This window comes from Bufo gargarizans, chromosome 5 (genome assembly GCF_014858855.1).
Source record: "Bufo gargarizans isolate SCDJY-AF-19 chromosome 5, ASM1485885v1, whole genome shotgun sequence".
Classification (NCBI taxonomy): Eukaryota; Metazoa; Chordata; class Amphibia; order Anura; family Bufonidae; genus Bufo; species Bufo gargarizans.
Genome location: NC_058084.1, coordinates 173,718,592 through 173,862,770, shown reverse-complemented (window position 1 = coordinate 173,862,770; position 144,179 = coordinate 173,718,592). Strand labels below are relative to the sequence as shown.

Below are 144,179 nucleotides of genomic sequence, written 5' to 3'. Positions count from 1 at the left end.
CTAAACCCGAAAGAGAAGACGTCATCAGCGCAGGTGCACCGAGGAAGTGCTGAGGAAGCGAGCGTCCTTCTCTCAGAGCGCCTGCGCCGAATGAAGACACGTAAGGCGCAGGCGTGGGATTTGAATTGCAGACAGGGCCAGCCAGAGGAGGAGAGCGCTCGCTGGCCATGTCAATCAACAGGAGGAGGGGGCGTTTTTTTTAAAGGAGGATGCGGCGGCAACCAGCAAGTAACCGCCATACTTGCTGGTAGCGAGGTAATTAACATATTATAAAAGTGCGGTTTATTTAAGGAAACTAAGCCACAGAAAAAGGTAAGAGCACAGGTAAGATCACTATACATTGAATAATCGCTCTATAAGGATTTTAATTAGCCCAAAATTTTAAAATGACTTTTGGGGGTTGACAGAAGCCCTTTAAGTCCTCATTTAGAGCTCTCCTATTAAGCCATAAATATCTATATCCCCTTCCTCCAGATGCAACCCCCTTAACCACCTCAGCTCCCCTAGCTTAAAGGGTTTCTACCACTTCGGTTTCACATATTTAGCTGTCAGACACTAGCGATCCGCTAGTGTCTGCTCTGCCCAACCATCCTAATATAATTGCTTTTGGGGCAGCCGTTTTGCTAAAAAAAGAACTTTTATTAATATGCTAATGAGCCTCTAGGTGCTATGGGGGCGTCATTAGCACCTAGAGGCTCCGTCTACCTTCCGAAACTGCCGCCGCCCAGCGCGTCCCTCCAGCCCGCCCATCTCCTCCTGAATGCGATCCTCCTTGTGAGCGCCTGTATTCGGCGCATGCGCAGTGAATGTATGACAGCTTCCCTGCTCAGACATCTCCACTGCGCCTGTTCCTCGGAGCACTATGGCGTCATCGCGCAGGCGCAGTGGAGATGTCTCAGCAAGGAAGCGGTCAGACATTCACTGCGCATGCGCAGAATACATACGCTCACAAGGAGGATCGCATTCAGGAGGAGATGGGCGGGCTGGAGGGACGCGCTGGGTGGCGGCAGTTTCTGAAGGTAGACGGAGCCTCTAGGTGCTAATGACGCCCCCATAGCACCTAGAGGCTCATTAGCATATTAATAAAAGTTCTTTTTTTAGCAAAACGGCTGCCCCAAAAGCAATTATATTAGGATGGTTGGGCAGAGCAGACACTAGCGGATCGCTAGTGTCTGACAGCTAAATATGTGAAACCGAAGTGGTAGAAACCCTTTAAACACCCTTAATGACCGACCACTTTTTACAATTCTGCACTGCACTACTTTCACGGTTTATTGCTCGGTCATACAACCACCCAAATGAATTTTACCTCCTTTTCTTCTCACTAATAGAGCTTTCATTTGGTGGTATTTCATTGCTGCTGACATTTTTACTTTTTTTGTTATTATTCGAAATTGACCGAAATGTTTGCAAATCTGTTGTAAAATTTTTGAAATAAAACTACATTTCTATATACATTTTTCTCTAAATTTATTGTTCTAAATGTCTTTGATAAAAAAATGCAATAAGTGTATATTTATTGGTTTGGGTAAAAGTTATAGCGTTTACAAACTATGGTACAAAAATGTGAATTTCCGCATTTTTAAGCAGCTCGGACTTTCTGAGCACCTGTCATGTTTCCTGAGGTTCTACAATGCCCAGACAGTAGAAACACCCCACAAATGACCCCATTTCAGAAAGTAGACACCCTAAGGTATTCGCTGATGGGCATAGTGAGTTCATGGAAGTTTTTATTTTTTGTCACAAGTTAGCGGAAAATGATATATTTTTTTTTTCTTACAAAGTCTCATATTCCACTAACTTGTGACAAAAAAATAAAATTTTACATGAACTCACCATACCCCTCACGGAATACCTTGGGATGTCTTCTTTCCAAAATGGGGTCACATGTTGGGTATTTATACTGCCCTGGCATTTTAGGGGCCCTAAAGCGTGAGAAGTAGTTTGGAATCCAAATGCGTAAAAATGCCCTGTGAAATCCTGAAAGTACTCATTGGAATTTGGGCCCTTTTGTGCACCTAGGCTGCAAAAAAGTGTCACACATGTGGTATCGCCGTACTCAGGAGAAGTAGGGCAATGTGTTTTTGGGTGTATTTTTACATATACCCATGCTGGGTGAGAGAAATATCTCTGTCAAATGACAACTTTGTATACAAAAAATGGGAAAAGTTGTCTTTTAGAGAGATATTTCTCTCACCCAGCATGGGTATATGTAAAAACACACCCCAAAACACATTGCCCTGACATTGTGTGACACTTTTTTGCAGCCTAGGTGCGCAAAGGGGCGCAAATTCCAATGAGTACCTTTTAGAAGGGCATTTTTAGACATTTGGATTTTAGACTTCTTCTCACGCTTCAGGGCCCCTAGAATGCCAGGGCAGTATAAATACCCCACATGTGACCCCATTTTGGAAAGAAGACACCCCAAGGTATTCCGTGAGGGGCATGGCGAGTTCATAGAAGATTAGTGGAAATTGTTTTTGTTTGTTTTTTTCTCACAAAGTCTCCCTTTCTGCTAACTTGGGACAAAAAGTTCAATCTTTCATGGACTCAATATGCCCCTCACGGAATACCTTGGGGTGTCTTCTTTCCAAAATGGGGTCACATGTTTATACTGCCCTGGCATTTTAGGGGCCCTAAAACGTGAGAAGAAGTCTGGAATATAAATGTCTAAAAAATGTTACGCATTTGGATTCCGTGAGGGGTATGGTGAGTTCATGTGAGATTTTATTTTTTGACACAAGTTAGTGGAATATGAGACTTTGTAAGAAAAAATAAATAAAAATAAAATATCTATTTCCGCAAACTTGAGCCAAAAAAATGTCTAAATGTAGCCTTACAGTGGGTGATCAATGACAGGGGGGTGATCAGGGAGTCTGTATGGGGTGATCACCCCCCTGTCATTGATCACCCCCCTGTAAGGCTCCATTCAGATGTCCGTATGTGTTTTGCGGATCCGATCCATGTATCCGTGGATCCGTAAAAATCATAAGGACGTCTGAATGGAGCCTTACAGGGGGGTGATCAATGACAGGGGGGTGATCAGGGAATCTATATGGGTGATCACCCCCCTATCCGTGGATCCGTAAAAATCATACGGTTTTTGCTATTCTCCTTATATTGAGCAGTCTGCTTGCCTGTGAGACTCAGGGAGCTGGGTCTCACAGGCTCACATGGAAGGTATCGGGCTTCCTTCCCAACCATCGGGTCCTCGTCACCGCAGTGCGGGGAGCTGATGGGCATAGGCTGGGGTGCACCTAGCCTTTCTGCTGCCTGAGACGGAAATTTTAAAAATGCCCCCCACCCATATCAAATTCTAAACCTAACCCCTTCCCTCCTAACATTACATATATCCAGGGCTTTTTTTCTCAGTAAAAGGTGGTGGAACTCACCCCCCCTCCCCTGGCCACGCCCCTACCCACCCCTAGGACTGCCCCCTAAAACCACCACTTTAGAGAACAGGGATGCAAGTAAAAAAAAGGGGTATAAAAGTCCAGCCCAGCAAAGAAACCCCCCAGATGGGGATGGCACTGTTAATGGGGGATCTGGGGATGGCACTGTTAATGGGGGATCTGGGGATGGCACTGTTAATGGGGGATCTGGGGATGGCACTGTTAATGGGGGATCTGGGGATGGCACTGTTATGGGGTGGAGGATCTGTGAATGGCACTGTTTTGGGGATCTGTGGATGGCATCCACAGATCCCCCATCCTATAACAGTGCCATCCACGCACCAGCCCCCAGCACCTCCTCCCAGTCCCTCCCCGCTGATACATCGCAGCCTGCGATGCTGGAGCATGGCAGGCTGCGATGTCAAAAGGTGGCGGAATGCCGTTCCGGTGCGTTCCGCCAGAAAAAAGCCCTGCATATATCACTGCTGAACATACAGGGTAATGCAGTGTCACATACCTCTTACATCCAGTGACGTCTCCTTTGATGTAGATGTTCTCTTTCCTCATCTTCTCCTTTCAGACCAGACCACCATTTTTCAGCCATTTCTCACCTCTGCAGTTTGACAAAAGAAATCTTAGTTTACTACTTTTACATCATCCTCCCATCTTCTGGACAAATCATCCTATGACCCCCAATACTGTGCTCCCCAATATTATACTTCAGAAACAGATAAACCCCCTGATAATGCTAGTACCATGCAGATAGTGCCCTTCAATAATTATTGGCACGCACTGTCCTAAAATAACTGCGCCTGCAGCAAATAATGTCCCTGACACTAAAAGTGTAAACATAATGTCCACCAAAAATAATTGTGGTAAGCTGATGCTGTGCCAAAGCGCCCCAACAGTAATAGTGCTCCCCAAAGTCCCACCAGTAGTAATAGTTCACTGCTAGAAAACACATGGTAGTAATAGTGCTTCTACGGTGTCCCTCAACATGTCCCCTCTGTGCCCCAGAATTAATAATTCTCCCATAGTGCCCATACTAGTAATCATGTTTCCCATAGACCCCCAGTAGTAAATAAAGCCCACCATAATGCCCCCCAGTAGTAATAATTCTCCTTATAATGTGACAGTACAAAAAATGCCCCCTTATGATGTGTGCCTGTGCAAAAAATACCCCCTTTTGTCCCCATAGTGCCCCCATAATGTAACAGTATAAAATACCCCTATATAGTGTCCCCAGTAAATGCCATTATAATGCACCTTTCCCCCTCCTCCTAGTGCCCCCATAATATACCAGTATAAAATTCCCCTATATAGTGCCCCAGTAGATGCCCTCAGTGTCCCCCATCATTTGGAAGTATAAAATACCCCTTCTTAGTGCCCCCTATAGATGACCCCATAGTACTCCTCTCCCCCTTCCCCATAGTACCCACCATAATGTGTCCCAGTATAAAATGCCCCTACACAGAGCCCCCCATATAAAATACCCCTTCTTTGTAGCCTCAGTAGATTCCCCAATAGTGCCCCCAATAATGTGCCAGTAAAAAGTGCCCCCATAGATGCCCCCCAATAATGTGCCAGTAAGAAGTGCCCCCATAGATGCCCCACCCAGTCATGTGCCAGTAAGAAGTGCCCCCCCATAGATGCCCCCCAATCATGTGCCAGTAAGATGTACCCCCCATAGATGCCCCCCAATCATGTGCCAGTAACAAGTGCCCCCCCAATCATGTGCCAGTAACAAGTGCCCCCACAGTGCTCCTCTCCTGTTATTGTACCATTTAAGAAAAATAAAATCACATACTTACCTCCATTAGGATGGCAACAATGTGATGCAGGCCTCATCCGGCCTGTGTCCCGCACTGTACGGCTCAGGCGGCGCGATGACGCCTGCACCGGCCTCTGACAGGCTGCAGGCACTCAGACTCTTCTCCCTCCCCTCCCCGCCACAGCAGTCATCTGTATCGCTGTCCTGAGAACGGCGATACAGATGACTATGGAGATAGGTGCTTCCACAATGGAAGCGCTCATCTCCCTGTGCCCTGCTGCCGCCCCCCACTTGTCACCAGGCCCGCGCCACCTGAGGCGATCGCCTCACCTTGCCTAATTGGCAGTGTGGCTCTGGGCATAGGGACCCATGGCACAACTAGGGTTAATGCGCCAGCATTGGTGTTTTCACCGATGCTGGCGCATACAGCAGGACCCCTGCTGCTGATCGGGCGGACGCAGCTCCTGCACCTGTCCGATCAGTGCACCGTAGCTGTACAGTGCTGGGATTTAAGGCACAGTCTGCAGTGCCGTACAGCTACAACATTGGTATCCTACGGGTTAATACTTAAAAAAAATAAACACTTAGGAAAAATGTTTTTTTTTCTTTTCACTGTTAGATTCTAAGCTGCATAACTTTTCTATAGTTATATGTTGACAGAGCTGTAGAGCTTTGTCAGGGCTCAATATTGTGGGCCAATCTGTAGTTTTTATTGATTCCAATGGGGTGTGCATGACTTTATGATCAATTGTTATTCAATTTTTTGTGGGAGGTGAAGTGATAAAAAAACAACAAATTGGCCATATTGATATTTTTTCCATTATGTCATTCACCTTATGGGATAAACTTTTTAGGACAGGTGTTTTTGGACGCAAAGCTGCCAACAATGGTTTTTTTTGCAACTTTTTTTCAACTTGCAGGTCTGAATTGGAATATACCAGTAATAGGTCTAGAAGCCTAGTATAGTCTCTTGCTTATTATTTCAATGGTATGCCTTCCCCCATCTCAGCCAGGAAGAGGCGTTCTGGCCCAGGACACACATGCTGCCGGGTTTTTGGCCTTTCAGGTGCCATGGTCAGATTACTGCCAATCATAGACATTAATAGACATTAACCCGAGTGTCTGCTGTGGGAAAGAGCAGGCACCCAGTAGCTATGGCGCTCCCTCCACTCCTGAGTACATGTATAGCGTATGTCGAGAAAGGGTTAAACAGGGGATGTGCTGCCGAAAAAACAATGTACTCTTTGAAAAGCAGTTTAAAGGGTTTTTTGTAGGATTTCAACATAGGGTTGGGCGATATACCGCTGTTAACGATATACCGTGGTATTAAGAAACGGTGATATGGCGATATCATTTCTTAATTACTGCAGTATATTAGTGACATCATAGGAGCGATCACACTTGCACTGACCGCTTCTAAAATGTCTGCGTCCAGCCACCTGTGCACATTGCCTTCCAGTTCTCACTGCAACCGCCCCCTCCCCGTTCCTACTTTACCAGGACTCCACTCACCGACCCGAAAACTAGCACTTATAGGCCACGCTACAGCCACCCTGAAGGCCCAGACACGTCTGATGTAAAAAGCCTAGGCCGACTTCAGCAGCCAATGAGAGAGGAGAAAAGACAACGGCATCCACATAGGCCAGCTGCGAGCCAGGCCTGTACCATTGTCCACAGAGGGGGAAAACACATGTAGACTAGGGCAGGGCTTGACAAATTTCCTTGGAATCTAGGAGCCAGCTAAAAAAGTTAGGAGCCAGGCGGAGCCGCGTCATAAAGCCCCCAGTAGATTCCCCCATAGTGCCCCCCCCCCACTTCTCCATAGAGCCCCCCCAATAATACTGTATACCATGTTACATATGCAGTGTACATGTGCTGTATAGTATGGTATATGCAGTATACAGGACCATGATATATGTACAGTATATGACTGACATTCAGTGTACGTGCTGTATACTGTGTTACATACGCAGTATACAGGACCATGATATATGTACAGTATATAGGACTATGGCATACAGTGTACATGTGCTGACACCTCAGGCTCCTGCCTCACTTGGATGAGAGTAGTAGTAATTTGCACTGGAGGCGTGTAAGTTACCTGCAGGTGAACCTGAGAGCCACGAGGAGGGCGCAGGTCAGCGCTATGGCCCCCGCACAGCAGGTCAGGCCTCCGGCCCATCAGACACAGCAGCTGCTTAACGTGCTGCGAGGCCAGACTCTGCATTCCGCTTATAGAGCACATGGGTGGCCCGAGCACGCTGGGGGCAGGGCGGCGCTTCTCCTCATCACGTCTGTCACAGTGGACTTCCGCGGCGTACGCTCAGCCATGGGCAGGGAGCGTGTCCAAAGAGCAGCTGGGTATAGGAAACCTAAGGCACCGTCACACAGCTCTCCGCTCATCTCCACTCCTGTGCTGCCTCCGGACAGAACAGCGCTCCGCACCCATCGCCCAGGCACCTTTGAAAACGGGCTGACAAATACCCAAGCGCCAGGACTAAATTCCTGGTCGCCATGGCGACCTGGCGCCTGGGATTTGTCGAGCCCTGGACTAGGGTAATGATGAATAAACATGTCTCCTAGGTAATACCATCTCCTATCCTATCTTACCATCTATTGGCAGGCTCATCGGTTTTTGCAGCATCCCTTGCACATGGCAGTGCCAACTCTAGCATTGGCAAATAGCACCCAAAATAAAATATATCACTTTACCACTTACTGCCCCCCCATATACGCATGAGCACCCGACCCCTCCCCATATACAGTGTACAGCACCCGACCACCCCTGTATACAGTGTACTTTGTATAGTGCACATAGATGGGGATGTACTAGACACAAGTGGAATATACAGGTCATGAGTCCCACCAGTATAAGCCCCATACAGTATAATTTCTATTTGTTGCCCCATACAGTATAATGTCTCCTTGTGGCTGCCCCATACAGTATAATGTCCCCTTGTGGCTGCCCCCATACAGTATAATGTCTCCTTGCGGCTGCCCCATACAGTATAATGTCCCCTTGTGGCTGCCCCCATACAGTATAATGTCTCCTTGTGGCTGCCCCATACAGTATAATGTCCCCTTGTGGCTGCCGCCATACAGTATAATGTCTCCTTGTGGCTTCCCCCATACAGTATAATGTCTTCTTGTTGCCCCATACAGTATAATGTCTCCTTGTGGCTGTCCCCATACAGTATAATGTCTCCTTGTGGCTTCCCCCATACAGTATAACGTCTCCTTGTGGCTGCCCCCATACAGTATAATGTCTCCTTGTGGCTGCCCCCATACAGTATAATGTCTCCTTGTGGCTTCCGCCATACAGTATAATGTCTTCTTGTTGCCCCATACAGTATAATGTCTCCTTGTGGCTGTCCCCATACAGTATAATGTCTCCTTGTGGCTTCCCCCATACAGTATAACGTCTCCTTGTGGCTGCCCCCATACAGTATAATGTCTCCTTGTGGCTTCCCCCATACAGTATAATGTCTTCTTGTTGCCCCATACAGTATAATGTCTCCTTGTGGCTGCCCCCATACAGTATAACGTCTCCTTGTGGCTTCCCCCATACAGTATAATGCCTTCTTGTTGCCCCTTTACAGTATAATGTCTCCTTGTTGTCCCATACAGTATAATGTCTCCTTGTTGCCCCATACAGGAGCAACAAGGAGACACTACTATATACTGTATGTGGGCAGCAAGGAAACATTACACCGCAAAACAATGATTTTGCTACTGAGAGAAAAATGTGATTTATACTAAAATGAGCGCGTTGATTTTAAATATGAACTAGGAATTTGCCTGACATGTCTAGATTTTACGTTATACATGCAAAGCCTATTCAGTTATAATATTAATGCATTATATTGGAAATATTCCAATGGACATGTCCTGGCCCGTCCAGACGCACTCAGGCTGATGCCAGCAATAAGTATATAAGGCAAGCTGGACAGATTTTGATAAAGTGATCTGCTATAGTGCTATCAGTTTTGAAACTTAAGATAGATAAACGCAAATGTGTTAACGATCCAGACAATTTCTGCTACATACAGTACAGACCAAAAGTTTGGACACACCTTCTCATTCAAAGAGTTTTCTTTATTTTCATGACTATGAAAATTGTAGATTCACACTGAAGGAATCAAAACTATGAATTAACACATGTGGAATTATATACATAACAAAAAAGTGTGAAACAACTGAAAATATGTCATATTCTAGGTTCTTCAAAGTAGCCACCTTTTGCTTTGATTACTGCTTTGCACACTCTTGGCATTCTCTTGATGAGCTTCAAGAGGTAGTCACCTGAAATGGTTTTCACTTCACAGGTGTGCCCTGTCAGGTTTAATAAGTGGGATTTCTTGCCTTATAAATGGGGTTGGAACCATCAGTTGCGTTGTGGAGAAGTCAGGTGGATACACAGCTGATAGTCCTACTGAATAGACTGTTAGAATTTGTATTATGGCAAGAAAAAAGGAGCTAAGTAAAGAAAAACGAGTGGCCATCATTACTTTAAGAAATGAAGGTCAGTCAGTCCGAAAAATTGGGAAAACTTTGAAAGTGTCCCCAAGTGCACTCACAAAAACCATCAAGCGCTACAAAGAAACTGGCTCACATGCGGACCGCCCCAGGAAAGGAAGACCAAGAGTCACCTCTGCTGCGGAGGATACGTTCATCCGAGTCATCAGCCTCAGAAATCGCAGGTTAACAGCAGCTCAGATTAGAGACCAGGTCAATGCCACACAGAGTTCTAGCAGCAGACACATCTCTAGAGCAACTGTTAAGAGGAGACTATGTGAATCAGGCCTTCATGGTAGAATATCTGCTAGGAAACCACTGCTAAGGACAGGCAACAAGCAGAAGAGACTTGTTTGGGCTAAAGAACACAAGGAATGGACATTAGACTAGTGGAAATCTGTGCTTTGGTCTGATGAGTCCAAATTTGAGATCTTTGGTGCCAACCACCGTGTCTTTGTGCGACGCAGAAAAGGTGAACGGATAGACTCTCCATGCCTGGTTCCCACCGTGAAGCATGGAGGAGGAGGTGTGATGGTGTGGGGGTGCTTTGCTGGTGACACTGTTTGGGATTTATTCAAAATTGAAGGCATACTGAACCAGCATGGCTACCACAGTATCTTGCAGCGGCATGCTATTCCATCCAGTTTGCGTTTAGTTGGACCATCATTTATTTTTCAACAGGACAATGACCCCAAACACACCTCCAGGCTGTGTAAGGGCTATTTGACCATGAAGGGGAGTGATGGGGTGCTGCGCCAGATGACCTGGCCTCCACAGTCACCGGACCTGAACCCAATTGAGATGGTTTGGGGTGAGCTGGACCGCAGAGTGAAGGCAAAAGGGCCAACAAGTGCCAAGCATCTCTGGGAACTCCTTCAAGACTGTTGGAAGAGCATTTCAGGTGACTACCTCTTGAAGCTCATCAAGAGAATGCCAAGAGTGTGCAAAGCAGTAATCAAAGCAAAAGGTGGCTACTTTGAAGAACCTAGAATATGACATATTTTCAGTTGTTTCACACTTTTTGTTATGTATATAATTCCACTTGTGTTAATTCATAGTTTTGATGCCTTCAGTGTGAATCTACAATTTTCATAGTCATGAAAATAAAGAAAACTCTTTGAATGAGAAGGTGTGTCCAAACTTTTGGTCTGTACTGTATGTGGCAAATACACAACTTATGATCAGCATAAGAATCTGACAAAGTGAGTGTGTCTTGCTTACAAGTATTACTTTGACTGTAAAATTGGAGATCAAGATAAAAGCTGGGCACCTCATATTTGTTGCACTGTGTGTTACTCTGGGCTAACACAGTGGTTAAATGGTAAAAGGAAAGGAATGGCTTTTGCAGTGCCTATGTTTTGACGTGAGCAGAAAAATCACCATTCAGACTGTTACTTTTGCATGACTAAAATCGCCGGATATTCAAAGAGAAACAAGTCACACATTGTGTATCCTGACTGAGTCTGCTCTTAAACCAGTACCACCCGATGTACAGAATCCAGTGGCTGCCCCTCCCACAGCAGGAATGGCAATTGAAACAGATGGTTCTGATCCTGATGAAGAAGAAGATGTTGATTGTCACAATGTATTTCCTGATCCAGAACAACTGGAGGGTCAGCCGCACTTGCTGAGCCAATCAGATTTAGATGATCTGGTAAGAGATCTGTCATTATCTAAAGAAAAGCCAGAACTGCTAGCTTCTAGACTTCAGGAATGGTATTTGCTACGACGAGGCACCACAACTTCACACTTTTGTCATCGACACACCAAGTTAGCTGCATACTATGCAATGGAAAGCAATGTCTGTTTCTGTACTGATGTAAATGGTCTTATGATGGATTTAGATGGTACACATGTTCCCGATGAATGGAGGCTATTCCTAGACTCTAGCAAAACAAGTTTGAAAGCTGTCTTGTTGCACAATGGTAATTAAAAAACATATGTTCCATTGGCTCATGCGGTTGGAATGAAAGAGACCTATTGTCACGGCGAGGAGTGGGGAAAACCCCCCACCGTACAATGTCAAGGAATACCAGTAGCTGCTAGGCCAGTACAGCGAAATAAGGGAGCTGGTCACCTCCTAAAGCATCCCTAAATCTGGCCCTGTTCTCCTAACTGTATGAGCCAACCCATAAGGTGGGAGGGCCCATACGCTGGAACCTCAGAACCCTGAAATCCCTGAATTTCCCTGAGGTTAGAAGACAGGGACTAGACACAACCAGGTTCATTCAAGATACGGATGAACCAGAGTCTCCACAGGCCTAGCAACAAAGGGAAAAGGAGAGACCATTCGCACAAGAGGAACGGCAGGTAAGAACAACATGACAACTCACTTACCTGCCGAAGCCTCCACAACTGGAACCCATGCATCAGTACTGGAGCCCGAACACACAGCAGGTCACAGTACAAACTACCCACACAGGAATACAGCATGCTCACACAGTGCATGGCAGCCCCAAGCAGCGCTGCAAACCGGCTTCAACATACAGGGTAAACGTCAAACATACATGTAGGGACAAACACCCACAACATCCCAGACATGTAACAACCATGAAGACAAGCATAACAAACATAAACCCACACCAAACAACCACACAGGTAAGGTAGGGAACATGGAGTATAGAATGGGAAGACATCGCTGGAGACATCGATGTCCCACTAGGAGGCCCTCACTCTGGGAGATGGAACATGAAGACCAGGAGCATAACTCCAACACACACCATGGCTGGAGTACCACTGACTCCTGGCCTCTAGCCACAGGTAAGATGAAGCACCTAGTGACCACACCCAACAAGGTGGTAAACCCCTCCAGCACAGAACAGAGGAGGAAACAACTGAAAGGGGAAGTGCACACACCAGCATAAAAAAGCTACACGTTGCCGCAGGCAACAACATGCAAGGCATCCATGTCACGGCACACACAACAAAGGCCGCAACACTGCACCCCGCATTCTGAAACAGCAACACGTTGCCATGGGCAACAGCAAGTATGGCATAAGTGACACCCATGCTTCTATGGAGTTAATTATGAAAATGATCAAATGCTCAGAACATTAATGGAGAATTTGTGCTGACCTGAAAGTGGTAGCACCGCTGCTTGGCTACAGTTAGGGTACACAAAGCATATGTATTTCTTGTGCCTATGGAACAGTCGTGATGACAACAATCATTACAAAATGAGACAGTGGCCTGTCAGAGTTGAGCACACAGTTGGTCAGTACAATGTACAACACAAATCAGTGGTCGATCCACTTCAAGTTTATCTTCCACCACTTCACATTAAACTTGGTTTAATGGCAAATTTTGTCATTGCACTTGATCGTGATGGAAATGGTTTCCAGTATTTGAAGGTGAAGTTTAGCACACTGAAAACTGATGCAAAAATAAAGGCCAGAATTTTTATTGGCCCCGAAATCAACAAACTAATGCATGATGATACATTCAGAACAAAACTCAACCCTCTGGAACTTGCAGCTTGGGATGCATTTGTGCTAGTAGTGCAGAACTTCCTTGGGAGAAGACAAGCTGCAAACTATGCTAAATTAGTAGACAACATGCTTACAGCATATGAAGAACTTGACTGTCGAATGTCATTGAAAGTGCGTTTCTTACATTCCCATCTTGACTTTTTCCCACGTAATTTGGGACAAGTAAGCGACTAAACATGAAGAGTGGTTCCATAAAGATATTTCTACAATGGAGAACAGGTATCAAGGCCACTGGAATCCTAACATGATGGGGGACTACTGCTGGTTTTTGCAGTAGGAAAATCTGACCATTCACAAACGCAAAAGCAGATGCCTGAAGCACTTTTAACAGTACTGGGCCTTGCTCAAGGACTTTTAAAATGTTGTTATTCCATTACATTTTCATACACTGTTTACTACGCAAACTTTGATGTAGATCAGGTAATTGTATGAGTAAAACTCATTCTGTTTTTCAAAATTATTCAATGCTTTCCAATTGCTTAATTCATTAAGGCATACTTATGCATAGCTAAATTTTGTGACGAGTTACAACAATTCTGACTTCAGATTTGTAATCCGCACACTCGATTTAGTATAGGACAAATGGTTTTTGCCCAGTAACAGAAGAAATAGTTTTTTTGTTGCGTGGTGTTATAATATTTGGGGGCCACAAAGATACATTATTGTAACAACCAGACATCTGAGAAGCTCTGACAGATGCCTTTCAGAACCTCCTCCTTGAGCTTTCTTTGTTTTGGTTTTCAGTTCCTCATCTCGTTAGCCTCTCTCAGCTGTCTTGTAGTTGGACTGATTGCATCCCTTTAAATTCCTCCCCATAATGCATTAGTGTGCGGTTTATACAACTTCCTGGAGTGTGTGTGCGCATGCTGATCCTATTTCCCAGTCTTCTATAGTTATAAGTGTTGTACATTCATTTGTGATTTTATGTTTGCTGGATCCCAGGTGACCCTGACTCCCTCCGTGTCTTGTGTAGGGAGCCGGTGGTCGTGTGTCCTCACTATTGTAGGGTGTTCAGGTGTTATATAGTCGAGGTACGAGGATATGCGATCATCCACCATTGGGGTGTTCGCATAGGCTGAGCAGAGTCAGGGAGAGTGCCAGGGCTTATGCAGAGGTCTCCCTTTTGTTCCTTAGTTTTGGATCCAGTGAGTCATATATTCATTTTGCATTGTCTTGTTCCCTGTACACCTTCCGTGACAATTATACTGTATGGGGAGGGCTAAACAAATGATTGGTGGGGTTGCCGGGGCCCCCACCAGTCTAATGATGATGACCTATTCTTAGAATAGGCATTAAAGGGGTCCTCCTGGAATTATTTCAAATGTCTTAAAATGTGAGCAGGATTGGTTGCCTCCGCATTCAGAGCTGCCTATCAGCTGCTGCCCCCTCCCGACGCTAGGTGTTTTCATCTGAGCAACGTGGAGATGCCGCGGTGGCCGTGCGGGCATCAGAAGCGGTGTGGATGCTGGGGAGCCAGGTAAGTTCAATCTCTGTGAGGGGCCCCGGCGTATGGGGAGGCATTTTAGGGGTTGGAGAACCCCTTTAACGATCCATACTATAAACTTATATTTATGTATCAAAGAAGTAAAAAACAAACAAACCTGTAACTGTTTCTCACCAACTGAAAACAAAATAAAAACCTATAAAAAAAATTACACACTGTCCAGCAAAAAAACAAGCCCTCAAATGCTTAAGCCATCAAAAACATAAAAATATTATGGATCTTGGAATGCAGCAATACAAAAACAAATTGTTTTTCTATTGTGCAAGTCATTTAACATAATAAACACTACCGTATTTAAAATTGTCATCATCATAATCGTACTCACCTACAGAATAAAGGTATCATGTTATTTATACACAGTGAAAGGCCATAATATAAATCCCCAAAATGTTCAAATTGCTGTTTTTTATCCCCCCTCCCCCACCCGAATTCAGAATACTCATACAACTAAATTGAAGAAAATAATGTATAGTAAGCTTGGTAAAATGGTTAGACACTTTTTTCAACCTTACAGCAACTATTAATTTGGTTCCTTTGTGTTAAATTTAGTGCCAAAATTCTAGGGCCGTCACATTTAACCTGTAGCCATTTATGTTTATTTTTGGGACAGCCACATTGAAGACATTCACTTTCTGTTTATCTGTATGGTTAGGGATGCACAACCTTTTCTAATCTTAGGGTCACATTGTACCAAAGGGCCTCAATATTTCCACTGCATGATATCAGCTCTACCTTACTGTACTCTAGTCACCTCCACTCAGTCTGGTACCTGGTCGTTTGTTTTCCACTGAGCACATGGTACCCTCTCAATTTAACTGGTAGCAGTGTAGTGAAAATTCTCTCAACCAATCATTAGTCAGCAGTGTTGTCACATGACTTTATATCACTTGGAACACCCTCAGATCAGGTACCACAAGTACCAAGAGGAGGTGTACGCACATTCACATTGGATTTTCACAACTCCCATAAACGACATCGTCATATCTGTTCTGTAGTGCCAAACCTATCAGATATTTATTTTCATAGCCTGCATACGAAGCACCCCTTTATAGGAGCTATTTGGAAAAAAGTGACGCATTCGGTTATGCCTAGTAAAGGGCCTGAAGTGGCAGTGCATAACACAGGGATTCATGGGAATCAAGAGTCACCTTGGACAACTTCTTTAAAGGGAACCTGTCGCCAGGATTTTGGGTATAGAGCTGAGGACATGGGTTGCTAGATGGCTGCTAGCACATCCGCAATACCCAGTCCCCATAGCTCTGTGTGCTTTTATTGTGTCAAAAAAACGATTTGATACATATGCAAATTAACCTGAGATGAGTCCTGTCCCTGAGATGAGTCACATACAGGACTCATCTTGGGGTAATTTGCATATGTATCAAATAGTTTTTTTGACACAATCAAAGCACACAGAGCTATGGGGACTGGGTATTGCGGATGTGCTGGCGGCCCTCTAGCAACCCATGTACTCAGCTCTATACCCAAAATCCCGGTGACAGGTTCCCTTTAACTCTTCATAGCGAGCTACAGAAAACAGGTAATATAAGCTTATTGTGACTGCTCTACTATCCAGTGTGAAAACATACATAAAATATCAGAAGCTGGTAGCCAGTAAGTGGATATAGACAGTTAAATATCTAATTTCAACTAAAATGTCAGCCAGTGTCAATCTTTTACTATAAGCAGTATAAAAATACAACAAATAAAATCAAAATATAATAATACTCTATAATTGAAAGTACTAACCCCCACAAAGCAAATCTATAGCAATAGCCCTCACACAATTTAACTATAACATCGTTTTCTACTTTAGGGATAGATTTCGTTAGTTAGAAATATAAATAACTCTAATAATTCAAATTTTCTCTACCTGAAACAGAAACTGCTGAAGAAACAGGTTACTCTTATTTCTAATGCTATCCAGGGCTATCGTTACACAATCAGCCAGCAGAGGGCACACTCAAATAAGGAATATTGAGTGGCGTGTGGACAAATTCTTCTACCCCGTGACCATTAAAATATTGGTTGGAATATGCTTTATGTACAAAAGAATTGGATCACGCCTCTTAATCTCTGTCTTTACAAACCTTTGTGAAAGAATTGGTTATTCTAAACAGTTCACTGAATTTAAATGTGTTGATACTGTAATAGGACGCCATCATTGCATCAAGTCAGGGAAATTTCTTCCCTATTAAATATTCCACGATCAACTGTGAGTGGTATTATTACAAAGTGGAAGCGTTTAGGAACCACATCACCTCAGCCACAAAGTGGTAGACCATGTAAAGTTACTAAGTCTGGTCGCAGTGTACTGAGGACCATCTAAAATATAAAGCTGAGTGTGTGTGTGTATGTCCGCTAAAGAAATCCGCACCGTCGCAAACAGGTACATCAGGTGTCTGGGAAGGTTTTAGACTGGGTCTCAGCTCTCTAGCACAGGCATCCTCAAACTGCGGCCCTCCAGCTGTTGAAAAATTAGAACTGCCAGCATGCACGAACAGCCTACAGGTATCAGCCTACAGCAGGGCATTGTGGGAGTTGTAGTTTTACAACAGCTGGAGGGCCGCAGTTTGAGAATGCCTACTCTAGCACGTACCGTTTCTGAGATATTCCTAAAAAAATGCAAATATGGCACATCACATAACCTACATTAGCCAGTAGAAGCCTGTAAGTCTTTCTCTTCATATCCCAACTGCCATACACATGGTCACATGTCCCTTATCAGCCAATAGAAGCTCACAGGTCCTTAGTCTCCACATACACAGTTTTACACCAGTCACATGTCCCTTATCAGCCAATAGAAGCTCACAGGTCCTTAGTCTCCACATACACAGTTTTACACCAGTCACATGTCCCTTATCAGCCAATAGAAGCTCACAGGTCCTTAGTCTCCACATACACAGTTTTACACCAGGTTTCCATATCAACCCAGCCATTTTTCTTCCCAACTGCAGGTCAGCTTTAGGCTACTTTCACACTTGCGTTCGGGGCTCCGCTTGTGAGTTCCGTTCAAAGGCTCTCACAAGCGGCCCCGAACGGATCCGTACTGCCCCAATGCATTCTGAATGGATAAGGATCCGCTCAGAATGCATCAGTATGGCAGCATTTGGCTTCCGTTCCGCTCAGCAGGCGGACACCCGAACGCAGCTTGCAGCGTTTTGGTGTCCGCCTGGCCGTGCGGAGGCGTACGGATCCGTTCATAGTTACAATGGAAGTCATTGGGGACGGATCCGTCTGTCCTGGCTCCGCTTTGACACGGATCCGTTCGAAAACGTTCATGTTTCTGCGCATGCCCAGTAACTTCCTGTCCCTCCCCCTCATCGTCGGCCATTTTGGATAATCGACTTGGTGAGACTGGTAAGTGTATGAAGTTTTGTCTGTTTGTCTATCTCTCTTTTTTTACTATCTATCCATCTATCTATCTCTCTCTCTCTCTATTTCTAGGGTGGGGGGGCTGCTGGCACTTGGGAAGGGGTGTGTGTGTCTGGAACAATGGGAGCCGCTGGCACTGGTGGTGTGGGCTGCCTTTATGGGGGGCTTCTGGCACCGGGGGGAGGGCGCGTGTGGCTGGAACTGTGGTTGCTGCTGGCACTGCGGGGGTGTTTGTGGCTGGAACAGTGCGGTTTGCTGGAACTGCGGGGGTGTTTGTGGCTGGAACTGTGCGGTTTGCTGGCAGTGCGGTGGTGTTTGTGGCTGGAACTGTGCGGTTTGCTGGCACTGCGGGGGTGTTTGTGGCTGGAACTGTGCGGTTTGCTGGCACTGTGGGGGTGTTTGTGGCTGGAACTGTGCGGTTTGCTGGCACTGCGGGGGTGTTTGTGGCTGGAACTGTGCGGTGCTTCTGGATGGAACTGCAGGGTTTTTTGTGGCTGGAACTGTGCGGTGCTTCTGGCAGTGCGGGGGTGTTTGTGGCTGGAACTGTGTCTGCTGCTGGCACTGCGGGGGTGTTTGTGACTGGAACTGTGGGGGCTGCTGGCATTGGGAGGGCTGAGGGCACTGTGGGAGAGTTGTTTGGAACTGGGGGCCTGATGTCATTGTGGGGGGCTGCTGGCACTATGCGGGGCTGCTGTCTCTCGGGGTGTTTATGTAACTTGGGGGGATTATGGCTTCTGTCGGATTAATTTTTTTAATCATTTTATTATTAGGGTCGTTCCAAAAAAAGAAAAAAAAAAAGAAAGACATCTGCGGTGGGGAAGCCCATATCCATATTTTAAAAAGTAAGTATTAAAAAAAACTAAAAAAATGTTGATATATGAGGAAATAGTGCTCTACAAGTTCCTTTAACGTTATCTGCATTTTGTCTGGTATTCTGTTGCGTACAGATGTCATCAAAGAAGACTGTAGACTGGCGTAACCCACCCAGAAGGCGCCGCCGTATCCAGTGGCCCGTAAGTATAAAATCAACACTTGGACTTTTTACTGTTTGATTCGTTGCATTAATCAGTATGTGCTCTTATTATAGATTTCTTCATCATCTTCTGCGGAGGGCTCTCCCGAAGTGGCTGCCGGGGCCAGCTCACCAGAATCGCCTGCATCCAGGGGAGGTGGACCAAGCCCGGACCGGGGCTGTCAAGAAGTAAGTATATATATATATCGATTTCTTAAAAATTGGTTTAAGTACAGTCTTCTAAATTTTTTTTTATTTGTATTAGCAATCTGCACCTAGAGCCGCCAGCGAGGATCCCCCAGTCGCCTCCAGAGTCCTCGGGAATGATCGTGGCGGTCGTAGACGTGTAAGTATTGAATTTAGTAGTTTTAATTAGCATTTTGTATTAGGATTTACATTAAATTTTGTATTTCCTTTTTTTTCAGGGTTCCCTAGGCTCCACCAGGGAGGATGAGGAGTTCGGGGTTCCGAGCATCGATAACCTGCTCCTCATCCGACTGGTGGAGGCGCGTCCAGCGTTATGGGACCACGCCGATTATCGCCATACCCAGCGGCTCTGGAGGGACATCTCTGCAGAAGTTTTAGAGACCTGGGGGGATCTAGATGCGGCGGCTCAGGAGAAATATGGTAAGTAAAACAATATGCATTTTAATAAATTAAAATATTGTTGTTTTCCTTTCATCATGCTGATTTTAGTTTTTATAGTTTTTTTCCATAGTCAAACTGGTTATAACGCGTTGGCGATCTATCCGGGACCGCTTCAGGAGGGATTACAACAAGGAGGGTCAGGTTCCGAGTGGCTCCGGAGGAACCTCAGGGGCCACATACATCCATACGGTGGCCCTGGGGTTCCTACGAAAGGCTATGGCACCAAAAAGGTAAATATTTATAACAACTGTTTAAAAAATAAATTGTAAAGGGGTTGTCCGAGACAGTGGAGCGTTTGGCTCCCCTGTTTTGGACAGCCCCCCACAGTCAGATGGACAACTGTTCTCTCCGTCTGAGTGTAAGGGGCTGTCTGAGACAGGGTAGCGTTTGGCTCCCCTGTTTTGGACAGCCCCCCACAGTCAGATGGACAACTGTTCTCTCCTTCTGAGTGTAAGGGGCTGTCTGAGACAGGGTAGCGTTTGGCTCCCCTGTTTTGGACAGCCCCCCACAGTCAGATGGACCACTGTTCTCTCCGTCTGAGTGTAAGGGGCTGTCTGAGACAGAGTAGCGTTTGGCTCCCCTGTTTTGGACAGCCCCCCACAGTCAGATGGACCACTGTTCTCTCCGTCTGAGTGTAAGGGGCTGTCTGAGACAGAGTAGCGTTTGGCTCCCCTGTTTTGGACAGCCCCCCACAGTCAGATGGACCACTGTTCTCTCCGTCTGAGTGTAAGGGGCTGTCTGAGACAGTGGAGCGTTTGGCTCCCTTGTTTTGGCCAGCCCCCTACAGTCAGATGGACAACTGTTCTCTCTCAGTCTGAGTGTAAGGGGCTGTCTGAGACAGCAGAGCGATTGGCTCCCCTGTTTTGGCCAGCCCCCTATGCTATACGGTAGACATAGCATAGAACATGGATGTTTTATTTAAAGAACAATTCCTAACTTTCCTTTTTTTTTCTACAGAAGTGCCAGCAGCACTCGGGAGCCTGACCAACCTCCTGAGGCGGAACCAGTACAGATCGCCAGCGCCAGCCCTCCTGTCCCTGATGCATCGGCTCAGGATAATCCGGGTCCCCTACCGGGTCCCTCCGCTCAACAGAGGCTCTTAGGTTTCCGTCAAAATTTAAGAGCCCTGGTGAACGGGCAGAGATCTGGTAGGCCAAGTCGAGCCGATTATGCGAACCTTGTAGAGGTCGTTTCCGACGCTCTAGAAGGTTTTGCCCGACATCAAATGGAGTTTGGTGCTGACTTGATTCGCCGCTGGGAAGGGGCGGAGTCGGCATATCAACGCAGCCCAAACTACCATTATGGGCTAAACATGATCGGTTTGATGGACTCAATGACGCCCGAGCAGTTACATCAGTTTAAAATCATGGTAGAGAACGGGTCATGGGAAATCATGCACCGCCCCCAACCCCCACCCCCACCCTCACCCCCATCCCACACCTACCCCCCATCCCACAGCAGTGGCCAGTACCGCCAACCTTTCCCTTCCCACCCCCCCCGAGCATGTGTTTCCTTCTTCTTCTTTTTCTTCTCCTGCCCCTTTTCCTCCTACTTCTTTTCAAACTCCCTCCACCTCTACACATGCTCGGGTCCCCTCCTCCTACTCAGACCCTTCCTTTCTCCACACCCCTCAATTACGCCCTGCATCCTTTCCTATGGCCCGTAGTTTAACCTCAGTGGCTCGCCAGGACAGGGGGGCTACCATTGCCAGCTCCAGCGCATCGAGTCCACGAGAGTCCACCTCCCCTACCAGCTATTATGAACAGTTGTAAAAAAAAAAAAAAGTTTATATTTTATTTATTTATTTATTGACAGAAAAAAATAAATAAATTATACTTTACTGCACTGTGTCTGTCTTTTTATTGTCCTGTACAGGGAACATTGGCACTCTAGCTGTGTTGAAATAAAAACTACCCTAGTCTCACTACTGTGCGTTTATTACAACACCCTTGGTAGTTTTTATATCAAAACAGCATTAGTGCCAATGTCGTAAGATCCATTAAAACCTGACCATCAATAATGAGCTAAATTTTGGCTCTTTATTGATTGTAGAACCTATGATTGGCACATGAACAAGCAAATGCTTGTTCATTGTTCAATCTTGTGCCCTTTCATATGAGCCCTTGTGGTAGTCACGGTCTGTCAGCATCATCAGGAATTCATAAATTGTGATTTTAACGTTTAATGATTTCCCAATGACGCTAATATAACTAGTGTGATTACCACAAGGGACACGCAAGGGACATAGAGTTTTTAAAGGGGTATTCACATAGACAATGGGGGGATTTCACTTGAATATGCCCCCATTGTCTGATAGGTGTGGGTAACATTGGTAGGACCCGCACCTATATTGAGAACGGAGCGGGGAGCACAGTTGCTGTAGGACACATTTCCCATGGTATGTCCACCGCCAAACGCTAATACCCGCCTCAACTATACCATGGCATCAAAGCGTCACTTTAGCATCACCAAAGCGGGTTTGGATCAGATAAGTGACAGCGACACAGAGCCCCTCACAGAATTGAGCGACAGCGATAGCGATTCGTGGAAAGATTCGTCATCCGACTCTGACACTGACTAGAGAAGTGGCGACAGCGATGAATCTGCACTTGAGCTCAGTGAGGTGCGCACTTGGTGCCCTATTGATTGCGGTATGGATGCAGTACCACCGCCAAGATTCCCGTTTACAGGATCGCCTGGAATGAAGGTAGACGTTGATCACAATGATCCCTTGGCGTACCTAAAATTATTTCTGACGGATGACGTCATTGAAAAGATTGTCACGGAGACAAACCGCTACAAAGAGCAGCAATCCACTACTCTGCACAGCAAGTTTTCCAGAACCAGAAAATGGGAACCGGTGAGTAAGGAGGACATATGGAAAAAAAATCCGAAAGGAAACCAGGTTCCATTGCCCTGATTGTCACGTTGGTCTATGTGCAGTCCCATGTTTCAAAATTTACCACACCCAGGATGTTTACTGAATTTTCTTTTGTTTGACAAATTTCATTATTTATTACGTTACTGAATAAAATTATATTATTTATTAGATTATAACTCATGATTTTATTTTTTCGAACTTTATCACATCTGAGAGGTCTACTAGAGTCTTCTTTGGTCAGGTTTAAGTAAGTAATTACTAAGAATTGCAGGCCTACAATACATAACACCAAATTTCCATACAAAAAAATGGTACCGCTTTTGGAACAAAATTCCTGACATAATCATACCGCCAGGGAGGTTAAGGCACCAGAGTGCTGTTGAGGTCACAGTTCAGGGAGCAGGTAGGGTGGCCATTCAGGCCACCCTCAAAAGACGGACTTAAAAACCCGGCCCCAGGTCCAGCTAAGCCACGACCCCGATCCAGCTAGGCCACGCTCCTCCCACTTTGCAGGTAAAAATCAACTTCTGTCAGCTGCAGGGGTGGGACGGACGGTGACTCTCTCCCTGCAGCTCACGCTCAGACAGCACAGTGCTGCTATCTGAGACTGCGTGAGATATTCCCCAAAAATGCATTAGCCAATAGAAGCCTGGTTACATGACCCTTATCAGCCAATAGAAGCTCGCAGGCCCTTAGTCTCCGCATACACACAGTTTTACACCAGGTTTCCATAACAACCTAGCCATTTTTCTTCACTGCTGTAGGTCAGCTTTAGAGATGCAGGGCGCTGTGGATGACACTGTTAAGGGAGCGGAGTGCTGTGGAGGTCACCGTTCAGGGGCAGGTAGGGTGGCCACTCTCAAAAGACAGACTTAAAAACTCCACCCCCAGGTCCTTCTAAGCCATGCCCCCTCCCACTACGCAGCCAACAGGGATTGAAAAAATGAAGGTAAAAATCAACTTCTGTCAGCTGCAAGGGTGGGAGGGACAGTGACTTTATCCCTGCAGCTCACTCTCAGACAGCACCGTGCTGCTGTCTGAGAGTGAGCTGTTCAAAAGAACATCCCTGTGTCCGTCCAGGTCCTGCTCCGGACGTAGGACAGGGAGTCTGAAAGCCGGAACCGGACCTCTGGTCACTCTCGGGGCAGGCTGCTGTGGAGGTCACCGTTAAGGGGACAGGGTGTTGTGGAAATCACTGTTAAGGAGGTGGGGTACTATGGAGGTCACTAATAAAGGGGCGACTGCTATGGAGGTCTCTGTTAAGGGGACAGGGAACTGTGGAGGTCACAGTTAAGGGGACGGTCTGCTATGGAGGTCAGTGTTAAGGGGCGGGGTTCTGTAGAGGTCACTGTTATAGGTGCAGGGTGTTGTGATCACATTTTAAGGAAACAGAGCTCTGTAGAGGTCACTGGTAGGGGGGCAGGTTATTGTTGAAATCACTTAACGAGACGGGGTAGTGTGGAGGTCACTAATAAAGGGGTGGCCACTGTGGAGGTCACTGTTAAAGGGGCAGGCCGCTGTGAAGGTTACTGTTAAAGGGGCGGGGTACTGTAGATGTCACTGTTATAGTGGATACTGTCAATATATTTTAATGATACACACAAAAATGTAATTAAATAAATGAAATATACCCGTGCAAAGCCGGGTCCTTCTGCTAGTAGTGCATAAAAGTCACTAACGTTCTGCTGAATCAATAGCTGCAAATTCCAAATCTCCTCTGGCATTAACATAAAAATTGGGTGCTGGGAGCTTTATGGCATAGGTTTCCATGGTTAAGCAACCCTTACCAAGCACAATGCCAACCATTGGTCGTTGTGGTCTAAAGTATGCCGTCACTCGGAGCATTGGGAAACTTTTTTGTGAAGTGATGAATGACACTTCTTATTCTGGCAGTCTGATGGACGAATCTGGGTTTGGAGAATGCCAGGAGAACTTAAAGGGGTTGACCTAGGCCTCTTAGTTCGAGTCAAGGGAAATCTTAATGCTTCAGCATAACAAGACATTTTAGACAATTGTATGCTTCTAACTTTGTAGGAACCGTTTGGAAAAGGCTTTTTTTCTGTTCCAGCATGACTGTGCCCAAGTGCACAAAGCAAGGTAAAATAACGGGGAGTTAATGTAGAAGAACTTGACTGACCTGTACAGAGCCCTGACGTCAACCACAATGAATACCTTTGAGATGAACTAAAATAAAGATTTTGAGCCAGCCAACATCAGTGTTTGACCTCATAAATGCTTCCCCGGATGAACAAAAATTGCTAGACACACTCCAGAATCTTGTCGAAAGTCTTCCTAGAAGAGTGTAAGCCTTCAGTTGCAAAGGGGGGGGGGGGGGGGGGGGAAGACTCCATATTAAAGGATTTTAAAACCAACACATGGATCTGAATACTTTTGTAATTGCATGTAATTAAAAATTTTGCATAGCCACCGAGTTATTCAATAAAATGTATCTGTGTAGTTCCACCTGCACTTTGTACTGCTCACTGAGAAGGTCGCACATGCTCAGTTTCATCCTCTCATCAACTACCTGCTGAGCTGTGATAGGGAGAGAGCTCCAGCAGAATGGACACGCCCCTTGAGGTGCAGCAGAAAAGACACTCCCCTTGAGCTTCCAATTTGATATAAATCTACCAGAACGATGAATAGGGAGATCTCTGGATCCATGTGAGGTACAGGGCTGGTTCTAGCTTTGTTAGAAAGAGATTCTCATGTACTATATGATGCTTGATTTTCTATTTTTTACATTAAGCATGGGTTAACCCCTTTAATGTCTATGGATTTAGACAGGGATGTCATAAAAGCTCCTTTAGATGTAATGTGTAGGTACCCAATACTTTTCTTCATATAGAATACATAGGAGCACATTTATTAAGACCGCTATTTTAGACACTGGTCTTAAAAAGCCCTGCACCAAAGTTATGAAGGGGCACCATCCCCTTCCTTACCACACCCAATTTTTTTAGACCTGTTTATCAAGACATTTTGCAGGAGAACTTAAGGCCATCTGTCCACCAGCTGAAGCTCAACAGAAGATGGGTGTTGCATCAGGACAACGACCCAAAGCATAGAAGTAAATCAACAACAGAATGGCTTAAACAGAAGAAAATACGCCTTCTGGAGTGGCCCAGTAGAGTCCTGACCTCAACCCGATTGAGATGCTGTGGCATGACCTCAATAAAGCGATTCACACCAGACATCCCAAGAATATTGCTGAACTGAAACCGTTCTGTAAAAAGGAATGGTCAAGAATTACTCCTGACTGTTGTGCACATCTGATCTGCAACTACAGGAAATGTTTGGTTGAAGTTATTGCTGCCAAAGGAGGTTCAACCAGTTATTAAATCCAAGGGTTCACATACTTTTTCCACCTGCACTGTGAATGTTTACATGGTGTGTTCAATAAAAACATGGTAACATTTAATTATTTGTGTGTTATTAGTTTAAGCAGACTGTGATTGTCTATTGTTGTGACTTATGACCAATTTGTGCAGAAATCCATATCATTTTAAAGGGTTCACATACTTTTTCTTGCAACTGTAAGTTGCGTTATATAGGAAAGATTAAAAAAATGTTTTTTAGGTGCTGTTTGTAGCCATATATTAATTACTGTGTCATTTATATTATTTTAGGGGCATGGCTATAGCAAAAAAAAAATAATGCAATTTTCTCAATTTTTATATACCATTCATGCTTCTCGCTAAGCTACTTTCACACTGGCATTAGGCTTTTCCAGCAGGGGAACAGCCTGCCGGATCCATACTACCGTTTGCAGACATATGCTGCCGTAAGTCTGCCTGGCCCTATTTACTATAATGGGGACCGACCGGAGATCTGGCTGCAGCACAGCAAACATGCCGAGAGGCGACCGGACAAAAAATGAGGCACGCTGCATATACATGAGCCACAAGGGGCAACGGTCATTACACCTAGAGTCTCTGCTCTTTCTGCAACTGCTGCACCGTTGCAGAGAGATTAGAGCCTCCAGGTGTAATGGTAACGCTCCCGTTTGCATATAATAAAACATCATTTTTCTCAGCAATGCAGGCACATATGAACATGGGTCCAACACAGATGTCTTCAGCTGCCAAGCACACATGCAACAGGTCAGCCAGTTTCATATCTGCTGACAGATGCCCTTTAATAAAAAGTTAATTTTTGGGCAGGGTTTAGCATGCTGCCATAGAGGACTCAAAGAAAAGAAATTATTGGTAAGAGTAATTTAGATTTTCCTTTTTGTCCCCCACAATGGCACTACCATAAGACAATCACCTCAGGGACTCAGGGACTAACATCAACCCTATAGTGCTTGACAAAGTTATGTCGATTTGAGTGACCATGAAACAAGACCTTACAAATTTGATCCCAAATGGTTGGGCTTTAACAGGATCGTCCTCACAGCAGTCAGAAGACACTGAGGAGGAGTAGGAGGAGGGTCAAATTTATACTTCCTGTCCCTGCCTGGTTGCAAGAAGGTATCTCTCATGGTAGTGCCATCATGAAGGATTTAAAGGAAAAACGGTCACCCAACCTTTCCTAGCAACCATCCATGAAAAACGGACCACCTCAGATTGAAACATACGCTGTCCATTGTTTAACATTGACTTTAATAGGCAACTCCAGTGTGAAAATCGTGCATACTGTAATTTTCTCTAATCAGACCGATGGCCCAAGAAGAAAATTGAACATGTGAATTAGTCCATTCTACACTCATGGATGTGGAAAACCACTTGTTTAAATGAGCCTTTATGGAAGTATGTGAACTTGGATCCCCATTAGAATAAAAGGCCCATGGTGCTCAGTAATGCACTCAAGCCCTTTTGACTATGGTTTTAGATTTTGGGAACTCAAACTATGAAAACATAAATCACAGCATTCCAGACAGCATATTGTACAGTATTGTGTCAATGTTTTATTTAAGTGTGGAAAAAATGCTGCAAAGAATTCTTAAAAAAAAAAAACTGAAGAAGTGTTACGGTAATCGTTTTTTTAATTAGTAAAAAAAAAAAAAAGCAAAGTGAATGAACAAAAGAAATCTAAAATATTTAGTATTTGGTGTGACCACGCTTCCCCCCCCCCCCCCCCCCCCTTCAAAACAGCATAAATTCCTATAGGTATATCTGCACACAGATTATGAAGGAACTCAGCAGGGAGGTTTTACAATTGTTGTTCACCTGGCCATTGCACCATCTGAGCCAGATGCCTGTGGAAGCGATTTTGGGCAATCTCCTGGTATAGCTATTCACTAGTGCCATTGTGCCATGCATCCTGGTCCCAGTTACTTGTGGTGTTAATTGTGCATGTACTCCTCAGTACTGTAATGCGTGGGTTAAACTTTTGTTCTGTCTGCTATATAGCTCTGAATTTTGTGTCAATTTGGTGGATGTGTCTTGAGTGCTATAACCTACCATGGTTGACCCCTTCAGGACCCTGCCATTTTTACCTAATCTGACATGTGTCACTTTATGTAGTGATAACTTTAAAGCGCTTTTACTTATCCAGGCAATTTTGAGACAGTTTTCTCGTCACATATTGTACTTCATGACAATGGTAAATTTGAGTCAAAATATTTCATTTTTATTTAAAAAAAAAATACAAACTTTACAAATCTTTAGCAAATATCCAAATTTCTATCTCTCTACTTTTATAATATGTCTACTTTATGTTTGTATAATTTTTAAAATTACATTTTATTTTTTTGAGACGTTAGAAGGCTTAGAAGTTTAGAAGCAAATCCTTACATTTTTAAGAAAATTTCCAAAACCCAATTTTTTAAGGACCAGCTCAGTTAAGAAGTCATTTTGTGGAGCTTACATATCAGAAACCACCCATAAATCACCCCATTTTAGAAACTACACCCCTCAAGCTATTCAAAACTGACTTTACAAACTTTGTTAACCTTTTAGGTGCCCCACTAGAATTAAAGGAAATGGGAATGAAATTTCAAAATTTCACTTTTTTTTAGCAGATTTAATTATTTTTCTGCAACACAGCCAAACAAAACTCAAAATCTATTACCCTGAATCTGGAGTTTACAGAAACACCCCATATGTGCTCAAAAACTGATGTATGGGCGCACAGCAAGCTTCAGAGTGGAAGGAGCACCATAGGGCTTTAGCAGATTTAGCTGGAATGGTAATTGGGAGCTATGTCACATATGAAGACACCCTGAGGTGGACCTACAGTGGAAAACCCAAAAAGTGACGTGACCCCATTTTGGAAACTACACCCCTCAAGGAATCTTTAAAGGTGTGTAGTGAGCACTTTGACCTCAAAGATGTTTCTTAGAATTAGGAAACACTTGGCAGTGAAAATTTTAAATTAATTTTTTTTCACAAAAAGTTGTTTTACACACATATTTTTCACTTTCCCAAATGGTAACAGGACAAAAGAGTCAAACAGCAAAATATGGATTTTGCTGACCTGAATTGCAGACATTGACATGAAGTGCCATGTCGCATAAAAAAATTCCTGAGGTCCCCAGAAATCAAAAACCCCAAGAAGTGACCACATTTTGGAAATAGCACCCCCGTACGAACAAGTGGTGGAAAGGGTACATTTTAAACAGGTCTCTCACAGAAGGCAGAAACACTTGTTAAAAGGATTTCAAAGCACACATTTGTGAAAATGAAAAATTACTAGCAGACCCCAATTTTTCACTTTCACAAGGGGTTAAAGGAGAAAATGCCCCCCAGTATATGTTCCCCATTCAGGAAACACCCCATATGTGCTTGTAGCTTGCTGTATGGGCACACAGCAGGGCTCTAGAGGCAGTGCAAAATTAGTTTTTTGCAGGCTTGAATAAGCAGACATGGATTTTAGGAGCCATGTTGCATTAAAAAAAATTCCTGAGGTTCCCAGAAATTTTGGAAAGAGCACCCCTGTACGAACATTTTAAGGGATGAAAAGGGCACTTTTGACCTAACAGGTGTTTCACAGAAATGAATATGTAGTGGTTGGTGAAAAGTGGATCTGTAAGCTATGCGGACTAAATCAGAGATATAAGGTGGTAAAACTACAGGCTACATCATGGATGAAATTAAATTAATACTCCATGGATGAGTGGTAGATTTTAAAACACTCCTGTATGCACAGGCCAGGTTTTTCAGGGCAGGTTTCGCAGTGGTAGATGGTGTCTTTCCTTATCCCTCTTTTGGAACACACACTTTGTTTTTTGGGTCCTTCAAGTCGGGGGAACTTGACCTGGAAAATGTTCTTCCCACTAACTCCTAGGATGGGGGGGCATTCTGGGGGTTCTATCCGGGAACCTTTCCCTTCGTAAATGCGGAACTTGTGGGTGTACCCGGAACTACTCTCACAAAGTTTTTATATCCTTATGCCATACCTTGCCCGTTTGCTAGGCAGGTACTGGTGGAATCTAATCCTAAAAAGTAATAGGGATTCATCTACACAGACATTTGTATCTGGGTTGTACACCTGAGCAAACTTTGTGTTAAAGTGGTCAATGACAGGCCTAACCTTCAGCAGACGGTTGGGTCATTTTGGGGTGGGCACTGTGCATTGTCGTTGTAGTGTAGGAATTTCCTAATTGACTCAAATCGCTTCCGAGTCATGGTCTTACTGTGAATTGGAGTCTGGTAGAAAATGTCCAAACTCCAATATTATCTAACGTTTGGCTTCTTTACAATGCCCATATGCACCACAAGTCCCCAAAACTTCATAATCTCTGCTGCACTTACTAGGGTCCAACCTAGGGGTCTAGCGTATGCCGATGTAGGGTTCTGAGCAATGAATTGTTGGGCGTATAAATTGGTTTGGGCCACCATTAAATTTACAAAATCTTCAGAGAATAAGATTTAAAAAAAATCTAGTTCAGTGAAGCCCGCACAGTATCTGTATTCCGGAGCTGCCCACAAAATCTAGAGTAGAGGAAAGTGGCATCCTCTTCTCCCTCACTGGCAGACTCAGTATCGGAGGCAAGCATGGCGTATGCCTCTTCAGGTGAGTACAGGGGAGCACCCAAGAATTTTGTCTGGGGGGGTCTGAAAGGGAAAAAAATGTGGCATGTGTAGCGCGCTGTGCCAATTCTTTTGCGCACCCATTTTTCAAAGCCCCCTTTATATTTAAAAATGCGGCGCGCGTAGTGTGCTGCGCCGATTCTTTTGCCTGGCCATTTCTAGATTTTTTTTTAACCCTGCCCATTATCAAAAGCCCCTCCTACATATAATAGGCCACTACCAAAAAACACTGTACAGCTGAAATTCTATTGTTGAGGCCTGTCTCTACACATCATATGGAGAGGGGGGGCCTGTCCTGGCTGCACTGTCTGCTTCACATTATACAATAGACAGCCGGCTACAGCCAGGAAGCTCCTCTGCTCTCCTCCCTCCCCAGATCCTGCTCAAGGCCTGTGTTTCCCCCCACCCGTGGCCTGCTGCCCCCCTTGGCCGTCCTCACCCAGCTCTGAATCCTCCTTCTGCAAATGGCAGGGGGAGGAGCCGGAGCATCTCCTCTACTACATGGCGCCACATACCTCTTACAGTGATGTCACCTTTGTTGTAGACGTTCTCTTTCCATTCAGATTAGACCGCCATGATGATTTTTCAGCCATTTCCCGTCTCTGCAGAGACTGACAAACAGACATGAGGTTCCCATATTTCCATCATCTTCACAACTTCTAAACACCCTTTTCTGCCACCCCCAATACTATACTGCAGAAACAGGCCCCCTGGAAATACTACTACCGCAGATAGTGCCCCTTCAACATTTATTGGCACACAGTGCTCTAAAAAATAACTGCGCCCAGACACTAATAGTATAAAGATAATGTTCCCCAAAAATAATTGTGCTAAGTCAATACTGTGCCAGGGGGCCCCCCAAAGTAACAGTCCTCCCCAAAATCCCAACAATAGAAATAATTATCTGCCAGAGCACACTTAGTAGTAATAATGCCCCTATAGTGCCCATACTAGTAATCATGTTCCTTATATCCCCCCATTAGTAGTAAAGCTCCCCAAAATAACCTCTAGTAGTAATAATTCTCCTCATAATATGACAGTACATGAAATACTCCTGCTTAGTGCCCGCAGTTGAGCTAATGTCCCCATAATGTATGCCAGTATAAAATACCCCTATATAGTGCCCCAGTAAATGTTCTCATAGTGCTCCTCTCCCCCTTCCCCATAGTGTCCTCCATAATATGCCAGTAAAAAATGACCCTTCTTAGTGCCCCCAGCAGATGTCCCTATAGTGCTCCTCTCCCCCATAATGTGCCAGTAAAAAATTCCCTTCTTAGTGCCACCAGATGCCCCAATAGTGCTCCACTCCCCCATAGTGCCAACAAATAATGCCCTATAGTGCCTCCCATAATGTGCCAGTAAAAAATGCCCCATTAGTGCCCCCAGATGACATAGTGCCCCCATGTGCCAATAAAAAAAAGGCCCCTTTAGAGCAACTTCCCCATAGTGCCCCTATAGTGCCACCAGATGTCCCATAGTGCCGCTCTCCCCTATCTTGCCCCCCATAATGTGCCAATAAACAAAGCCCCTTTAGAGCCCCCATGGTGCCCCCCCCCCAAAATTGGCAAGAAAGAAATGCCCCCAGAGTGCTACCCCCAAAAAATGGGGCTGTAAGAAATGCCAGCTCCACTTATAAAAACAAAAACAAAAACAGAACACTAATACTTGCCTTCATCAGCAGTGATGCGATGCAGGCCTTTTCCGGCCTAAGTCCCTGCTGTGTGCTGCCCGGCTCAGGCGGCGCGATGATAATGATGTCATCATGCCGCCTACAGCCTATCAGAAGAACAGGGAAGGGAGAACCCTCTCCCTCCCCTGCCCCGCCGCAGCGCAGCCATCTGTATCGCTGTCCTAAGGACAGCGATACAAATGAATATGGAGATGAGCGCTTCCACAATGGAAGTGCTCATCTCCTACTGCCCCCCCCCCCCCCCCCCCCGCCGGCAACTAGAACCAGGGCCGCGCCACCTGTGGTAATCGGCGGTGCGGCCCTGAGGGATAAAAAAATATTTAAATAAAAATATATATTTACTGGTTGTTCTAGTGGGGCTCCAGACCCGCTAGACCAGCCCTGTCGGTGCGCCACTGGCTGAGTATACTCGTTGGGACGGACGTGCCAGTTTTATTTTATTGGGGTGTGACGTGTAAAATGTATAAACCTTTATTTAGTGTGAAGAGTGTGTATGTTGTGTTTTTACACATGAAGGGGCTTGTAATAAATTTTAAATATAGAAAAAGGAGTAGAGAAAAAAGTAAAAAAAATAAAATTGCAGGATGCACACACGCACGCACAAAGATTTTGCATGCATGCAAAAATCTACACTAACACTACCTAACTAAAATTGAATCTATATATACCACAAGTCCCAGAAAGCGAACAAGCAGCATAGAGAAGCACAGAACCTCTCTGCATGCAGTCACCAGCTAGAATGGCTGCATGCAGGGAGGTTCAGCCCTTTCCTGTGCAGCTATAGCGTTGCCATTGGGAGTCCCCTGCCTGACCTCGGAGGAGACCGGTGCTGACTATTACAATCACTACCCACAATATGGTTTAGTATAAATTGTGGCAGTGCCAGTGAGGGATCCGCAATCAGTGGAGGACGTCATGCCCTGAATCTCCACTCTCGCACTCATCAATTATATTCACTGCAGCAGTGGTAATCAAGCGTCTTAAACACAACCTCCAAGGAGATACACCAAAGATACGCACTTCCTTGCAATATCGGACGATAAAACATTTTGATGGCTTGTAAACAAAAAATAGACAATGACCTAGGGGTTCACATGCAACGGGATAATAATCACAATCACCCCTGCCTATAAGCCACACAACGTCACATACCCGTCAGGTAGCGGTTCCCAAATATTGCAATCACTATCCACAATATGATTTCCTGTAGGGTTGTGATGATGTTGGTAAGGAACCTGCGGTCCTCAAAATTAACCACGTATGATGCAAAGGTTCACTGGACATATAGGGAAAAACGTGGCATGGAAGAAAAAAGTCATATACTTACAATGGAAGACGTCGCGTCCTGTGTGTCCACTCTGCCGCTGTCACAATGAACTGACTAGTCTGATGCCTGCTTTCAATTTAAACAGGATACCCAATTCCCGCCATCAGAGGAAGTTCAATCCCCCATCTGAGGATAGAAGATGATACGCTTTTCAGGGGGTGACATCAGCGCCCTGCTCCGGTCACGTGGTGCATGCCGCATATGACGCGTCAGAACTTCCTGTCTATGGACCACAAGGCCCGCGTCATCTGCGTGTCAGCCGTACGTCAGGATCATATGACCCATCAAGTGACCAGCATCTACTTCCTATCTGTGGAATGCAAGCAGAGATAATTCATATACAAGATGCTAATACAGCCACCTCGTAAGATCCCTGTATAGCAACCTTTTATGGACTCCCCAAAGTCCATAAGGGGACGTCCCGCTTAAAAGGGCGCCCGATTGTTTCAGGGATGGGTTCTCTTATTCAAAATTGTGGTATATATCTCGATAGAGTGCTTCAACCATTTGTGACATCTTTACAATCTTATACGAGAGATACCATGGACTTAATTAATAAAATAGAGACCATCATCATAGATTCCCACTGTCTCCTGGCTAGTAATGACGTAGAATCATTATATAGCTCGATCCCTCATAATAAAGGACTCACGTCAATTGCTTATTACCTTAAGTCTAGGGGAATACAGTGTGGAAAACATAACATCTTTGTTCTTGATTTATTTAGTTCATGTTCACATTAAAAGTGTCCTGTCTGACCCAGGAAGAAGTACATCAGCGACTTAAAAAGATTAAAATAGACAAATTGCCAGGACCGGATGGCATACACCCCCGTATCCTAAGGGAATTAAGTAATGTCATAGCCAGACCCTTATTTCTGATATTTGCAGACTCTATACTGACAGGGAATGTCCCACAGGATTGGCGCATGGCATATGTGGTGCCAATATTCAAAAAGGGGCCAAAAACAGAGCCTGGAAACTATAGGCCGGTAAGTTTAACATCTGTTGTGGGTAAACTGTTTGAAGGTTTTCTGAGAGATGCTATGTTAGAGCATCTCAACGGAAATAAGCAAATAACGCCATATCAGCATGGCTTCGTGAGGGATCGGTCATGTCAGACTAATTTAATCAGTTTCTATGAGGAGGTAAGTTCTAGACTTGACAGCGGCGAATCAATGGATGTTGTATATCTGGACTTCTCCAAAGCATTTGACACTGTACCACATAAAAGGTTAGTATATAAAATGAGAATGCTCGGACTGGGAGAAAACATCTGTATGTGGGTAAGTAACTGGCTCAGTGATAGAAAACAGAGGGTGGTTATTAACGGTACACACTCAGATTGGGTCACTGTCACTAGTGGGGTACCTCAGGGGTCAGTATTGGGCCCTATTCTCTTCAATATATTTATTAATGATCTTGTAGAAGGCTTGCATAGTAAAGTATCAATTTTCGCAGATGACACTAAACTGTGTAAAGTAATTTACACTGATGAGGACAGTATACTACTACAGAGGGATCTGGATAGATTGGAGGCTTGGGCAGATAAGTGGCAGATGGGGTTTAACACTGATAAATGTAAAGTTATGCACATGGGAAGGAAAAATGCAAGTCACCCGTACATACTAAATGGTAAAACACTCGGTAACACTGACATGGAAAAGGATCTAGGAATTTTAATAAACAGCAAACTAAGCTGCAAAAACCAGTGTCAGGCAGCTGCTGCCAAGGCCAACAAGATAATGGGTTGCATCAGAAGGGGCATAGATTCCCGTGATAAGAACATAGTCCTACCACTTTACAAATCGCTAGTCAGACCACACATGGAGTACTGTGTACAGTTCTGGGCTCCTGTAAACAAGGCAGACATAGCAGAGCTGGAGAAGGTCCAGAGGAGGGCATCTAAAGTAATAACTGGAATGGGGCAACTACAGTACCCTGAAAGATTATCAAAATTAGGGTTATTCACTTTAGAAAAAAGACGACTGAGGGGAGATCTAATTAATATGTATAAATATATCAGGGGTCAGTACAGAGATCTATCCCATCAGCTATTTATCCCCAGGACTGTGACTGTGACGAGGGGACATCCTCTGCGTCTGGAGGAAAGAAGGTTTGTACACAAACATAGAAGAGGATTCTTTACGGTAAGAGCAGTGAGACTATGGAACTCTCTGCCAGAGGAGGTGGTGATGGTGAGTACAATAAAGGAATTCAAGAGGGGCCTGGATGTATTTCTGGAGCTTAATAATATTACAGGCTATAGCTACTAGAGAGGGGTCGTTGATCCAGGGAGTTATTCTGATGGCCTGATTGGAGTCGGGAAGGAAGTTTATAGTCCCCTAAAGTGGAGAAAATTGGCTTCTACCTCACAGGTTTTTTTTTTTTTTTTTGCCTTCCTCTGGATCAACTTGCGGGATAACAGGCCGAACTGGATGGACAAATGTCTTTTTTCGGCCTTATGTACTATGTTACTATGTTACTATGTTACTATGTTGACCCACAATTTCTTCCTATTTAACACATGATTCTACCACCAACTCAGGGGGACGGCTTTGGGGAGCCCCTGTGCCCCCACTTATGCCAACCTCTTCCTGGGCTGGTGGGAGGATACGAGTGTGTTTCCGGATCATCCTGTATGGTGGGAAGATAAAATAATGTTCTGGACACGTTACATAGATGACGTGTTCATCATCTGGAAAGGAAGTAAAGAAGAGTTTGAGTCTGTCCAGGTACGTAATAACAACACAATAGGCATGAAATTCACCTATGAGTTTCAACAGGAGGCTATAACTTTTTTGGATGTGAGGATTTATAAATGTGGTGACAGGTTAAAATCAACCATTTTCCGGAAGGATACAGCTACCAACTCTATTCTTCATTGGAATAGTCACCATCCTACACCACAGAAAAGAGGCATACCTAAGGAGCAATACCTCTGGGTTAGGAGGAATTGCTCAGAGAATGAGACATTTTATGGGGAAGCCAAAAAGCTAATGAAAAGGTTTTGCGACAGAGGCTACTCCAAACCTGTCATAACGGATGCCTTTAAACATGCGCAAGGACAAACTCGTGACAACTTACTGGCCCCACGACAGAGGGGCTTATTTCCATGGTCGATGCAGCCAATTCACAGGTAAGGGATATCCTTACAAGATATTGGCCAATCTTGTCCATGAACTCAGATCTTTCTGAAGTCATAACAAATCATCCTAGCATAACATACCGAAAAGGCAGAAGCCTTAGAGACAGGTTGGTCCGTAGCCATTATATACCACCTAAGGCAGCAGGAACATGGTCAGACCATAAACCAATTGGTATGTTCAGATGTGGGTCATGCAAAGCTTGTGAATTTATCTTGACTTCTAAGACCATTTCGAATGGATATATCGCTTTCGATCCCAGTCCCCTCTCGGCTTGAATGAGAGACTTACGTTTGGGTGCTTTCTATAAAACTAGGATTCACAGTTTGATCACCCTTGGGGTCTTGTGTTTGACATGCCTCTCCTTAGTGAACCATATCCCTAGACCGTGTACTAGATGTGGGAAGCATTCAAACATTTGTTATCACATATTGAGGAAGGCATTCTTCCTTTTTTTTTTTCTTAATTTTAGTTTTTGACCAATTGCCATAAATGGAGATATATTTCTTACCCGTTCTCGCCTAGTTGTCACTGACACGCCCTGTATGATTATCCACCGAGGGAACGCCAGAGTTATATTGTTGTATGTGGCTTCAACTATGTCTCCTCTAAAATGGGGGCCACCCCTTAATATTGGAGGGCCCAAGGTATACACCTTTATGGGGTTAATATATCATTACTCTTTTAGTGTTGATGTACAGTATTGTAATCCCTGATTAATTACCCCATATTAAGGAGAACCTAATCAGAAATGTATTAGTGATCACAACCCTTTTCCCCTTTAGTCATAATGATCCTTTTCTTTTATAAGGGGGAAATTGGCTGTTTGGTATACCCAATATCATTGTTTGCCACCCCTGAGCTGGTGGTAAAATCGTGTGTTAAATAGGAAGAAATTGTGGGTCAAAGTGAACTAAATAAATCAAGAACAAAGATGTTATGTTTTCCACACTGTATTCCCCTAGACTTAAAGTAATAAGCAATTGACGTTAGTCCTTTATTATGAGGGATCGAGCTATATAATGACTCTACGTCATTACTAGCCAGGAGACAGTGGGAATCTATGATGATGGACTCTAAGTCCATGGTATCTCTCGTATAAGATTGTAAAGATGTCACAAATGGTTGAAGCACTCTATCGAGATATATACCACAATTTTGAATAAGAGAACCCATCCCTGAAACAATCAGGCGCCCTTTTAAGCGGGACGTCCCCTTATGGACTTTGGGGAGTCCATAAAAGGTTGCTATACAGGGATCTTACGAGGTGGCTGTATTAGCATCTTGTATATGAATTATCTCTGCTTGCATTCCACAGATAGGAAGTAGATGCTGGTCACTTGATGGGTCATATGATCCTGACGTACAGCTGACACGCAGATGACGCGGGCCTTGCGGTCCATAGACAGGAAGTTCTGACGCGTCATATGCGGCATGCACCACGTGACCGGAGCAGGGCGGTGATGTCACCCCCTGAAGAGTGTATCATCTTCTATCCTCAGATGGGGGTGGAACTTCCTCTGATGGCGGGAATTGGGCATCAGACTAGTCAGTTCATTGTGACAGTGGCAGAGTGGACACACAGGATGCGACGTCTTCCATTGTAAGTAATTGACTCCATTGTAAGTAATTGACGTGGTTCATTTTTAGGACCGCAGGTTCCTTACCAACATCATCACAACCCTACAGGAAATCATATTGTGGATAGTGATTACAATATTTGGGAACCGCTACCTGACGGGTATGTGACATTGTGTGGCCTATATGCAGGGGTGATTATTATCCTCTTGCATGTGAACCCCTAGGTCATTGTCTGTTTTTTGTTTACAGGCCATCAAAGTGTTTCTCGTCCGATATTGCAAGGGAGTGCGTATCTTTGGTGTATCTCCTGGGAGGACGTGTTTAAGACGCTTGATTACCACTGCTGCAGTGAATGTCATTGATGAGTGCGAGAGTGGAGATTCAGGGCATGACGTCCTCCACTGATTGCGGATCCCACACTGGCACTGCTGTAATTTATACTAAACCATATTGTGGGTAGTGATTGTAATACATGTTTGCCACTGCCGCAGAGAACATTATTTTTTTATATAAACTTTTTTATGTTATATAATAGTGACACCTCCTGAGGGGAACCCGTATTATAGGGAGAAACGCGTCAAGGTATTACCTTTGTTTACTGGATAGCCCCCCGTCATAGTTGCATCTAGCGGGGACACCATTAAAACAGTAAGGTCATTATTGGGTTAAGTGGGGGCGTGGCTTGCTCATGGCAGAGTAAGACGCATGGCAGAACAGCTCTCCTGCCACGCGAGTGAAAAAGACTGCTCTTTCAGGCGTAATCCTTACCAAACACCCAGAATGGGGAGAAAAACAGCCAAGGGACAGGTGGAGGCCGATCATCAGCCGGATCAGGCAGGCATCCAGAAGTTTTCCGGCTCCCAGTCCGGGTCCGAGGGGACTCAGACTGCTGCTAAGATGGCCGCCGCTCCTCCTCTCTCCAGCATGGAGGTTTCCGCGCGCTATTCCCCTTCGGCCCAGAGCTCATGCAATCCTGCTTCGTGTAATCATGAAAGCGGCTGGGATTTAAGGGCGCACCTTCAGACCCTACCCCGAAGACGGACTTGGAGAACTCCGTTTCCAGACTGGAGCAAACCTATAAGGTAGAGATGGAGGCCCTGAAGGATGAAATGAAACATTTGGCCCATAGGGTGGAGGCCTCTGAGCGCACCCAGGAGACTTTCCAAGGCCACCTAGAGGAACATCATAAGGTGTTGGTGGCTCACTCTAAAAACATCCCCCAGCTATTGTCATATCTGGACGATATTGATAACCGTCATCGCAGGAACAACCTGCGGATCAGGAGGGTCTCAGAGCTGGTCCAACCTAGTTACTTGGAGCGCACCGTTCAAGTGCTGTTTCACTCCCTATTGAAGGGAGACGAGTCCCCCCTTATTGAAATGGACCAGGTTCATTGTGCTTTGGGACCGAAATTTGGGAACCCAAGTAGGCCGCGCGACATAGTATGCCGCGTCCACTTCTACAAAGTAAAGGAGGCTATTTTGAAAGCAGCCCGCCAGGCTGACAAAGTGGAGGTGGATGGATCCCAGGTCCAGATTATGCTGGACCTCTCTAGGAGAACTCTCCAGCTACGCAGGGCAGTTCGCCCCATTCTCACCCTACTAAAGGACAGAGACATCCAATACAGGTGGGGGTTCCCTTTTCAGCTCCATGCTAGGAGGGATGGCAAGTCGGCGATCTTCTGGGACCTGGACGACCTACCCAAGTTCCTTGAGACCTTCTCACTACCATCTGTCTCTCTCCCGGACTGGCCGTCTGTATCATCTCCACCGCAGTTACCTCCCAGGAAGCAATGGTCCGTGATATCTCCCAGAGTAACGAGGCAGAGGAAGTCGCCATGAGGGCTCCGATGCTCACTCACCTTCCCCTTTTTTCTTCCTCCTATGGACCTTCACCTCCGTCCGCAGAAAAGAGGCCAATTCTGGTGTTTAGGTGGAGGACGCTGCAGAGGACCTTTCTGTGTTCATGGTCGCCTCGTTAGGGCGGTTGTTCGGGGGTGAGGGTTAATCACTAGGATGTGTTTTTTTTTTTCTTTTTCTTGTTAGACAGTCTAATCAGATTTCTTGCTGTTCTTCTATAGTGGTGGGAGAGTCGCCGACTTTGTCTGGGCTATCACTTCTCCCTCTCCAGTTAGGGTAGTGGGGCTTGCTCCCGATACTATTGTTTAGCTTTAAGGCCATAAGTTGATGGCCAATTGGTGTTTTGTATTATCTGTTAGATCCCCTGTTCTGTTCTGTTCTGTCCTGGCTTGTTTTGTCTGTCCTGCTCAGCTTTCCTGGTGTTTTCTCCCTTGTGTCCTACTCTCAGAACTCAAGATAGTGCATATGTTCTCTTCTAGTTGTATAAGATGATTCCTATTTAGATATGTTCCTTTAAAGTCAACGGGTTAAATAACCCTGCTAAAAGGAACCAGGTTTTTTATAATCTGCATAAACAAAAGGTTTCCATAGCCTTCTTGCAGGAGACTCATTTTAAGTCAGATAATATCCCCTCCTGTAAGAACAGATACTTTACATACTGGGCGCATAGCAAGTTCCTGGAGTCTAAATCTAGGGGCGTGTCTATCGCTATACACAAATCCATATCATGTGAGGTTTTGCAAGTTTTTCCTGATGAAATGGGGTGCTACGTCTTTCTTAAGGTGTCTATATGTTCTCAGATATTGGTTCTAGCTAACATGTATTTTCCTAACTCAGGTCACTCTCAATTTGCTTCCACAATACTGCCAGCCCTGGATACCTTTGCTGATGGTGCTCCGATCGTCCTGGGGGGAGATATGAATTTTCCACTGGATGCCATGCTAGACTCCTCATCAGGTAGGTCCCCTACCCCGACTGGGGTGGCCCGAGGTTTCCAGAGACACTTACATTCTCTAAGATTAGTTGACATATGGCGCATCTTACACCCCACTGATAAGGACTTCACATTTTATTCTACATCCCATAACATATACCATCGCCTCGACTATATTTTCCTCTCACATTCCCTGCTAGATTCTAATCCCACAGCGGGTATTGAACCTGCCCTATTTTCTGACCATTCCCTAGTCTGGGTGACTCTTGCTATTGGGAATCGCACTCGCTCACAATATTCTTGGAAATTGAATGATAATATTCTTAGGGATCCGGTTTGTTTAGCCAATATCCGTTTGTCTATTACAGACTTTTTGGCGGTACATGAAACGGATATTACCAGTTCCACAATTAAATGGGAGACGTTGAAGTGTGTGGTGTGGGGGCGGTTCCTCCTACACGCTTCTAGGTTGAAAAAGATTAGGGCAGGAAAGATGGGAGAGCTACTTCAAAAATTAGCTGCGCTTGAATGGAGCCACAAGGACTCCCTCTCTGCGGTCGTGTACCAGGAATTATGTGATACTAGAGGGGAACTCAGGAGATTGATTGACCAAAAATATCTGGGTTTCAGAGATAGGTTTCACAGACTTATGTACGGGCAAGGAGATAAGAGTGGTAAAATGTTGGCTAGAGTCCTGACACCTAAGAATAGCTCCTCTTATATTTCATCTCTTAACCGGAGAGAAGGGGGTAAGATACATTCTACTGGAGACATCTTGAGGGAATTCCGTGCCTACTATACCAAACTATATAACCTAAAGCAGGGGTAGGCAACCTCCGGCTCCCAGCTGTTGTGAAACTACAATTCCCAGCATGCTCCATTCATTTCTATGAGAGTTCTTAGAAGAGCAGAGCAAGTATGCATACTGGGAGTTATAGTTTCACAACAGCTGGGAGCCGGAGGTTGCCTACCCCTGACCTAAAGGGAAAGTTTGCAGATCTTCTTCCCGAGGCCCGGCTCCAGAAGATCAGGGATTATGTCTCTGGTCTTGTGGGACCCAAGTTATCCATGGCTGATAGGGAGTCCTTGGAGGCAGCAATCACAACCCAGGAGGTTAGGAGTTCTAGTAAAGGTTTAGTGGTTGGTAAGAGTCCTGGACCGGACGGGTTCACCTCCCGTTTTTATAAGACCTTTCTGGAAGACATATCAGGTCCCTCACCAATATGTGCAACTCCCTGGTGGAGGGTGCTTCCTTCCCACCACAGGCTTTAACAGCGCATATTTGTGTTATCCCCAAGCCTGCAAAGGACCCCCTAGCATGTAGTAGTTATTGCCCGATATCGTTGATCAACATCGATGTTAAGATTTATGCCAAAATACTTGCCGAAAGACTGAAGCCCTATTTGCCTTTGCTGATACATGAGGACCAGATAGGTTTTGTCCCTGGACATGAAGCCAGAGATAACACCATCCGCTCTTTGGCCTTAATTGCCCGAGTGTCCGCAACAAAGTCCCCCCTCTGCCTGCTCTCGGTTGATGCCGAGAAGGCATTCGATCGGGTGGACTGGTCTTTTATGTCGGAGGTCCTTAGGGTGTTTGGTTTTGGTCCCAACCTGTTATGCAGAATTACTGCTTTATATCACAATCCGAGAGCCCAGGTGAGGGTTAATGGATCCTTGTCGGCCCCATTTAAGATCCATAATGGCACAAGGCAGGGCTGCCCCCTCTCTCCCCTACTGTACATATTGGTGATGGAGTTCCTGGCTAGAGCTCTTAGAGCTAACGATTCCATTAAGAGCCTCCAAGTAGGAGACATGATATCCAAGATCGCCGTATACGCGGACAACCTTTTAATCTTCTGCTCAGACCTGAGGGTTAGTCTTCCCAACGTTTTGAAAGAGTTTGCTCTCTTTGGAGACCTTAGTAATTTTAAGGTCAACTTACATAAGTCTGTGATACTAAACATCAACCTTCCTGAATCCCTGGTACGGGACCTAAAGACCTTCCAAAAAAATATTTCCATTTAGATAATCCTCCAGCCACCTCACTTACCTAGGTACGTCTATCCCCTCACGCTTGACAGATGTTTTTTCACTCAATTTTACCCCCCTGTTGGAGGAGGTTGGAAGGGATCTGAAAGCTTGGAAGCAACTACCGTTGTCATGGTTTGGGAGAATCCATGCGATCAAAATAAATATCCTCCCTCGGATTCTATATTTGTATCGCACCATACCGATACCCTTACCTTGTGGTTTCTTTAAGGCCTTCAGATTTCTGTTCCTAAGATTTATTTGGGTGGGTTCCTCCCCTAGATTAGGTATGTGCTTTATAGCTAGTCATAAGTTAAAAGGGGGGATGGGGGTCCCTGATCTCTCCAAATACCACAAAGCTGCAATCTTCTGTAGCTGTACATCTTACATTGGTTTCATAGTGGTTCTTCTAAGAGGTGGGTTCAGTTTGAGTGGATGGAAATGGGACTTCCAACCCAAAATATGCTTTGGCAGACCAGAGCCCTTAGGCCTTCGAAGCTCCCCTTCATAACGGCAGGCGTTCTGAAAGTCTGGGATAAACACGCGGTGGCTCTAGGGCTTACCACTTTTCCGGGGCTGCAGATTCTCATATTTAACAATCCAGGATTCCCCATGGGGGAGGGCACTCAGAGGGTGTTAGGGCTTTAAAAAGAGGATAACCCACAAGTTAGACAGTTAGTAGCCGGCGGGGCTGTTAGACATTTAGATTCGCTTGTTGACCCAGCCTATGGGGGGGTGTGGGGGGGGGGGGGGGGGCGTAGTTACAATATTACAGCATAAAGAAGTTGCTACATTCACTAGGCCCCTTAGAAAACCTATCTAGGAATCTTACCGCCTTTGAGTCTCTTTGCATCCAGAATACACCACCCACACACTTAGGGTCTCTGGTTTATGGGCTACTCCAGGAGTGGGGGGGGGACCCCTCTCATCCCGGCCATATGTGGAGGCTTGGGAGAGAGAGTTAGGTAAAACCTTCTCTTCCGACCAGTGGGAGAAGGCGCTCACACTGTCTCACAAATCGTCTGTCAGTTGTAGCTTGCAAGAAAATAACTTTAAGATTCTTTCTAGATGGTACAGAACCCCTGTTCTGTTGCATACTTTCTTCCCCACATGCCCAGATATCTGTTGGCGTTGTGAGAGAGAGAAAGGCACTATGGCACGCGTTTGGTGGCAGTGTGATCGCATATCCCCATTTTGGAAGAAAATCAATGAGCTGTATGGTCTAGTCAGCGGTAATACCACAAGGAGGACACCGGAGGGTGCATTATTGTCTATGTTCCCTGGCTCCATCTCCTCCCTTAGGCCTATTGCACACGACCGTATGGCTTTTTCAGTGTTTTGCGGTCCGTTTTTCATAGATCCGTTGTTCCGTTTTTTGTTTCCGTTCCGTTTTTCCGTATGGCATATACAGTATACAGTAATTACATAGATAAAATTGGGCTGGGCATAACATTTTCAATAGATGTTTCAGGAAAAAACGGAACGGAAACGGAAGACATACGGATGCATTTCCGTATGTGTTCCGTTTTTTTTGCGGATCCATTGACTTGAATGGAGCCACGGACTGTGATTTGCGGGCAATAATAGCACATGTTCTATGTTAAAACGGAACGGAAACGGAATGCATACGGAGTACATTCCGTTTTTTTTGCGGAACCATTGAAATGAATGGTTCCGTATACGGAATGTATACGGAACGCAAAAAACGGCCAGTAAACGGGAAAAAAAAACGGCCGTGTCCAATAGGCCTTAAGGGGGGTCTCCTGAGATTTTTTGTACAGGCCGCTCGCCTAGTTATCCCTCGGCATTGGAAATCTACAGAGACACCGAGCTTCGAGGAGTGGCTTAACACATTTGAAAAGATACATAGAAGGGAGGAGCTTATTGCTGAGGATGGGGGTCAGGAAGCGAAATATCTTAAGATTTGGTCTCCTTGGTTGCTTTATAAAGGTTCCCAGTCTTATCTTACGTGGTTGAGCAACATCTTTAGTAATGCTTAATACAACATATTCTGCTGGGTTTAGGCACTTCCCTTCTCTTCCCCTCTGTCTCTCTCTGTTCGTGTATATGTTCCCAGATGTTCTTGCTCTCTTCTAGAGTAGGTATATATCTATTTGCAAACTGTGTCACTTTATTGTTGGACCACCTATATTTGCTATGTACACAACCACTTTCAATAATCTTGTACTGTAAATTTCAGAATTGGTATATTGCTATGTATTGTGGTTGTAGACCTTTGCATTCACAACCTACTCTTGTCCTTAATAAAAGATTGAACAACATTATTGGGTTAAGTTAGTGCTATTTGTGTTATGGGGATAACCAGAGAACATATAACCTAGGTAGGGGGACAGGGAGTCCCTACCACACAGGGTCATCCCTGGGCAGAGGGTTAGACAGGGTCAGTGTAGGGTTGGATAGTTCCCCCCTCCCCTCCTCCTGCCTATGCCTGGTAGATCCCATGATATCTGTTTGTATGTCTGGTCTTTAGGATTATCACATTATTGGCCAATGTGTATATTGATTATCGGGATTTCATCCGATTTTAAATAGATCAATTAAACTTTATGATTTTAAGAGTTTGCTCATTCCGCTGGACTATATGTTCTTCCTAATGCCCGAATAAAAAACTCTCTCCAATATACTTAATTTTCTATTTTTCCTACCTAACGCACACCATTCACTGGTGCGCTTTAAACTGTTCTCTGTACACCGCTGACAGCTCAGTGGTGTACAGAGTACATTTTAGCAATGAGCAACAGCACCGCTGTGAGTACAGGCAGGAGCACATATTGCTACTCCTGCCCATGCTCCCCGGAGAATTACTAAGGCTGAGTTCACACGGGCGTGACGTTTTGGCTCAGGATGCGTTAAGGGAGCGTTCACTTAAAACCATGCCATTTTGGAGCTAAAACAAGTCAGTTTTCACAGCGATTGCGTTCAGTGTTTGAGGTTTTTCCGCGCGGATAGCATCCGGATGACATGCGTTTTTAACGCACGTGAAAAAACCTGCAAACATCCGGTTGAGTCACATGTTCACTTGAAACACACGCAACATGCTCTTCAGTTTGTGGCTCTATATAAAGTGTGTGGATTGTATTTTCAGGTGTTCATTTTTTGTAAGCGGGATGTCGTCTTTGCCCGCATCAACTCTTGATCTTGTGCTTTTGCACTGGCTGGTGTTTCGGAGAGCGGAGAGGAATGCTTTAGGAGGAACCACGGAGAAAGAGGATGTGGGTTCACCCAATAATTGCACAGAGGGCTTTCAAAGGGCAGTTTCAAACTATGTATGCTGACCTGCGTGAGCACCCTGCCAAATTTGTCCGTTATTGCCAAATGTCCATCCCTACATTTGATCTGCTTTTGGGGGAGTTGAGGCCTGGCCTAACGTTATGAACACCAACATGCGGCGTTGTGTTTCAGCTGAGGAACGGCTAATTATAACTCTGAGGTATGTAAATTTTGGAGCAGTCAGGAAAAAAACAATCTATTTTATGTCCGATATATAGCTGATTTAGAGCTGCATAATATCATGAAAAATGTGATGGTGATAGTGTTTATAAAGTTTATCTTTTTTTTTTTTTATGTTTTCACAGATTTTTGGCAACAGGAAACTCATTTGCCTCGTTACATTTTGAATTCCGCATGGGGAACTCCACAATAGCAGGAATAGTGAGGGCTACCTGTGCCACCATGTGGTTGCGACTGTGAGCTGCTATGCTGCCACAACCAACAAGGCAGCAGTGGCTTCAGATTGCACAGGGCTTCCAGGAGAGGGCACAATTCCCTAATTGTATAGGTGCCCTTGACGGGAAGGTCCCGATTCTATAATTATAAACAGTTTTTCTCTGTAGTTTTGTTGGCCTTGGCTGACACAAACTACAGGTTTATAATTGTAGATATCGGGGCCTATGGAAGTTCGGCAGATGCTCGCATCTTCCGGGCTTCCAGAATGGGTCGGTGGCTTCAGTCCAACCAACTGGACCTTCCCCAGCCAGCTACTCTTCCTGGCTCTTCTGGCCCACCAGCGCCATATGTTATAGTTGCTGATGAGGGTTTTGCTCTATCGCCAAACCTGATGCATCCTTTCACTAGGTGAGGATTGAATGAGGAAAGGCGCACATTTAACTATCGTTTAAGCAGGGCCAGAAGGTATGTTGAGTGTGCCTTTGGGATTTTAGCCAGCAAATGGCGTATTTTTCATTCTGCTATTCAGCTTGCTCCTGAGAATGTAAACAATGTTATTAAAGCGTGTGTAGTGCTCCATAATTTCACTCGCATGCATGAGGCTAGTCCAGATGACGATGCAGAGGTGTTGACTTCAGCAGCCCATGGAGACCCTTCTCTACTTGGAAGAGCTGGTTCAGCAGGACTGAGTGAGAGAATTATTTTCGGACTATTTCATGTCTCCTGCTGGTTCATTTACATTTAATCAACAGCCCTTTTCATCTGATCCTAGAGGTGACGATATGGCCCTCGTAGACTCATCAAGTCTGTAAGGATTTGAGCAATGGTTAGTTCTCCAGAATGTTTGGAACAAACTCCCTGCAGAGATCCTAAATAAACGGTGCAGGTGTAACTAGAAGAATTGATGTTTTGATTTTATTTAGATTTCTCTTTTCTTAATTTACGATGCATTTAGTTTGAGCGTGTGTGTGTCTAAAGAACAGATACAACTACTGCACAATTACAAAAATGAACTTTATTTAACTTGAAATGGCTCCATGGCAAAAATATAAAATTGGGCAGTGGAATCAGCCTATATATTATTTTTCAGTAGCTTCATAATGCCACAGTACCCAACATCATAGCTGCAAAACTACTGAAAGTGAACTCAGTGCCTACACACGTGGAAGGCAGCCATTTTGTGTGCAGAAAAGATAGTCATGAGAAAGCAACTTATCAATTCTATAGGGTCTAGAGGAATATCTAAAACACTTCATGGGTTACCTGCATGAGGCACTTGTTCCAGCTGAATTCATAGGATACATCCTCATGTATACTGGTCCACCAAACAAAATGATTGTAACTAATGTGTGCAGGCATCAAGTGCACTTTAAGGCTGTAGCTACACAAATGACGTTGGATGTAGACAATTCATACATGTTTCTATGGGCAAGACCTATGGGCTGGTCATAGTAAACTAAAACCAGTCATGGAGTTTAACCCACAGAAATATCCAACAAAACCATGGTGGTTTTCCAATCACCTGTGTAGACCCAGCCTAAAGCATTAGTGGTCAGAAACCTTAGAGTACAACAAAGAAACAAATCACAGTAAGTAAATGAAGAGGTTCTCAGTGCCCCCATATCTCATGTAATGCTTGCTGGATATTCTAGGTGATGAATAGTGAAATTACCATTTATATACAGCTGAGAACTGGAAGGTTATTTTAACTCTTGAATGTATTCAGCGTTTCTTGGCTTATTAACATGTGATGAAAAATTCACAGCCATACTCCATGTCTTGAAAGACTTTCTCGATTTCCCCAAGTTGCTGAGTGTGGTACACAATGATCACCGTCATATAATATATACCATGAGGGATATAGCCCTCCAAAAACTGTGCAGACTAAATAGTTTGGGGGGGAAAAATAAAAAATAAAAATGAAGCACGGTCAGCATGTTGGAGAACAATCTGCAGGGAAGGGGGAGTCACTCCTGATGGTTAGAATGCTGACACATGGAACTGAGACATTTAAAGCTCTTCATAATAACTCTTTAATGGGAAGTCTTTTTACTGTAATTAGTCATAAAAACTTAAAAGTGACAATTATAGAACTGTAGCTGAGTTACAGTGAATTTCTAGAGGTTAGATAAAAAAAGCCTTATGTGCTAGGAGAAAATATCATAATGCCAATGGAAAAAGCCAAAGGCCAAGACCAGAGCATGATGTATTATGCATCCATATTACTCACTCTCCGACGGTGGGATTAACGGATCCAAACTCACGGCTTTGTAGGTCCATATAATGTTGTGAATTTGGGTCAGTAAAACCCAGTCAGGACATAACACATTCGAGTAATAGGGACATACAATATCCCCTAGCAGTCTTAGTAACTTCTATATAATGTTAGCGCCACGCGTTGACTTTTTGCTCTAGCTGCTTTATCCTGCAAGTAGGAAACACGAATGTGATGAACAACCTCAGATCATCTACTTAACTGCCCCAAGTAAAGCCTGCAAGGTCATATGGAACAAACTCTTCACCAAGTCTGAAGTGCTTAGCCGAAGCCTAAACCAGGCTCGTTATTATTTGCCTTTTGTCAGATAACTATGCCTGAAGGTTTTACCTTGTATTTTTCTCCAGGAATTACATTCAAAGTGCTGCATGTTAGAGTGCTCATGTATCCCTATGGTTGTTCTTTATATTGCACCCACAGTATACTAATAAAAGTTTGTGTACAGACGCTAGCCATCACTTCTAGGTCTCTGGTTTTCTGTTTAAATCGTCGTTACTATAGAAGTCTATTCAATCAAAGACATACCTGCATGGACCACCCTTCTTCCTAGAGCGTAGCAATGTCCCATATAAACCTAGAATTCTGCATTTTAACTGAAATCACATTAGGAAATATACAGTCAAGACATAAATTTACTTGCTCTAGAAGAGGTATATAATAAAAATACGATATGTCCTATAAAATAGAGGACCATGATAATGGGGTTTCTTGCAAGGTGCTCTCAGCTAATAAACCACATATAGTATTATTGAAGGCCTTATAACTGTGATGCTAGCAAAATGCTTGTTAATAACAGCTCCAAAAGATACCAGTTTAATTAAATAAGTCATCTTAAGCTGATTCTATGGCTCAGAACCTAAGCGTCCAATGAGTCGCTGCATTTTTATATTAAATTACCTAAAACTTTCTCCAGACTGATTACACAGCGACTTTGGCTGTGCGACGTGTGTTGTGGCCAAAGATCTCAGTGTAGCTGCATTGCAACTAATAAAAGAGAATAAGTTCATGTTGCTACCAGCAAATTACAGCAACACAATAGCTGCAAGAAACTTCAACCTGCAGGATTTCTTGAGGCTGCACTGTTGCAGCCTCAAGAAACACCGGCCCATTCACTTTAATTTTTTGTAAAACAGGTGGTGCCACACTGCCATCTTTGGCTGTGGGACGTGTTTTAGCTGAAGTCACTATATAGCCCTAGCCTTAGGTCTGAGATTGTGTAAGATCACTATATTCATATGTCAGTTGATACTACTACATGTGAAAACTTCATGTTTAGTCTTCAGGACTTTTTGCCAGGTCTACTATAAGGCATATTCAGATCTACTGTGCATATGAGGCTATGACAGGGGCTGAATGGCCTAGTTAACTGTAAAGCATCTAGCAGAAGATCACTGTAAAACAGTTGCGACCCCAGTTTGCTACAGAGTGCTGCTGATCTTTCTGCGAGCAGAGAATGATTAATAGGACATCAGAACAACCACTCACCCCAGCCATTACTGTAAAGTGTTCACAGACTATTGCTGCTTCGCGCAAAATGTGTACATTCAGAAACACTGGACAAATAAGAATATTGCAGAGATTTTTTTTCTTTTTCCCTTTTTTGTGTCAGTGAAGTTGAATGTCTGTCCAGAGCAGCGTCCAAATCATGCTTCCGGTATGTTGTAATGTCCTTGTAATGATAAGCACAGCCGGTCAGCTGAGCTGCGTGGGACATGCTAACAGGTAATGGTTCTCATCGATAAAACACAAAAAAAAAAAAAAAAGAGGGTGCAATAGGGCCTTCATTATAAAATGCAACATCTTTCCCTTATCCTTTTGGCTAAGCTTTTTCTTTTCTTCTTCCCATTTTTCTCTTTACTGTCTTCCATCTTTCGGGCACGAATTTCTCGCATCAAATCAAAGAACACCTGCAATGATATAAATCACATTTAGAAACCCATGGAGATGAACATGGAAAAAACAAAAACAAAACCAAAAAACAGGAGGGATTTATAATACTACGGGGGTCATTTACTAATCTGAAATATGCCTAAATTAGATGCATTGTAGGTGCAGATGGAGGCCCAATGGGTAGTTGCACTGCTATCTGCGACTTCGCCTCGCTCATGCCAGGTCTAAAATTGTGGCCGTGGCGTGGGTGGGGAAGGGAACGGGCCATCAGGCCAGTCTTATTCACCATTTTCTATGCCTGTTTAAGGCGTAGAAAATGGTCTAAAAAGGTAGGACAGCTCAGAAGTGGTCTTACATTTAGAACTGCAAAAAAAATTTAAATAATTGTGTATTGTGAAAATGTCTTCTATGACCTTATGGGGGGATACAATGTGGTCAAGTAACACAGGGAGAAATAGCCCTTTAAATAGGTATAGGTGTGTGTATATATATATATATATATATATATATATATTCTTATTCAAAGAGTTTTCTTTATTTTCACTACTATGAAAATTGTAGATTCACATAACAATTGTAGATTATATACATAACAAAAAAGTGTGAAACAACTGAAAATGGCATATTCTAGGTTCTTCAAAGTAGCCACCTTTTTGCTTTGATTACTGCTTTGCACACTCTTGGCATTCTCTTGATGAGCTTCAAGAGGTAGTCACCTGAAATGGTCTTCCAATAGTCTTGAAGGAGTTCCCAGAGATGCTTAGCACTTGTTGGCCCTTTTGCCTTCACTCTGCGGTCCAGCTCACCCCAAACCATCTCGATTGGGTTCCGGTCCGGTGACTGTGGAGGCCAGGTCATCTGACACCGCACCCCATCACTATCCTTCATGGTCAAAAAAGCCCTTACACAGCCTGGAGGTGTGTTTGGGGTCATTGTCCTGTTGAAATAAATGATGGTCCAACTAAACGCAAACCGGATGGAATAGCATGCCACTGTAAGATGCTGTGGTAGCCATGCTGGTTCAGTATGCCTTCAATTTTGAATAAATCCCCAACAGTGTCACCAGCAAAGCACCCCCACACCATCACACCTCCTCCTTCATGCTGGGAACCAGGCATGTAGAGTCCATCCGTTCACCTTTTCTGCGTCGCACAAAGACACGGTGGTTGGAACCAAAGATCTCAAATTTGGACTCATCAGACCAAAGCACAGATTTCCACTGGTCTAATGGTCCATTCCTTGTGTTCTTTAGCCCAAACAAGTCTCTTCTGCTTGTTGCCTGTCCTTAGCAGTGGTTTCCTAGCAGATATTCTACCATGAAGGCCTGATTCACACAGTCTCCTCTTAACAGTTGTTCTAGAGATGTGTCTGCTGCTAGAACTCTGGGTGGCATTGACCTGGTCTCTAATCTGAGCTGCTGTTAACCTGCGATTTCTGAGGCTGGTGACTCGGATGAACTTATCCTCCGCAGCAGAGGTGACTCTTGGTCTTCCTTTCCTGGGGCGGTCCGCATGTGAGCCAGTTTCTTTGTAGAGCTTGATGGTTTTTGTGACACTTTCAAAGTTTTCCCAATTTTTCGGACTGACTGACCTTCATTTCTTAAAGTAATGATGGCCACTCGTTTTTCTTTACTTAGCTGCTTTTTTCTTGCCATAATACAAATTCTAACAGTCTATTCAGTAGGAGTATCAGCTGTGTATCCACCTGACTTCTCCACAACGCAACTGATGGTCCCAACCCCATTTATAAGGCAAGAAATCCCACTTATTAAACCTGACAGGGCACACCTGTGAAATGAAAACCATTTCAGGTGTCTACCTCTTGAAGCTCAGAGAGAATGCCAAGATTGTGCAAAGCAGTAATCAAAGCAAAAGGTGGCTACTTTGAAGAACCTAGAATATGACATATTTTCAGTTGTTTCACACTTTTTTGTTATGTATATAATTCCACATGTGTTAATTCATAGTTTTGATGCCTTCAGTGTGAATCTACAATTTTCATAGTCATGAAAATAAAGAAAACTCTTTGAATGAGAAGGTGTGTCCAAACTTTTGGTCTGTACTAATATATATATCTATATATATATATATATATATATATATATATATATATATATATCTCTCTATCTATATCTATATCTATATCTATATATATATATATATATATATATATATATATATATATCTATATCTATATCTATCTATATATATATCAATCTCAAGGGTCAGTCATTGACGGAAGGTCGGAAGGTGTTTACCGAGGTTCCTTGCCGGTAGTTTCACGTGTCAGCGGCTTGCTGTTTAGTATGGCTGCAAAGCCGATCCGGGATGGCTCTTACTGGGAGTAGCCAAAGTGCTGGGTGGGTGGCTGCTCCCCACACTCCAGGCCGGGTCTTGGATTGGGATATAAAAGCACAGGCAGCACTGTCAGGTGGTGTGGATTATCCTCCATCTGACAGGGAAGCTGTGGAGTCTGTGTTTGGAGATCTAAGGATGTGTGCCGTGCTAAAGGGCTCAGAGCCGCATTGCTGGGAAGCAGGCCCCTAAAGCCTGTTGTGGACTGCTGCTGACAAAACCACTGACATGGTGAATGTTTTTTGTTCTGTGGACTTGCCATGGTGTGAATGAACACTGCACTGTTTAAGTTAAAGACTTTGGTTTTGACTCTGTACTGCGTCCGCTAATCTGCCTACCAGAGTGAAAATTATATATATTAGGGATCGACCGATATTGATTTTTTAGGGCAGATACCGATAATTTGTGAACTTTCAGGCTGATAGCCGATAATTTATACCGATATTCTGGGAATTTTCATTTTTGAAAAAAAAATAAAAAATTCCCACAAATCTGCTCAAAATTAATGTTTATTGTTAATGTGTATTTTTTTGTGTAAATCTTTCTTTTTCATTTATACTTAATATTTTGGTGTTTTATTTTTATAACTTTTTTTTTTACTAACTTTTAGCCCCCTTAGGGACTAGAACCCTTGTCCTATTTACCCTGATAGAGATCTATCAGGGTGAATAGGACCTCACACTGTCCCTGCTGCTCTGTGCTTTGTGCACTAGCGTCCTGGCTGCCATGGTAACCGATCGGAGCCCCAGCATTACACTACTGGGGCTCCGATCGGAGGAGCAGGGAAGAGGGGATCCTGTGGAGGGGCGCACTTCGCCACCAATGTTTTTAATACTGGGGTGGGGGGGCGCACTGCGCCACCAATGCTTAATACTGTGGGGGCTTGGGGGGGCGCACTGCGCCACCAATGCTTAATACTGTGGGGGCTTGGTGGGGCGCACTGCGCCACCAATGAAGATTAATCTCATATTTATTCATATACAGGAGGCGGGAGCTGGCTGCAGAATCACATAGCCGGCTCCCGACCTCTATGAGCTGTAGCTGCGATCCGCGGCACCTGAGGGGTTAACTACCGCAGATCGCAGCTACAGCTCATAGAGGTCGGAAGCCGGCTATGTGATTCTGCAGCTACCGCCTCCTGTGTATGAATAAATGAGAGATTAATCTTCATTGGTGGAGCAGTGGCCATAGCTCCTCCCCTCCTCTTGTCCCCTGTCCTTTCATTGGCGGCAGCAGCAGCAGCACAGGGGGAGGAGACACTGCTTCCTTCTCCCCTGTGCTGCTGAGGGAACACGGAGAGCGCTGTCAGCAGCGAGATCTGTGTTCCCCATACGCTATCGGAATATCGGCAAAATAAATGCAGATACCGATAGCGTTCAAAATCCTGAATATCGGCCGATAATAATAATAATAATAATAATATTATATATATATATATATATATATATATATATATATATATATATATATATATATATTACACTCACATACACACATATGTGAAACTTAAAAGTTAGAATATTGTGCAAAAGTCCATTTATTTCAGTAATGCAAATTAAAAGGAATTGCCTCAATGCAGCTTAAAAACGAGATTTTTGTATTACTTACCAGTAAAATCTCTTTCTCGCTCTTTCCTTGGGGGACACAGAAGACCTTGGGTATAGCTCATCTCCATAGGAGGCGTGACACTAAGTGAAAACTGTTAAGCCCCTCCTCCACAGCTATACCCTCAGCCTGGAGAGAGAGACTGCCAGTTGCGTGTCCAAGCAGTGAGAAAAGGCAAAGTCCAAAAGTGGAACCAACAAGCCAACTACCCAACGGGTAAAACAAACTCTGAAACCGTGCAAAGAAAAAACAAGAATGGGTGGGTGCTGTGTCCCCCAAGGAAAGAGCGAGAAAGAGATTTTACTGGTAAGTAATACAAAAATCTCGTTTTCTCGCCCAGTTTCCTTGGGGGACACAGAAGACCTTGGGACGTTCAATAGCAGTCCAAGAGGGGAGGGACCACAGCACCAAGGCGAAGCACCCGAAGGCATCAAGAAAACACCGCCTGCAGACCAGGCGGCCCAAGGCAGCATACGCCGAAGCCCGAGTATGCCCCCAGTAGAACTCGGTAAGGTGTGCAAGGAAGAAGTGACCGCCCTGCACAAATGAATGGCCGAAACCTAACACCCCCGCCCCAGGAGGCACCGACTGCTCTGATGAAATGAACGGTGACACCGAAAGCAGAACCCTGCCATTGGTGCGATAACCACAGCAAAAAGCCACACTGAGAAAGCGGAGGAGGCCACCCTGGAGGCCATCAACCTTTGCACTGACCTCCTGGAAACACAAGAGACCGAACGCCGACCGGAGTCGGAGATCTCCAAGTAAACAACCGCAAGGTCCAACAACCTCCCAACGGCAAAGCGTCCGTACCCGGGGATGGGTGGAAAAGGACGAAAGCCTCGTTGATAAGAAGGCAGATAACACCTTCAGAAGGAAGGAAGGAAGAAAGGAACAGGACGGAGAACAGCCCTGTCCTGGAAAAGGACAGAAGGCACAGAACACGAAGGGCCATCAATCAGGCACCCGTCAGACATGATGGCAACAGAAACACAACCGTACAAGACAGAAGGAGTAGGAAGAACTCCTGCAACGGCTCCAAGGGAAAGACCGGAGCGCAGAGAGCTCAGTATGTAGTTCCCAGGGCGGAACCAGGAAACGATAAAGAGGAACCACAGAGCCACTCTGTGGCAGAAGGACATGACAAGGCCCAAGAGGGCCAGGAAACGCTGGAAGGGGAAGGACAGCGCAGACACTTGACACTTCAAGTAACAGAAGTCCCAGGGTCAGGCCGGACTAGCGAAAGACAGAACCAAGGGCGAGAAGGCAGAGTGGGGGAATGCCCCGCTTCCCACAAAACCCCAGGTAAGAACCCTAAGCCCGACAACCAAACCTGTACTAAACAGTCGGGAGCGAACACTAGCGTGCTCGCAGGAATCACCCAGTAAGCGGAAGAAAACCCAATGGGATCAGGCGCAGACCAGTAACACGGCCGAAGGATCGGAAACCACGGTCCTGTCGGCCCCCGAACAACATAGCCCCGTATCCGACCGGAGTGGGGGAGCAGAAGGACAGACGGAAGAAACCCGAAGGGTCTGCCCAGCATCCGACAGATGCCCAAACCAGACAGGCCAAGTCCAAGTCGATGTAGCCACCAAAGAAAGGAGTTCCACAGCCCTGTGTGGGAGATCCAAGGACAATCCTGACCGAAGGGCAGTCCTCCCAAGGCACTGAGAAAGTAAGTCCCACAGGACCATACACCCAGAACGGAAAGGCAACCTGCACCCAGTGGGAGGACAAAACGCGGTAGGCCCGGCAAACCGCTAGCACCGCCAGCGAGAACGAGGGAGATGGTACGAGACCGCAAGTAACACCGGAACCATCCAAGCGAACAACCATGCTCACCCCAGAGGAGGGGGGGGGGGCAACGACGGAACAGCCACTGAGGCCTGGCCGGGGCAGCAGCCACATTGGAACGACAAACCCAGAGCATAAGCCAAAAAAACCGAGCCGGCGAGGAAAGGAAGAGCCGAATCCCCTCTACTCTGTGAGACTACCTGCACACCGTCGCAGCAGGCGAATACCCTGAAGAAACCAAGGTGGAGGTCCCCAGGACCTGGACAATCAAGCACCCAAGAAGAGTTGGGCGACCTACCCGAGAGGAGCAGTCTGAACCTGGCAGCAACAGACTGGAGCGCAAAGGGCGCCAATAGGAAGGACCCACACCACACTGCATCCGAGAAGAGGAAATGGTAGTAGGCGAGGGAACCGTAGTCCCGCCAGAGCCAACGTAGAGGTCGAGCGGCACTGTAGACAACACTCTCGACCCCGACCGGTTGCGTAGGGAAACAATGCCACTAAATGACGAATGGGTACGCATCAAGGAACCCCGAACACTCCCCAGGTGGAAAGGCCAACGAACATGGTGGGTGCCGACAACAACGGGACCCCACCGGAGAATGGGTACCACTCAGCTCAGTGCAGTAGCGAGCCAGCAGAGCCCGTCTACGTACATACAAGATATACAGCTGTGAATACATTGAGCATCCATTGTCGCGTGTCGGACAACAACACCTTAGGCTCACAAGTGGACAGAACGATCTACTCAGAGAAAGTGCAAGCTTGCGACAAGCAAACACACCCCAGAGAGAAAAAAAAAAAAAAAAAAAAAAATCAAAAAATTAAACAAAGGAGAAAACAGCCCTGCAGTAGCAGGGAGTGTCTTGCCTCCTTGGACACTAAGCAAAAACTGGCAGTCTCTCTCTCCAGGCTGAGGGTATAGCTGTGGAGGAGGGGCTTAACAGTTTTCACTTAGTGTCACGCCTCCTATGGAGATGAGCTATACCCAAGGTCTTCTGTGTCCCCCAAGGAAACTGGGCGAGAAATGTGAATTTTGTGAAAAGATTCAATATTCTAGGCTCAAAGTGTCAAACTAATTAATCCATACCCCCTGAGCAAAGGGTACCTCAAAATTGTGACTTTGGGGTTTCATAAACTGTAAGCCATAATCATCCAAATTATAACAAATAAAGGCTTTAAATATCTCGCTGTGCATGTAATGAGTCTATCTCATATGTTAGTTTCACCTTTTAAGTTGTATTACTGAAATAAATTAACTTTGCACGATATTATAATTTTTCGAGTTTCACCTGTGTGTGTGAGATAGAGATAGATAGAGAGAGATAGAGAGAGATATATATATATATATATATATATATATATCTCTCTCTATCTATCTATCTCTATTTATTTTACACACTGTTCAATAAACACGCTTCAATACTGATGTTTTAACCTACTGATTAAAGGGGTTCTTTCTGCACTTTGTTTTAACTGATGATCTATCCTCTGGATAGATCATCTGCATCTGATCGGTGGGGGTCAACTATAGCGCCGCGGCCTTCTCACTGTTTACCGCTGGCCCAGTGACATTGCGACTAGTATCAACTAGCGTGGGCGTGGCTAAGCTCCATTCAAGTGAATAGAGCTTAGCCCCGTCCACGCTAGTTGATACTAGTCGCGACATCACTGGGCCAGCAGTAGACAGTGAGAAGGCCGCGGCGCTGCTATAGCGCCGATGTCTCCTCAAACAGCTGATCGTCTGTTTGTGCCCAGTGTGTCGGACCCCCGCCGATCAGATGCTGATGATCTATCTAGAGGATAGATCATCAGTTAAAACAAACTGCAGAACCCCTTTAAGTATGTTTATCTGCTAGTGATTATGTAATGAGACAGTATTGTGCTTTATTTTCAAAGCATACCAGTAAAAGTTATGTTTTAGGTTTCTCCTATTACCGCCTAACCCCCTTTTTTTCCTTTATATTGAGCATACATTACATGCATGTTCATTCCCAGGTAGCGGCTATACACTTCTCAGTGAAGACCGAGCCACAACTGTATGTCTCTGCTCCTGAAAAAAACACTAGTATTTACACTGTGCAACTCGATTAGTATTTCCTGCATGGCAGGTTGAAATCACAGGTTGAGCTCCATAGTATAAAGAAAGCTGCCTGTCCAGATAAGGCCACAGATGTGTACATTAGGAGATTACAATTCTGAGGGTTGACAGTTTTATACTCTAGCATCCAGGGAGACAAAATGAAATAAAATAAGAAACCTTAATGGACCAGGTTCCATATTGCAAAGAAGAAACAAAGGCGAATTTGTACCTTGTCCACATTAGCCCGAGTCTTCGCTGAGGTTTCGACATAGTTAACATTCCACTGATCAGCTCTGCTCTTTGCCTCTTCTACAGAAACCTGCCTCTTATCTTCCAGATCAGATTTGTTTCCGACAAGGAGAAAGGGAACATTCTCATCTTCTTTCACACGTAGTATCTGTTCCCTGGATAAGCACACACTCATATTTACAAACTATTTTATTTTATTGTACTTCCATTTGGCATGTGAAACCTTAATTCAAAACGACAATAATAGAACGTATACACCCAAATATCCTCAATTTTACATATATTAAATGTCAGATATTTCATGTACAGCTATCAATCCTAGATATATGCCACAAATTTTTTTAATTAAATATCATTACTGAATATTGTAGAAACTATTTCTAGAAATACCTTCAGCACAGAGTAGTTTATATTACATTTTCTTCACTGAAATTATCCTAGATTACACAAATTCATAAAATTCTAACAATGCAATGATGGGCTGCCTTTTTATCCAAACTAGCTCTCTGCACTAATGCGCCAGAACCGGGAAGGAAGAAGATTCTGCCACTTAGATGGATCAGTAACAAAAAACTGTTTGCTGCAATACTTTGTAACGTCCTTACGCAGCAAGTTTTCATCTCCCCACAAGGGGGCATTAGAGTGCCATGAGCGCTTAGTGATATAATCATAATATTATGTAAAGCCTAACTGCAGCCTATTACCATAAGTGGCATTGTGTTTAACCCCATAGACTCCCAAGCTTTCATCATTTAGCCAGGTATGCAAAACAGGTTCTCTGGGATCAACCAAAAGAGGGGCACTGGTGGAAAAGGTAATAAAATAGTACTTGTTTCCCAACATTAGACCCCCCCCCCCCCATTTGCTTATTCAGGTGTGCGTGGTGACATCAGTCCTGCTGCATTTTACAGACTGTCAGAGAACATTGGTGTGATGGATCTAATAGGCAAGTAATGCTTCTTTATTAAATGGCATTATCCCCCATTGTTATCTTTTTGGTTAATGTAGAAATGTAAAAGCATTTCTGGGATTATGCTTCCAATTCTTCTGCACCCCGAAAATCTGTTTCGTTTCACAGTGTAGCATTTGTCAAATGGACATCTTGTGAAGCAGATATCAACAGGAACGTCTGCTGAAATCTTCACCAATTGCACATTCAAATGATGCTAAATACATGGACGCCATTAGTCTGCCAGAATGAGAGTCGCTCTTTTCCACAGGCTCTCTGAGTGGTTTGTCTGTATATGGCTAGCTCAGGGGTTTGTGAGGAGTCCCTACAATACCTTTATCCCATTTCCCAGCAACATTTGTTTCCTATGTACACATGGAAAAATTCATAGGAAGCTGATAGGCCTATCTGTGTGTTTTTCAAGTGTTAGAGGAAACCGGTACATTGAGAAGATGGCATGCTGGTCACGTTTAAAATTAGGATGTGGTATCTACTGGTACTTGACTGCAATTGCAAGCACTGGCTTTCTACAAGGCATTGGTTCATTAGGCATCAAGAAAACCCATGTATCATTGTACAAACATTTGCTCATGCAGAGTGATTATTTACATGACGACACAAAGCAGCTTTTCCCAGACAATTTGGCTGTATTTTCATAAGAAACTACACTCCCTTTATATGCGCCCCCATTTATGACATCACTGATCATGGCTGCCTTGTCTCTCTTGTCCAGTTGGCTCTGCGCATCTGCATCCCGTTTACTACTATGCAGACTCCACATCAAGTTTTCAGCATCTGCACAGTAGAAAAAATTTGCTGCCATTCGATGTGTGCAGCTGGCAAGTGAAGCTAGCATGTGCACTGTGAGCCTTTGTTCATCGAGTGCAAAGTGGCCAACCCCTTAAAATTTTAAAGTCAGAAATATTCAGAAAAAGACCTTGTATGCTCACCTAAAATCTGCAGTAGCAGCAAAAGATTCTTGTTCTGTGATGGAAAAGACACAGAGGAAACCCTCACCACTTCGGAAGTAATTGTCTCTGATAGCTGCATAGTCTTCCTGCCCAGCTGTGTCCAAGATGTCAATCTGGACCTCCACTCCATCCAGCACAACCTTCTTACGGTAGCTATCCGCTTTAGTAGGTTCATAGTCTTCTACAAACTAAAAAAGTAAAATGACAAAAAAAAAAATAAAAATAAAAAAAAAAAGGTAATAAATTAGCGAGAGAATAAAAAAAAAAAAAAAAAAAAAGATGACCTTGTTGGCTTTGCTTTCTCCTCCTTATATAGTATGAAATCACGATCCATTTATGAAAGCAGCAGGCTAGTTTGATGCCACTACATAATAGAGGTGATAAATATCCAACGTGCAATTACCATATTTGTAGACTTACCTCATCATACATAAACTGAAGGGTTAAAGCAGATTTTCCCACACCACCACTTCCAACCATGATGACTTTATGCAATGCCAATGAGTTCTGTCCCTTAGGCTTATTTGCCGCCATCTTTGGGTTTCTTTTCACTCCGAAGGAATAACGATTTTCTAGATAATAAAAAAAGAATGATTTGTTAATGCTAACATGAGCGGATCTGCAATTTTTATATTTCCTCTGGGACATGCATGTCTCTCTAGAGTGGCGGTCCAACAGCCCCCTCCTGTCATTCTGAGGCCCCTTTCCCACGAGTGAGTTTTCTGCACGGGTGCAATGCTTGACGTGAACGCATAGCACCCGCACTGAATCCTGACCCATTCATTTCAATGGGTCTGTGTACATGACCGTTGCTTTTTACGCATAAGTTCTGCGTTGCATGAAAATTGCAGCATGTTCTATATTCTGCGTTTTTCACGCATCCCTGGCCCCATAGAAGTGAATGGGGCTGCGTGAAAAACGCATTGCATCCGCAAGCAAGTGCGGGTGCGATGCGTTTTTCACTGATGGTTGCTAAGAGATGTGGTTTGTAAACCTTCAGTTTTTTATCACGCGCGTGAAACACGCATCAAAACGCATTGCACCCGCACGGAAAAAAAATGAATGCAATCGCAGACAAAACTGACTGAACTTGCTTGCAAAATAGTGCGAGTTTCACTGAACGCACCCTGAACGCATCCGGACCTAATCCGTCACACTCGTGTGAAAGAGGCCTGACTCTGCTGCGTCCAGGCTGTGACAAGCAGCTGGGTTTATGGAAAGAGGAAACTTTTAGGCCCCTTTCACACGGGCGAGTTTTCCGTGCGGGTGCGATGCGTGCGGTGAACGCATTGCACCCGCACTGAATCTTGACCCATTCATTTCTATGGGACTGTGCACATGAGCGGTGATTTTCACGCATCACTTGTGCGTTGCGTGAAAATCGCAGCATGCTCCTCTTTGTGCGTTTTTCACGTAACGCAGGCCCTATAGAAATGAATGGGGTTGCGTGAAAATCGCATGCATCCGCAAGCAAGTGCGGATGCGGTGCGATTTTCACGCATGGGTTCTAGGTGACAGTCTATTCACTGTATTATTTTCCCTTATAACATGGTTATAAGGGAAAATAATAGCATTCTGAATACAGAATGCTTAGTATAATAGTGCTGGAAGGGTTAAAAATAATAAAAAAGTTAACTCACCTTCTCCTCTTGTTCGCGTAGAGGCCGGTCTGTTCTTTAGCTGTGGCTAAAGGACCTTTGATGACGTCAGATCACATGCTCCATCACCACGGTGATGGACCATGTGATTGGAGCATGTGATCTGACATCATCAAAGGTCATTCAGTCCACAGCTAAAGAACAGACCGGGATCTACGCTAACAAGAGGAGAAGGTGAGTTAACTTTTTTATTATTTTTAACCCTTCCAGCACTATTATACTAAGCATTCTGTATTCAGAATGCTATTATTTTCCCTTATAACCATGTTATAAGGGAAAATAATACAATCTTCAGAACATCAATCCCAAGCCCGAACTTCTGTGAAGAAGTTCGGGTTTGGGTACCAAACATGCGCGATTTTTCTCACGCGAGTGCAACGCATGACAATGTTTTGCACTCGTGCGGGAAAATCGCGCATTTTCCCGCAACGCGCCCGTCTCTTATCCGGGCAAAAAAAATCACGCCCGTGTGAAAGAGGCCTTAGGCCTAGTTCACACTTCAGTGTTTGGTCAGTGATTTCCATCAGTGATTTGTGAGCCAAAACCAGAAGTGGAGCCTCCATAGACATTAGGTAGAAGGGAAAGATCTGCTCCTGTTCTATGTTTAGAGCTGCACCTGGTTTTGGCTCACAAAGGCCTTAGGGAAACTACACTTTGTTGTTTTCATAACTTCTTTTCGCTTGTGTGGGATCTACAGAAACTGCATAGCTCAATGAACCTAGCCGTCTCTTGCAACCTGCATGTAGCACTAGTCACAACCGCTGTGGTGCAGACGCACAGACTTGGCTTTATGTATTCTGCCTATATCCTCCCAATGCTCCTTTGAAATTCATTTTGCCAAGATAAAGTGTAGCTGCATTGTGGAAGATTTTCTTTTGTCTTAGGCCTCTTTCACACCAGCGTGACGGATTAGGTCCGGATGCATTCAGTGAAACTCGCACTATTTTGCAAGCAAGTTCAGTCAGTTTTGTCTGCGATTGCGTTCAGGTTTACAAACAACATCTCTTAACAGCCATCAGTGAAAAACGCATCGCACCCGCACTTGCTTACAGATGTGATGCGTTTTTCACTGAAGCCCCATTCACTTCTATGGGGCCAGGGCTGTGTGAAAAACACAGAATATAGAACATGCTGCATTTTTCATGCAACTCAGAACTGATGCGCGAAAAAAATGGTCATGTGCACAGACCCATTGAAATGAATAGGTCAGGATTCAGTGCGTTCACATCACACATTGAACCCACGCAGAAAACTTGCTCGTGTGAAAGAGGCCTTAGCCCAGACATAGCCAGTAACTAGTTCTGGGCCTCAGAGCCCTAACAAACAACTATCAAAACTTGGAAAGGGTCCCTTCTCCACACAACCACCTCCATCAGTAATGTAGTTGGGGGGGTCAATGAAAAATTTGATTATGTAGACCTCTATGTCTCCTTTATCTTCATTTCTAGGGTCTCCAAGAGATCTGTTAAGTTTCCTCCCTCCACTTCCATCATTGATATTAAAGTGGTTATCCAATTTCACAAACAGCCCTCCCATGTGTCAGGCCCCTCACAGGGAATATACTTACCCCACTCCCTGCGCCGCTCCTGGTCCCCGCACAGCCGCTGCTGCTTCTCCCTGTACACGGATGAAAAAAATCCATTGTCGGGCCGGGGGGGGGGGGGGGGGACGACGACGACGACGACGGACGACACGACGACTGTATGTGAAATTGGATAACCCCTCAATATCACATTTCATAACAGCTGTTAAAAGGGAATGTGTTATCAGAAACTGACCTATTGTTTAAATTTAATTTTTTATGTTTAATATATTTTTCCATGTCAAAGTTAAGCAAAAAACATAAAATCACACTGGCTACTAAGCCTAATAATAATAATAATAATAATAATAATAATAAGCACCACTTTTTGGTCCGCACATATAACTTTACTGCAGTTATCTGCTTATCCATCATTCTAATCCTGCCTGTTATGGTATCACCTCTGTGTACAGATAAGACAGGATCCTCCATTCACAATAGGAGATTGTCAGAGCTGATCTATTCTTTCATTGTACAATGACCTCTGCACAGGGCACAGATCATGCCTAGAAAACTCTCCCATAGAAGTCAATGAGCTCTCCTCCTGACCATTGTGTCTAAGGACCATGTAGCTCTCGTAAAGCAATTTTCTTAATGATTTGCAAGATGACCAATCAGAATCGCAATCAGAAAATAAAATAAAATTAGAAAAAAAAAGGAGGAGGAGATGTGTCACTGTCTGGTTTTACTGGCAGATAACATTTTTGGCGACACATTCCTTTTAAAAGTTTTTTTCCAGGAGTAAAATACTGATAACCTGTCCTCAGGATAGGTCATCAATATCAGATAGTGGGGTCCCACTCCCAGCACCCATGCCATCTGCTGTTTGAAGAGGCTTCAGTGCTCCATTTAGCACCATGGCCTCTTTCTAGGCTGGTGACATCAAGTTCATTGGTCACATGGCCCATGTGCATCTCAGCCCCATTCATATGAATGGCCCTGAGCCGCAAGCACAGACACTATATGAGGTGCGCTAGTGTGCTTGGTATGCTGCGAGGAGGATGCAGCGCTTGTCCGTATGCGGCAACTCTTTCAAACAGCTGGTTCTCACAGTCTTGTGCCTGACTGCAAGATAGCTGACTGCAACAAGAGCCTCCTCCTTCAGCCCTGTCTGCCATATGATAAGCCTTGACCCCCAGCCATCATTACTATTTGCCAAAATGCCAGAATAATATGAGAGACAGAGAGCAAGAGAGAGAAAGAAAGAAAAGAAAATAAAACAAACAAGCTTCTCACAATAGTTGGTCGGAATTTGGGCCCATTCCTCCTCACAAAACTGGTGTAACAGAGCCATGTTTGTTGGTCGCCTTGCTCGCACCTGCCTTTTCAGCTTTGCCCATACATTTTCAATAGGATTGAGATCAGTGCTTTGTGATGGCCACTCCAAAACATTGACTGTTATCCTTAAGCCACTTTGTAACCAGTTTGGCAGTATGCTTCGGGTCATTGTCATTTTGGAAGACCCATTTCCACCCAAGCTTTAACTTCCTAACTGGTGTCTTGGGATGTTGCTTCAGTATTTTGACATAATCTTCTTTCCTCATGATGCCATCTATTTTGTGAAGTCCCTCCCGCAGCAAAACAACCTAACAGGATGCTGCCATTCCCGTGTTTCACAGTTGGGATGGTGCTCTTCCAAGCTTCTCCCTTTTTCCTCCAAACATAACGATTTTCATTATGGCCAAAAAGTTCAAATTTTAGTTTCGTCAGACCACAGGACTGACTCCAAAAACGTCGGTCTTTGTTCCTGTGTGCATTTTGCTTCCGTTCTTGGGTTGATATGCACATGTCGGTCCAAAGCACGTTCATCTCTGGGACACATAACCCGTCTCCTTCCTGAGTGGTATGATAGCTGGACATTCCCATCTTGTTTGTACTTGCGTATAATTATTTGTACAGATGAACGAGGCACCTTCAGGTATCTTGAAATAGAACCCAAGGTTGAGCCAGACTTGTACAAGTCCACAATTCTCTTCTTAATATCTTGGCTGATTGCTTTAGACTTTCACATGATGCTACACAAAAAAGCAGTGTGTTTCAGGCGTGCACTTAAATACATCCATAAGTGTGTCTCTAACTCAGATGTTGCCAACAAACCTACCAGAAGCTTCCAAACACATGAAATCATCATATGGGCAGTCCAGAATTGTTTAATGGTATAGTAATCTTAGTGTATTTAAACTTGACACTGCAGAAGGTAACAAAAATGGCTTAAAACATTCCCATTATTATTCTGGCATTTGGCAAATAATAATAATTATGGTAATCCTAATGGACCAAAAACAGAAAAGGTTTATTCTAATTTCATGTCAGATTTTGAGAAAAACAAGCAGTTTTTTTTTACTGTATATAGAGTATGCAAACTTCTGGTTTCAGCTGTATATCTTATTTATTAATTTCCAGATTTTTCTGCTATGACAAATTTAACACAAACAAAAAACAAAACAAAAAAAAGGGCTTATAAAATAAATCATTCCAAATATACCACCATACCTATATATTTTCTAAAGGGGATCCCTGGCAGATTGCAAAAAGATGCTACACAGTATATTTGTTAGTGCCCATCTGATATTCATCATGAAATCAAGATGCCATGAAAATTTGAGTCATGAGATGCTAGAAAAAATAAAATAAAAAATTAATTCAAATGGGGTGGAATTGGGGAAAAAAATGAATACATTTATTCCACCATGGCTTTATTTCTACAGCATTCCCTATGTGATAAAACCAACCTGTTCCCTTCATTCTCAGGGTCAATAGGATTACAGTGATACCATGTTTTACAGTTTCTTGTATTTTAATAACATTTTGAAACAAAATAATTTTTCTTTGTAGTTTTTACCAAATACCATTTTGGGGTGTGTAGGACTTTTTGATCACTTTTTATTCAATTTTTTGGGAAGTGAAGCAACCAAAAAACTACAAATTGACCATTTTGATTTGTTTTCCATTATGTTGAAATTCATATGGGAAAAAGAAATTACTATTTTAATAGTACGGGCATTTGGGGACTGAACAATAGTAATGATCTACATTTTTATTTTTAAAATGGGGAAAGGAGGGTGATTTCAATTTTTACATTATGCATTAAAAGTTTTTTTTTTCACTCTTATTTCAAGTCCCCCTAGGCAGGGCTCCAGATGGTGACCAAAATGGTCGCCAATGCGACTTACAATTTACAAATGGCGACAAGACTTTAGTCTTGTCGCCATTTGCGACTAGACCCGCCACCGCAGCTCTGCCATTGAACAGCCGCGGGCATGGGAGCTGATAGTTCTCTGCCCCGCCGCCGATGTTCTTCTCAGTCTGAGTCAGTGAGTCACAGCACACAATAGCAGAGCCGCTGGCAGCACGGAGGGGAGGGACTCGGGAGGAGTGTAATCTGATCCTAGAGAGGAAGCTGCTTCTGCCAGCCCCTCCCCGCCCACCAACCAATCAGAGCTGAGGCAAGGCAAGCACTAGCAGCTCTGAGTCTGAGTCACTGACACAAGTACAGGGAGTCTAAGAAAGAATCGAATGGGTCTCAGGTTAAAAGAACCTAAAGATCCGACTTAGTTAGTGACTCATTTGATTCTTTGCGTTAAAAGAACCGTGATTAAGACTCTAGAATTCTCAGCAGCGCAGTGGAGAAGGAGTCTCTCCCTCCCCCCTGTGCTGCTTCCACCCCCAATAAGGAGAGAGGCGGGAGGAAGAGGGGAGGGGCTGTGGCCACTGCGTCACAAATGAAGACCTGTTTATACACACAGGAGGCCACCAATGTTTATTATATTGGGGGTGGGGGGGCGCACTGTGCCACCAATGTTTATTATACTGGGGTGTTGGGTGGTGCACTGCGCCACCAATGTTTATTATATTGGGGGGGGGGGGGGCGCACTGCGGCACCAATGTTTATTATATTGACCTTCTACTATGCATTCTGTATTAAGAATGCTATTATTTTCCCTTATAACCATGTTATAAGGGAAAATAATAAAGTGAATAGACTTTCATCCTAGCAACCAAGCGTGAAAATCTCACCGCATCCGCACTTGATTGCAATTTTCACGCAGCCCCATTAACTTCTATGGGGCCTGCGTTGCGTGAAAAACGCACAACATGGAGCATGCTGCGATTTTCACCTAGCGCACAAGTGATGTGTGAAAATCACTGCTCATGTGCACAGCCCCATAGAAGTGAATGGGTCCGGATTTAGTGCGGGTGCATTCCAGTATTTTGAATGCCAGATCTGGCACTAATACATTCATATGGAGAAAAATGCTGGATCCGGCATTCAGGCAAATCTTCTGTTTTTTTCGCCGGAGATAAAACCGTAGCATGCTGCGGTTTTATCTTTTGCCTGATCAGTCAAAATGACTGAAATGAAGACATCCTGAATGGATTGCTCTCCATTCAGAATGCATGGCGATATGCCTGATCAGTTCTTTTCTGGTATAGAGCCCCTAGGACGGAACTCTATGCCGGAAAAGAAAAAACGCTAGTGTGAAAGTACCCTAAAATATTAAGTTTAAATCCCCCCTTTCCCAATTTTGCATATAAAATATATAAACAATAAATAAATAAATAAATAAATAAATAACACAGCGCTGTCCAAACTATTAAATTATTTAAAAATATCTCCTATGCGGTGAGCATTCGCCATTTTTTAGTCACTTTGTCACCCCAAAAAATAGGATAGGACTGTTCTATTATGGGCCGAATGTTTCATAAAATGCGAAATGCACGCAGATTTTATTTTTATTTTTTTGCGCGCTATTGAGTATCGCAATACTTTTTTATGGTGACGAAAGCGAATCAAAATTTGATCTGATCGGCGTAGCGTTGTCACGATACCAAAATTTTGATTCGGTTTCGATTTGGCGACAAAAGTTTGATTTGGCTCCTACATTTTTCAGTTCAGGAGCCAATGGCTACTAGGTATTTTTTTTAGTCTGGAGCACTGCTAGGGGACTTCAACATGTGATCGTCTGATCAATTTTCCCAAAGACTGCAATGATTTACCATTGCAGTCTATGGGAGAATTGCTACCTTCCTATCAATTCTCCCAGAATGCTACTTTAATCACTTCACATCTGGGCAATTTGCCCCCTTCCTGACCATGTCTAATTTTGCAAATCTGACATATCTCACTTTGTGGTAATAACTTTGGAACGCTTTTACTTATCCAAGTCATTCAGAGACTGTTTTCTCGTGACACATTGTACTTCATGCTAGTCATAAATTTGAGTCAATGTTTCCCAAATTTACCCAAAATTTTGAAAAATTAGCAATTTTCTAAATTTAAATTTCTCTGCTTTTAAAACAGAAAGTGAAACCTCATAAAATATTTATTACTTAACATTCCCCATATGTCTACTTTATGTTGGCATTAATTTGTAAATGTAATTTTATTTTTTTAGGACATTAGAAGGCTTAGAAGTTTAGATGCAATTCTTAATATTTTAAGAAAATTGCCAAAACCCACTTTTTAAGGACCAGTTCAGGTCTGAAGTCACTTTGTGGGGCTTACATAGTGGATACCCCCATAAATGACCCCATTGTATAAACTACACCCCTAAGTTACTTAAAACAGATTTTACAAACTTTGTTAATTCTTGTGGAACGCCTAAAGGGTTAAAGGAAAATGGAGATCAAATTTTAAAATTTCACTTTTTGGCAGATTTTACATTTGAATCAATTTTTTTCTTGAACGCATCGATGGTTAACAGCCAAACAAAACTCAATATTTATTACCCAGATTCTGCGGTTTACAGAAACACCCCACATGTGGTCATAAACTGCTGTATGGGCACACGGCAGGGTGCAGAAGAAAAGGAGTGCCACATGGTTTTTAGATGCCATGTCCCATTTGAAGCCCCCCTGATGCACCCTTACAGTAAAAACTCCCAAGAAGTGACCCCATTTTGGAAACTAGGGGATAAGGTGCCAGTTTTATTGGTACTATTTTTGGGTACATATGATTTTTTGATCATTCATTATAACACTTTATGGGGCAAGGTGACCAAACAATTGGTTGTTTTAGCAGTTTTTATTTATTTTTACAGCGTTCACCTGAGGGATTCGGTCAAGTGACATTTTTATAGAGCAGATCATTACGGACGTGGCGATACCAAATATGTATACTTTTTCTTATTCATTTAAGTTTTTATTACACAATAGTATTTTTCAAACAAAAAATAAATAAAAATAAATGATGTTTTAGTGTCTCCATGTTCTGAGAGCTATAGTTTTATTTTATTTTTTTGAGCGATTTTCTTATGTAAGGGCAGGTGTCCCTGCCTTCTCTAAGGGTTGCCCTGCTGTCACTGACAGTGGGCAACCCGATCAGCAGCTGCACGATTAGCGTGCAGCTGCAATCTCTGAATAGACGTTTTAAATCGTCCATTCAGAGATAGAGAACCACCTCCCGGACGTTTATATTCAATGGGCGGACGGGAGGTGGTTAAATAAAAGTTACTGAATCACTGTAGATCATTGTCATCATATTTTTGGTATACAAATACTGACTGAGAATTTCTTATGAGGAAAATGTTGTATGGCAGTGATGTTTGTACATTAACCACTTCATTACCGGAGTGTTTATCCCCTTCCTTGCAGGCCAGTTTTTCACAGTTGTAGCAATGAGTCTATCTAACTGCAAATAACGGATTCATTTTTTAGCCAGCCTACATGTATTTGTTATTTTTTTTCTCGGGACACCTTAGACCTTTTTGTGCCATTAGATGATGGATAGAATAAAAAAAAAAAAAAATAGAATAAAAATATTTTAAAAAGGGAGAAATGAAAATTATATATAAAAAAAAGTTCTCCTTTCTTATCAATTTTTTTTTCTAACTATTACAAAGGTTTCAAGACAAAACATTTTTGAAACCATTCCCGTACGCCTGCTGTACCCTGAAAATGGAAGCCATTTATGTAATTTATCTACTGGCTGGCCCTGCCACAAGACTTCAAAAGACTGGATAGCATTTTGGTGGCCTATTTTTCTATTGCTGGTTCTATGCCACCATACTGCCAGAAAAATATTGTGAAGTGCCAAAATGCTACAAGCCGCTTCAAAGTGACTTTTTTTTAATTTTTTTTATGTTATTCGCCTAAGGTATTCATCTTGAGGAAATTTTTATATTTTAACCCCTTAAGGACACAGGGCATACAGGTACGCCCTTGTGCCCTGGTACTTAAGGACACAGGGCGTACATGTACGCCCTGTGCATTTTCGATCACTGCCGTGCGGCTGGCAGTGATCGGAACCCGGTGCCTGCTCAAATCATTGAGCAGGCACCTAGGCTAAATGCGCGGGGGGGGTCCCGTGACCCCCCCATGTCGGCGATCGCGGCAAACCGCAGGTCAATTCAGACCTGCGGTTTGCTGCGATTTCTGCAGTTTCTGATCCCCGCGGTCCCTGACCGCGGGGATCAGAAACTTTAGTATTCCTAAAGTGCATCTGTATCCCCCCCCCCCTTAGTGATTTTTGCCCGGTGGGAGGTGCAGGGGGAGGGTTGCGGGCGGTGCGGGAGGTGCGGTAGGCGGGATCGCGATCCCCCGCCCGCCTCCCATTGCGTAATCGTTGGCGTCTAGTGGGTATACCAGGGTGCCAGCACATTGCTGGTACCCTGGTATAAACAGCTGACATCGGTGATGCGATGTCAGCCGTTTAACCCTTTCCATACAGCGGTCCGTACGGACCGCTGTATGGAAAAGGTTAACAGTAAGAGGGAGCTCCCTCCCTCTCCCATCGGGGGGCTGCTGTGCCTTTGCAGTCCCCCGAATGGAGAGGGAGAGAGCTTCCAGGCAGCCCCCCCAAGCCCCGTCCTTACCCTTCCCCGTCTGCGCAGTTCTGGCCACTACTGAGCAGACGGGGAAGGTTCCCATGGCAACAGGACGCCTGCTCAGGCGTCGTGCTGTCCATGGTGCTGAACAGATCTGTGCTGAAAGGCATAGATTTGTTCAGACAAAGTGTAAAATACAGTATAGTACTATATATTGTACTGTACTGTATTATGCAGACATCAGACCCACTGGATCTTCAAGAACCAAGTGGGTCTGGGTCAAAAAAAAAGTGAAAAAAGTGAAAAATAAAGTAAAAATCAAAAAACACATTTATCACTGATTAAAAATGAAAAAAATAAAATTCCCTACACATGTTTGGTATCGCCGCGTCCGTAACGACCTGATCTATAAAACGGTAATGTTACTTTACCCGAACGGTGAACGCCATAAAAATAAAAAATTAAAAACTATGATGAAATTGGAATTTTGACCACCTTACTTCCCAAAAAAGGTAATAAAAGTGATCAAAAAAGTCGCATCTATGCCAAAATTGTAACAATCAAACCGTTATCTCATCCCGCAAAAATCATACCCTACCCAAGATAATCGCCCAAAAACTGAAAAAGTTATGGCTCTTACACTATGGAAACACTAAAACATGATTTCTTTTGTTTCAAAAATGAAATCATTGTGTAAAACTTACATAAATAAAAAAAAGCATACATATTAGGTATCGCCGCGTCCGTATTCACCGGCTCTATAAAAATATCACATGACCTAACCCCTCAGATGACCACCGTAAAAAAATAAAAACGGTGTAAAAAAAGCCATTTTTTGTCATCTTCCGTCACAAAAAGTGTAATAGCAAGCAATCAAAAAGTCATGTGCACCCCAAAATAGTGCCAATCAAACCGTCATCTCATCCCACAAAAAATGAGACCCTACTTAAGATAATCGCCCAAAAATTTAAAAAACTATGGCTCTTAGACTATGGAGACACAAACATTTTTTTTGTTTTAAAAATGAAATTATTGTGTAAAACGTACATAAATAAAAAAAATTGTATACATATTGGGTATCACCGCGTCCGTGACAACCTGCTCTATAAAATTACCACATGATCTAACCTGTCAGATGAATGGTGTAAATAACAAAAAAAAAAAAACGGTGCCAAAAAAGCAATTTCTTGTTACCTTGCCGCACAAAAAGTGTAATATAGAGCAACCAAAAATCATATGTACCCTAAACTTGTACCAACAAAACTGCCACCCTATCCCGTAGTTTCTAAAATGGGGTCACTTTTTTGGAGTTTCTACTCTAGGGGTGCATCAGGGGGGCTTCAAATGGGACATGGTGTAAAAAAAAAACAGTCCAGCAAAATCTGCCTTCCAAAAACCGTATGGCATTCCTTTCCTTCTGCGCCCTGCCGTGTGCCCGTACAGCGGTTTACGACCACATATGAGGTGTTTCTGTAAACTACAGAATCAGGGCCAGAAATAATGAGTATTGTTTGGCTGTTAACCCTTGCTTTGTAACTGGAAAAAAAATATTAAAATGGAAAATCTGCCAAAAAAGTGAAATTTTGAAATTGTATCTCTATTTTCTATTAAATCTTGTGCAACACCTAAAGGGTTAACAAAGTTTGTAAAATCAGTTTTGAATACCTTGAGGGGTGTAGTTTCTTAGATGGGGGTCACTTTTATGGAGTTTCTACTCTAGGGGTGCATCAGGGGGCTTCAAATGGGACATGGTGTCAAAAAAAACTGTCCAGCAAAACATGCCTTCCAAAAACCAAACGGCGCACCTTTCACTCTACGCCCCGCTGTGTGGCCGTACAGTAGTTTACGGCCACATATGGGGTGTTTCTGTAAACAGCAGAGTCAGGGCAATAAAGATACAGTCTTGTTTGGCTGTTAACCCTTGCTTTGTTAGTGGAAAAAATGGGTTAAAATGGAAAATTAGGCAATAAAATGAAATTCTCAAATTTCATCCCCATTTGCCAATAACTCTTGTGCAACACCTAAAGGGTTAACAAAGTTTGTAAAATCAGTTTTGAATACCTTGAGGGGTGTAGTTTATAGAATGGGGTCATTTTTGGGTGGTTTCTATTATGTAAGCCTCGCAAAGTGACTTCAGAGCTGTAGTGGTCCCTAAAAATTGGGCTTTTGTAAATTTCTGAAAAATTTCAAGATTTGCTTCTAAACTTCTAAGCCTTGTAACATCCCCAAAAAATAAAATATCATTCCCAAAATAATTCAAACATGAAGTAGACATATGGGGAATGTTAAGTCATCACAATTTTTGGGGGTATTACTATGTATTACAGAAGTAGAGAAACTGAAACTTTGAAATTTGCAAATTTTTCCAAATTTTTGGTAAATTTGACTTTTTTTATGCAAAAAAAAAATATTTTTTTTTAACTTTATTTTACCAGTGTCATGAAGTACAATATGTGACGAAAAAACAATCTCAGAATGGCCTGGATAAGTCAAAGCGTTTTAAAGTTATCAGCACTTAAAGTGACACTGGTCAGATTTTCAAAAAATGGCCTGGTCCTAAGGTGTAAAAAGGCTGTGTCCCTAAGGGGTTAAAGGATTTTGTATTTGTTTATTTTTTACAGTTTTGCGTGAGTTTGTATATTTTAAGCAGAAAAAAAATGCTATACAAAATATAGCTAAAATAAATACCTAGATTTTTAAAATTAAGTAAAATATTTTACACATACAAATTCCAATATACTATTGCTAAAACTAATATATAAATAAAATATATATATTTTTTATGAACGAAAAAGGGGCGGGAAGTTTGAATGGGTGTGTACGTAGTCTAATTACTATTGCTAATACTAATAACTATTGCTATATAAAAAAAAAAATTATTTACATTTTTTTTAAAGTGAATTAACCCCCTTTTCTACCATAGTCAAGGCAGAAAGAGGTTAATTTCCAGCCTGCAGGCTGACATATTTTAAAGCCAGCAGGTGGCGCTCATACATAAGAAAAAGCACTCCCTGCCAGCTTTCAACTTCTTCAATGTAATACACGCTTGTAGCAGAGTGCTACAAGTGTGTATTACTGCCTGACCGCTCCCGCTGGCCATGGCACAACTCCCTGTTACCGCAGCTGTGTAATTACTTTTATACGTCGGGTTACAGATAAAAGCCTACCGCCACGACGTAGGCAAGTGGTTAAAAAACAAGTGTGTGTGTTTAAGTAGCATTTGTCTGCAGGGAAAGTTTACATTTCAAACAACTCAACTCTGAATAGATAAGAATATGTGAATTTCAATTTATGTAATGTATAGTAATGAACTGCGTACTTTGAGCCCCTATTCTGTTTTTCTTCCAAGTACAATCCCTAGTGCTTCGGCGCAGTTTCCTGTTGGCTTCCACCAGAAAAAAAACAAAACAAACCAAAGCTATTGAATTTCTAATAAAAGTAGCAGTGTACTTGTTTTATAACAAGGGTGTTTACAAGGGCCGATGCAAACTGCAGGGAAGACGAAAGATAGCCAGTATGATCATTTGTTCCCCATACAGTTTTATACTGTCAGCGGTATATCTCCTAACATCTCAAGATGTGCTTACAACAAATGAGGATTTTTACAGCTGCCTAAAAGATCCGACCCGGCCAATGACTGGTTGAATGAATGTTGTTATGAACTTGGTTCCTGATCATCGACCCATGTAAGAGGGCCTTTAACGTCAATAAACTTCTGTTTAACCCGTAGAGGGCGCGGCGCAGCTGGATGGGACTTAAGGACCAGCGCCGTAACGCCAAGGTCTGCCGGGTTCTGGGGCAGGATCGCAGGGGAACCGCAGTAAGGGCTGCTCTTACCGGCAGGCATCCATGCTGGGTAAGAGCAGCATTGCCTATTTCCATCCCATTTCCATTTTTTTTGGGGTATCTGCAGTTAATTTTTACATTTTTACGTTGCAGTGTCTGCACGGACGCATTAAACGTTAGCTTGCGTGTGTTCTGTAGTCCTGAGCACCAATAAGTACCATTTTATTTTTTTACTGGTCGCTTTTGTGCTCAGTTTTCTTATATTTTTGTGAAAAAAATATATTTCGTTTTACATAGAAATCAATTTTAGGTAGTGTTAGCATAGATTTTTGCACGCACATAATATCTGTGTGCGTGCGTGCATCCTACACCTGCTGAGCGCAGATAAGAAACATCCATTTTTTATGTGAACATTATATACATATATACAGGGGCGTAGATAAGGGGAAAAATGTCAGGCTTCATGTTATAATGTTGAAACACGCGGATACTTTAAAGGAACGTACCTATTCTTTCTTAATTTAAAACAAATATTGACACATTCTCAGCTTTTTTTTCCATGATTTTCAACTTAGAAAACATAAAAAAAATACACCTAATTTAAAGTAATATGCAATAAGTGCATTGATCAGGCTACTTGCGCATGTTGCATATTTGCAGGCGCACTGAGGGAGTGCCGAGGAGGTGAGCCTCCTTCTCTCAGAGCGCCTGCGCTGAAGCAAGACAGGCGCGGGATATGAAATGCTGACAGGGCCAGCCGGAGGAGGAGAGTTTTCGCTGGCCCTGTCAATCAACAGCAGGAGGGGGACGTTTTTTGCAGCGGCTACCAGCAAGTAGACACCCTACTTGCTGGTAGTGAAGTGATTTGCATATTTTAAAAGATAGATTTTTAAGGAAACAAAGCCACAGACAAAAGGTAATAGCCCTATATAGGGAATAGTCATTAAATAAGGATTTTAACAAGCCCAAAAACATTATAAAAAAAATAATAATAATAATAATTGTGTTTTGGGGGTGACAGAAGCCCTTTAAAAACTGCATCTGCAGCTGCTCTCCCCCATCATTATCTACCAATTGCTTCCCGCAGCGGCTCCTCCTCACTTGCTCCCATGGTGCAGTCTCCGCCCACCGACGTCTAACGTCAAAATCAGGTGACGCCCCCAGGCTGAGTTGAGCCAGAAGGGGACCACAGGTTACCTCTGTCCTGTGAAGTTTCGGTTAGCAGTGTGGCGTGTTTTTGTGGGGAAGTTTCAGCGTGGGATACGAATTAACTGCGCTTCACTTCAACAAGGCGTTTTCCAACTCTATCGCCTTAGAAGCGCGGACCTGGATTTTTGGTTTTGTTGATTGCATGTGATAAGGAGGGAGGATCGACTCCTATTCTCAGGACTGCTGCTTAGTCTGCGACTTTTACACATAGAACGTTTTATTTTTATCTGCTATTGAGTTGAGCAGCGGGAAGAACCCACACTCCGTCCGACTCCCACTTCCTGCGGAGAGAAGAGACCCTATATACAGTACAGACCAAAAGTTTGGACACACCTTCTCATTCAAAGAGCTTTCTTTATTTTCATGACTATGAAAATTGTAGATTCACACTGAAGGCATCAAAAGTATGAATTAACACATGTGGAATTATATACATAACAAAAAAGTGTGAAACAACTGAAAATATGTCATTCTAGGTTCTTTTGCTTTGATTACTGCTTTGCACACTCTTGGCATTCTCTTGATGAGCTTCAAGAGGTAGTCAACTGAAATGGTCTTCCAACAGCCTAACTGATGGAAAATCACTGACCAAAACACTGACATGTGAATATGGCATAAGGGCTCATTCACACGGCCGTTGCCCCTACGTTGCCGTATTGCGGCCCCCATATGGCGGGTCCTCAATCCACCGGCCGTGTGCATTCCGTATCACGGATGTGGACCAATTCACTTTAATGGGTCCGCAAATCCAAAGATGCAGTGTGGAACGGAACCCCACGGAAGCATGTTCTATGCCTTTGCATCGCAAAAAGATAGAACTTGCTCTCTTTTTGCTGAACGGACGGATCGTGGACCTCATTCAAGTGAATGGGTCCGCGATCCACATGTGACTGGCCCACGGTCGATGCCCGTGCATTGCGGATCGCAATTTGCAGTCTGGAGCCCTTACATTCATGTGAACAAGCCCTAAACTATGTGAAAGTAGCCTTAGGGCTCATGTACACGGCCGTAGTTTCAGTCCACCTCCAAACCGCTTTTTTTTGTAGATCAAATGGACCCATTCATCTCGATGGGGCCGCAAAAGATGCAGACAGCACCACCATGTGCTGTCCGCATCCACAAGTCCGTTCCGCGGCCCCTACCCATGGTTTCTTCATCTGAAGAAGAATTTAAAACTAGGATTTCTCCTTGCTCATTCTCGTCTGAAGAACCCGAAACAGATACCATGCTAGAGTGACCCTGTTTGCCCGAGGCTGAGGAAGGGAGGCACTTAAACATTTTCATTGAATGAGAAACTTCAGCTTTGACAATATCCTTAATGCTCTGGAGCAGAGATGGGGATTCCTCTTCTACCACCTTGTTCACACAATGCTGACATAATAACTTAGACCAGGAAGGGGCAAGCTTTTTCTTGCATACAGCACACTCTTTCCCTCTGGTTTTTGTGGTAGCTTCCTATTAGAACCTAGCACCTATTAGAACCTGACAGAGGAAAATAAAAGTTGGGGATTGACCCCCTTACCCGACCAGGGGTACCGGTCTGGCGTCATGACTCTCCTGGACATCAGCGCGCTGACTACTCTCAATCTTTATGATAGTAGACAGGAATAGAGTCTTCCATAAGGGATGCATCAATACTTGTAGGCTGGCTGGGCTACTTCTGACCGCGTGCTGAAGGGTTTTAAATACCCTAGGTCGGGTCCCTGCCGGTGCTCCCATGCGGCCTCAGTAGGAGATGTCCCTCCCCTACTTCTAGAACGCCCTTTCATGTGCGTTCCAAATACCGGAAGTTGCGCTGTGCGCAGAGCACACAGGACAAACTCTCCCCCTGCCTCTGTAAGCTGCCCAGGCAGAGAAAGGCCCCAGACCTTCTGAACAGCACCAGGAGGTTCTGGCGTGTCAGCATCACCTCACAGTTATGTTGGGACCGCCCAGGAACACCAGCCTGATGAAGCATCCAGGACCCACAAGGAAAATGCCTCAGACTTTGCAGGCAGCTCCTAGTGTAAACTTACGCCGCACCAGGTAACCCCTATCATGATGTGTCTCAGGGGCTCCTGCAGCCTAAATCTAGCTTTCCACAAAAAACATCCTATCCATAGGACAGGAAACAGGAACTGGTGGTATACAGGCAGTGCCCCTCCTTAAGAGCTCTCCACGAAAAGGAAACAGCGATAAGGCCATGGCACTACTGCCAGCGCCGCTTCTTGGTGGGGGTCCTGGATGTAAGACCCCTGCTGATCAGATGCTGATGATTTATCGGATAGATCATCAGTAAGAAAAAGCTGCAGAACCCCTTTAAATGTATTTTATTGGCATTTTAGGTGATAGACCAACACAAAGTAGCAAAGTATTTGTGAAGTGAAAAGGATACATGGTTTTAAAAAAATAAAAATAAATTTAAAATCTGGAAAATGTGGCGTGCATTTGTATTCAGCCCCCCTGAGTCAAAACTTTGCAGGACCACCTTACACTGCAGTTATAGCTGCAGGTCTTTGGGGCATGTCTCTACCAGCTTTGCACATCTAGAGTCTGAAATATTTGCTCATTCTTTGCAAAATAGCTCAAGTTCAGTCAGATTGGATGGAGAGTGTCTGGGAACTGCAATTTTCAAGTTTTGCCACAAATTCTCAATGGGATTTAGGTCTGGACTTTGACTGGGCCATTCTAAACACATGAATATGATTTGAATGAAGTTTGAGGAGAATGGTGTTGTGAGATGTCTCCCTGGTGCTACCGCTAGCAGGGATAGACAACGGATCCTTAATATTGTTAGGCAAGCAAAGCAGGAAAGGAAAGTGGATGTTATTCTCCATCTTGGGACAAACGATCTGGCTTGCAATGAAGTTTCAAAGGTGAAAGAAGCTTTTCACACACTTGGAAAGGATATACGGGAGGTTGCATCAACTGTTTCATTCTCTGCAGTTTTGCCTGTGCATAACCTTCAGCATGACAGGAAGATGCACATTAAGGAATTCAATGTATGGCTTGGTGAATGGTGTCTGAACCAAGGGTTTGGCTTTGTGTCTCATGTTAGCTCTTGTTGGAATGGAAAAGAACCGTACAAGAAAGATGGTTTGCATCTTTCTCTCAAGGGAACGAATGTCCTCGGTGAACAGTTCCAAGTATTTGCTAAGAAGCATTTAAACTAGGGGGGGCAAAAGAGTGATAATCCAGCAGTCCGACTGCCCCCCCGGAACAATGCCAGAAGAGGCCAGTAGCACAAAGGTTAAGAAATGACAAGCTCAGAGTCTTGTCTACAAATGCTCGCAGTCTAGGGAATAAGATTAATGAACTTGAGGCTATAATGGCATCTGAGAATATAGATGTAGCGGCTGTTACTGAGACGTGGTTCAAGGGGAGTAATGACTGGGATATATCAATACCAGGGTTCTCTCTATACAGGAAATACAGAGAAGGCAAGAAGGGGGAAGGGTGGCCCTGTATGTGAAAGATAGCAAAAAATCTTATTTGATACAAGTTAGCGAGAACAATTTAGAGTCAGTTTGTGTTACCTTGCAGCTTGATAATCATAAGGTAACTCGTGTAGGTGTGATATATAGACCACCTAGCCAAGTCCAAGAATTAGATGATCTACTAGTTGAGGAAATAGCTAAAATGACATTGAAAGGGGAAGTTATCATTATGGGAGACTTCAATCTTCCAGATGTAAACTGGAAAACCAAAATAGCTAGTTCTGCCAGGAGTACAGATATTCTAAATCCCCTACTGGGATTATCTCTACATTATCTAATCTTATTGATTTTTTTGATTTGGGTGACTAAAATAATAGATGGAGGAGGTGCAGTAGACATAGCATATCTAGACTTTAGTAAGGCTTTGATACTGTCCCACATAGAAGGCTTATCAATAAAGTGCAGTCTTTGGGCTTGGACTCCCATATTGTTGAATGGATTAGGCAGTGGCTGAGGGACAGGCAACAGATGGTTGTAGTCAATGGAGTATATTCAGACCAAGGCCTTGTTACCAATGGAGTACCTCAGGGATCTCTTCTGGGACCCATATTGTTTAATATCTTTATCAGCGAAATTGCAGAAGGCCTCAATGGTAAGGTGTGTCTTTTTGCTGATGACACAAAGATTTTTAACAGGGTTGATGTTCCTGGAGGGATACACCAAATGGAAAACTAGAGGAATGGTCAAAAATCTGGCAACTAAAACCCAAGAGCAGAATATAAAATCAGTGATACAGTCCTAACCTCAGTATCTGAGGAAAGGGATTTAGGGATCATTATTTCAGAAGACAAATAGGCAGACAATGTCAGAGCAGCAAGAAATGCTAGCAGAATGCTTGGGTGTATAGGGAGAGGAATTACCAGTAGAAAGAGGGAGGTGCTCATGCCGCTCTACAGAGCACTAGTGAGACCTCATTTGGGGTATTGTGCTCAGTACTGGAGACCATATCTCCAGAAGAAGATTGATACTTTGGAGAGAGTTCAGCGAAGAGCTACTAAACTGGTACATGGATTGCAGGATAAAACTTACCAGGAAAGATTAAAGGACCTTAACATGTATAGCTTGGAAGAAAGACGAGACAGAGGGGATATGATAGAAACTTTTAAATACATAAAAGGGAATCAACACGGTAAAAGAGGAGAGAATATTTAAAAGAAGAAAAACTGCTACAAGAGGACATCATTTTAAATTAGAGGGGCAAAGGTTTAAAAGTAATATATCAGGAAGTATTACTTTACTGAGAGAGTAGTGGATGCATGGAATAGCCTCCCTGCAGAAGTGGTAGCTGCAAATACAGTGGAGGAGTTTAAGCATGCATGGGATAGGCATAAGGCCATCCTTCATATAAGATAGGGCCAGGGGCTATCCATAGTATTTAGTATATTGGGCAGACTAGATGGGACAAATGGTTTTTATCTGCCGACACATTCCATTCCTTTGTAGATCTAGCTGGATGTTTAAGGTCATTGTCCTGCTGGAAGGTGAACCTCTGCCCGTTTCAAGTCTTTTGCAGCCTCTAGCAGGTTTTCCTCCAGGATCGCCCTGTATTCACCCATCTTTCCATCAACTCTCACCAGCTTCCCTATCCCTGCTGAAGAGCATCCCCACAGCATGATAATGTCACCAGGTTTAATGGTAGGGATGGTGTGTTCAGGGTGATGTGCGGTGTTATATTACCATCACACATAGCGTTTTGAATTATTATTATTTTTTTTAAGTTTAACTTTGGTGTCATGTGGCCAGAGCACCGTCTTCCACATTTTGCTGACCAACTGTAAACAGGACTTCCTATGGCTCGCTTTCAAAAATGGCTTTCTTCTTCCTACTCTTCCACTAAAGCCAGATTCTGCAGAGTACATGACTATGGGTACTTTCACTAGGGCTGCACGATATGGGAATTTTGTGCGATTGCGATTAGGGCCCTAAAAATTGTGATAACGGTATGCGATGCAATATTTTAAGGGAATTGTGCTAGAGGTCCATTTGCTTGGATTTTCAAGGCAAAAGCACACACAAATTACTGATAATGCTGAAATGTAATTAAATAACATATTTGCATTACTGCAAAAGTACAAAATACAAAACTTGCCATTTTCTTAATAGCACTGCACAGAACAGATAAATAAAATAGAATAAATAAAAGAACATTTGTTCATTAAAATAACGACTTGCCTCCAGCCCCTCCTCCCTCCCCATACTGTAACTGATGTATTGCCGGCCGCACTTTGCAGCATAGCGGCCGGCGATACATCCCAGTCAACCACGCAAAAAGTCAACCATCGCTTTATAAGGCGCACTGCCATTTTCCCCCCACTTATAAGACAAAAGTTTGTCTTATAAAGCGAAAAATATGGTAATATAATTGCAGCATTTTTGGGTCGGCCAATTGGCGATTGCGATATGGCGATTAATTTCGATTGCTTTGGCGATATATTGTGCAGGCCTAACTTTCACACTTGTGTTTTTCTTTTCCGGCACAGAGTTCCGTCCTAGGGGCTCTATACCGGAAAAGAACTGATCAGTTTCACCCCCATGCATTCTGAATGGAGAACAATCCGTTCAGGATGCATCAAGATGTCTTCAGTTCAGTCTTTTTCACTTTTCAGGACAGAGATAATACAGCAGTTTTATCTCCGTCCAAAATTCCAGAACACTTGCCCGCATTAATCTACATTGAAATGTATTAGTGCCAGATCCGGCATTAAAAATACCGGATCCGTTCTTCCGGTCTGCGCAGACTGGTAAAAATGTGGATTTTTATTTTTTTTTAACGGATCAGTTTGTCTGTATATAAACGGAGAGACAGATCCATTCTTGCAATGCATTTGTGAGACGGATCCGCATCTGGATCAGTCTACAAATGCTGTCCGTATGCCTGATCCGGCAGGCAGTTCCGCCTCAAGTGTGAAAGTAGACTAATATAGTTTTCCTGTAGACAGATTCTCCCACCTGAGCTGTGGATCTATGCAGCTCCTGCAGAGGGACCATGAGCCTCTTGGCTGCTTCCCTAATGAATGCTCTCCTTGCCTGGTTTGTCAGTTTAGGTGGACTTTTGAAAACCATGTGTCATTTTCTTTTCACTTCACATATACTTGCTACAATGTGTCGGTCTATCACATAAAATCCCAATAAAATACATTTAAGGCCAAATGCACACGGCCGTGTTCCGCGGCCGAGTGCGGGCCGTGAAAACCCTGCCGGGATTCCTGCTGACTGCTGGAGCGCACGGCGTCATGGGTTGCTATGACGCCGTGCGCTTCATGCAGCCGCTGCTGGACAGTAATACACATAGCAGTTTGTGGGTGTAACAAGAAAAAACATGTGGAAAAAATGTTCAAGGAGTATGAATACTTTTTCCAGGCAAAGTAAACCATATTGTGGCGAGGAAAAAAAAAAGTTTAATGTATTAGTAGATACTACATAGGACTGAGCATTCACATGAATGTTCATTCTTTTCTGACAACTAGCCTCATAACTGCCCACGTGAACTGTTCTTCAGTTCGAAAAACGGTTCATAATACTTGGGTCTGCAGTACTATGCTCACTCAGATAATTAGGAGTAGCTTTATGAAATCTGTCTAAAAGAAATTTTAAGAGCAGAATGTAAAATTAAAGTTGTGCTGCAATTTGTTGCTATGGGCAAACATTTTTGTTTTCCATAAATCTCCCAGTTTAGGGGTGCCAATACAATTCAGGACAAGGAAATGAAATGGCAAGTAACAGCATTGCTCAATCTATGGACATATTAATGCAGCTGCCATTCAGTGATGGAGAGGTGACTGCACTACCTCTTGCCATGTGGAAATCACATATCTAAATTTAAATGTAGTTGTTCTATCGTTTCAATTTTTGCAAAGTCATTATCACTTGTAGGCTCTTGGGAAGAATTAGTAAAATAGAGAGTCTAGAGTCAGGAAAGTTGATCACCATCTATACTTTAAAATACAGAAGCTGTAGAGATTTGCTTTACAGCTGTCCTTTAAACTTATTCAAAATGTCTGACTCAGTCATGGAAAGAAGAAAAAAAAAAAATTGTATACAATTGTGTGGCTATGCAATAATGTACGTGCATACCCTTTCATTATGTAAGATATTAGAAATAAACTTCCATACACGTTTGAATTCCTTGTTCAGAAACCTGCACTTCCATGGCAGATCACTTGTTTCTTTCAAAGATCTGATTATTAAAGTATTTTGTATTTTATTTTATATACAAAATAAAACAAAGAAGAATACACAGCAAATAGGGGAAATAGGCTAAAGTAGAGATGACACACAGGTCGTCCACATATAGCAGAGACAACTGAAATAAGAGCACCAAGTGGTGAAACCAAACATTAGTATTCAGATTTACAAACACTATAATCACAACCTTCACCAGTGTAAAACGTAACCTTTACTGATGATCATTAAAAAAACTCACCCAGATTGTGCCCATAAAAAGCAATTGACAAGCAGGCTGGGCGGGACAAGGAAAGGAAGACATCTCACCCTTAGGCCTCATGCACTAGTATAGTGTATTACTGTACAGCAGCGGCTGCATGAAGCGCACGGCGTCATAGCAACCAATGACGCCGTGCGCTTATGCTGTCAGGAGGAATCCCAGCCGGGTTTCCACGGTCCGCGGAACACGGTTGTGTGCATGAGGCCTTACACTTTCCTTATCAAACTACAGGCCCTGCCTAGCAAAAACGGAATGGCCATCCCGATAGGGGCGATCCAGTGTTCGGAACCTTCTGATAGGCCCTATATGTCCCTGACAAGGGATCAATACCGCCACCACAGAAGAGACCTAATATGACTACAGTCGAACAGTTGTCATTGGTCAATGTATGCATCAGAAAATAATAAAGTTACAACATAAATAGTCGCACATAATACATATATGTCCCCAAAAAAAAAAGTCAGCGCTCCAGATGGCGACCAAAATGGTCGCCAATGAGCCTTAAAATTTGCAGATGGCGACAAGACCATTTGCAAGTGGACAGCACTCAGCGCTGCAGCTAAAGAGCATACCGGGTCTTAGGCCTCTTGCACACAAGTCCCCCCCCCCCCCCGTTTTCGTTCCGTTTTTTGTGTTTCGCCTACTTACCATATTGTTTTTCTACATATATCTGTTTGCATCTACTTGTAGTATCTTATTGCTTCAGTCTTATCGAATAGAAGCTAAAAATTATACCCTACCCCCTGATGAACCCATTGTAGTGGGGGAAACGCGTCGGAGGGGGTCATTCCCCCTGAACACCTTTAGTGTTATTTAGGGAATAACAGCTGAGGAACGAGGACAGAGTCTCCACCGTTAGGATTCTTCTCTGGGCTGAGGAGTACTACAGGGTGACAACTAGGGTATGCTTATCCCCCTCCCCCCTGAGACTCCCACCCATTCATATATATTCTGTGACATCTATGTGAGTAAGTGTGGTATCTGTTAGATTGGTATCCTAATCCAATCACAGTTTGGGCATTAGATTTTAAAAAGTTATATTAAACATTATATTTTTAAGGGTCGTATTCTTGTGGACATTAATACATTTTTTGAGGTCCTATTCACCCTAATAAAGCTCTATTAGGGTGAATAGGACCAGGGATTAAAAGATCCCAGGAAGCAGATTGTGAGGGGTGGTGCGCCGAGAGCGGTCATTATGTCAGTGTCAATTAATACATTCCAGAACTGTAAGGGTTACATAGCATCATAGATCAATATAACATTGTGTGACCCTGGCAGTGCTGGGAGTTCAGGCCGGGTGCCTCACTGAGAGTCCACAGCGAGGCACTCTCTCATCTGAAAGGGGCCTAACACTGGCAGCACCGACTGGTGACATACTTAAAAGGTGTTATCCAATCCCTATAATGACCCTAGAATGCCCGGGCCACTCCTCTAGAGCATACTTACCTGCTTCCCGCCACCAGCGTCCCTCTGGATCCCTGCATGGCCGCTGTTGCATCTCCCTGTCGGGCAGATCAAAACATCCAGCAAAGGCGGGGAACAGCCAATAGCAGGCCACGTCATTATAGGTACTGGATAACCACTTTAACTCTACCCCCCCCCCCCCCCCTCTTTGCTGGCATAGATTTAAAGAGAATCTGTCACCAATTTTATGCTGCTAGGTTCTAACAGCTCCAGCACATGAACAGTCCCCATATTCATGAGCTCCAAGCTCTACCCGCCCACCTGCCTCTGATTGGCAGGTTTATTTCCATAGGAATCAGCAGCAGGTGGGCGGAAAAGCTGTGAGCTCATGAATATGGGGGCTCATTCAGCATGTGCTCAAGTCTTTTCCTAAGGAGATCTGTCACTAGTTTATGTTTCTCTTAGGACACCAAAAAACTGGTAACGGATTCCCTTTAAGCCTTTTTCCACAGCAAAAACTGTAGTGGAAAATTATTAATGAGCCTGGCCTGCCAACCCGTTTCCTCGCCATTTTGGAAAAGTAATGCGAGCGGGGAAAAGTCGCAGATTTTGCCACAAAAAAGGTGAGCAGCAAAATGTGCAACGTTAATACGCCACTATTGTGGTGTGCATCAGTCAATAAATGCGCCCTAAATGTATTATATGTGGTACCTTGGAACCGAACCAGAGTTCAGGAAATGTTTTTTACAGTATTAATTTCTGAAGTTATTATGCAAAGTCTCGCAAGACTTCGCAAAGTAATAACTTTGGCTCATCAGAGCCAATACATCCCTATACTGTATGGAGCGCTCACTCCCTACAGTATTAAAAACAAAGTTTTATGCGAATCGACTTCGGATGTTTTATCCGAAGTAGATTCGCTCATCCCTAATGTATACCTGAGTTAGGCTACTTTCACACTAGCGTTGTTTTGCAGATCCGTCACGGATCTGCAAAAAACGCTTCCGTTACAATAATACAAACGCATGCATCCGTCATGAACGGATCCGGTTATATTATGTTTTCTATAGCCATGACGGATCAGTCTTGAACACCATTAAAAGTCAATTGGGAACGGATCCATTTTCTATTGTGCCAGGAAGGATCAGTTTGGCTCAGTTTCGTCAGACGGACACCAAAACGCTGCAGGCATCGTTTTGGTGTCCGCCTCCAGAGCGGAATGGAGACTAAACGGAGGCAAACTCATGCATTCTGAGCGGATCCTTTTCCATTCAGAATGCATTATGGCAAAACTCATCCGTCTTGGACCGCTTGTGAGAGACCTGAAACAGATCTCAAACGGAAAACCAAAACGCGAGTGTGAAAGTACCCCAAGTCTGTCAATGATTGTCAAAAGATATGTAATTACCTCATAATAACCGCTCTCATTAATGTCCCCTGTCCCTTTCCACTGCTCCCTTAAAAGATAGTTGCTATGGCTTGTCTGTCTCTGGCTAAGAAGACAGGATGACGGAGGGGTGGTCCTTCACACTGCATGCCGGTGTTCTGCCAGATTTTTATACCTTGCCAGAACGCTATATCGGAAGTGACGCAGCCGCACAGGAATCAGCTGGAGGAGGGTGTGTGAGAAGGACTTCATGCGCAAAACCCTACACCGCACGTGCGCACTTAGGGGTAAGTACAACTTCCAGCGCAAAATGTTCAATTAGATCTCCCTACCCCTGAGTGCGCACAAATCATCAGGAGCAGTTCATCCTTACCGCAGAGCTGAGTGCAGAATATCGAGGTCACCACATAGCAGAGCTGAGGGACACCAATATCTAGCACTCAGCTCTGCGGTGTCCCCAAATATCCTGCACTGAGCTCTGATCTCGGTGTGGTGATCTCGATATTCTGCACTCAGCTCTGCGGGTTAGGATGAACTGCTCCTGATGATTTGTGTGCGTGCATACTCAGGGGTAGGGAGATCTGATGTTACATTTTGCTCTGGAAAATCTACCTACCTCTAAGTGCGCACGCGCAGTGTTTGGTTCTTCTCCCGTGGCGCTGCAATGATTTTTTGCTAATCAAGTGTTGTGTGCTTGCGCAGCACACACCCTCCTTCAGCCGATTCCTGTGTGGCTGCGTCACCCCCAGTGTGGCCGCGTCACTTCCGATATAGTGTTCTGGCAAGGCATAGAAATCTGGCAGAACACCTGCATTAGGCTTCAGAGTGAGGAGGTGTGTCTCTCAGTAATCCAATCTGATTGGCTGTCAGGGAGCTGCTGGCTACAGCAAGTGTGTATGGGAAGTGAGTGAAAGCAGTTTTGGCCTCAGAACTGGCAGAGGAGCCATCTTGAGAAGGTCCTCATATTGTAAATGTTTAAACAGCTGTAACTAAGGGAAAACTCAAGGAAAACAGTTGTATGCAAAGAAACTAAATATTGCTTTATGTATAATGCTGCTGCAGCAGTAACCTATGCTAAGTTACCCCTTAAGAAACAGTTCTAGGAAATGTGCCTATTGAGAACTGCATGTACAAACCTTATTGGAGGGATGCAAGTTTATCTATATGAATAAGTCCCTACCATAGAGGAGTAGTCAGCAATACAGGAAACAGCTCAGCACTATTTATCAGCAATCAGTTTTGCCACTGAAAATATAAAATCTGCTGTTGCTAAGCTCCCTGTAGCCTTGAACTGACCATTACAGAAGAGCACACGAAATGTCAGTAACCATTTATAATTTTGCTTGAAACTATGTCCTTGCACTTAGAAAAAGTAAATAAATACAAACTAAGGCCTTGTTCACGTTTCAGTTTTTCACAGGCATGCGCTATCCGCATTTTCCGCAGAAGGCACAGAAAACCAATGATCTTAATGTGCTTCTTTATACATCAGAGGTTTTCCACCGACCACGGGGCAGTAGAAAAAAAAAAATCACAGAAACATGCACTACTTTGGTCATTGATGAGGACTAAACATGCTTATTGAAGTAATGGATCGATGAAAAACCACTGACACAACATTGATGGACCACTAGTGGGAGAAGCTCTGGAAATTAGAGAGGGTGTCTGGTCCCAAAACCAAAATAACTCCCCTTAGGGCAACCTTGTTAATGGTCATGATTTTCCTGTATAAGTCGTTGTTTGTTACAATCAAAAATTTCAGTTAAATATATCATATAGGAGACACACACAGTGATATTTGAGAAGTGAAATGAAGTTTATTGGATTTACAGAAAGTGTGCTATAATTGTTTAAACAAAATTAGGCAGGTGCATACATTTGGTCACTGTTGTCATTTTATTGATTCCAAAACCTTTAGAACTAATTATTGGAACTCAAATTGGCTTGGTAAGCTCAGTGACCCCTGACCTACATACACAGGTGAATCCAATTATGAGAAAGAGTATTTAAGGGGGTCAATTGTAAGTTTCTCTCCTCTTAATTTTCTCTGAAGAGCAGCAACATGGGGGTCTCAAAACAACTCTCAAGTGACCTGAAGACAAAGATTGTTCACCATCATGGTTTAGAGCAGGGGTGCGCCACATGCGGCCCTTGATACCATTCTGTGCGGCCCCCAACCATCTGGTAACAGACATGTATGCCTATGTCTTGTGGCTGCTCACATGTATTTTTTATGTATTTCTCCGATTAGATGGGAGTCCTGAAAGTGTAACTAGACATTAATGCTACATAATGTGTGTTCAATATGCCATAAGTACAATATTTCAGTTGTTAATACACCTTTAAATTTTAATTTCGGCCCTCGTCATTGGTTCAGTCTGGCAATGTGGCCCCCAACCAGGAAACGTTGTGCACCCCTGGTTTAGAGGAAGGATACAGAAAGCTGTCTCAGAGATTTCAGCTGTCTGTTTCCACAGTTAGGAACATATTGAGGAAATGGAAGACCACAGGCTCAGTTCAAGTTAAGGCTCGAAGTGGCAGACCAAGAAAAATCTCGGATAGACAGAAGTGACGAATGGTGAGAACAAATCAGAGTCAACCCACAGACCAGCACCAAAGACCTACAACATCATCTTGCTGCAGATGGAGTCACTGTGCATCGTTCAACCATTCGGCACACTTTACACAAGGAGATGCTGTATGCGAGAGTGATGCAGAGGAGCCTTTTCTCCGCCCACAGTCCAAATGTGCTTGAGGTGGGCTAAAGCACATTTGGACAAACCAGCTTCATTTTGGAATAAGGTGCTGTGGACTGATGTAACTAAAATTGAGTTATTTGGCCATAACAAGGGGCGTTATGCATGGAGGAAAAAGAACACATCATTCCAAGAAAAACACCTGCTAGCTACAGTAAAATATGGTGGTGGTTCCATCATGCTGTGGGGCTGTGTGGCCAGTGCAGGGACTGGGAATCTTGTCAAAGTTGAGGTACACATGGATTCCACTCAGTATCAGCAGATTCTGGAGACCAATGTCCAGGAATCAGTGACAAAGCTGAAGCTGCATCGGGGCTGGATCTTTCAATAAGACAACGACCCTAAACACTGCTCAAAATCCACTAAGGCATTTATGCAGAGGAACAAGTACAACGTTCTGGAATGGCCATCTCAGTCCCCAGACCTGAATAGAATTGAAAATCTGTGGTGTGACTTAAAGAGAGCTGTCCATGCTCGGAAGCCAACAAACCTGAATGAACTAAAGATGTATTGTAAAGAGGAATAGTCCAAAATACCTTCAACCAGAATCCAGACTCTCATTGGAACCTACAGGAAGCGTTTAGAGGCGGTAATTTCTGCAAAAGGAGGATCTACTAAATATTGATTTAATTTCTTTTTTGTGGTGCCCAAATTTATGTACCTGCCTAATTTTGTTTAAACAAGTATAGCACACTTTCTGTAAATCCAATAAACTTAATTTCACTTCTCAAATATCACTGTGTTTCTCCTATATGATATATTTAACTGACATTTTTTATCGTAACAACCAACGATTTATACAGGAAAATCATGACGATTAACAAGGTTGCACAAACTTTTGCATCCCACTGTATCTGTGCTTTCCCTACACTTTTCTGGGCATCAGACTATCCTGGCAGATCCGTTTACTTTCTCCTTCCTGTTTTGTTGAATACCATAACTTTATTGATATATAACAAAAAAAAAAAAAAAAAAAAAAAAACTGTGACGAGTCACAGGCTGGCCACGCCCCCCACACTGATCAGTCTGCAGGAGCTACTCCCACTATAACTCCTGTGGCCATCTTACTACAGCCATACATGAATCCTGCACCTGTGTGAAGTTGGCACCCCATGTTCTTAAATTTTAAAAATAAATACACCATTCGTTTGTGCTGCGTTTGTGCTGGTTTGTGCCGCAAAAATGAACGTTTGTGCCGGTTCGGTTCCTGAGATATTGCGCGTTAGATTTTTATGAAGCCCCGCCCATTTTCCACCCCATGTTCTTAAATTTCTAAAAAAAATACACCATTCGTTTGTGCTGCAAAAATGAACGTTTGCGCCGCTTTCGTTTCCGAGATATTGCGCGCTTGATTTTCTGAAACCCCGCCCATTTTCCACCCCATGTTCTTAAATTTCAAAAAGAAATACACCATTCGTTTGTGCTGCGTTTGTGCTGGTTTGTGCTGCAAAAATGAACGTTTGCGCCACTTTGGTTTCCGAGATATTGCGCACTTGATTTGCTGAAACCCCGCCCACTTTCCACCCCATGTTTTTAAATTTCCAAAAGAAATACACCATTCGTTTGTGCTGCGTTTGTGCTGGTTTGTGCCGCAAAAATGAACGTTTGTGCCGGTTCGGTTCCTGAGATATTGCGCGTTAGATTTTTATGAAGCCCCGCCCATTTTCCACCCCATGTTCTTAAATTTCAAAAATAAATACACCATTCGTTTGTGCTGCGTTTGTGCTGGTTTGTGCTGCAAAAATGAACGTTTGCGCCGCTTTGGTTTCCGAGATATTACGCGCTTGATTTTCTGAAACCCCGCCCATTTTCCACCCCATGTTCTTAAATTTCAAAAAGAAATACACCATTCGTTTGTGCTGCGTTTGTGCTGGTTTGTGCTGCAAAAATGAACGTTTGCGCCGCTTTGGTTTCCGAGATATTGCGCTCGATTTGCTGAAGCCCCGCCCACTTTCCACCCCATATTTTTAAATTTCAAAAATAAATACACCGTTCGTTTGTGCTGCATTTGTGCTGGTTTGTGCTGCAAAAATTAACGTTTGCGCCGCTTTCGTTTCTGAGATATTGCGCGCTTGATTTGCTGAAACCCCGCCCACTTTCCACCCCATGTTTTAAAATTTCTAAAATAAATACACCATTCGTTTGTGCTGCGTTTGTGCTGGTTTGTGCTGCAAAAATGAACGTTTGCGCCGCTTTGGTTTCCGAGATATTGCGCGCTTGATTTGCTGAAACCCCGCCCACTTTCCACCCCATGTTTTAAAATTTCAAAAAGAAATACACCATTCTTTTGTGCTGCATTTGTGCTGGTTTGTGCTGCAAAAATTAACGTTTGCACCGCTTTGGTTTCCGAGATATTGCGTGCTTGATTTGATAAAACCCCTCCCACTTTCCACCCCATGTTTTTAACCCTGACTCTAGACCCCCCAGGTGTGCTGCAGCTTGCCCCCCTCCCGCCCCCTTTCACAACTTTTTTTGGGGCACAAGCATATTATATTTTTTTTTCTGCGTACGCCGACTGTGGCCGGGACTCTTAGCGTCACTGTTAGCGCATCGCACGCCCCACCGCTGATCAACTTCGGATGGTTGATCAGCGAGTTTGAATTAAAAAAAAATCAAATTTTTGGGCCTTTTTTATTTTTTTTGTCTGTAAGGTTTAGGGTAAGTTCCCGAACACCCGTCCCCACACACACCAAATAAAGTTTATCACACACACACACTCCCCTATGGCCTGCCGGATGTTCTAGGCGGCATATGCCCAGCTTGCCTCCGAGTCCGAGAGCCCCAGTGAGGACGAGGATAACCCCACTTTCCTTTTGTCATCCGCGTCTTTCCTTTTGATGATGAGACCCCAAGGCGGCGGAGACGCCGCCAGGTGGAGCAAGGAGACCGCCATGCTAGGGACCCTGTGGCCCACACTAGTACGAGAAGGTCTGGGGCTCGTACTAGTTTTCCGGCCCACCAGTTAAGACCACCGGAGCCCCCTACCGGTGAACTTGTCTGGTATACCCCAGAGCGTTTTGAGCCCGTGATTCCTGATTTTGTAGGCCAACCAGGAATCCAGATTTCCACAGTGGGCTTCACTGAATGCGACTACTTTAGTCTTTTTTTCAGTGACCCCTTTGTGAATCTGATGTTGGAGCAGACGAACCTGCACGCCCCACAGTTCATTGCTCAACATCCGGGCTCCTTTTTGGCTAGGCCCGGTGGCTGAACTCCGGTCTGTGTAGCCAAGATGAGGACGTTTTGGGGCCTCGTGCTGCATATGGGCCTAGTCAAGAAACCTAGTGTCAGGCATTACTGGAGTGGGGACATCCTCTACCAGACCCCACTTTACAATTATGCAGATAATGCAGCATGTCCCCCCCAAGGTGATCCTGCCTATGACCGCCTGTACCAAATCAGGTCGGTCATCGATCACTTTGGGGCCAAATTTGTGCAGGTTTATGTACCTGGAAGGGAAGTCGCGGTTGATGAGTCTCTCATTGCTTTCAAGGGGAGACTCATTATCCGCCAGTATGTTCCCTCTAAGCGGGCGAGGTATGGCATGAAGCTGTACAAACTTTGTGAGAGTACCTCAGGGTGCACTTACAAGTTTCGTGTGTACGAGGGGCGAGATTCCCGTATTTAACCCCCAGAAGGTTCCCCCAATCTGGGTGTTAGCGGGAAACTTGTGTGGGACCTTATGCACCCACTGCTAGATAAGGGTTACCACCTGTACGTGGATAGATATGGGGTCTCATATCTCAGGAACCGAACCGGCACAAACGTTCATTTTTGTGGCACAAACCAGCACAAACGCAGCACAAACGAATGGTGTATTTCTTTTTGAAATTTAAAAACATGGGGTGGAAAGTGGGCGGGGTTTCAGCAAATCAAGCGCAATATCTCGGAAACCAAAGCGGCGCAAACGTTAATTTTTGCAGCACAAACCAGCACAAACGCAGCACAAACGAATGGTGTATTTCTTTTTGAAATTTAAGAACATGGGGTGGAAAATGGGCGGGGCTTCATAAAAACCTAACGCGCAATATCTCAGGAACCGAACCGGCACAAACGTTCATTTTTGCGGCACAAACCAGCACAAACGCAGCACAAACGAATGGTGTATTTCTTTTTGAAATTTAAAAACATGGGGTGGAAAGTGGGCGGGGTTTCAGCAAATCAAGCGCGCAATATCTCGGAAACGAAAGCGGCGCAAACGTTCATTTTTGCAGCACAAACCAGCACAAACGCAGCACAAAAGAATGGTGTATTTCTTTTTGAAATTTAAGAACATGGGGTGGAAAGTGGGCGGGGTTTCAGCAAATCGAGCGCAATATCTCGGAAACCAAAGCGGCGCAAACGTTCATTTTTGCAGCACAAACCAGCACAAACGCAGCACAAACGAATGGTGTATTTCTTTTTGAAATTTAAAAACATGGGGTGGAAAGTGGGCGGGGTTTCAGCAAATCAAGTGCGCAATATCTCGGAAACCAAAGCGGCGCAAACGTTCATTTTTGCAGCACAAACCAGCACAAACGCAGCACAAACGAATGGTGTATTTCTTTTTGAAATTTAAAAACATGGGGTGGAAAGTGGGCGGGGTTTCAGCAAATCAAGTGCGCAATATCTCGGAAACCAAAGCGGCGCAAACGTTCATTTTTGCAGCACAAACCAGCACAAACGCAGCACAAACGAATGGTGTATTTTTTTTTGAAATTTAAGAACATGGGGTGGAAAATGGGCGGGGCTTCATAAAAATCTAACGCGCAATATCTCAGGAACCGAACCGGCACAAACGTTCATTTTTGCGGCACAAACCAGCACAAACGCAGCACAAACGAATGGTGTATTTATTTTTAAAATTTAAGAACATGGGGTGCCAACTTCACACAGGTGAATCCTGCTAGTCTATTTCTCACTCAGTTTCTAAATCCCATCACTGATGTCCACAGGCTCTTCTCTCACCATCTCCAGAGTGTAATAAACAGCATGACTCAGCAAGCACATCCAATCACATCTGTATCTTATCCCATCATGTATGTGTGCCCGATACACAGCCTGGTGTGTGTGATGCTGCCTGCTGAAGTGTCTATCTAACCCCATCTTGTATGATACAGCCTGCTGAACTGTGTATCTAGTAAGATAGTTAAAGGGGGTTGTCTCACTTCAGCAAGTGGCATTTATTATGTAGAGAAAGTTAATACAAGCCACTTACTAATGTATTGTCATTCTCCATATTGCCTCCTTTGCTGGCGTCAGCCTCTCTGGTGGCCGGGACCATGGGAGCCCACATAGGCTGGCGCTTTTTCCTATAGTGTGCAAGCACAACCACCACCGATGGATTGCACGGTGGTCAGTAACCATGGAAACGAGCAGTGTATAATGCGATAGAAAAACAAATCCAGCCAACAAAGTAGGCAATGTGGATAATCACAATGCATTAGTAAGTGCATGTTATTAACTTTCCCTACATGATAAATGCCACTTATTGAAGTGAGACAATCCCTTTAATACGGTTGAAAAAAATACATAAATCAATCAAGTTCAACCAAGGGATATGTGGGGACACGAATCCCAGAAGGAAGCGAGGCTCAGATTTCTACTCGTTTTCATAAGTATTCATGTCATTTACTTTTAAGAATTAATCTAAACCCTTTTTAAAACGGTCTACTGTTCCTCCTGTGACCACGTCCTGAGGAAGTCTATTCCACAGCTTCACAGTTCTTACAGGCTACTTTCACACGAACGCTTATGCTGTATCAGTCATGGATCAGCAAAAACGCTTCTGTCATGATAATACAACGGTTTGCATCAGTTATGAACTGATCCGGTTGTATCATCTCTAAAAAAGCCATGATGGATCAGTCATTAACTCCACTGAAAGTCAATGGATCAGTCCTCCACCCCCCCCCCCCCCCCATCTATTGAAAAATCCTATGACGGATCTCATGGAGGCGTAGAAATCGGCCTAAATGTAAGATAGCTTCTGCGCTATCTTACATTTAGAAGCACTGCCTCACTGTTCCCAAAGGAACTCAATCATAGAACTAATTTGATTTTGAATTATTAATGTTATTATATGTATGTCATTTGTATTCCTATGCAGTGATTGTCTTTGTGAACCTTTCATATGCCACAATACCTAAAGCTTCACTTATCTATGACCAGGATAGGTAACAAACGTGTCAGAGAAGTGTTTGCTCAGTGTTTCTACAGTACAATGTTTTTAACCATTTTGGAATAAAAGTCAAGTTTTACAGAAAGCAGAGTGCTGGATCCTCTTCACATTGCGCATTTTGAGGTACCTGGAGCAGCCTGGATTTTGTGTCCTCAAGGAGAGGGGAGTTGATATTTTACTGAGGACTCTATAGACTGGCAGCACGGTGGCTCAGTGGCCTTGCAGCCCTGGGGTCCTAGGTTCGAATCCAGCCACACATGGCGTTTGCATGTTCTCCCAGGGTTTGCGTGGATTTCCTCCGGGTTCTACCACACTCCAAAGACATACTGATAGGGAACCTAGCTTGTGAGACCCATTGTGGACAGAGTGATGCAGAATATATATATTTTTTTTTAAATATATATATATATATATATATATTATATATATATACACACACACACACACACACACACACACACATACCGTATATACTCGAGTATAAGACGAGTTTTTGGGCACAAATTTTTGTGCTCAAAAAGCCCCCTCGTCTTATACTTGAGTCTACTATCTTACTTTGTCTTTGCTCCGGTAATCCAGGCAGTGCGGGGGGCGGCGCTGACTCACTGACGTCACGCGCCTGCGCCGCCTAGTGGGAGCAGGCGCGTGACGTCAGTGAGTGAGCTCCGCTCCCCGCACTGCCTGCGGCTGCTATTACCGGAGTAAAGACAAAGTAAGATATCCAAAGTTAAAGAATACTAATGAATACTACTTTATAAATATACTGCTGTGAGCGTCGGGGAGGGGGATCTGTGGATGGCACTGTAGGGGGATCTGTGGATGGCAGTGCCATCCACAGATCCCCCTACAGTGCCATCCTGGCACTGTTTAGGGGAGGGGGGATCTGTGGATGGCACTGTTTAGGGGGGAATCTGTGGATGGCACTGTTTAGGGGGGAATCTGTGGATGGCTCCCTGTATTTAATGCAGAGTGTGTGTGTGTATATAATGCACACACTCTGCATTAAATACAGGGAGTCAGAGTCAGACTCCCATCAATCTGAGTCACCCTCTTGCAGATGTGTGTATATAATGTAGAGTGTGTGCATTATATACACATACACTCTGCATTATAGCTGCATTTCCCACCCTAGTCTTATACTCGAGTCACTAATTTTTCCCATTTTTGGGGGTAAAATTAGGGGCCTCGGCTTATACTCGGGTCGGCTTATACTCGAGTATATACGGTATATATACACACACACACAGTACAGACCAAAAGTTTGGACACACCTTCTCATTCAAAGAGTTTTCTTTATTTTCATGACTATGAAAATTGTAGATTCACACTGAAGGCATCTAAACTATGAATTAACACATGCGGAATTATATACATAAAAAAGTGTGAAACAACTGAAAATATGTAATTCTAGGTTCTTCAAAGTAGCCACCTTTTGCTTTGATTACTGCTTTGCACACTCTTGGCATTCTCTTGATGAGTTTCAAGAGGTAGTCACCTGAAATGGTTTTCACTTCACAGGTGTGCCCTGTCAGGTTTAATAAGTGGGATTTCTTGCCTTATAAATGGGGTTGGGACCATCACTTGCCTTGTGGAGAAGTCAGGTGGATACACAGCTAATTTGTATTATGGCAAGAAAAAAACAGCTAAGTAAAGAAAAACGAGTGGCCATAATTACTGTAAGACATGAAGGTCAGCCAGTCCCAAAAAATTGAGAAAACTTTGAAAGTATCCCCAAGTGCAGTCACAAAAACCATCAAGCGCTACAAAGAAACTGTCTCACATGCGGACCAGGAAAAGAAGACCAAAAGTCACCTCTGCTGTGGAGGATAAGTTCATCCGAGTCACCAGCCTCAGAAATCGCAGGTTAACAGCAGCTCAGATTAGAGACCAGGTCAATGCCACACAGTTCTAGCAGCAGACACATCTCTAGAACAACTGTTAAGACTGTGTGAATCAGGCCTTCATGGTGGAATATCTGCTAGGAAACCACTGCTAAGGACAGGCAACAAGCAGAAGAGACTTGTTTGGGCTAAAGAACACAAGGAATGGACATTAGACCAGTGGAAATCTGTGCTTTGGTCTGATGAGTCCAAATTTGAGATCTTTGGTTCCAACCACCGTGTCTTTGTGCGACGCAGAAAAGGTGAACGGATGGACTCTACATGCCTGGTTCCCACCATGAAGCATGGAGGTGGTGTGATGGTGCTTTGCTGGTGACACTGTTGGGGGATTTATTCAAAATTGAAGGCATACTGAACCAGCATGGCTACCACAGCATCTTACAGTGGCATGCTATTCCATCCGGTTAGTTGCGTTTAGTTGGACCATCATTTATTTTTCAACAGGACAATGACTCCAAACACACCACCAGGCTGTGTAAGGGCTATTTGACTATAAAGGAGAGTGATGGGGTGCTGCGCCAGATGACCTGGCCTCCACAGTCACCGGACCTGAACCCAATCGAGATGGTTTGGGGTGAGCTGGACCGCAGAGTGAAGGCAAAAGGGCCAACAAGTGCTAAGCATCTCTGGGAACTCCTTCAAGACTGTTGGAAGACCATTTCAGGTGACTACCTCTTGAAGCTCATCAAGAGAATGCCAAGAGTGTGCAAAGCAGTAATCAAAGCAAAAAGGTGGCTACTTTGAAGAACCTAGAATATGCCATTTTCAGTTGTTTCACACTTTTTTGTTATGTATATAATTCCACATGTGTTAATTCATAGTTTTGATGCCTTCAGTGTGAATCTACAATTTTCATAGTCATGAAAATAAAGAAAACTCTTTGAATGACAAGGTGTGTCCAAACTTTTGGTCTGTACTGTGTGTGTGTATATGTATATATATATATACACACACATTTTCCAAACTTACCTAGTTATGTAGTGAAAGATTCCTTCATACAGCAAGACCAACTTGTCGTCCAGGATTCTGGCAAAGCTGACTGACAACAATGTGCAGTTGCTTCAAAATACCAGATGAGCCTATTTTAAATTGGTAAATACCTAATATACCTAGCTGGATTTGCTAGCCCGGGATCTGGAAAAGCCAAGCAAGAATCCCAGTCACAAATCCTCCATACTGTAACATAGCTAGACAGATTTGGTCCTCCGAAAGCTAGGTAAACTAATAATGATAATGCCTGTACGATGCTGCGGAATATGTTAGCGCTATAATAAAAAATTATGTTGGACCTATAGTGAGGAATAGGGTTGTCTCGGGTATCGAAATTTCGATACCCAATCGATACTTTTATACCAGTATCCGTTTGGTACCGGGATTTCCATTTTTTTTCGATACTGGGTTGCACAGTCTAGTATCACAGAAGATGAGCGCGCTGCTGTGAGTGCCCCATGTTTCCTCAGCAGCATAGGGGAGGAGTCACTCTCTCCCTCCCCCTGTGCCACGCTGCCAATGAGGAGAGACGGGAGGAGGAGGGGCGGGCACACTGTGCCACCAATGATCATTAGCGTGTAATACAAATACAGGAGGCAGTGCTCAGCCTCTATAACAAGAAGCTGCAATCAGCGGCAGTTAACCCCTCAGGTGCCGCACCTGAGGGGTTAACTGCTGCTGATCGCAGCTCCCCGTCAGAGGCAGGGTGACTGCTGCGATTCTGCCGCCGACACATGCCTCCTGTATTAAATGTTAATTATCATTGGTGGCGCAGTGCGCCCTCCCTAGTATTAAAAACATTGGTGGGGCAGTGCACCCTCCCCCCACCCCCCAGTATTAAAATCATTGGTGGCAGCTTGTGATCAGAGCACCAGCAGTGTAATCCTGGGGCTCCGATCGGTTACCATGGCAGCCAGGACGCTACTGAGGCCCTAGCTGCCATGGTAATCTCCCTGCTGCTGTGTGCACTACGCACAGGGCAGCCGGGAGAGTGTGGGGTCCTATTCACTCTAATAGAGCAAACTACTTCTCACGCATTAGGGCCCCTAAAATGCCAGGGCAGTATAACTTCCCCACAAGTGACCCCATTTTGGAAAGAAGACACCCCAAGGTATTCTGTGAGGGGCATGGAGAGTTCCTAGAATTTTTTATTTTTTTGTCACAAGTTAGTGGAATATGAGACTTTGTAAGAATAAAATAAAAATATCATCATTTTCCGCTAACTTCTGACATAAAATAAAAAAATTCTATGAACTCGCCATGCCCCTCACGGAATACCTTGGGGTGTCTTCTTTCCAAAATGGGGTCACTTGTGGGGTAGTTATTGGCATTTTAGGGGCCCTAATGTGTGAGAAGTAGTTTGAAATCAAAATGTGTAAAAAATGCCCTGTGAAATCCTAAAGGTGCTCTTTGGAATGTGGGCCCCTTTGCCCACCTAGGGTGCAAAAAAGTGTCACACATGTGGTATCGCCGTACTCGGAAGAAGTAGGACAATGTGTTTTGGGGTGTATTTTTACATATACCCATGCTGGGTGAGAGAAATCTCGTTATAAAAGTAAACTTTTCCCATTTTTTTTATACAAAGTTGTCATTATAGAGAGATATTTCTCTCACCCAGCATGGGTATATGTGAAAAGACACCCCAAAACACATTGCCCTACTTCTCCTGAGTACGGTGATACCACATGTGTGACACTTTTTTGCAGCCTAGATGCGCAAAGGGGCCCAAATTCCTTTTAGGAGGGCATTTTTAGACATTTGGATTCCAGACTTCTTCTCACGCTTCAGGCATCCTAAAATGCCAGGGCAATATAAATACCCCACATGTGACCCCATTTTGGAAAGAAGACACCCAAGGTATTCCGTGAGGGGCATGGCGAGTTCATAGAAGATTTTTTTGGGGGGCACAAGTTAGCAAAAATTGATTTATTTATTTTTCTCACAAAGTTTCCCTTTCCGCTAACTTGGGACAAAAAGTTAAATCTTTCATGGACTCAATATGTCCCTCAGCGAATACCTTGGGGCGTCTTCTTTCCGAAATGGGGTCACATGTGGGGTATTTATACTGCTCTGGCATTTTAGGGGCCCTAAAGCATGAGAAGTCTGGAATATAAATGTCTAAAAAATGTTACGCATTTGGATTCCATGAGGGGTATGGCGAGTTCAAGTGAGATTTTATTTTTTGACACAAGTTAGTGGAATATGAGACTTTGTAAGAAAAAAATAAATAAAATCAATTTCCGCTAACTTGTGCCCAAAAAAATATATGTCTAAATGGAGCCTTACAGGGGGGTGATCATGGAGTCTATATGGGGTGATCACCCCCCTGTCGGTGATCACTTCCCCTGTAAGGCTCCATTCAGAGGTCCGTATGCGTTTTGCGGATCCAATCCATGGATCCGTAAAACACATACGGACGTCTGAATGGAGCCTTACAGGGGGGTGATCAGGGAGTCTATATGGGGTGATCAGAGGTTAATAAGTGACAGGGGGGGGGGGGTGTAGTGTGGTGGTTCTTATTACAGAGCTGCCTGTGTCCTCTGGTTGTCGATCCAAGCAAAAGGGACCACCAGAGGACCAGGTAGCAGGTATATTAGACGCTGTTATCAAAACAGCGTCTAATATACCTGTTAGGGGTTAAAAAAAACAAAAACGCATCTACAGCCTGCCAGCGAACGATCACCGCTGGCAGGCTGTAGATCCACTCGATTACCTGCCGATCCTGTGACACGTACACGCGTGACTCTGCCTGAGACAGCCGCCTCCCCGGACCGCGATCCTGCATTAGGCGGTCCAGAGGCGGTTAAAGAGTTTTTTTCAGTCATCTTGTCCCCCCAAAAATAGGATAGGACTCTTCAATTATGGGCCAGACATTCCATAAAATGCGGAACACACCCAGCTTTTTTTTGCGTGGAATCGAATGGTATTGAGTATCAATACTTTTTTATGGTATCAAAACCGAATCAAAATTTGGGTATCAAAACAACCCTAGTGGGGAATGCTAAGGGAAAATAAATAAATAATAAGCTAGGCAGATGTGTCTAGGAAAGCTGGGTTACCACCATAATACCAAGATAAATCCTCCTCCTCACTCCTAAATAGTGCCATAGCTAGGCAGATTTGCCTTACAGAATGCTGGGAAAACAGAGTTACTTACACAATGTTAGGGTAACATTATATATGTCAGTGTGTACAGCTCCACAAGACTTGTAATCCAGGTCTTTAAAACTGATTAATTTCAGATTTGCCTAGACACACAAGGAGAAATCTTTCCTGGCTATATAGGAATACTTAGAATTCAGGCACCTGGGAAAGCTGGGTAGCACTTCCTGTAATGTCAGTGCCCTGGTACCATATAGGATACCTGCACATACACACAGGGCGAGGTTTTGGAAGAAACTGCTGATGTTCTGCATCTTCCAGCTCTATCATAGTGCTCTGAGTGCCCATTAAAATGAATGCAGTGTTAAGCCCCTTTCCCAAACTTCCTGTTTACCGGTAAGTTAATACCAGCGCACAGAGTCGGTCACTAGCCAAAGATGGAGAGGCAGGAAGGAGATACTTCGGACTGCAAGATGTCTGTTGAATGGCTTTCTGTAGCAGTTTGCAGATACCCATGCAGAAGAGAAAAATTTTTAAAAAAATAAATAAATAACAACATTACAACTAGGGCTGAAACGATTATTCGAATAACTCGATTAAATCGAGTAAAAAGATTCATCGATGCAGTTTCCCTGCATCGAGGAATCGTTCAGATCACGTGATCACGGAGCGGGAGTGAAATTAAGCGTCTCACTCACCGCTTCCGTGTCCTCCGGAGGCCAGAGAGGCAGGACTGAGCGGCCGGCACAGCTGAGGGAGGAGGAGGGAGTCTCTCCCTCCCCACTGTACGCGGCTGCCGCTGAAGACCAAGTAGGAGGGGAGGGACTGTGGCCACTGCGCCACCAATGAATGTGCCGGCCATATCCCACAGGGTCCCCCTCCTCCCCCCCATCATTGGTGGCAGTGTCAGTTCCGATCGGAGCCCCAGCAGTGTAATGCTGGGGCTCCGATCGGTTACCATGGCAGCCAGGACGCTGCTTAAGTCCTGGCTGCCATGGTATGTTAGTGAGCAGCGCATTATACTCACGTGCGCTGTGGCCGGCGGTCGCTCCTTCTCATAGGTCTGTGCGGCGCATTGCTAATGCTGTAAGCATTAGCAATCCGCCGCACAGACAGAAGAAGGAGCGACCGGCGGCCACAGCGCACGTGAGTATAATGCGCTGCTCTCTGCTCACTAACATACCATGGCAGCCAGGGCTTCAGTAGCGTGACTCCTGGCTGCCATGGTAACCGATCGGAGCCCCGGAGGCAGATCAGAGGCTGGGGGGGGGGGAGGCAGATCAGAGGCTGGGGGGGGGGGGGGGAGGCAGATCAGAGGCTGGGGGGGGGGGGAGAGGCAGATCAGAGGCTGGGGGGGGGGGGGGGGGAAGCCAGATCAGAGGCTGGGGGGGGGAAGCCAGATCAGAGGCTGGGGGGGGGGGGGGAAGCCAGATCAGAGGCTGGGGGGGGGGAAGCCAGATCAGAGGCTGGGGGGGGGGGGGGAAGCCAGATCAGAGGCTGGGGGGGGGGGGGGGGGGAAGCCAGATCAGAGGCTGGGGGGGGGGGAAGCCAGATCAGAGGCTGGGGGGGGGGGGAAGCCAGATCAGAGGCTGGGGGGGGGGGGGGGAAGCCAGATCAGAGGCTGGGGGGGGGGGAAGCCAGATCAGAGGCTGGGGGGGGGGGGAAGCCAGATCAGAGGCTGGGGGGGGGGGAAGCCAGATCAGAGGCTGGGGGGGGGGGGAAGCCAGATCAGAGGCTGGGGGGGGGGGGAGAAGCCAGATCAGAGGCTGGGGGGGGGGGGGGGAGAAGCCAGATCAGAGGCTGGGGGGGGGGGGGAAAGCCAGATCAGAGGCTGGGGGGGGGGGAAGCCAGATCAGAGGCTGGGGGGGGGGGAAGCCAGATCAGAGGCTGGGGGCAAGCAGATCAGAGGCTGGGGGCAAGCAGATCAGAGGCTGGGGGCAAGCAGATCAGAGGCTGGGGGCAAGCAGATCAGAGGCTGGGGCAAGCAGATCAGAGGCTGGGGGCAAGCAGATCAGAGGCTGGGGGCAAGCAGATCAGAGGCTGGGGGCAAGCAGATCAGAGGCTGGGGGCAAGCAGATCAGAGGCTGGGGGGAGGCAGATGGAGAGAGAGTGGTTAATGGAGGCTGCAGGCACCACCTTGGCATGTATAAAGTTATTGGTTTCATTAACCTCTTCAGACCAATAACTTTATACATGCCTAATGCCAAGGTGCTTCCATTAACCCCTCCAAACCCAATGGGCATGTATAAAGTTATTGGTTTGGAGGGGTTAATGGAAGCACCTTGGCATTAGGCATGTATAAAGTTATTAACCCCTTCAAACCAATAACTTTATACATACCTAATTACGTACGTTATTTTAAGTAGCTTTTTCTTATTAGATTACTCGATGAATTGAGAAATATAATCGACAGAATACTCGATTACAAAAATATTCGTTTAATGCAGCCCTAATTACAACATTACTCATGTCACAGCTCTTCCCATCAGCATAAACTTTTGAAAGGGTATGTCTATTATGGAATGATCCTAAAGACATCCCCGGACCCCCTGCAGCACCCCTAAAAATGAATGGAGTAGCCGATCAGGGATTTGTGCGGCTGCTCCATTTATTTCTATAGGAATTCTGGAGATAGCCCTAGCAGTCTCCGGAACATCCATAGAAATGAATGGAGTGGCCACGCACATGTACGACCGGCTGCTTCGTTCATTTCATTGGGGCCCCTGTTCTTGTGATTTGTGGGCATGCCAGCAGTAGGACCTCCACTCATCTACTAGTTATTCCCTATCCTGTGGAAAGGGGCAAATTTAATGTAACTGGAATACCCCTTTAAGAGTTTCTTTTAGCTCTGTTACCTCTGTATTTATCATATTTGAAGTAAAAGATTGAAGCAGAGTTTGGACTGTCCAAGTTTCATCTTCCTATGGATGGTATGGACAGCGGCCTGAGAGCCTTATGTGCAATCTACTAAAGTAATCCATAAGGGTTCAGTCACACATATGCAGTCCGGAAAACACATCCTCTGACACAAATTCACTGCATCCTACTAGTGTACAATTATACATGTTCCTATCTGCCCGCGGTCTATTGTACTGTACTCACATGACTACAATACAATAGACTTACTGTCACATAGCAATTTACGAGTGAGTGCGTGCCAAAGTTGCTGCCAACGGTCTGGGAGATGCAACCAACACAAGGACCGTGTTTCCTGGACTGCCCACAGGTGTGTACAAGATTTTGATGGCCTATCCTATGCATCAAGATAGTCGAGGATCCGACTTCCAGGACCCCACCCATCAGCCGCTGGAAGAGCCTGCAGCGCTCATTAGCTTGTGATGTCATGTTCATTGGTCACATGGTCTAGATGCAGCCCAGTCCCACTCAAGTGACTGGCACTGCCTATCCAATGTACAGTGCAATGCTTGATAAACTGCAGTGAGTTTGTATCAGAGAATCAGGTGAATTAAAACCCAACATTCCTGATCCTTCTTTGCCCCACCCCACAACCTCGGCCCTCCCAGAAGATTTAGAACACCCCATACAAGTTAGGAATTGTTCATCTCTAGTTTTTGCTGTATGTCAAGAGGATTCATTTAGACATATAGTAAAGAATTTATACAAGCACTTTTCCCCTGCGTCTTATGGGGCGAATGCTGAAATGTATGAGCGAGCGGGGAGGGACTGGGAGGAGGAGCTGGGGGCCGGCAATTGCAGCAGGGCGGTGCAGTCACTGTACTCCGGCCCCGCCGCTCCAGTGCTGAACTCACTATACAAATATAAAATGTCTCATTCAATTAAAAGTGATTAAACATGCCCCCCCCCCCACACACACTTTTAATACATATATAAACAGCTTCTGTAGAATGCAGACAGGCAGGGCGGGCGGGCGGCAGGCAGATTAACTCCCTGATGTCACGTGCCTGCGCCGCCTACTTTATGAATGAAGCAGGCGGCGCAGGCATGTGACGTCAGTGAGCGACGCGCCGACCACCCGGCCCGCGTTGTACAGAAGCTGTTAGGATGTACGGTAATATTAGGAGTGAGGGGGCATTTTTAATCACTTAACTGAATGAGACATTTTATATTTCTATACTGCAGCACTGGAGCGGTGGGGAATCTGTGGATGACAGTTTTATGGGGGACATCTGTGGATGGCACTGTTAAGAGGTGGGTCTGTGGATGGCACATATGTAACAGTGCGTCATCCACAGATCCCCCCATAACAGTGTCCTTCACAGATCGCCCCCCCTATAACAGTGTCCTTCACAGATCGCCCACCCCCCTATAACAGTGTCCTTCACACAGATCGCCCCCCCATAAGTGTCCTTCACAGATCGCCCCCCCCCCTATAACAGTGTCCTTCACAGATCGCCCCCCCCCTATAACAGTGTCCTTCACAGATCGCCCCCCCCTATAACAGTGTCCTTCACAGATCCCCTGTAATAGTGCCACCCAAAGATCCCCAGTAATAGTGCCACCCACAGACCACCATTAGTTCCAAACCCACCAAAAGCACACCTTTTGGTTAAAAATATATTTTTTTCTTATTTTCCTCCCCAAAAACCTAGGTGCGTCTTATAGGGCGAAAAATCCAGTATATGTTTTATGGATGTGGTTTTAAAACATTTGTGTCCTTTTTTATTTTTAAACAAAAAAAGTATATGTTCTCGTGAAACCTTTTTCAAATAAAGTTTTGAAGGCATCTGAAAAAAAAAAAAGGCTAATTTTAACATATGAAAAAGAGTATTGTTTTACATTTCTATCCATCTCTCATTCACTGCAATGTAATAAAAAAAAAAAAGTATACCTTTCTATGCTACGTTTTGTACTTAAAAAAAAAAAAAAAATAATAAATTTTTTTTTAAAAAAAATGCAACGCACTTTTGAACTACGGTACATTTTTCCCCTTTTATAGTCTATGGGCAGGTCAAGTAGTACCTCAAGCGGATACATTTGTAAACAGAAAAAAATAAAATGCATAGAAACATAACAAAAAAAAAATAAAAAAATTGATGTGAACAGCCCTTTGGATGGTTGTCCAGTCCCACAAATTACTGGGATCAGGCACACGGCCGTATGCATTTTGCAGTCTGCAAAAACATGGATTGAAAAAATATGGATGAAGTCTGTGTGCATTCCGTATTTTGCAGAACAGAACAGAACAGCTGGACTCTAATAGAACAGTCCTATCCTTGTCAGTTATGCGGACAATAATAGGGCATGTTCTATTTTTTTTTGTGGAAAGGACATGAGAAAACGGAATGCACACAAAGTAGTAATGATTCCGCATATGGTGCGCAACGCAAAAAAACAAAACAAAAAAAAAAACCCTGAACGCAGGACTCAACATGCCCCCTTCTAAAAACAAATCCAGACGGTAAAAACCTTTTGCATAGCATACAAAGAACAGAAGGCCTCTCTAACATGATAACAACACAATAGGCAGGAGACCGGACAGAAGTGATATTCACTAAGAGCCAAATGAAACATCAGTGTTCTCTTATTTCCAGTCACCTAGACGATTCCCAAGCAGTTTAGGAGTCAAAAGGCGCAGACCGGAAAAGTTTATACCTGGCATAAGGTGAATGACTTCCATAGTGATTAGCAGCACCCATGCCAAGAAAAGGACGGGGCCCTATATATCACATCTGTTTCCACGTTACTGTGATTGCATACAAAGTGGAGCGACCATTTTCCATCCGGAAATGAAACATCAGACCATGAACTGCCAATACTTTGGAGTCTTCTTCTACCTTGCACCCTCTCCTTATGATCTGTACCTAATAGCACCACACACTGTAATGCTATGGGGATGGGGGAATATATAGGACTCAGCATCCACCTACATTACAGCGCAGGACTACCAACCTTACAGGGCCCATCAGTATGCTCCCTCTCTTGGGCTTTCACATTCTATTGTGTGACAACACTGAATCACAGCGGATTTAATTAGGCTTTTTTTTAAAATGTACAACATATAATCTGCATTTATAATTCCACTAAATATACAGAGCACATATATACAGAGTTGTCTGCCGCCAACTGCAGGGACCCTTCCATCAGAAAGTGGTATTTTTTTTACGTCATTATTCAGAGAAAGCAATCTTTTAAGAATTTGTGGCTGTTTTTCAATTTGGTAGTAGAAGGTAACTGAAAATGAAATACAAAGTACTGTCCTTCTGTAGCAGTCGGCACATAGAGATGAAACTCCTATACAGATAGGGATCCCATTGTTGTTTTACTACTACTGCTGCATCGGAAAGATGTTATCCATTAGTATAATAGTAGACTGTAGAATATGGATAATAGAAACATAGGTCTATTGTACTCTTAGTAGGCCTAGATAAAGATATCCACACGAGCACTGTAGTTATCATACCACCATATCAGCAGATTGTATATCCGCAATGCACGTCCCACATTTTGCGGATCAGCATATCTTACCCCTTGTTAGAAATGCATATTATTGTCCACAAGACTGACAAGAATAGGACATGTTCTATTTTTTTTTTTTGCAGGGCTGTGGAACGGACAATGTGCTGTCCGCATCTTTTGCAGCCCTATTGAAATGAAAAGTTTTGCATCCAAAATGGCTTTTTTGATACAGTTTCTATTTATTTATTTTTATGTTGTTTATCAGACAAGATGGACCATGTGATATATTTATAGAGCCGGTCGTTAAGGATGCGGCAATACCAAATATGTCAATTTTATTTTTCTATTTTACATTTTTTTTTTTTTTTATTACTTAATTGGGGAATTTTTTATTTTTTTTTACATGTGAAACCTTTTTTTTTTTTTTAGGGATGTCCCGATACCATTTTTTTTTTTAAGACCGAGTAACGATGCTTTTATTTAAGTACTCACCAATATCAATTACCGATACCAGTTATGGTGTGGTAATGTTTTTACAGCAAATTCAAATTTAATTTAATCATAGGGAGATTTATCAAATCTTGTACAAAGAAATAGCGGTGCAGTTGCCGATAGCAATGAAAAAATCTAAAGCTGAAGTTTGGTTGCTATGGACAACTGCTTTACTTTTCCTTTGTAGAAGGGTTAATAAATGGGCATATAACAGCCTTTGGCTGTGCGGGCATGCTGGGAGGTGTAGTTTTGTAACAGTTGGAGGCACACTGGTTGGGGATCACTATTATATGCCCATCCCCCCCCCCCCCCTTAATTTTATTATTAACAGTGTCTATTGTAACATGAAATGGAGAGAAATTAACAGAATTTCTCCTCCATTTCATGCACCATACCCATCTGGCCTGCATCCTTCCTATGCAGATGCACCAGAGTACTGGGAGAAAGTGGCTTTAACTTCCTCCCAGTGCCAGTGTTCCAGCAAAACGGATCCGGCATTGCGGTCAGACCGCAAAAAATAAATGCCAGATCAGTTTTTCCGGATGACACGGGAAAGGCGGATCGGGCATTTCAATGCCTTTGTAAGACTGATCAGGAGCCTGATCAGTCTGACAAATGCCATCAGTTGGTATGCGTTTTGACGGATCCAGCAGGCAACTCCGGCGCCAGCATAATGAACGCGACCGAGTAGTCACAGACTGTAGGAGTGCTCCCAGTCTGGTAGATCCTTGGTGACAACCACAGCAGTCACAGGGGTTGTCACCCATTTTCCCTGAAGTTCTCAATGCCAGATCCTCCCACTTCTGCTCTGGATGGCTCCGCTTATGAGAGACGGCCATATTGGCCGTCATCCAGCTTTCTCAGAATCAGATGTGGCTGGCAGACATAAGAATGGACTGTAGTACCTGGGCTCCGGCAGCTCCTGCCATCTCTCCACCTCCGGCCCAGCTTCTTGCAGTCCCCTGAAGATAATATGCAGAGCCCCAGCCAGAGGCGGCCTCCTCCTGCCGCTGCCGAGCCAGCACGTCCCCAGGTGGATAATATCTGCTGCCATCCCCAGGTCTGTGCGTAGTAGACATGAAACCGCATGGGACTTGAAACACTGCCGCAAAGAAGTCCCGCCTGTCACGGATGATCCGCGCAAATATTGAACTGTCCTCCCAATATTATCAATATTAGTCTCCCTTATTGAGCAGTAGGTCTATTAAACAGTAATTATTTCCCTAGGCCCCAGGACCTACAATTTGATTATTCAGAGCGTCTCCTTCTGTTCTTCTGTTGTACCCAGAGAACAAAATAGCCCTTTTGTTCAAGTCAGTCAATAGATGCCCAGCAGATAACACAATTACAGCTGGCTTCCTCAGGTTGACAAAAGAACTTCCCTTTCTGAAGAGATATCACAGCTAGGTGTGAAGACTACACCTGGGGGGAACCATTTGGTGTTGCTGCCATAAGGGTCTGTAAGCTAGCTTGCTGCAGATAGGCTGGCACCAAGGTTTCCCAGATTGCAACATGAATCTGAGATATGATTTTTACCTTTTTAGGAGAGACCATGCATCTTACGGATGTAAAAATTACATCATCGTGTCACTCAGAATTCACTGGACGTTTACACAGGACAAACATAACTCTAAGATGTGCCCAGGTAAAGTTATGGTGTTACCCCATCATAGAACCAGTTATAATAGTAATATTTGGTATCCCTGAACTCCATATTTTGTGGGGAATATGAATATGTGCTTGTTACTTGTGTACAGCGGAGACATCCCGCGATATGGCACATCCCATATTTCAGAACTGACATTCACCTCAGGAATACAGCCTGCCCAGCAGGCGGACTCTCAATTCCCCGCCTTGATTCTGGGACCCTTTATAACTAAGACCTAGAATCTGCTAAAGGAGTTCTCCACTTTTAACACCTAAAGAGGGCCTCAGCCAGAGAACCTGTGGGCTGTAGACATATTACACTGGACAAAGGCTTCTTGGACTTTATCCCTGCAACGGACTATTTCACCAACGGACATCTTTTCTGCGGAAACTAAGTATTTTCTTTCTTTTCTCCCTTTTGTTTATTGGACTATACTTTCCTTGATTATTGTGTTATAATTACTGTGCATCGTGATAATTTGTATTGTATATAGATATATAATAAATGACCTCCAAGTCATTTCTCTAGCCATATGCCTGTTTTCAAACACTGCAAAAACGTACCCTAGCCTCTCCGAAGAGCAAGCTACTCGGTTCTGTTATCTAAATAGTGGGTTCCTTGCTCCCATAAATTGCAAGGTGGTGGCAGTTAAACTACCTTGTGTGTGGTTCCGGTCCAGTTCGTCACACGCTTACTTGTGGTCGGTCGGCGGTCCACTCCCTGCGCTTTCAGCCTATCGACTGTACGGACTCAAGTTAGACTGTCGGTGTGCTGAAAGTGACTGGGAGGCCTGTTTGCGGATTGACCACTAGGGGCGCTGTGACAGTTTCGTGACGTATTGTGGCTGCGGCGGTCGCAGTTCGTCACACCGCCCACACGCCGATCAGCTGGGAGCAGCGCCACCGCCGCCCGGATGAAGATGGGACAAGCCGCCACCACAGCTGTTCTGGGCCATGAGGTATCGGCGACATTCGCACGAGTACAAGTACTCGTGCAACTGTCCGGTATCGGCCCCGATACTGATATCGGGACATCCCTAAGCGCATGGCACTTCCTGATCTGTATACACAGCGCTCGTTGAGTGCTTTGTATACAGCGATCTAGAAGGCAGGGACACCTGGGAACTGTCCCTGCCTTCTCTATGAGGTAACCTGCTGTCACTGACAGTGAGCCCCCGCTCGGCAGCTGCACGATCAGTGTGCAGCTGCCATCTCTGAATGGACGTTCCAGAACGTCCATTCAGAGATAAACGACCGCTCATAAGAAGAAGGTTTATATTCTATGTGCAGATGTGAAGTGGTTAAATATTACATTATTATAAATAGATACCCAAATACCTTTCATTAGTTAGAATTGCTTGTTTTGTCTCGGGTGCAATCATAAGGGGAAATAAAATGGCCGCCGTCCTATTAGTACACACAAAACCTGTCCTAATCACACAGGAGGACAGGTTACTTCACAACACTGAGGTAAAGAGCTGCATCATCCTCCTCTCTGCTCTACATGTCAGGGATTATGGTCCTGACATGTAGAGCAGAGAGGTTTAATATGATACACGAAGTACAGAGAGGATGGACAGGAAAGTGGTAATGGAGACTACATATAAGTGCTGCTGCTCATTATCCACATCCCCACCTCCTCTCTGTACTTCATGTCTCCTTATGAACTCCATTCCCACAGAGATTCAGCTGAAGATCCAATTGAACTGTATTCAGGATCATAATCCCTGACAAGCAGAGAGCAGAATGAGACAGACATTTACCTCAGTGTTGTGCTGCTGTGTGATTAGGACAGGTTGAGTCTGTACTAATAGGACGGTGGCCATTTTGTTTCCCCTGAGGATTGCTTCCAGAAAAAGCGAGCCGCTATAACTAATGAAAGGTATTTGGGAATATATTTATGGTAAAGTAAAGCTACTTTCACACTAGCGTTTTTGCTGGATCCGGCAGGGTTCAGTAAAAACGCTTCCATTACTGATAATACAACCATCTGCATCCGTTATGAACGGATCCGGTTGTATTATCTTTAACGTAGCCAAGACGGATCAGTCATGAACTGCAATGAAAGTCAATGGGGGGCAGATCCGTTTTCTGTTGTATTAGAGAAAACTAATCCGTCCCCATTGACTTGCATTGTGGGTCATGACGGACCCATCTTGCTCCGCATCCCAGGACAGAAAGCAAACCACAGCATGCGGTCTCCGGTATGAGAATGGAACGGAATGCATTTTGGAGCATTCTGTTCTGTTCAGTTACGTTATGTCCCTATTGACAATGAATGGGGACAAAATTAGTGGGGTTTTTTTCGGTATTGAGACCCTATGACGGACATAAACACCGGAAAATATTAACACTAGTCTGAAAATGTGTGTATATATATAATTTTTATTTTATTTTTTCATAATTCCTAGAGATTCCCTTTAATAAAGTTGATCCTGCTGACATGCTCTTTCACCCTAAAGGGCACGCACACTTTGCAGTAGGGATCGACCGATTATCGGTTTTACCGATATTATCGGCCGATATTGAGGATTTTAACTGTTATCAGTATCGGCATTTATTTTGCCGATATTCCGCTGCCGACAGCGCTCTCCGTGTTCCCTCTCTGCAGCACAGGGGAGAAGGAAGCAGCGTCTCCCTCCCCCTGTGCTGCTGCCGCTGCAGCCAATGGGAGAACAGGGAACAAGAGGAGGGGAGGAGCTATGGCCACTGCGCCACCAATGATGTTAACTTACTCATTTATTCAAATTGAACAGGAGGCGGGAGCTGCAGAATCACATAGCCGGCTCCCGATCTCTATGAGCTGTAGCTGCGATCTATGTAGTTAACCCCTCAGGTGCCACGGATCGCAGCTACTGCTCATAGAGGTCGGGAGCCGGCTATGTGATTCTGCAGCCAGCTCCCGCCTCCTGTATATGAATGAATGAGATTTATTTTCATTGGTGGCGCAGTGCGCCCGCGGCCCCCACCCCAGTATTAACAACATTGGTGGCGCAGTGCGCCCACGGCCCCCACCCCCACATTACAAGCCCCCCCCTCCCCCTATTGATCGTTGGTGGCAGTGGCCACAGGATCCCCTCCTCCTCCCATCGGAGTCCCAGCAGTGTAATGCTGGGGCTCCAATCGGTTACCATGGCAGCCAGGACGCTACTGAAGCCCTGGCTGCCATAGTAAGCTCCATGCTGCTGTGTGCACAAAGCACAGAGCAGCAGGGACAGTGTGAGCTCCTATTCACCCTGATAGATCTCTATCAGGGTGAATAGGACAAGGGTTCTAGTCCCTAAGGCTAAAAGTTAGTAAAAAAAACAAAAAAAACAAAAAACAAACACACAACAAAAAAAACAAACACCAAAATATTAAGTATAAATGAAAAAGAAAGATTTACAAAAAAAAAAAAAAATACACATTAACAATAAACATTCATTTTCAGCAGGAATTTTAATTTTTTTTTCCAAAAATGAAAATTCACATAATATCGGTATAAATTATCAGCTATCGGCCTAAAAGTTCATATTATTGGTATCGATATCGGACCTAAAAAAGCAATATCGGTCGATCCCTACTTTGCAGCAACCAAATTCTTAGTTTTGAAAATATAGTTTTTACATGTGATGTTAGGCTACTTTCACACCATCACCATGGGAACGCCTCTATGTTAGAATATACCATCGGATTTGAGTTACATCGTAAACCTTAGATCCGACAGTATATTCTAACACAGAGGCGTTCCCATGGTGATGGGGACGCTTCATGTTAGAATATACTGAGAACTGTGTACATGACTGCCCCCTGCTGCCTGGCAGCATTGGGCAGACCCCCCCCCCCCCCCCCATCTCCTGTAATTAACTTATTGTATTAATTGTAGCCAGTGCGGCCTCCCCCTCCCTCTATATTTATTGGTGGCCAGTGCGGATTCCAAGTATTGTGACCAGTGCGGCCTCCCCTCTCCCCCCCCCCCCCAATTAAAATCAACCCCCCCCCACCATTGGTGGCAGCGGAGAGTACCGATCGGAGTCCCAGTTTAAATCGCTGGGGCTCCGATCGGTTACCATGGCAACCAAGACGCTATTGCAGTCTTGGCTGCCATGGTTACTTCGCTATACAGGTCCTTCTCAAAAAATTAGCATATTGTGATAAAGTTCATTATTTTCTGTAATGTACTGATAAACATTAGACTTTCATATATCTTAGATTCATTACACACCAACTGAAGTAGTTCAAGCCTTTTATTGTTTTAATATTGATGATTTTGGCATACAGCTCATGAAAACCCAAAATTCCTATCTCAAAAAATTTGCATATCATGAAAAGGTTCTCTAAACGAGCTATTAACCTAATCAAGTGAATCAACTAATTAACTCTAAACACCTGCAAAAGATTCCTGAGGCTTTTAAAAACTCCCAGCCTGGTTCATTACTCAAAACCGCAATCATGGGTAAGACTGCCGACCTGACTGCTGTCCAGAAGGCCATCATTGACACCCTCAAGCAAGAGGGTAAGACACAGAAAGAAATTTCTGAACGAATAGGCTGTTCCCAGAGTGCTGTATCAAGGCACCTCAGTGGGAAGTCTGTGGGAAGGAAAAATTGTGGCAGAAAACGCTGCACAGCGAGAAGAGGTGACCGGACCCTGAGGAAGAGTGTGGAGAAGGACCGATTCCAGACCTTGGGGGACCTGCGGAAGCAGTGGAGTAGAAACATCCAGAGCCACCGTGTACAGGCGTGTGCAGGAAATGGGCTACAGGTGCCGCATTCCCCAGGTCAAGCCACTTTTGAACCAGAAACAGTGGCAGAAGCGCCTGACCTGGGCTACAGAGAAGCAGAACTTGACTGTTGCATGTCATTCGAAAATCAAGGTGCCAGAGTCTGTAGGAAGACTGGGGAGAGGGAAATGCCAAAATGCCTGAAGTCCAGTGTCAAGTACCCACAGTCAGTGATGGTCTGGGGTGCCATGTCAGCTGCTGGTGTTGGTCCACTGTGTTTTATCAAGGGCAGGGTCAATGCAGCTAGCTATCAGGAGATTTTGGAGCACTTTATGCTTCCATCTGCTGAAAACCTTTATGGAGATGAAGATTTCATTTTTCAGCATGACCTGGCACCTGCTCACAGTGCCAAAACCACTGGTAAATGGTTTACTGACCATGGTATTACTGTGCTCAATTGGCCTGCCAACTCTCCTGACCTGAACCCCATAGAGAATCTGTGGGATATTGGGAAGAGAAAGTTGAGAGACGCAAGACCCAACACTCTGGATGAGCTTAAGGCCGCTATCGAAGCATCCTGGGCCTCCATAACACCTCAGCAGTGCCACAGGCTGATTGCCTCCATGCCACGCCGCATTGAAGCAGTTATTTCTGCAAAAGGATTCCCGACCAAGTATTGAGTGCATAACTGAACATAATTATTTGAAGGTTGACTTTTTTTGTATTAAAAACACTTATTTTATTGGTCGGATGAAATATGCTAATTTTTTGAGATAGGAAATTTGGGTTTTCATGAGCTGTATGCCAAAATCATCAATATTAAAACAATAAAAGGCTTGAACTACTTCAGTTGGTGTGTAATGAATCTAAAATATATGAAAGTCTAATGTTTATCAGTACATTACAGAAAATAATGAACTTTATCACAATATGCTAATTTTTTGAGAATGACCTGTAAATACAAGCATTATACTTACCTGAAGAGCTGCAATGTCTGACCGGCCGGGCGCTCCTCCTACTGGTAAGTGACAGGTCTGTGCTATAGGCAATGCGCCGCACAGACCTTTCACTTACCAGTAGGAGGAGCTCCCGGCCGGACACAGACATCGCAGCTCTTCAGGTAAGTATAATGCTTGTATTTATTGCCAAGTAACCATGGCAGCCAAGACTGCAATAGCGTCTTGGCTGCCATGGTAACCGATCGGAGCCCCAGCGATTTAAACTGGGACTCCGATCGGTACTCTCCGCTGCCACCAATGATGGGGGGGATTTTAATTGAGGGGGGGGGGGAGAGGGGAGGCCGCACTGGTCACAATACTTGGAATCCGCACTGGCCGGCCACCAATGAATATAGAGGGAGGGGGGCCGCACTGGTCATATTTAATACTGGGGAGGGAGGGGGAGGCCGCACTGGTCACATTTAATATTGGGAATCCGCACTGGCCGGCCACCAATGAATATAGAGGGAGGGGGGCCGCACTGGTCATATTTAATACTTGGGAGGGAGGGGGCCGCACTGGCCACCAATAAGTTAAATACAGGAGGGGGGTCTGCCGCATCTGCCAGGCAGCAGGGGACAGTCATGTACACAGTTCTCAGTATATTCTAACTTGAAGCGTCCCCATCACCATGGGAACGCTTCTGTGTTTAGAATATACTGTCGGATCTGAGTTTTCCGAAGTGAAAAATCTGATCTGAAATAAACAGTTATGCAAACGGATCCGTTCTGAACGGATGCAAGCGTTTGCATTATAGAAGCGGATCCGTCTGTGCAGACACCAGACGGATCCGCTCCTAACGCAAGTGTGAAAGTAGCCTAAAAGTGCCACTGCATCTTGAAACAAAACTTTTGCTATATCGAAGCAACATATCTGTGTCATGATCAGTGTGTGGGGGGAAACTCCACACTGAACACAGGAGGGAAGGGGAACAGTAAATGGGCCTGGAAACTAGGGAAGAAACAGGTCACCTCCTAGACAACCCTAATCCGGGCCCTGACTACCTATCAATACGAATAGACCTTGTAGGCAGGAATATTCATATGCAGGATACCTAGGCCCTGATTTCCCTATAATTCCATGGAATAAGTTTAGGACCAGAGAAAACACATTTCTCCCTAGATGGATGAATGGAAGTCTCTGTCTCAGGCACAGATACAAACAGGGAATATAACAAATGCAAACAAACACGACAACTTCTGTAGAGATGGAAGAACAGGAACACCAGAGACGACCTCACACCAGCTCATCCAAACCCAAATGAAGCTATCTACTGCATAGACAGAGGGGAGGGGTCAGACTATAAAGGGTAGAAGTGATGACCACTGAGGAACAGCTTAGAAACGGAAAGTGGTTATTAACCCTATCAACACTGAATAAAGAAAAATCAAGGGGGCTGTTAGATTCCTCCACGCTCAGCCAGTCTCTCTGAACTCCAGACACCAGTCACCCGAGGGACCGTGACAGAGGTTTTGCTTGCTTGAACGTGGAGAGAAAAGTGCTTACATAGCACGTTGTCAGTCTCCTGCAGTCGGATGTCAGACGATCCCCATTATAGTCAATGAGGCAGGGTGGCATTCAGGTAACACTTGGTAAGGCCGGATCCAGATAGCTCCAACGGACTGTTGTCTGTTCACACTGTGAAACAGAACTTGTAATCCGGTGTGTGCTATTCCCCCAAGTCGGACACTACAGCCCTCACTCATGGAGCAGCTCACAGCAGAGACCACTTCAGCGTGAGGGACTTTCAGGAGTATCACGCACCCATTTACAAGTGGCGTTATTACTATGAAATGTCATGCTGGCAAAGTCACAACATTTACAGTACAAGCAAAGTGCGTTTTATATGCAGCAAGGTAATTACTGTTTTCAGCCTTCTTTCTTCTTTTGCACAGTACAAAATGAGCCTCGAAGAGCAACGGGGGTGTTGCCATTACTCCTAAAGGCTCAGCTCTCTGCAACGCTTGGCCCTGACTTCTGCTAAAGTCAATTAAACTGCAGAGGATGTAGCACTTGCAGAGAGAGCAGAGCCCCTAGGTGTAACAGTAACGCCCTGTTGTTCAGGGCAGCAGTGGGACCTGCACCTATCAGAAAATGGGGGCATATCCTAGCGATATGCCCCCATTGTCTGAGAGGGGAATACCCCTTTAAAGCTGCTGTTGATGGCCCCTGTCTAGCGCTGTCAGCAGTTTTGAAGGTTCAAACTGTTGACATTCCTTTTAAAGGGGTTATCTTATGAATTTAAAAGCACACTTGTCAGCACAATCCATCCTAGGAAACCAGGTAACTACCTGATAGGACTGATTGTGACGAGTGGTTCTTGGAGCATAGAGGGCTCCACCTTGCCCAGTAATGGCTAAACTCCGGCACTCCATATGTGGTGAAAGTATGACTTCCAGCATGCTCCATTCATTTCTATGGAGTTCTGAGAACAGCCAAGCAAGTGTGCATCTTAGGAGTTGTAGTTTTACCACAGCTGGAGTGCTGGAGGTTAGCCATCACAGGTCTAGCCCCTCGGAGCACACCTCCTCCTCCTCTCCCCTGTCACCATTCCCCCTCCCACCCGGAATGACAGGGCCAAGCATCCTCGCTATTCGGATACCTGACCCTGAGATCTCAGAGCAGGCATTGGTGGAAATGTTGTAGATTTGCCACTGTATGTATGAAACGCGCTGTCTACCATAAACTCAGACACATGAGAACTGCAGAACATCCAGTCCATACTGTGTACCAGTTCACAACATAATGAGCTTCTCCATTACTAGTTGTATACCACTCACTGAACCATGCATGGTAACATCTAATATTCCCAAAAGATACAGAGATACACATTACATTGTACTCAAGGTTTCCATGTCCCTAGGAAATGATCTTCTAGTCACATGAAGACATCATTGCTCTAACATGTGAAGGTCACCCTCAGGACTTCAGATAAGTGAAGCAGGACGCCCACTGACTTCTCTGTAACCCCCCCCCCCCCCCCTCTACCAGGCAGCATCACTTGCAGACTCCCACCCATAATCCTCCAGTGCCTACCTAGGGTGTAACCTGAGCACCTTACACCAGGAGGAGGGTGCTGACGTCTAGGAATGGGTGGGCACCTGCAAATTTCCATCTCTCCTCTATAACAATTTGCCCCACTGCCCTAGGCAACAGCAGCACCTTAATATATCAATACTGAGTGCAGGCCCGACAGCAACAACTGTACGACCTGCGCGTTCTCACCATGCACGTCACATACATGATCTACCGTCACATGTACATCATACCTGCTCATGTGTGAGACAGACACATCCATCCAATAGCTGTGTGAGGATATAAAAGGCCATCTATATACCACAGCCAATATGCACATAGGTCAGCAGGAAATATGCAGATTATAGACAAGCAAATTGTAAATACACATATGTACATGATCTGTATTCGCATAGATATACACATGTATTATTAGTATGTGTAGGGCACACAGTACATAGACTCTATTACAAGTAATAAGGATGTATACTGCACATCGCTAAGGGTCAGGTGTTACTATATAGGTAGACATGGCACCGCCAGAACTTATTCTATCCAGCTTTACAGAACACGTGTATTCTATACGTATAGCACATATATTCTTTATATATATATATATATATATATATACACACACACACACATATATTTTATATGTATATATCAGTTATTCCATAGGTAGTCATAGCGCAGCTAGATATTCCTATGGCTGGCCATAAAAACACATGTATTCTATATGTACAGCACATGTGTTCTTCATAGATGTACATTATCCATACATGATAGATGTGTACAGCAGTGCTCTTCATAGATGTCACTACGTACACTGTATATACATGATAGATGTGTACAGCAGTGCTCTTCATAGATGTCACTACGTACACTGTATATACATGATAGATGTGTACAGCAGTGCTCTTCATAGATGTCACTACGTACACTGTATATACATGATAGATGTGTACAGCACATGTGTTCTTCATAGATGTACATTATCCATACATGATAGATGTGTACAGCACATGTGTTCTTCATAGATGTACATTATCCATACATGATAGATGTGTACAGCACATGTGTTCTTCATAGATGTACATTATCCATACATGATAGATGTGTACAGCACATGTGTTCTTCATAGATGTACATTATCCATACATGATAGATGTGTACAGCACATGTGTTCTTCATAGATGTACATTATCCATACATGATAGATGTGTACAGCACATGTGTTCTTCATAGATGTACATTATCCATACATGATAGATGTGTACAGCACATGTGTTCTTCATAGATGTACATTATCCATACATGATAGATGTGTACAGCACATGTGTTCTTCATAGATGTACATTATCCATACATGATAGATGTGTACAGCACATGTGTTCTTCATGGATGTACATTATCCATACATGATAGATGTGTACAGCACATGTGTTCTTCATAGATGTACATTATCCATACATGATAGATGTGTACAGCACATGTGTTCTTCATAGATGTACATTATCCATACATGATAGATGTGTACAGCACATGTGTTCTTCATAGATGTACATTATACATACATGATAAGATGTGTACAGCAGTGCTCTTCATAGATGTCACTACGTACACTGTATATACATGATAGATGTGTACAGCAGTGCTCTTCATAGATGTCACTACGTACACTGTATATACATGATAGATGTGTACAGCAGTGTTCTTCATAGATGTCACTACGTACACTGTATATACATGATAGATGTGTACAGCAGTGTTCTTCATAGATGTACATTATCCATACATGATAGATGTGTACAGCACATGTGTTCTTCATAGATGTACATTATCCATACATGATAGATGTGTACAGCACATGTGTTCTTCTTAGATGTACATTATCCATACATGATAGATGTGTACAGCACGTGTTCTTCATAGATGTACATTATCCATACATGATAGATGTGTACAGCACACAATATACACGGTAAGATGTTTTAGTACACGGGATAATACAATGGTGAGCTCCCGGCACAGCCAGAAGATGCTGGGTCAGACAACCTATATCTACGTCAGGACTAGGCGCTCCCGTGTACAGTAGTTCCTCTGAGGTGGGTGCTCGGAGCACTTACCTGAGGGAGCAGCAGACACACAATGAGCCGTGTGGTGACATGACAGGGATCTGTGACGTGAGCCGCCGCTGGATACGGACTATATTTAGCGCGCGCAGGAAGCAGCATTGTCTCCGTGAGGTAATAATAAAGCCCCGCGTTCACCCCACACTCACCTCACGGCTGGATGTCGGCCACACTGAGCGCTCCCACACCGAGAGCCTTCCCTCGCTCCACACCCCGGTTGGTCGGGGCCCTTATCCCCCCCCTATCCTGCCTCCTTATTTCTCCTCCCTCCCTCCTGTTTCCACTTCCTCCTCTGTCCCGCGTGTATTGTTCCGTATTGGGGGTGCGGGCGGGAGAGCAGTGTCCGGTGGGGCCCAGTGCAGCTGTGTTCGTGAGAGGAGCTGCGGAGGGTGTTGCTGTTACTAACGCTAATGATGATGCTGCTGTTTGCAGTGTGAGCTCACACGAGGGTGACCCGCCCGCCGGCTGCTCGGTTTACAGCTGTTGCTGCTGAGGAGACTGGGGACCGCAGAAACCTGTGGGAATGACGAGCAAACGTCCTCCAGTTCTACATGGGAATAAAAGGGCGGGAACAGCCTGTCATAGCGGCTGTACTGTTAGGTTATGTCTGGGTGGAGTTCTTCATGTAGGATTTTCTGGCTTATTTTAAGCACTTTCTTTTGAAGGTAACATCCTGAAACGTCACCTTGGGTTGTAGCTTCTTCTTGCCTCAGACAGTGGGGCACATTTACTAAGCATTTTACGCCAGTCATAGTGTCACCCCTTGGGTTGCCATGTGACGAGGCATAAATTAGGTGTATCTATGACAGACCTTGGCCCTGGTGAAAAAACGATACCCGGTTTACCCCAGGTGTAAATGTTAGTACATTTTTTGGGTCTGGAGTCTCGAAACGCCCCTGCCCAACTGACAAAGTGTCACAAACATGGCTATGGACGTGATTCCTGAACCGTTTGCTGTTGCCTGCGGTTTGGTTGGTTGTTCAATCACAGGTGAGGGCCGTTAGTTTGTTGCCTCACTTGTGGTTGCTGCTGGCAACATTAGGTATGTGGCAGTAGAGCAGCTGGAGCTGCTTGCTAGGCTGCTCGCTGTCATAGCAGGCGGTTGTCTATGGCAACTTGTGTTATAGGTGTGCATTTTCCATGTTTGGTGTGCACGGGGTTGTTTGTGTTGTTCATGTCTCCCGTTTCTGTGTCGCTTGGCCACTTTAGGCCTCTTTCACACGGGCGTCTTATTTTTAGCCCGGATAAGAGGGTGCGTTGCGGGAAAATGTGCAATTTTTCTGCTTTGCACTTGCGGGAGAAAAATTGCGCATGTTTGGTACCCAAACCCGAACTTCTTCACAGAAGTTCGGGCTTGGGATTGATGTTCTGAAGATTGTATTATTTTCCCTTATAACATGGTTATAAGGGAAAATAATAGCATTTTGAATACAGAATGCATAGTATAATAGTGCTGGAGGGGTTAAAAATAAAAACAGAAAAATTAACTCACCTTCTCCTCTTGATCGCGTAGTTCCCGGTCTCTTTACTTCTTGAATGATGAGCTGTGGGCTAAATGACCTGTGGTGACGTCAGATCACATGCTCCAATCACATGGTCCATCACCGTGTTGATGGAGCATGTTATTTGACATCACCACAGGTCCTTTAGCCCACAGCTCATCATTCAAGAAGTAAAGAGACCGGGAACTACCCGATCAAGAGGAGAAGGTGAGTTCACTTTTTTTAATTAATTTTTTAACCCCTCCAGCCCTATTATACTATGCATTCTGTATTCAGAATGCTATTATTTTCCCTTATAAACATGTTATAAGGGAAAATAATACAGTGAATAGACTTTAATCCTAGCAACCATGCGTGAAAATCGCACCACATCCGCACTTGCTTGCGGATGCTATGCGATTTTCACGCACCCCATTCACTTCTGTGGGGCCTGCGTCGCGTGAAAATCGCACAATATAGAGCATGCTGCGATTTTCACTCAACGCACAAGTGATGCGTGAAAATCAACGCTCATGTACACAGCCCCATTGAAATGAATGGGTCAGGATTCAGTGCAGGTGCAATACGTTCATCGCACCCGCACGGAAAACTCACACGGGCGTCATGTTTTTTGCCCGGATAAGAGGCGGGTGCGTTGCGGGAAAATGCGCGATTTTTCCGCGCGAGTGCAAAACATTGTAATGCGTTTTGCACTCACGTGAGAAAAATTGCGCATGTTTGGTACCCAAACCCGAACTTCTTCACAGAAGTTCGGGCTTGGGATTGATGTTCTGAAGATTGTATTAGTTTCCCTTATAACATGGTTATAAGGGAAAATAATAGCATTCTGAATACAGAATGCTTAGTATAATAGTGCTGGAAGGGTTAAAAAAAATAAAAAAGTTAACTCACCTTATCCTCTTGATCGCGTAGTTCCCGGTCGGTCTCTTCTTTAGCTGTGGGCTAAAGGACCTGTGGTGATGTCAGATCACATGCTCCATCACCATGGTGATGGACTATGTGATTGGAGCATGTGATCTGACATCACGACAGGTCATTTAGCCCACAGCTAAAGAAGAGACCTACCGGGAACTACGCGATCAAGTGGATAAGGTGAGTTAACTTTTTTTATTTTTTTTTAACCCTTCCAGCACTATTATACTAAGCATTCTGTATTCAGAATGCTATTATTTTCCCTTATAACCATGTTATAAGGGAAAATAATACAGTGTATAGACTGTCACCTAGAACCCATGCGTGAAAATTGCACCGCATCCGCACTTGCTTGCGGATGCATGCGATTTTTACGCAACCCCATTCATTTCTATGGGCCCTGCGTTACGTGAAAAACGCACAAAGAGGAGCATGCTGCGATTTTCACGCAACGCACAAGTGATGCGTGAAAATCACTGCTCGTGTGCACAGCCCCATAGAAATGAATGGGTCAGGATTCAGTGTGGGTGCAATGCGTTCACCGCACGCATCGCACCCGCACGGAAAACTCGCCCGTGTGAAAGGGGCCTTAGACTCCTGTTTCTCTGCGTCCAGGAGGAACAGGTTGTCTACCCAGCTCCTAGTCCAGGGCCACCCTGAGGGCTAGCAGGGACTATTAGGTTCCGGTGTATGAGCCCTCCTACCATCAGGGTTGGCTCATATGGTTAGGAGTCAGGGTCAGATTAGGGACGCAAAAGGAGGTGACCTGCTCCCTTATTCTGTTGTTCTGGCCGAGCACCCAGTAACATCTTTTGGCATCGCACGGCTGAGGGTTTTCCCCACCCTCAGCCATGACACAAACATGGTGTAAAACTTGCCATGGGGGCCGGTTAAAAGGGGGACTTGTAACTATTTTTCAACTATATTTTTTATTTATTTTTTTGTAATCCGTATACGGAATCATTCATTTCATTGGGTCCGCAAAAAAAAAAAAAATGAAGGTACTCCATGTGCATTTCGTTTCCGTTCTGCAAAAAAATAGAACAATGCAAAATTGATAATTGGAGAGCTCTATTCATTGTAGTCTATGGGACTTCAGAAAAAAGCTGAGTAGCCTCAGCTCAGGTCTTAATAGAGTGCATCCATTCTTCACCATTTTCAGGATGAATGCTTGCTGTCAGTGAATTGCTGATATCTACAGGCTGAAAACATCTTTTGGTAAGGTCCACCTGACAAACGCTCCTTACTAGACAGAAGTGACACAATGTAACAAGCTCTGCTGCTGTAGATGGCCACCATGAAGTCTCTGGATGTGCTGCCAGTCGCTGAAAGCAAGCAGAGATCTTAGGAATAGAAACACTCCCCAGAACTTTACATGAGAGGATCCTATCATTAGGGAAAAAAAGACAATGCAGCAGCACCCTGCAAATCAGATAAAGTACAATAATGCCATAGTCACAAAAATTATAGTGCTAATGCTACGTTTATTTATAAAGTGAGATGCTTGGCCAATGCATTTTGTACAAAACCATCTGAGCCCGTCTGCCGTACGTCAAGGTGATCCCTGTTAGGCTACTTTCACACTAGCGTTCGGCTGTCCGCTTGTGAGCTCCGTTTGAAGGGGCTTACAAGCGGACCCGAACGCTTCCGTCCAGCCCTAATGCATTCTGAGTGGACGCGGATCCGCTCAGAATGCATCAGTCTGGCGGCGTTCAGCCTCCGCTCCGCTCAGCAGGCGGACACCTGAACGCTGCTTGCAGTGTTCGGGTGTTCGCCTGGCCGTGCGGAGGCAAGCGGATCCATCCAGACTTACAATGTAAGTCAATGGGGACGGATCCGTTTGAAGATGACACAATATGGCTCAATCTTCAAACGGATCCGTCCCCCATTGACTTTCAATGTAAAAGTCTGGACGGATCCGTTCAGGCTAATTTCACACTTAGACATTTTTTGACAATATAATGCAGACGGATCTGTTCTGAACGGAGCCACCGTCTGCATTATATGAACGGATCCGCTCTGAACGCTAGTGTGAAAGTAGCCTTAGACAGGTCCTAACACTAAATACTACCTGTTATGCGCCATAGTGGCCGCCATAAAATTCAGGGAGTGTTGGATCCACATGCATGCTGGGTCCACTGCTTTTTACTATTTTTGGTGCTTTAATGGCCTCCATTACAAGGTATGCAGGAACTAACCTGCATGCCAAGCCCACTCTATACCTTTCCTTGTGCCAGCTTCCAATGCATGTAGTGAGAGCAGGCTACAGCTTTATACTGAAACTAATTAAAATCAGCCTATGGGGCAGACAGGCTGGGTTGGTTTCCAGCCAGATGAGGTCAAATATCTGACCAGTACAGGTTTTGGCAGCACCTGGCTGTCTTTAAATAGGCAGCTGGGATCAGCAGAGATGTCTCTGTTTTTGGGATCTGAGGCTTTGTGCCGTGCTGGAGGGCTGAGAGCTGCACGCTGGAGAAACAGGTCCCCTAAAGCCTGCTGTGGACTACTGGAGGCACAACTGCCAGCAAGGTGACTTGTGTTATATGAACTTTCAATTGTGTGTAAATTAACACCAAGACTGCAAAGTTACTTTGTGTTTGTGCAGTTGCCTCAAGTGTGAATAGACACTGACGTTTTGAGTTAAGAACTTGTATTTTGCCTCTACTGCGCCCGCTTAATATTTTTGGTTTGTGCATTTTTCAGGCACGGTTGTATGTCGTACATTAAACCAGCCATATTACAACCAGTGCCCCACGTTTGACCGAATAGCTATGGACCTCATAGGCCCAGTACCGAAGTCCGCCAGAGGGCATCAACACATCTTAGTCATTCTAGACTATGCCACTCAGTACCCAGAGGTGGCGCCACTGTGACATACCTCGGCCAAACTCATAGCTAAGGAGTTAATGGAGATGTTTTCCCGAGTAGGACTACCTAAAGAGGTTCTGACTGACTAAGGGACCCCTTTTATGTCCAAGATGATGAGGCAACTCTAAGTTGTTGCACATAAAACTACGGACGTCCGTTTACCATCCGCAAACACAGTCTGGTAGAACGGTTTAACCAAACATAAAAAAAATGTTGAAAAAGGGGACTGGGACCTCCTTCTGGCCCATCTCATGTTCGCAGTGCAAGAGGTACTCCAGGACTACTGGGTTCTCGCCCTTCGAACTGCTATATGGCAGACACCCTCGCAGTCTCTTGGACGTGGCCAAAGAGGCGTGGGAACAACAACCCACTCCACATAAAAGTGTAATTGAGTATGTTACCCAGATGAAAGATCGGATAGAGACAGTGTTGCCTCTTGTTAGGGAGCATATGGAGGCAGCTCTGCGAGCCCAGAGTCAGGTCTATAATTGGCAGGCTCTGGCCCGGATCTTTAACCCGTGTGATCGGGTGTTCGTTCTGGTGCCGACCTTGGACAGTAAGTTCTTGGCTAGATAGCACGGGCCCTACGAGATACTCGAGAAAATTGGAGATGTAAACTACAACGTACACCAGCCAGGGCGGCGAAAGCCAGAGCAGGTTTACCATGTGAATTTACTCAAACCGTGGAAAGGTAGGGAAACCTGTACAGAAGACAGTCCACGGCCGGATTTTCTAGGAGAAGAGGTACCAACCCCTCTGTCTAATACAAGAGAGGCGGCTGCCACAGTAAAAATTGCTGACAGCCTCCCCTCTAAACAGACTCAGGAGGCCAGGGAGTTCGTTAGTCTGAACACAGGTGTGTTCTCGGACCTCCCTGGAAGCACTTCCATAATCCAACATGACATTGTCACTGAGCCTCAGGCAAAAGTCTGATTAAAACCATACCTGGTACCCGAGGCTCGTCAACAAGCCATATAGGAGGAGGTGCAGCTAGACGTCATTGAGGAGTCAAAAAGCGAGTGGGCCAGTCCTATAGTATTGATACCCAGGCTGGACGGTACATTGCGGTTTTGTAACAGCTTTCAAAAACTCAACAAGGTTTCCAAATTCGATGCATATCCCATGCCCCGGGTGAATCAGCTCATCGAGAGGTTAGGACAAGTCCGGTATTTTTCTATTTTAGTCCTCACGAAAGGGTACTGGCGGGTGCCCTTAACGGAGGCTGCCAAAGAGAAAACTGCCTTCATCATGCCTGGGGGGCTGTATCAATATAAGGTCTTACCCTTTGGTCTGCATGGCGCCCCCGCCACTTTTTAGAGACTAATGGGCATTGTGCTTCGTCCACATCGTTGGTATGCTTCGGCTTACCTGGACGATATTGTCATCCACAGTACCGACTGGGAAAGTCACCTACCCAAACTGCAGGCTGTAGTGGACTCCTTTCAGAAAGCTGGCCTGTAACAATAACAGTTGGCAGCCGCCAGCGTGCAGCTCATCCTGCTATGTACCTCAGTCAAACTGCACACAAGGCTCCTCTCCGCTGCAGACTCTGGGCCCGCTTTCCTGCACTGTTGCAGGCTTAAGTTGCACCTTGTAGGAGCTGCGTGCGTCCTGTTTCTTTTAGAGTTTGTGCACGCCCCTGATACCGCCTTCTCTCTAATCCCAGCCAGGCACCACCTTTATAATAATGCTTCCTGTGATGCTTGAGCAATATTATAGTTTTCCCCAGTCATCTCCATGACACCACATCCTGAGATCGACTCCCTCCTGATTGGACAGGAAAAACACAGAGAGGTTAAAACCCCCACCCCCTCCTCACATCACCAGTGTTTTCCTGTCCCATCAGGATAGGAAGCAGGAGAGGTGCACGGAGCTCGTTTGGGCTCACCTGGATTGATTCATTCACAGGCCGAGGTCGGATCTGCAGTGCAGCTCTCCCTCCTCCGTTTGGGTAGGCCTGGGCTCGGGCGCTGACGAGTTGCCCCTGCAAAGATTCCCTCTGCGGCGGTCCCGGAGGGCTTGATGCAGGGGGAAGGAAGAATGTGGCGGATCGGCACTATGATGTGTCCCTTCCGGCCGGAGAATGACGTCAGACGCCGGGGGCGGAGCAAAGCGCGCTGACGTCATTCACATGCGCCACAGGTCCTGAAGCCTAAGAAGGCACTATAAAACCTCACAGGACCTGTGTAATGGCGCCCTGCATAGCGTGGCTCTGGTGTTTGGTGGAGCATCTCTGGAGCGGTCGGGAGTAAGGATGAGTACACCCCTCACGCCGGGCTCTGGAACCGAGCCTGCATCAAACCCTGGGACCGTGAGTAACCTGCTCTCAGGCACATGCTTTGTATGGATGGTTCAGTCTGCTCATCCTTTCCTCCCTTACCTTTTCAGGGAGAAAAGGATTTGGCTTCTACAGCTAAAAAAACTAGGAAGTGTGGTATATGCTGCAAAAGATTGTCTAACACTGGATCCAAGCCCCTGTGTAAAGAATGTACCTCCAGTGTCATCAAATCTGAGTCTTCTAGTTCAATTGAAGACATTAGGAAAGTAGTTAAGGAAGAGGTCCAGCTGGCCTTAACTGCCAAGGAGCCTTCTCCCCCCCCCCAAAGCCCCTCCTCAGGACGCCCGTAGCATTAAATCGCTTATCTTGGATTCCGACTCTGAGGGGCTGGCGGTCTCAGACTCCGAATCAGTGCAAAAGCACCCGGCATCTTCAGATGAAGAGGGTGAATACAAGCGCTTCCTGTTTAATCCCGAAGCTATTGATGAACTTATCAGGGCCACCATTCAGATGGAGATACCTAAAGCTCCTAAATCTACCCAACAAGAAATTTTTGGGGGTCTAGGGGAAAGGAAGAAGGCGGTTTTCCCAGTTCCAGATAGCGTCCAAAAACTAATTCGGTCCGAATGGGAAAAACCGGATAAAGGATCCTTTATCCCAACAAACTATCCGCCCGTACAGCTGTTCTCTCAAATACAGCGAGGAGGGCACTATGGCTTAAAGCGTGGTCAGGAGATATCACGTCAAAAAATAAATTAATCGCACTTCCCTTCCACGGTCAGTACGTTTTTGGAGAAGATTTAGATAAAATCCTAGAAAATGCGACAAATAAAAAGAGGGGTTTTGCAGAGGAGAGATATAAACAAAAAAGGCAGCCCTTTCGTGACCGTTTCTTTCAGCCCGAGAATAAAAAAGATAAAGGGAAGACTGGGAGGTGGAGCTATGCAAAGGGAGGCAGGGGGAGAAGTTTCCTCTTCAACCCAAACCGGGCTGAAGCCTCCACATCCAACAGCAAGCAATGACGCCATACCAGTGGGGGGAAGACTCAGCTCCTTTCTGGGATCTTGGGAGCACGTAACAAACAGCTGGTGGATTTTAAGTATTATAGAAGAGGGTTACTTGATAGATCTACTCTCTTCCCCTCCACACAAATATGTGATCACTACCCTTCCCCCATCTCAAACTACTACCTTAACCTCCTCACGACCGCCGTACGCAGGATTGCGTCTTCGCGGCGGTCGTGCTGTTCTGGGTGGACGCGCCGGTGCGTCCTCTCGCGAGACGCGAGATTTCCGGGTAAGCCGGCCCGCGCATGCGCATCGCGGGCCGGCAAAATTCAAAGGAGAACTTCGTCATCAACCTGCCGGCCACGATCATTGGCTGGCAGGTTGATGATTTTCAAAAAAACGAATCAGCAGCCAGATAACCCATCATATTAGTAAATATGATGGGGTTATATGGCTGCTGTGCTCCTCTGCTCCTTCTTTTGGTCGGTTGGTTCCAGGAGAGGAGCAGAGGAGCACATCATTACTGTGAGTACCCACTACAGTACACTTAGCCCCCAGATCACCTCCCAGCACCCAATTAACCCTTTGATCACCCTGTCAATCACTAGTGAAAAGGAAAAAAAGTGATCAGTGCAAACTGTCACTTTTTTTTTTTTCACTGTTATTGACCGTTAGGTTTTAGGTATAGTTTAGGTCCCTTGGTTAGGTAGTTAGCGATCAGTTAGCGCCCAGCCCACCGCACCGCAGTCCGTTATTCGCTGATTAGCGTATCGCTAATCAGCATTTGTACTTTTATAGTATCTGAAAGTGATCAAAACTGATCACGGTCAGATCTATAATAGTACTAGTGTCACTTTAGTTCGCCCTCCACCCAAAACGCAGTGTTTGCCCGATCAGGCCTGATCGGTCGCCCACACGTGCGTTTGCCCACGCCCGCCCCACCGCAGTGACAAAAAAATTATATTTTTTTGATCACTGCACATTCACTTTACACGCACTGCGGCGATAAAAAAATCAGTTTTGATATTTTTTATCAACCGCAGCGGCCTCCGGTACTTCGCTAGGCTCCCCTTTGTAAGACAGGCTTGCTTTTTTTTTCTTGGGTAGTCTCAGGGAATACCCCGAAATTTAGTTGCCCACATGTCTAACAGGGGGTATTCTTCTGAAGAGGCCTACAGGCTTCTGACCCAGTCGGATGAGGAGTGGGAACCCTCATCTGATGAATCCAGCGGGTCAGAATACGAACCTGTAGAAAGCAGTGGCTCTCTGACCCAAAGTTCGGACGAGGAGGCTGAGGTCCCTGATAGCAGCAGGCGTACCCGGCCCCGTGTCGCTAGACCGCAGGTTGCGCAGGATCCGCTTCAAGAGCAGCAGAGTGGGGCTGGTGCTGTCGGATTACGTGGTGAGGCATACACCAGCAGCCCAGCCCTTCCTGGACCTAGTACCAGCACTGCCGTACAACCTGGTGAAGTAGCGAGCACCAGAAGGGCAGTTGAAGCTGGTACGGTGGCACGTGCAGTAGTGACCCCGTCGCAGCCACCGCAAAGACGTGCCTGTAGAGCCCCTAGAATCCCAGAGGTGCTGGCAAACCCTGATTGGCAGTCCCCAACTTCCGCCGCACCCGTAGTTTTCCCTTTCACTGCCCAGTCTGGAGTTCGGGTTGAGACGGCTCAGATCGGTTCGGCCCTGGGATTTTTTGAGCTGTTCTTGACTGCGGAGCTTTTAGACTTAGTTGTGGCCGAAACAAACAGATATGCCACACAATTTATAACCGCTAACCCGGGAAGCTCTTATGCCCAGTCTTTCCGGTGGAAACCAGTCCAAGTTTCCGAAATTAAAACTTTTCTGGGCCTCCTCCTCAACATGGGCCTGACAAAAAAACATGAATTGCGGTCATATTGGTCCACGAACCCAATTCATCACATGCCCATGTTCTCTGCTGCTATGTCCAGGACACGATTTGAGACCATCCTGCGTTTCCTGCACTTTAGCGATAACAGCACCTCCCGTCCCAGGGGCCACCCTGCTTTTGACCGGCTCCACAAAATTCGGCCCCTCATAGACCATTTCAACCTGAAATTTGCAGATATTTATACCCCAGAGCAAAACATCTGCATAGACGAGTCCCTAATACATTTTACCGGGCGCCTTGGCTTCAAACAATACATCCCAAGCAAGCGCGCCCGGTATGGGGTCAAATTGTATAAGCTCTGTGAAAGGGCCACAGGCTATACCCACAAATTTCGGGTCTATGAGGGAAAAGATCAGACCCTGGAGCCGGTCGGTTGCCCTGACTACCTGGGGAGCAGTGGGAAGACAGTTTGGGACTTGGTGTCACCCTTATTCGGCAAGGGGTACCATCTTTATGTGGACAATTTTTACATAAGTGTGGCCCTCTTTAGGCATTTGTTTCTAGAACGGATTGGCGCCTGTGGTACCGCGCGAACTAGTCGCGCGGGCTTCCCCCAACGGCTCGTTACCACCCGTCTTGCAAGGGGGCAGAGGGCCGCACTGTGTAACGAAGAACTGCTCGCGGTGAAATGGAGAGACAAGCGTGACGTTTACATGCTCTCCTCCATTCACGCAGACACGACAATACAAATTGAGCGAGCAACCCGTGTCATTGAAAAGCCCCTCTCAGTCCACGACTATAACCTCCACATGGGAGGGGTCGACTTCAATGACCAGATGTTGGCTCCGTATTTAGTTTCCCGACGCACCAGACGCTGGTATAAGAAGGTGTCTGTATATTTAATTCAATTGGCTCTGTACAATAGTTTTGTTCTCTACAGTAAGGCTGGGAGAACTGGATCCTTCCTCAAATTTCAGGAAGAGATCATCGCGAACCTCCTGTATCCAGGAGGTTCCGTGGCCCCATCCACCAGTGTAGTTAGCCGTCTACACGAGCGACACTTCCCCAGTGTCGTTGCTGGTACCTCAAACCGACCGCCACCCCGAAAAAAATGTCGTGTCTGTAGCAGGAGTGGAATAAGGCGTGACACCCGCTATTTCTGTCCTGACTGTCCCGACCACCCTGCCCTATGCTTTGGAGAGTGTTTCCGGAAGTACCACTCACAGGTACACTATTAGCATAGGGATCATCTCACCAGGATAGGCACACAGGGCTATTAGGGCCCATTCACTCACAGCTGCTGCAAACGTCTCCTTTCACATGGGACAAAGTGCATAACGCACTTCGCCACATCTTTGGGCGATTTGCGCTTTGCACATTGACCCATGGGGAAGGAGAGGTTTGTTCTATAAAGGTAAAAAAAAAAAAAAAAACAGGTAAGCAAACAGGTTAATGTTTAGTTCCAAAAGTTAAAGTTACATGTTCTGTTCCAAAGTTAATAAAATTATTGCGTTGTGGCCTGTTTTTTTTTTTTTTTTTTTGTCTTTTTACCTTCCAGGTGGACCAACCGATCTACTAGCTGCAGCACCGATGTGCATTCTGACAGAAGCATTGCGCTGCTGTCAGATTACACGCAAGTCGGTGTATGCGGCGCTGCAAGACGGGATTTTCTCCTCTGCAGTGACAGATACGTTTGCCGAGGCATACGAGCTGAGGAGGAGGCGGCGTTCCTATGCTTTGGCAAGCACTTTGTATGTATGTATATATATATATATATATATATATATATATATATAAAAAAAAAAAAATCCCGGCAATGATTTATTCATCCACATCGATTGATGTGAATGGAGAAATCTGGTTTGCCAGGGCATACGAGCTAAGTGGGTATGGATGTAGGGCGGAGCTCCTATGTCCTGGCAGACGCCTTTCCCCTCCATTTTTTTTTTTGGCAGAGAGTTTTTCATCCACATTGATCGATGCGAATGAAGAAATCTGTGCCGTTCATTTTTTTCTTTCAGCCCAGAGGCTGAACGGAAAAAAAAATCTCATTACCTGTATGCTCAATATAAGGAGAATAGCAGAAACTCCTAATGCTGGCCATACATGTAATGATTGCGGAGACCCTCAAATGCCAGGGCAGTACAAACACCCCACAACTGACCCCATTTTGGAAAGAAGACACCCCAAGGTATTTGCTGAGGGGCATATTGAGTCCATGAAAGATTGAAATTTTTGTCCTAAGTTAGCGGAAAGTGAGACTTTGTGAGAAAAAACAAAAAAAAATCAATTTCCGCTAACTTATGCGGAAAAAAAAAAATTTCTATGAACTTGCCAGGCCCCTCATTGGATACCTTGGGGTGTCTTCTTTCCAAAGTGGGGTCACATGTGGGGTATTTATACTGCCCTGGCTTTTTAGGGGCCCTAAAGCGTGAGAAGAAGTCTGGGATCCAAATGTCTAAAAATGCCCTCCTAAAAGGAATTTGGGCACCTTTGCGCATCTAGGCTGCAAAAAAGTGTGACACATCTGGTATCGCCGTACTCAGAAGAAGTTGGGGAATGTGTTTTGGGGTGTCATTTTACATATACCCATGCTGGGTGAGAAAAATATCTTGGTCAAATGCCAACTTTGTATAAAAAAATGGGAAAAGTTGTCTTTTGCCAACATATTTCTCTCACCCAGCATGGGTATATGTAAAATGACACCCCAAAACACATTCCCCAACTTCTGAGTACGGCTATACCACATGTGTGACACTTTTTTGCTGCCAAGGTGGGCAAAGGGGCGCATATTCCAAAGTGCACCTTTCGGATTTCACCGGTCATTTCTTACACATTTTGATTGCAAAGTTCTTCTCACACATTTGGGCCCCTAAATTGCCAGGGCAGTATAACTACCCCACAAGTGACCCCATTTTGGAAAGAAGACACCCCAAGGTATTCTGTGAGGGGCATGGTGAGTTCCTAGAATTTTTTATTTTTTGTCGCAAGTTAGTGGAATATGAGACTTTGTAAGAAAAAAAATAAAAATAAAAATCATCATCATTTTCCGCTAACTTGTGACAAAAAATAAAAAGTTCTATGAACTCACTATGCCCATCAGCGAATACCTTAGGGTGTCTACTTTCCGAAATGGGGTCATTTGTGGGGTTTTTCTACTGTTTGGGCATTGTAGAACCTCAGGAAACATGACAGGTGCTCAGAAAATCAGAGCCGTTTCAAAAAGCGGAAATTCACATTTTTGTACCATAGTTTGTAAACGCTATAACTTTTACCCAAACCATTTTTTTTTTGCCCAAACATTTTTTTTTTATCAAAGACATGTAGAACTATAAATTTAGCGAAAAATTTATATATGGATGTGGTTTTGTTGCAAAATTTCACAGCTGAAAGTGAAAAATGTCATTTTTTTGCAAAAAAATCGTTACATTTTGATTAATAACAAAAAAAGTAAAAATGTCAGCAGCAATAAAATACCACCAAATGAAAGCTCTATTAGTGAGAAGAAAAGGAGGTAAAATTCATTTGGGTGGTAAGTTGCATGACCGAGCGGTAAACGGTGAAAGGAGTGTAGTGCCGAAGTGTAAAAAGTGGCCTGGTCATGAAGGGGGTTTCACCTAGCGGGGCTGAAGTGGTTAAAAAACGACATAAAGAACTTGTTAACCTTGGCCGCCATAGAGCCCATTCCAAAAGATCAGACAGGACTGGGATTCTATTCCCGTCTCTTCATTATAAAGAAACCAAACGGGAAATCCAGAGTGATTATAAATTTGAAACACCTAAACAAATATGTGAGATATCAAAAATTCAAAATGGAGACCCTGAAGTCAACAGTGAAGCTCTTAAAGAAGGATGCAGTGATGGCCACAATAGATTTAAGCGACGCCTATTATCACGTCCCAATTCACAGGTCATCAAGGAAGTTCCTAAGGTTCGCAATAGAACTGGAGGGAAATATTCAGCATTTCCAGTTCAAGTGTCTCCCCTTTGGGATCTCTTCTGCCCCAAGGGTTTTCACCAAAATAATGGCGGAAGCCTTGACAACCCTGAGAGAAAAGGCAATTTGTGTGATCCCCTATCTGGACGACCTACTGGTAGTGGCAGACAACATAGAGACCCTGGAAACCCATCTCAGATTAGTCCTGGATCATCTACAGAACCTAGGTTGGCTCATCAATTGGGGGAAATTGGATTTAATCCCGTCCAAACTGAAGGTTTTTTTTGGGCATAACTTTAGACACAGTTTCCCAAAGATCCTTTCTTCCACCCCAAAAGATAGTAAAACTTCAAACAGCCTTGAGGAAATTCAAGAAGGAGAAGTTCTGTTCAATAAGACAGGCCATGAAGGTGTTAGGGAGTCTTTCAGCCTGCATCCCAGCAGTAGCCTGGGCACAGTTCCATCTAAGGCCGCTCCAGAATTTCATTTTAGACAAATGGAACAGATCACAATTAACTCTAGAAAGGAAAATATTTCTAGATGCGGAGACCAAAAAATCACTAAATTGGTGGCTCAGCAAATCCAACCTAGAGAAGGGGATCTTCTGGGCACAAGATCTCCCCCCTAGTCATTACGACAGATGCCAGCCTCCACGGTTGGGGAGCGGTCGTCCAGGGAAACTCCTACCAGGGAACATGGGGGAATTATGTGAGACAACAATCCTCAAATTTCAAGGAGCTGAGGGCAGTGTGGGAAGCACTGAAACACACAAGTCAGTTGGCAGAAGGTTGTCGCGTACTAGTCTACTCGGACAACGCTACAGCCGTGGCCTTCATCCAACACCAGGGAGGCACAAGGCATCGCCTACTACAGAGCCTGGCAAACAAAATCAAACAAAATCTTTTCCTGGGCAGAAGACAATATACAATCTCTTTCAGCGGTTCATCTGAAGGGGGTTTTAAACATTCAGGCCGATTACCTAAGCTGGCACAGACTAGACCCAGGGGAATGGAGGTTAGCACCAGAAACCTTCCACCTGATCACAAAGAAATGGGGCAAGCCGACGATAGACCTGTTTGCATCCAGGAGAAATCATCAACTAAACCAATTCTTTTCCCTCAACCCCAGGGATCATCCTCGGGCAATAGACGCCTTCAACCAGAGTTGGACAACAAACTTAGTCTACGCGTTCCCCCCCATTTCCGCTTATCCCCAGAGTGCTACAGAAGTTCCTAAAAGAAAAATGTACACTAATCCTGATAACCCCCTTCTGGCCCAAGAGAAGTTGGTTCTCTCTCTTGAAAGCCCTCAGCATGCAAGCTCCTCTCCCTCTACCTCGGAGGCCGGACCTTCTAAGTCAGGGGCCTATCACTCACCCAGACCTAAGAATACTAAAATTAACAGCCTGGATTCTGAAGAATCCAACTTATTAATGTTTGGTTTATCTAAAAAAGTAGTGAACACCTTACTCCTTAGCAGGAAACAGAGTACCAACGACAAGTATCTAAAAATATGGAAGAAATTCGCTGATTGGTCTGGAACCTCCTTCAACCAGTTCAGAGCCAACATCTCGCTAATCCTCGATTTTCTTCAGGAAGGGCTAGATTTAGGTCTATCCCCCAATACCCTTAGGGTCCAGGTATCGGCTCTAGGAGCACTCTATAATACCAAGCTAACAGAACTTCCCTGGATATCCAGATTCCTTAAGGCAGCAGATAGGATCAGACCTACAATTAGAAACATGGTGGCACTTGGCGCCCCTTTGAGCAGAGACGGCGAGATGACGTGAGCACGTCGCGTCTCGCTCTCCCCTCTGCGCTGGCCTCCTCCCTCCAAGCTCTCGGCTCCGTCTGAACAGCTGATGCCCTGAGCCGCGCACCTGGTCTGGCCGTTGGATCGCTCCCGCACGCTATCGGAGGACGCTGTCGGTGGGCGCCTGGATGCCGCTGCTGGTTGCTGCTGTTCCGTTCTCCTGTTGCGCCCTGGACCCAGCTGCCTCGCTGTCTCGCTGCTCCACTTTCCATACTTGTAAGCTGCTGTCCGGCTTCTCTTCACTGGCCCCGACAGGCTCCTGGGTATCCGGTCCGTCTGCTGCCTTGCTGCTGCCCGATACTGGATCACTGAATCGCCTCTTCATCCGGATTTCCATCTTGCCGTTTTTGCCTGCCACTAGACTCCCTGCTACCCGGACGGATACGTCGCTGCCATTCCACATCTATATCGCTGTTTCCCCTTCTCTGCGGCTTCGATCTGCTGTCACAACTACGGCGGGTATTGGGACTACAACGCCGGTCACGTGAGAACTGAGCTTTGATTTTTTTTTTTTTTTACTCGCCGCACTGCTGCTGTAATGAGGGGATAATTTTTGTTGAAAAGTCTGTTTTGCCTACTGCCCTTTTTCTTTTTTGCCCCCTCTTCTCCTCCTTACTCCCTCTGTAGTGCTTATTGAAGGGGGGAAAGGAGAAAGGAAATCTAGGAGGAGGGAGGAAGAGGGGAAAGGGAAGAAGGGAAAAAGAGAAAGAAAGGGAAGAAGAAAAGGGAAAGAAGAGAAAAAAGAAAAAAAAAGGTGCGGAAAATGGCCCCAAAACGACGTTCAGTTGACTCCTCTGTTATGAAGCCAGGGGCTAAGACTCCAGAGAATAAAATTGACAAATTTTTAAAGTCGCCTTTCTTAAATGAAAAAAACCCAGCCAAAATTGAACTCCCTGCTAAGTTGAAAAAATCAGCTAATACTCGTCAAAATGATGATTTCTCTGAGGACGGATTAGAGGATGCTGACCAGGAGGCAGGCGAGGAAGGTCCCTCCGCACAAATACGAACTGAATATGACCCATTTGTCTTGGATAAAATCCTTTGCACTGTGGAAAATAATGGTACTTTAGTGCAAGGAATGTCCACTCAATTGGGGTCAGTGCAGAGTGATATCTCTTTAATAAGAGAAGATCTAGTAAAGATACGGGAGCGAGTCCTCAGTATGGAAAAAACGGTTGACTCCTTGCAAACTGACATGGGCATGCTAAAATCTAAAACGATACTTCTGGCCTCAGAAAATCAAGCACTCCAAAATAAGCTAGAGGACCTAGAAAATAGGTCAAGGCGCAACAATGTCCGTATAATTGGCTTTTCAGAAGGAGTTGAGGGCCGACATCTAGAGGAACAACTTAAAGATGTGGTCATGCATAATTTCGGCAGCGATAACTTCTCTTCTATGTTTCAAATAGTAAGAGCCCACCGAATTCCAGGAGGGAAGCCTACACCAGGGAGACCGCCGCCCGCAATCCTAATCAAATTGCTACTGTCTGCCGATAGAGACATGATCTTGAAAAGAGCAAGAGAATGCACACTCATTGAATATCAGGGTACCAAATTGCTCTTCTTTCCTGATTTTGCGCGGCAGACTCAGGAAAAAAGAAGACATTTTATAGAGATAAAGAAACGCTTGGCGGCTAAGGAGATTAAATATTCCCTACAGTATCCAGCGAAATTGAGAGTAATCCATAACGGGACTTCCCTTTACTTTGAGACACCACAGCAAGCGCTAAATTGGATGGATCAAATGGGCATCTAAAATTCTGCACTATTATGATTGAAGGGATGGAAGGGAGGGTGGGCTAGGCTGGGGGAGAACGGCCAGAGGTTAGAGGTTCGCTGACTAGATCGGGCGGATCAAGGGAGAAAGGGGGGGGGGGGAGAGAATGGGGGGGAGGGATCCTACCTTGCAGGAATGGGGGTTTTTCTTTTTCTTTTTTTTTTTGGTTTTGTCCCTTTCTTTTTTCTTTGTTGTGATTGATGTCTACTAGGATTGTAGCTTGGAACGTCAGAGGGCTCGGGGAAAGGGTAAAAAGGCAAGCAATTATGGATGCAGTAAAAAGATATCTTCTAGCAATCATCTGTATAGTTGAAACTCATCTAACTAAAGAAACCTTGTCTCGTCTTACAACAGGATGGCAGTCTCAATCATATCACTCCACCTTTAGCGGTTCCTCTAGGGGTGTTTCGGTTCTTATCCATAACTCCATAGATTTCACCCTTATAAAAGCAAATATAGATGACCAGGGTAGATTTATCTTCCTGCACGGTAAGCTGTATGGCCACAGTTATATTCTTGCCTTTTTCTACATACCTCCGCCATTCTCAATGTACCCACTGCTTCAGCTAATGCTTTTTTTTTAAAAGAGACCAGAATGCCGCTTAATCTTGATGGGGGACTTTAATGCGGTTATGGACCCCAACAAAGATAGATTCACATTAGACGCAGAAAGGGGGAGGAACTTTTTTAATTCCCCGCTGCCTCAGTTTTGTTTAGAGGTGGGACTGGTGGACATATGGGCACATCTTTGCAGAGGAAAGAGAGTATATTCCTGTGTTAGCAGGGGCGGCAGAGCAATGTCTAGGATTGATTTAGCATTCACCAATGAGAGCAACGTGAGTAACATCCGGAAGATGCGATATGGAGTAAGAACAGTTTCGGACCACACACCCGTTCTGGTTGAGGTTGGCAGTGTGGAGAACAAGGATATTAGGGGGCGAGGATTTAAGCTGAATCCATACTGGCTCACTATTATGGACAATCTTCAGTCGATTAAACTACTGATGTCCTCCTTTTGGGAGGTGAACCTACCCTCTGCTAACATCAACATAGTATGGGATGCTTTTAAAGCATATCTGAGGGGGTTTTTTATAAGTGAGATTGCCGCAGCAAAGAGAACATTTAGGAAGAAAGAGCAGGAACTGGACAAGATTGCTTCACTTACAACAGAGCGATATGCTAGCCATCCTACTGAATACAACAGGGAAGAGATGCAGAAGGCTAGTTGTGCTCTGGGGAAATACGTAATAGAGAAGGCAAACCATAGGGTATTTTTCAAGGGGCTCAATTATTTTATCGAGTCTGGACGCCCGGGTAAGCTTTTAGCTAGAATAATGTCACAACAAGAAAAAAAAAAACAATCTATTATTCTGATTCGCAACGCAGAGGGGGAAATTATAACAGATCCAGAGGGTATTGGGAATACCTTTCTACAATACTTCGCTCAGATATATAGATCCTCCCCAGACTTGTCACCTGAACTGGCGATGCGTTTCCTGGAGAGAATTCCACTTCCTACTTTAAATGAAGCTCAAAGGGAATATCTGGAGGAGGAGCTGACTCTCATGGAGCTTCAGGATGCCCTTGGATCCATCTCGGGGAACTCATCGCCAGGACTAGATGGCCTTCCATATGAGGTCTATCGCAAGTATAGCGATGTGATTCTCCCTCAGCCGCTACAGGTCTTTTTCCAAGCAACACAGGGAGGGCAATTACCATACTCTATGATGGAGGCCCTTATTGTTTTAATTCTAAAAAAGGATAAAGACCCGGCAGAACTGAGCTCCTATAGACCAATATCCTTGTTAAACACCGATGCTAAGCTACTATCAAAAGTCTTGGCTAGGAGGCTCTCGCGGGTTATGTCCACCATTATCCACCCGGATCAAAATGGCTTCATGCCAAAAAGGGCTACCCATAACAATCTACATAGGCTATTTATGAATATTCAGTCCCCGGGGCATGGTGCCCGCTCCATCCTGTCGTTGGATGCTACTAAAGCCTTCGACAGGGTGGAGTGGAGTTTTCTCTGGGAGGTGATGAAAAAAATGGGCTTTGATCCAAGATTTATGGGGATGGTTCAGCTACTTTATAACTCTCCCGCTGCCAGGATTAGGATTAATGACTTGATGACAGAGAGTTTTACTTTGGGACGGGGCACCCGTCAGGGTTGCCCCCTTTCCCCTTTGCTATTTAACATTTATATCGAACCTTTAGCTGCTATGATAAGACAGGACCCGAAGGTGGCCGGTTTTGGCATAATGGGGGAGCATGACCGAGTATCCCTATACGCAGATGACATCTTAGTTTTTATTTATCAAACAGACACTACTCTCCCTCGCATAATGGACCTGGTTGGTCTTTTTTCCGATTTGTCTGGACTTGAGATCAACTGGGATAAGACCGTTCTCCTCCCTATAGACGAGTTGCGAGGTGAATGGAATAATCAGTTAACGATTTCCGATTAAACAAAGTATCTGGGTATAACAGTTTCTGCCAAACCTGAGGAATATCTAGAACTTAACCTGACTCCTTTGCTGATGAAGTTGAGAGCCAAAATTAAGATATGGCAAAAAATCCTGTCAGCAAGAGCGGACAGAATTTCATTAATAAAAATGGTAGTGCTGCCCCAGGTCCTTTATGTCCTGCGCAATTCACCTATGTGGATTTCAGACAAGTACTTTAGATTGATAGAACGTATGCTCAACTATTTATTATGGGGGAGGAAGCGCGTGAGACTGAAGGCACTCTATTTCTCCATGCCCTATAATCGGGGAGGTCTTAACCTCCCCTACTTTAGGGGCTATTTTGTGGCTTCCCAACTCTGTCTTTTTAACGATTGGGAAAACAGCCCTTTTTGTAGTAGAGTGGTGAAAGACTCAGGCTTCTCGGATTTTTTTACCGTACTGGAATCTGATTATTTAGCAAATATCCCGAGTGGATACTCACTTTTCTGCAGAATGGCCAAAAAGATTTGGCTGGCCATAAGGAGTTGGTGCGGAGTTAAGGCATCACTCATCTGCACCCCATTATGGCATAACCCAAAACTTTGTAATTTAAACGACTTGAGCTGCCGCCAGTATTGGAGGATCAAAAATGTTCAGTATCTACATCAAGTAGTCAGTGGGGGACAAATTCTGCCCCTCATGGAATTAAGGGCAAATTTAGGTGAGGTGGCTTGGTATGCATATTTCCAATTGAGGTCCGCACTCTCTAGCACTTTTAATAGTCACTCCTTTATTATAGATACTCCTGTATTTCTACACGATCTAATTTGCAAAAAAACTGATACGAGAATTAAACTATCACACTGTTACAGACACTTAATGGATAATTTTTTTTCGGAGGTTCTCTCTCCAGGACAGAGAGCTTGGTCCTCTCTTCTTGCAGAGGTGGGCCATCCAAACTGGGATAATATAGGGGAAAATTTAAAGCTGGTTTCACACAATTTTAATCACACTGTAGTACAATTTAATATTTTGCATAAAATTTATGTGACACCTATATGGCTATATAGAAGAGGACTTAGGGCCTCTTCAGACTGCCCACGTTGTGGTGATTCCGAGGCAGATCACCTACATATGTTCTGGGAATGCCCAATGGTGAGTAGGTATTGGAGCTTGGTCCAAAAAAATCTGGCGTGTAAACTTAAAACTGTTGTCCCTTTGTCCCCCAGGATATGGGTCCTGGGAGACTTGTCTGAGGTCAATTACCAGCCCATAAAACGTCATGTGTTGATTAAGGTGATGTTCTTGGCTAGACTACTCATTTCTAGAGCTTGGTTTTCCCCTTCCGCCCCAGACTGTAATAACTGGCTGAGTTTGGTTGAGAAAGTGAAAAGCTACGAGAAGATACTCTACAAACAGAGAGGATCCTACTTAAAGTGGATTAATTTATGGAAGGATTGGGACACAGTTAGTTAATTATTACTTTTCCTTTCTTTGCTATTTTATTTATTTATTTATTTTCCTTTCCTGCAAGGTGGGAGGGTTGGTGGGTGGGAGGAGATAGGGGGAAATTCCATTTGTCCGGTTTGTTTTATATGTATTCTTTCGGGGAAGAGTGTGAAGGTATGCTTGGGCACATGAGGATTTCTAGGAATACTCGAGGACGGGAGGACCTTCCGGCATTGGGGCAAGGGTTGGAATTTTTATCTGCTCAGAATGCTACGTACATCTGCTCTGCCAAGCTTCGGAGGTCGGGCGAATCTGCCGTCCTCCTCAGTTTGAGTCCTTTATTTATTTTTATTTTTTTTAAGTCT

The 144,179-nt window shown here is 44.6% G+C and overlaps 1 protein-coding gene across 1 annotated transcript; it reads right to left on the bottom strand.

Moving 5' to 3' along the window:
• Positions 1 to 47,812: 47,812 nt before the first annotated feature.
• On the bottom strand, positions 47,813 to 122,517 carry RALA (RAS like proto-oncogene A). The gene is made up of 5 exons (XM_044293136.1): positions 122,123 to 122,517; positions 61,406 to 61,557; positions 60,965 to 61,173; positions 59,046 to 59,220; positions 47,813 to 50,994 (listed from the first exon to the last, which is right to left on the bottom strand). Exons 2-5 carry the CDS (start codon positions 61,517 to 61,519, stop codon positions 50,872 to 50,874), a joined length of 621 nt encoding a protein of 206 aa, XP_044149071.1. The 5' UTR covers positions 61,520 to 61,557; positions 122,123 to 122,517; the 3' UTR covers positions 47,813 to 50,871.
• Between the last annotated feature and the right edge of the window lie 21,662 nt (positions 122,518 to 144,179).

What these genes read in the sequence shown, in the direction of transcription:
- RALA (XM_044293136.1), bottom strand. Translation starts at nt 61,519, where the DNA reads ATGGCGGCAAATAAGCCTAAGGGACAGAACTCATTGGCATTGCATAAA. An exon ending in TTCAGTTTATGTATGATGAG is followed by an intron (nt 61,174 to 61,405) that starts GTAAGTCTACAA and finishes TTACTTTTTTAG; the next exon opens with TTTGTAGAAGACTATGAACC. An exon ending in GCTGCTACTGCAGATTTTAG is followed by an intron (nt 59,221 to 60,964) that starts GTGAGCATACAA and finishes GTGCTTATCCAG; the next exon opens with GGAACAGATACTACGTGTGA.